The following is a 143,700-nucleotide window of genomic DNA, read 5'->3' as shown; positions in this document are numbered from 1 at the left end:
TGCTGACCACACTATCCTTTCATATACCGAGGTCACAGAAACAGATGAACTCTACTTCACCTGCGGCCATGGACCTAGTTGTATTCTGTATGACCTAGTTCATGACGACCTTGCTTTAATCAACACCGGCATTACAGATCCCAGAATTCAAGGATACACTGTTCTATTTTTAGACATGACTAACCGGATGTTGACATTGGACGAATCAACCAAGGCGTCCTTGTACTCCACCTACCAGGTAAACAAGGATGACGTCATGCCTGGGATCACCCGAACGAAGTCTTTGTCTGGGCAGGTAGTGCCAGAACTGGCGCTTTGATAGTTGCAGGGCCGGGGGGACACATGAAAGTGGGTAACCTCAGTGTCATGGTGACACGTGAAAGTGGGTACTAGTAGGGTCGGGTGGACAAATGAAAGTGGGTAACCTCAGGGCCGTGGGTACACATGAAAGTGGGTAACCTCAGGGCCGGGGGACACAAGAAAGTGGGTACCAGCAGGTTCGAGGTGACACATGAAAGTGGGTAACCTCAGGGCCGGGGAACAAATGAAAGTGGGTAACCTCAGGGCCGGGGAACAAATGAAAGTGGGTAACCTCAGGGCCGGGGAACAAATGAAAGTGGGTAACCTCAGGGCCGGGAGACACATGAAAGTGGGTAACCTCAGGGTCATGGTGATACGTGAAAGTGGGTACTAATAGGGTCGGGGGGGGGTGGAAGTGGGTAACCTCACGGTCATAGTGATACATGGGTGTGTTCCAGAAACAAAAATATAATCGAACGTGTTATCAGCAGACAACACTGTTTAGTATTGACAGATGAAGTAGAGTTAACTTTTTCTGACGACACGAATATAGAAGGGACAGTGAGGCCATTTGCGGTAATAATTCGCACGTTCGACCCAGCATCTGCCCCCAGAAAAGGTATAGAATCATAATATTGGACGTGACAGGCTCAACAGAATTGCGATAAACCTTTTTAATCTGCTCTTGAAATTTATCAGTTAATTCTTCCAATCTGTGCCCTCTATCCTCCCACTCATACCCTCTATCCTCCCACTCATGCCCTCTATCCTCCCACTCATGCCCTCTATCCTCCCACTCATGCCCTCTATCCTCCCACTCATGCCCTCTATCCTCCCACTCATGCCCTCTATCCTCCCACTCATGCCATCTATCCTCCCACTCATGCCCTCTATCCTCCCACTCATGCCCTCTATCCTCCCACTCATGCCCTCTATCCTCCCACTCATGCCCTCTATCCTCCCACTCATGCCCTCTATCCTCCCACTCATGCCCTCTATCCTCCCACTCATGCCCTCTATCCTCCCACTCATGCCCTCTATCCTCCCACTCATGCCCACTTCTCTCATCTTGTACCAACTACCCTCTGTTTTATGCACTTAACATTCCATCTGTTTCCCATTATTTATTACAAGATTTTTTAAAAATCTTTCTTTCCCTGTCGTGCTTGCTTTTGTCTTTTGTCGTTATTGTTGAAAACGGGCGAGCGAAATCTCGATCACATAACGAACCAATTTCTTTCAAACTTGGCATGTGGGTCAAGATCAGAGGCGTAACGACCGTTCCCGGTACCCGGGGACAAACTTTCGTTTTGCACCCCCCCCCTCAAACTTTTGATTTGCACCCCCCCCCCTCAAAATTTCAATTTGTTTTTCAAACCCATTTTGGCGCCCCCCCCTTAAGGTCGGCGCCCGGGGATATATGTCCCGCCCCCCACCCCCGCCCCTCGCTACGCCTCTGGTCAAGATTCGATGATAATGCAATGTGACATCAAACTTGACTCAATTTGATGCTTAATAATTTTTTAAGAATTAATATACGTTTCTCTTAGTTATAAAGTACCTTATTTCCGCACTAATAGACGCACCTAAGTTATCTTTATTTGATGCACAATTTCTAATGTATTACAATTTTTAAAGTATTGAAAAAAAAATCGTTTATTTTCTATTTTTTTTTAGCTTATTCTTATATACAAGCTGGCTATTAAAAAGTTTTTTATTTAATTTTTTATCTATCTTTAATTTTTTTTTTTTTATTCGTTCTATTTCGAGTCCAAATGCGGTTTATAAATGTATTGTAAGTGTAAAAAAAAGTAGAACTGAACTAACCTAATAAGACATTTTGTGTTTTAATGTGTACACATTGTATATAAACTGTATAGATCTACATATTTTACACATGATTTTAAAATACCAAATCTATGTATTAATATATATATATATATATATATATATATATATATATATATATATATATATATATATATATATATATATATATATATATATATATATATATATATATATATATATATATATATATATATATATATATATATATATATATATATATATATATATGAACACACATTTAACACAAATATTTACATGCATTTGTCGCATATTTCACCATATGGCATATAAACATGTGTTTATTCCTACACCTCTACACACGTTATATCCCTAGGTCTAAAAATAACATTATTGCGTCAACATTGCGCCACAAAAATGCTATTTAAAAAATCCCAGCAAGTTTTATGGGCAGTAAATGACATCGAACTACCCGACCATGCCATGTTGACTGATGAATGAGCTTGTACCGCCCTCATAGGTTGCCTTTATGTTGTAAATATTCTCAGGAAGTTGGGGGGGGGGGGGGGGGGCATTGCGCAAAATTAGACGTTCTAAGGGGTGTCGAATTATATGGTACAATAAATGGGTAAACGGTTGGGTGGGTTGGTTGGTATGTAGATGTTGGGTGATGTTGCGGGGGTGATTTAACTTTTTGAAAATTGTCATCAGAATATAGGATGGGCCGTGCTGAATAGGTAGACGCCTAATTTATCTTTAGTTAGATGATGTTGTCATGTTAGTGGCGAGGTTAGGGCGTGACCAAGGGGAGAGGGCTGTCCCCCGGGCGTCACTTTTTTCTATGTTTAAATAGATTTATATAGGTCTACATGGTTTGTTTTAGACATTTTGTTTCCGGGGAGGAAGGGACAAGTATGAGAATTTAAAAATTCCAATTAAATTTGATTTTCTTTTCTGTTTCATTTAGGTGTGTGTGTAGGGGGGGGGATTGGACACATGCTACGGAAGGATGAATGAGTGAAACTCTATATATATATTGGCTATATATATATATATATATATATATATATATATATATATATATATATATATATATATATATATATATATATATATATATGTATGTATGTATGTATGTATGTATGTATGTATGTATGTATATAATGGTGCAGGCCATGGTTGGGGAATACAGACAATGTACCGTTAAATAAAAAAGAGGCGCCACAGTAAAAATTGTTTGTGATACTGGCACATCTGCACAACATGAGGTGTTTTCCTAACATTACGTCTATGCACTAGATGCTTGCCTAGCATTAGTGTTGTAGGCTAGGTGTTTGCCTAGCATTAGTGTTGTAGGTTAGGTGTTTGCCTAGCATTAGTTTTGTAGGCTAGGTGTTTGCCTAGCATTAGTGTTGTAGGCTAGGTGCTTGCCTAGCATTAGTGTTGTGTGCCAGGTGTTTGCCTAGCAATAGTGTTGTCCTGTCTAAGTCCTGCAATTGATTATTGTTCTAATAATCTTAGCCGCTTTGTTCAAACGTCGCATTCGATCTAACATATCAAATAACGTACACCTTCTATAGGTATACCCGTTTCACAGACACAAATATTTCGCAATTACACACATTTTAAAGACATACACATTCTGTACACAACCTTTTATATACATTTTATAAATATATTTAATTTAAAAACATACACATTCTACATACATATTATGTAAAATACACCCCGTGTATATAATTTAACATTCTGTGGACATTCTAAACATCACGCAGCCTACACTTTTAACTTAAGTAGGCTCATATATAAAACATACAATACCCACCTTAACGCTTGCCCCACCCCACCGCCGTCTAAACTCTACCCCCCCCCCATCCCATCCTATCACCGTATAAAATTTTTCCCCACCCACACTTTAATCTAAACGCTTGCCTCCTCCTTCCTTCCCCCGCACATTACTATAATCTAAACCAGTGGTTCTTAACCTGGGTTCGATCGAACCCTGAGGGTTCGGTAAGTCAGTCTCAGGGGTTCGGTGGAAGACATGACACACGCCGACACATTTGATTCACGATTGGATTTTGTCAGTGCGGATTATAGAACTATTAAGAAGGGTTCGGTAAATGCACTTGTGAAACAGATAGGGTTTGGTACCTCCGAAAAGGTTAAGAACCACTGGTCTAAACGTTGGCTCCACACCCCCCCCCCGCCACCTTCCCCCACATTCGTCTAAACTCTAGCCTCACTCCTATCATCTAATCCTTTGCCCCCCCCCCCCCTCTTCCCCACTCACCATCGTCTTAACTCTTACCCCCACTGCTACGTCACTCTTCTTGTCCAACATAAGACACGCCAAGTATCATACAATACGTGTGATGAAACCCAACCCTCCCCCCTCCCCGCACCCAAACTACTCCGTCTAGCTGTCCTTTATAGAATCACTGAACCGAAAAGAAAGAGGAAAAGTTTTATTTTAAGCACGGGAGGAGAGAGTAGGAAAAATGTCTTAACCTAAATGGGAAATATGTATGTTGGTCACGGCCAGAGGCGTAGCGAGGGGGGGGGGGGGGGGGGGTGGCGGGGGTATGGACCGCACCGGGTGACACCATTTAGGGGGGGTGACACCAAGGCAAAAATAGCAAAATGTATAGAGAAAAACTTGAGAGGGGTGCAAATCAAAAGTTTGAGGGGGATGCAAATCGAAAGTTTGAGGGGGGCGGGGTGCAAATCGAAGTTTGAGGGGGGGGGGGTGGAAATCGAAAGTTTGAGGGGGGGTGGAAATCGAAAGTTTGAAAGTTTGTCCCCGGGAAGAGTCACTACGTCTCTGGGGGTGACACCATTAAGTGCCGCACCGGGTGACACCCGACCTCGCTACGCCACTGGTCACGGCATTCACACTATCCCTTCATATGCCGAGGTCCATGAATCAGATGAACTCTACTTCATCTGCACCATGTGTCTTGGGCACGAACGGGATTAAGAAGAGAAGAAATCAAGGCATTTACAATCATGATTTATTTGACTCCAGTGAGTGAAGGGCATGGCAATCAATCAACAACCATGTCGCAACTGTTTGTGTTTTTCTTACGCAAGAAATGTCTGTCTTGCACAAACTCTCGAACCTGTCATTTGTTGTAGCGTACAACTTATATTGTACCTGGGATTTCTAGAGACTTTGGTGAAAACTTAGTGGTTTACAATACGGTAACCGATTCAAGCAGGCTATACTCACGAAGTAGGCTATATATTCATATAACACATATTCAAGCAGAGTATATTTATGAAGAACCAAGCACGCGATGTTCGTTAAGCATAACCCTGAGTCAAGCAGGCAATATATGTCAAATACATCCATGTATATGTGTATGCTTGCAACAATATAGTAGGCTAAATCATCTCAAATAGGCCTAAATACCTGTATCATTCATTTGATATTACTATAACGTATATCATAGTATCATTTATACAATATCTCTCTCTATTAAATGTATTCTTGATCATTCATGTTATCCCACTATCAGGTTGGCCTATACCTTAGTATCATTCATATATTTTCCCTATTGCTAATGTCATTGTATGATTCATATAATATCACTATCCTTGTATCATTCATACCATTCTACTATTAATTATGTCCTTGTTACATTCATATTTTCTCACTATTACATAATTATATCATTGTATGATTCATATAATATCACTATCTGCTATATCCTTGTATCATTCATACAATTCCACTATTAATTATGTCCTTGTTTCATTCATATTTTCTCACTATTACATATATCATCATGTATATCCCTGTGTTATTGTTATAAAATCAGTCAAGTGTCAACAAAAGACAATTTTTTAAATCTGAGATTTCACAACATTTCTGTCCGTTTCTCTTGTCAGTTTTACAACACTATTTCTATTTGCTGGGTTGCTTTTTTGTCGTCAAAATAGACGCATTGAGTCTTAGGCAACTCTCCTCCCCCCTTGTTCCCCCCCCCCCCCACCCCCACCTCGAACTTTCTCGAACTGTCAACCAAATTAAGTACAGATAGATCACTCATTATACCAAATCCATTGACTGCATTTGTTTGTGTGTGTAAACTTGTAAACGACTTGGTATCTATTTGCCAATGACAGATATTTCTGTCAGTCACAAATCTTGTTGTGTTTGTATGAAGGGGTGGACTGGGTTGTTCAATTGACCCCAGCGGCGTGGGTGGTGGGGGTGGGGGTGGAGAGACAGCGGCCATTTCTGGCCATAATTTACAAATACTACCTTGCAGTTTCCAGCGGCCCACCGAAAATTCTTCAAAGTGGTCCATTTTACCTTAGTTCAAGGAATATTTCGTTTGTTTTTACAAAACTTCTCACAAACACGGATACATATCATGTGACAAAGGATGAATTGACGGGCTGGACAAAGGGATAATGACACAGAATAACAAATATCATTTTCAGATTTCATTGAACAAAAAATATCAGCTTTTTTAAAAAATGAAATAAAAATGTAGTGCTAACCACGTTACAATTCTCTGTTTTTGTTAGTTTCTTTTTTTTTTTTTTTTTTTTTTTTTTTTTTTTTACAAATTTCAAACATTATCCATAATACTAGCCCTTGGTAAAAGTCACAGGATCTAATCAAGTAATTCAAAGTAAAGTTCCCAATTAAAATCTGACGATCTACGGGGCAAGTGAAGTAGAGTTCACTTGTTTCTGTGACCTCGGCATATGAAGAGATAGTGTGGTCAGCACTAAGTCCAGCCGCCATTACTTACCCTAACGTGAGCTAGGTACCCATCAGAGCTGGGTATATAATCGAACCGAAGCCTTAACCCAACAACCCACGTCCGATCCCACTTGAAACTTAACCATCAGCTAAAGAGACGCTCATCAAGTGTGGCATGTTTAGTAGTTTGATGCAACATTAGTAGTCATTAGCTACAGAAAATATTTCCGTGTCTTAGGGTTTGTATGATATATTATGTATCAACCAAAATAATGATAGGGAGGGGTGAGTGAAAAGTAACGTGTATATTGTGAATTTACCAACAAAGATTTAAAACAATAAACAAATTACATGTTAAATGTCTGAAGTAATTTTTATAAACATAAGGCAAACAGAACCAAGCCCTTCTACGTCCAGCGCTTCATCGCATTTATTTTAACATTTGGCTCTCTTCTTGGTATTTACATTTACATAAACAATGACCTAAATGCGCAGCAGTCCGTAGAGCGTTCGTGTTTCTTACTGACATACTTTGCATTTTTATGCCCCCCCTCCCCCTTCACACACACCCTCTCTTCCATTGGGCAAGTTCACCTACTCTCCATACCATACAATACCTTAAACTGCAGAAACGTGATATATTATAACTGTCCACCATTTTATAGAGTAAATCACTCATTCACACAGAAGAGCTCGGAAACTACAAGGGTGTAGAGTTTTTAAAACACCTAGAAGTTGAATAAAATGTGACTCTTGTCTAATGCTACTGTTTTTATTTGTCTACGCCATCATTATTCGTATACATTAGTAGCTGTAGGGACAATAAAATGCATCCTCTTCTAGCATGTGAGGCTATGTCCCTACCTGCCTCTCTACCTGACTCTTTACCTGCCTCTCTACCTGACTCTCTATCTGAATATCTACCTTACTCTACCTGACTCTCTACCTGAATATCTACCTTACTCTACTTGACTACCTAACTCTCCACCTGAATATCTACCTTACTCTACTTGACTCTCTACCTAACTCTCTACCTGAATATCTACCTTACTCTACTTGACTCTCTACCTAACTCTCCACCTGAATATCTACCTTACTCTACTTGACTCTCTACCTAACTCTCTACCTGAATATCTACCTTACTCTACTTGACTCTCTACCTAACTCTCTACCTGAATGTCTACCTTACTCTACTTGACTCTCTACCTAACTCTCTATCTGAATATCTACCTTACTCTACTTGACACCAGGGGCGGAACTACAGTGCCGCCAGACCCCGCAATGCGGGGGGGCCCAGACCGAATGGGGCCCCAAAAATCCCGGCTAAATTATTTAAAAAAAAAAATTTAAATAAAAAATTTAAAAAAAAAAAAAAAAAAAAAAAAAGGTGGAGGTCGAGTTATCTTTCTTCTACAGTTACAAAAAAAAACACGATAGTCGGCAAACGTCTTTGAAAAAAATGTACAGACTATAGCTCGAGAGACCGCCAGACATATAGACAACTTCAAAGACGCAGGGGCGGAACTACAGTGCCGCCAGACCGATTGGGGGCCCAAAAATCCTGGCTAAATTATTTTAAAAAATAAACCGGTAGTGATCTCCCCTAAACTTTCTCGAATATTCTTATATAAAACAACAGGGGATGGTAACTGGGGATATAGTTATGATTTTTAATCCATTTTAAATACTTAAACTTTTAAAAATAGAATAGAATCTCATAAAAAAAATATTGCGCACCAAGCAAACGCCGAATAAAAACGCGTATAATAGTACGCAATATTATTAGTACTTTAAAAATTTACATTAGTTTTTTGAGAAATCGGAAGTAGCGTAAATTACTACTTCCAGTCAACGGAAATTACTCAAAATTTAACAGAAGGTAGAGAATTAGATCTTTTACTTACATGTGAAATTTCATTTATCTATCTGAAATAGTACTCAAGTTATAGGCTTTTGAAAAATTCAAAGTAGGAAAAGTACCACTTCCGGTTATCGGAAATCGCTCAAAAGTTGATACGGATCTACGATTTTGATAAAATACTTATATATGAAATTTCATCAACCTAGCTGTAACGGTACTCAAGTTATCGTGTTTACACACGGACAGACAGACACACAGACACACACACACACAGACATACGGACAAGATTGCAAAATTATGTTTTTCCGTATCAGTGAGGTGTAAAACGTCGAGATTTGTAAAAATCTCGATTTTTTTTTGCACGATTACAATACTTTCTCTATACTACGTATATACGAGAAAGTAAAAATGTAAAAAAAAAAATTAAAACAAAAAAAAAAATTAATTTTTTTTTTTTTTAAATTAGGTGGAGGTCGAGTTATCTTTCTTCTACAGTTACAAAAAAACACGATAGTCGGCAAACGTCTTTGAAAAAAATGTACAGAATATAGCTCGAGAGACCGCCAGACATCTTCAAAGACGCAGGGGCGGAACAACAGTGCCGCCAGACACCGCAATGCGGGGGGGGGGGGGGGCAGACCGATTGGGGGCCCAAAAATCCTGGCTAAATTATTTTTAAAAAAAATGTAAAAAGAAAAAAAATTTAAAATTAATTTTTTTTTTAAATTAGGTGGAGGTTGAGTTATCTTTCTTCTACAGTTACAAAAAAACACGATAGTCGGCAAACGTCTTTGAGAAAAATGCACAGACTATAGCTCGAGAGACCGCCAGACATATAGACAACTTCAAAGACGTAGCCTACCTTTTTACTTTTAGTGGCGTCGTTTAGGAGAACAAAAAAGGATTGTTATATTGTTTACATTATTAAATATATATATATATATATATATATATATATATATATATATATATATATATATATATATATATATATATATATATGATTGTGTGTTTAAACTACTGGCCTGGACTCTACAAAAAATATAATTATTTATTTCGATGTCATACATTTATAATTGCGTTCATTTTTACTTTAACAACTGTATCAATAAACTTGTGAAAGTTTAAGTTATCTCCCTTTAGCGAAGCATCTGAAGTTTTTGCCGGCACGCTTTGAAATCGGGCTGGGGAAATGTTGCGGCGACTATTCTGGTCTTCTAGACGACCGGAAAAAGTCGGCACTATTGATGTAGATGTTTATCGGCACTTTCTAGTCCCCTTCCCTTGAACCTTCCCAACTCTCACCCCTCCCCCCTCACCCCCCTCTCACCCCTACCCCTCACCTCTACCCCTCACCACACCCTTACTCTTACAATAAGATGTAATGCATAGATTATAGATTAACGAACCGTCTATGAAATACTGAACTGTAAACTGACCACTTCTGCACATTTTGTTAAAGACACTAGTCAGTAGTTGTTCATTTACCTGATGAAGTATTTTGTTGACGAGTCTAATTCACACAACAAGGAAGGTAAGGCTCGTCTTTATATTATTAATTGTTTTATAATTAGTACACGTATTAATTGAACATTAGTTATTAACACTAAATACATTAAAGTTAATCAAATTTAGGATACAATGATCTAGCTTTTAAGCCTAAAAACAACCAAAAGATCTATATCACCTTTGAATGTATTAATGTTTAATTTCATGTTTAGCCCGTAACGGGGAGGGGTTATATTCGGTTATAATATGGGTGGGTCTTTGGCAGTGTTTCTTCCAGACGTTTCTCTTCGGGGGGGAGGCACTTGAAATTTTCGGAGGGGGGGGGGCGGGCACTGTTAAAAGTATATATTTTCTATATAAATTATATAAAATTAATTTCTTTCGGGGGGGGGGGGGGCGGTAAAAAAAATTCGGGGGGGGGGGGGGCGGCTTCGACCCCCCCCCCCCCCCCCGAAGAAATGGCTGGAAGAAACTCTGGTCTTTGGTGTAGCAACGAAAGTGGGTTGTGATTGGGTTAAATATTAAAGTATTAAAGCTTCAGTGTACAGTACACATATTTCCAAGCTCATGGGTGGATGAGTTGTACTGTTGTAAGGGTGAACTACTTATGGTGGGAGGGGGGTGGGGTGGAACTTAAAGTGATGTGACATAGAAAATATTTTGTATTCTTGTGAAAATAAAAATAACAAAACATGCATTGGATTTTAGTTGCAGTAAAATGTGTGGGGTGGAGGGGGTAGGGCTATAAAGCTTGATATCATTTATTGACCTCACTCATGATTCGTGCCTTTGATTAACATAATTTAATGTTAATGATCTATATTTTTAAGCTATTTACTTTTAAAATGTTCAAAGGGCTAAAATGAAAAAACAGCATAGTTCTAGTAGCGGTGCAGCGAAAAAAAGAAAGCTAAAGAGGCAACAAGAGAGTTTGTCTAAAATACCGAGAATGACACAGTTTCTTAAGCCTGCTGTAAATAAAGAGGGCATTCAAAGTACTTCTAGAGGCGTAGAAGAGTCTGAAAACGATGAACAAAATATTTCAAATATTTCTGATTCTAGTAATGCTGAGCTGAATTGTATTACTAAAGATATACATAAAGAAAATTCTGACGAAGAAATAGACAGTGATTCTACGACAGGTGGCTTATTTTCTACAGATATTGCAGATTATCATGACAAAATATTAACAGATGCTACCAAGAAAAATATAATAATGTCCGCCTCTTGTCGACCCCGAGGACCTTTTAAACGAGATCCCTCACAACATAACCGGATGTTTTCTGAAGAGTTTTATAGAACTTCAACAACAGTTGGGTTTATTGAAAGGTTGTGGATGTGTTATTCTCCGAAGTTGGATGCTGCATATTGCGAGCCATGTTGGTTGTTTTCTACTGACAAAAACGAAAGTTGGCGTAAAAAAGGTGTTAGAGACTGGCAAGGGCTTTCAAAAAAGATAAAAGTACATGAAAAAGCCAATTTCATATTAGATCATGTTGCATCTACGAAAAGTGGAAGAACAATCAAACAATTGATAAACACCTAGAAGAGCAAATCCGCTACGAATCAAACTTTTGGGCACAAGTGTTAGAGCGACTCGCTAACATTACTTTAATGCTTTCAAAAATTTGTTTGTCTTTTCGCGGACACCGTGAAAAACTGCATGAAGAGTATAATGGAAATTTTCTCTCCCAGGTGAAACTTTTATCGAAGTATGACAACGTAATGAAACAAGTTTTGACAATGCCACACGGAACTACGAAATATTTAAGTCACCAAATTCAAAACGAAATTATACATTGCCTAGCAACACGCCTGAAAGCTACATTAGTTGCTGAAATTAAAAACGCGCCCTTTTATTCAATTATTATGGACACCACACAGGATATTACAAAAAGAGACCAACTCAGTCAAGTATTTCGATACCTGAAGATAATTCTAAACGATAAAAATGAACCTACATCATTTGAAATAAGAGAAGTCTTTTTAGGGTTTAATGAAATAGTAGATCATTCAGCGGACGGACTGTATCAAGAAACCTTAAAAGTGCTTAACATAAATGATATAAACCTAACCAAATGTCGAGGACAAGCTTATGATGGTGCAAGTGTTATGAGTGGGGCATATAATGGTGTTCAAGCTCTCTTGAGAAATGATGTACCAAGTGCTCTGTATGTTCATTGTGCCTCACACAACTTGAATCTTGTAATAAATGATGCCGTCAAGAGCTGCAAGAAAGTTTCTTCATTTTTCACAACATTAGAAAATATTTATTCCTACTTTGGCAACAGCATAAAAAGGTGGGACCTACTCTCACAGTTTACAGGAGAGTCAAAGATTACCCTAAAACGACTCAATCCGACACGTTGGGCTGGAAGATATACTTCTCTCATGGCAGTTAAGCTTCGGTTTTTAGATATAATGAGAGCTTTGATCGAACTATCATTGAAAAGTACTAAGAAAGACGAACGAGATGAAGCAATACGGCTGCAGAACCAAATAAACACTTTTGAATTTGTTTTTATTTGCGTGCTTCTGTCCAAGATATTAGCTGAAGTGCATATCCCATCAACATTGTTACAGACACAAAATTTAGATATCATGACTGCAACTGACTCTCTACAAACTGCAAGGACACATTTAAAAGAATACAGAAGCCAGTACAGTTTAGTTAAAGATGAAACAGTTCAAATAGCGAACAAATGGAAGATCAATCCAACTTTTCCATGGAAAAGGCAAAAACTAGTAAAAAAAACATTTTGATGAACTATCCTGTGACCACCGTTTTGGAAATGAAGACGACTTTAGAGTTAATGTATTTAATTGTGTGTTAGACATTGTCATAAATCAAATCGAAAAGAGATTTCAGGGAATGCATGTGGTTTGTACTTTGTTCGCTTTCTTAGCTCCATCACAGTTAGTATCACTTCAAGAACAAGACATTTTAAAATCTGCCGAAAATCTTCAATTAAAATACAAAGAAGATCTTTCAGCGGAATTTCCTTTACAAATTGTTTTGGCAGCCTCAATGCTGAAAGATGAACTTGTGAAAATATCAATAATTAAAGATTTGGCTGAGCTATTATTCATCAAGTACTCTACAATTTCTTCAAGCTTTTCAGAAGTCTTAACTGCATTATTTTTATTTCTTACTCTACCTGTCACTGTGGCTACAGCAGAAAGATCATTTTCCAAGCTTAAAAGAATAAAAAACTATTTACGCAGCTCCACGGGCCAAGAACGTTTGCACAATCTCTCTTTGCTTGGCATAGAAGCCAAAATAGCCAAACAAATGGACATAAAAGATGTTATTAGAGATTTCGCTAATTTGAAATCCAGGAGAATGAATTTTGAATTTTAGAAAAGCTAAAACTGCTGTTGATATTTTTTCTTGTTCACGTTGTGTCTTTCATTTAAAAAAAAAATCATATCTAAACACCTTCATAGGTGTTGTTACTTTTGTAGTAAGTAATAAGTAGCTGTTTCAAATGTTATACAAAGAAGAGGCAATGTTCTAGCCGATTGATATTCATTTGTTTAATATACACCCGATCAGGGGCGTAGCGAGGGGGGGGGGGGCGGGGGTGCTGACCGCACCGGGTGACACCATTTAGGGGGGTGACACCAAGGCAAAAAAATAGCAAAATATATAGAGAGAAACTCGAGGGGGGGGTGCAAATCGAAATTTTGAGGGGGGGGTGCAAATCGAAAACTTGAGGGGGGGGGTGCAAATCGAAAACTTGAGGGGGGGGGTGCAAATCGAACATTTGAAAGTTTGTCCCTGGGAAGGGTCTCTATGGCTCTGGGGGGGGGGGGGGGTGACACCATTAAGTGCCGCACCGGGTGACACCCGACCTCGCTACGCCACTGCACCCGATATATATATATATATATATATATATATATATATATATATATATATATATATATATATATATATATATATATATATATATATATACATATATATACATATAGATATATATATATATATAGGGGCCTAAAAAAATTTTGTGCGGGGGGGGGGGCCATTTTTTTCTAGTTCCGCCACTGCTTGACACTCTACCTGACTCTCTGACTCTCTACCTGACTCTCTATCTGACTCTCTCCTTGGCTCTCTGACTCTGCAGGTTCTGCACTATGCGTCAGTGTTGACTACTGACACGCTTGACAGACGTCGTTTGCTTTCTGCCAGGAACCTTTGGAGAGGCACGTCTCAACGTTATTTCAGTGCGACCTTCAACTTGGCTCTTTACTGATACATACGATTGAACTGGTTGACAAGTTTTGTAAAGCCTTCATTTACGCAGCCACGACAAGAATATCTGGAATAAAATGATGAATACACTCACATCTACACATACATACACACGCAAATATATATATATATATATATATATATATATATATATATATATATATATATATATATATATATATATATATATATATATATACTCCCACAACGTGTTTTTAATAGTTTTAATCAGGAATGGTAAACCAAGTGACCCACTACATCTCTTGAAATAAATAAAAGCCATCCATAAAACGCCCGTGGTTAACAGCGGTTCCCAAACAGATCAAAACAAAGTGTCCCCTCCCCTGCAATGAAATCCTTGTCGCAATTAACGGTGTCGCACTAATCAAATGTGACCCAACCACCCCCTCCCCCATGTTGTTGTATCCAACACTCCCACCCCATCCCAATTGTAGCAGTCCTTTATTGATGAACATTTTACCCACATTCACATACGGCGCGATCCCAACATCACTAGATACACCATCCGTCTATTTATATTCGTCTGGCGTGTACTTACAGCAAGCATAAGTTTGGGAGAAAATAGCATGGCACTAGACCATTCGCTGCTTAAAGCCTCACAATCAGAGGCGTAGCAACCCATTCTGGCGCCCGAGCGTACTATCGAATTTACACCCTCTCCTTGGTATATATACTTATCTTCGTTACAAGCCCACCCTAACCCATGTTATATCACAAAATTGATATAGAAAACATTTAAATCAGTCAAGAAACAAAGTAGTAGTTTATTTTCTTACATTTTTATGTATAGAATTCAATAATGTCGCTAAGAATGAACTGTTTTTTTTCTACCCGGTTCGGCGTCCCCATACCCTATGGTCGGCGATTAGGATTGTCACTCCGTTCGCCCCCCCCCCCTTCCCTAGTTTCTCCTCTACTAAGACTAGCAGGCGGTTAGACTTTATTGTTGTAACATTGTTTAACCCCCCACCCTCCTCCAATGCATCACAACCCGCATCCATCGCCCGACTCACACCCCCCCCCCCCACCCCACCCACCCCGGCCTTGATCGAATGCCAGTAGTCTGACAGTCGACTTGAGATAATATCATGAAGACTTTTTTAACCCTTGACCTATCAGTTTTGATTAGGCAATTATTCAGGGGGTGGGGGTGGAAATTAAAGTCAAAACATGTTCAACAGCTGCACGTATCTGTGTCTGAATTGTCAGCATGGTTGTCAGTAGGCCTATAGTTTGTGAACATAGGTTGTCAGCATGGGTTGTCACCACGGGTTGTCAACGTGGGTTGTGAGTATATGTTGTCAGCATGGAACGTCAGGGTTGCAAACATGTTTTGCCATTAAAATATTTCAAAAATAAATCAACGTCCAGTTGTTTTTGTGTTTGCTGTCAGTATGTGTAAACTTAAGATGTTCTTAATTAACGACTTTTATTGAAGGCCTATGCGAGATATTGCTCGTTTTTTTTTGTTTTTTTTTTCGCGCATGCGTACCAGCCGTGAGACCCGCTATTTTGGGCTTTTCTGTTATGTTGTATGCAACCTACCTCCATCTTGTTCTACCGCCCTATTCCCGCCCCACATCCACCCCAACCCTTCCCATCCTAGGAATGCGGTCTTTCCTATTCTGTATTGTTCATCTAACACCATAACACGCCCCGTCTCGCTTATACACAGACCATAGGCCCTGTCTCGCCCTGTCTACCTGCCTTACCCCAGCCATCCGTGGCAGTCTCCGCTCAGTTTGTTGGAGGATAGCGTGAAAAGAAAATCAACAGGTAGGTCATGTTTTATCACAGGTAATTTTCGCGTTGTGAGCAATCTTGAGAGAGAAAAAATACTTTTCCATGAGCCGTACCTCAGTCATAGATTCAGCCCCAAACTCCTAATCCCTCTCCTAACGCTAGATTTTTAAAGTTATTATTTATGAAATATATTTAAAAGACTGTGCATGTATAGCTAAAAGAAAAGTATGACGGCAGATAATTTTTAAAGTGGCACGTCGCAAAAGTTTAAAAGCTAATTTACTTTTCTATATAGTGCATCATGTAAGAGACACAGCCAAAGAGCATTTATTGTAAAGGGAAAGAACTGCTAAGTTTTTAAACATTACGGGGAGATAAAACTTTCCGAGTTCAACTCTACTGATAACTTTTTTTTTCTCATAGATTCCATGAATGAAAATAAAACTTGTCAAAAACATTACATCAATAATTGCATCTGCAAATAAAAGTGCCAAAAGCAGACCTAGACATATACATTTTGAAACCGATTCAACATAGGCACATGTGAAGCTAAAACTATTATTTTTTAACGGCATTGAACAGTTTTAACCCAGTTAGGATGCTATACTGCGCTTAACAGTCATGATTACGTTTTGGGTTTTCGGTATTTTATTTTTAAATTAGTATTATCTCTTCACTCTAGCTAGTTCTAGGGCAGGGCTCGGCAACCCGCGGCTCGCGAGCCGCATGCGGCTCCTTTGATATCAACATGCGGCTCTCCAGCTCCTTGAACAAATACTAATAATGTTAATAAAAAATAAAATATTTGAATTTTAAAAAATGTTAGTGGCTCTTTAAAACCAGAGAATTTTTGAAAATTATAACTTTTGGCTCTTCCGCTTCAAAAGGTTGCCGACCCCTGTTCTAGGGTAAAAGGAAGTATGTGTGTATGCATTATAGATCTTTTTTACCTCCACCGTGTGGGTGATACTGCCCCCTTAAAGTTTCCAAACGAAATTCTTTGATTTGTTTACAAATAAATTGGTTCTAAATTTTAAAAAAAAAATTCGGATTAATTTAAAACCAGAGATTAAACAAGACATTTTTTTTTAATTTGAAAATGCTGAGCACTTGAACATATTTTTTTGGGGGTTTGAGTTTATGTTTCTATGTTACATTTATCGTATCACATTATTAAGAGAAACTTTGATTTCATCAAGACCACCACTATTTTCTCTTATAGACTCCTCTTCCTACCGTTAAATATTTAGACTAGTGAACCTCAACATTACATAGCTCAAGTTTGTTTACATTTACGTTACACTGTCATGTGACAAAATGTTTTTGGGTGTGGTTGTTGTTTTTTTTTTAATGTCGTCACCAACATTATTTTAAAATACAAATAGACACTATGTCAACTTGGTAGAAAATGTATACTAAATATTTTTTTTATAATCATGTTTTAGTAGCACTGCACTTTTAAATAAATGATTTTCCCCTGTGAGATTTTTCTGGATCGATGCCTATGATACAGCTGGTTTGTTTGTTTCGTCTCTTGTGTCTTGTTGTTGTTTTTATTACGCGCGAAGTGAGGCTAGTCTTGCCAGATTCATGTCTGCAAAATATCCATACACTAGCCGTCCTGGCCAGGCCCTGCTCTGGCTTCTGTGAAAAACCTTTCTGTTAAAGACCATTACCTGTGTGTTTAGTAATCATCATAAACCCGGCATTGCCCACCCAAACCACAACCAACCAAAACAACAAAACGCAAACATAACGCAAACACAATTACAAATACAAACGAAAACAAAAACCTAACAACAAACCCAACCACAACCACAAACACCAATACAAACACAAAGAAAAAAAAACAAAAAAGCAAACGAAAACAAAAACCTAACAACAAACCCAACCACAAACACCAATACCAACAAAAAAAAAAAAAACGAAAAAGCAAACGAAAACAAACCAAATCCAAACGCAAAACCAACCAAAAACACAAATACAAACCCAAACAAAAAAACACAAACAAAAACGAAAAAAGAAAGAACAAAAACGAACCAAATCAAAACGCAACCACTAACGCAAACCCACCTAAACACAAAGAAAACACTAACGCGAACATAAACGCCCGGGGCGGAATCACCTGTTTTAGCTTAATGAACGACGATAGTACCCCAACTTATTCATAGTCTTTTGCACTCACTTAAACGAACGCGCCTGTTTCAATTTGATGAACAATTATAATACTCCAAGCTTATCCGTAAAATACCTACAACATTTGCACTTGATCAATCCCCGCTAATTATGTAATTATTTTTTTTTCCCAACACCAAAACAAAGTAATTAAAAAGTAAATACTTTTCCACGAAATGCAATGGTTTTATAAAGGGAAGTAATTGTGTTTTCCTAATTTATCAAAGGGAAGTAAGTGCTATAGGACTAAATAAAGACATAATTAGAATTTTTGTAAAAGATGATATTTTTCCGGGGGCAGACACTGTTAAAAGTATATTTTTTCTATATAAATTCCATTTCTTTCGGGGGGGGGGGGGGGGCGGTAGACTCTCTTCGAAAAGATGCAATGGATAAAACACTGATAACGTGTGCATTGTGCGGTAAGAAAGGTTTATGTGTACGTTACAGGACGACAGGTCCTATGTTTAGTAGTTTGGATCAGTGGCGTCACAAGGGGGGTGGTGCGGGAAGTACGGGGTGACACCACGACAAAAAATTTGCTGCCAAAACAAAGTTTTATATAAGGAGAATGGGGTGACACCAAACCAAAATCGGATTACCAAAACCAATTATCGGAACGGGGTGGTGGGTGTTACCTTTGTAAACACCTTCTGTTAGCACCTTCAGGTTAACTTAGTGCTACTTCACTTCATTACCTCTATTGGTAAAAAAATTATTTTAAACGTAACTTTTTTTTCGTAATAATGTAGTTTACAATATCGTTTTTAATTCTTTTCAATGAGGTACTACAATTTTTAAATTAGCAATTTTACGTAATTTTTTACCCTTCAACAACTTTGTGTTGAAGCGAAAGTAGCAAAAAAAGTATTTATTTTTGTCCTACAAATCCATTAAAAGTACTAGCCATTAAAGACGAAAGATTTTTTACAAATTTATTTAGAGTTCATGCTATGTTGTTTTTTTTTTTTTGTTTTTTTTTTTTAACTGACATGTATAGTTATTATAAAATAAAATTAAACAACCCGATGTAAAAATGTGTTGTATGGATGTAAATAAATAAAACGGAGTCTCGCCCTAGTAGCGTCTCGCAACCCCGAGGTTGACATAAGAAGGTTGCGTCGGGTTGACGATATACTTCAAGGGTAGATGATGTTTCATTGGGTAGTGGCGATGTCAAGGTGTATAGCAGTTGTTGTTAGTGTTGGTATCAACTTTTGAATTTTTGCTTACACTGTTCATATCAACGTTTTAGTTTTAGCTTACACTGTTTATATTTATATATTTATATATATATATATATATATATATATATATATATATATATATATATATATATATATATATATATATATATATATATATATATATATATATATGGGTGACAAACATATACACCTGCTGCATGAGGAAGATCACGTTCAACTAAAATGGCGGCGGCCCGTAACATTTTTGAAATTTTTACTCCACTGAAATTCTACAGAGCGAAGAAAAGACGCTGTTTATTTCTAGTCGAGTTGTCAAATGGTTTCACAATTTTTTTTAAAACTCACTGTTGCGTATAGGTTCGCCTGACTAATGTGTACTGCAGCAGGGAGAGAGTCTCTCCTGTCTGACAAATGTGTACTGCAGGGAGAGAGCCCTGCCTGACAAATGTGTACTGCAGGGAGAGAGACCTGCCTGACAAATGTGTACTCCAGGGAGAGAGTCTCTCCTGACTGACAAATGTGTACTGCAGGGAGGGAGTCCTGCCTTACAAATGTGTACTGCAGGGAGAGAGTCTCTCCTGACTGACAAATGTGTACTGCAGGGAGGGAGTCCTGCCTGACAAATGTGTACTGCAGGGAGAGTCTCTTCTGTCTGACAAATGTGTACTCCAGGGAGAGAGACCTGCCTGACAAATGTGTACTGCCGGGAGAGAGTCCTGCCTTACAAATGTGTACTCCAGGGAGAGAGTCTCTCCTGACTGACAAATGTGTACTGCAGGGAGGGAGTCCTGCCTGACAAATGTGTACTGCAGGGAGAGTCTCTTCTGTCTGACAAATGTGTACTGCAGGGAGGGAGTCCTACCTGACAAATGTGTACTGCAGGGAGAGTCTCTTCTGTCTGACAAATGTGTACTCCAGGGAGAGAGACCTGCCTGACAAATGTGTACTGCCGGGAGAGAGTCCTGCCTTACAAATGTGTACTCCAGGGAGAGAGTCTCTCCTGACTGACAAATGTGTACTGCAGGGAGGGAGTCCTGCCTGACAAATGTGTACTGCAGGGAGAGTCTCTTCTGTCTGACAAATGTGTACTCCAGGGAGAGAGACCTGCCTGACAAATGTGTACTGCCGGGAGAGAGTCCTGCCTTACAAATGTGTACTGCAGGGAGAGAGTCTCTCCTGACTGACAAATGTGTACTGCAGGGAGGGAGTCCTGCCTGACAAATGTGTACTGCAGGGAGAGAGTCTCTCCTGACTGACAAATGTGTACTGCAGGGAGGGAGTCCTGCCTGACAAATGTGTACTGCAGGGAGAGAGTCTCTCCTGACTGACAAATGTGTACTGCAGGGAGGGAGTCCTGCCTGACAAATGTGTACTGCAGGGAGAGTCTCTCCTGACAAATGTGTACTGCAGGGAGAGAGTCCTGCCTTACAAATGTGTACTGCAGGGAGAGTCTCCACCTGACAATGTGATTGATGTATTTTTAGACGTGTCTACGCTATTTGAATGGTGTCGTACAGCCCTCTTTTGATGAACATTTAATTCCTTAGCTTACACTTTGATAGATTCGTTTTTTACAGGTCGAGTAATTTGCATTCTGTTATTGAGTGTGGAGGGGAGGGGTGGTGTATGGAGGTTGTATTTTTTAAAAGTACTGAAGCATCGGACCGTGACTTGTTGACGCCAGCGTAGATATGATTTCCATATGGGCGTGCGGTCTTTTAGACGGTAGGGCTTATTTTGGTGGGCTTGCAATCGGTTTGCATGCAAGATGATCTAATTCCGACATTGAGAATGGGAATGTATATGCCTATAGCACCCCACCCAGATATATTGTATCCCCTCCCATACTTGTATTTAACCCATCCATCAGTGGCGGAACTAGAAAAAAAGGGCCACCCCGCAAAAAAAATTATTAGGCCCCCCATATATATATATATATATATATATATATATATATATATATATATATATATATATATATATATATATATATATATATATATATATATATATATATATATATATGTGTGTGTGTGTGTGTGTGCATTCACATAATACGAACATAGGATACTCATTGCTGTCCTTTTCGGGATTTGAAAAGCATCATTAAAAAAAAATTTCAACATCATGTCATGTGTGTAAGTGCATTAGCGTGTTTTTGTGAAAATCAGTTTTAATTAACTTTTGATAGAGGCCCTTTTATCATCCTGTCGGTCAAAATAATATAAAATATGAAAGCTTTGTATAAGTAATGGTGTCTCGTGTTATGTTTATTTTTATGTTTTTTCTCGTAATTATATTTTTAATGTTTAAAATATTATTGATTTAATACATTTCAATACATTTCCCTTTTATACAATATCATTCTTTAGTAATTACTTATAAAACAATAATAATTAAGAGAAGTAATTGCTTTTTAATTTGTTTAGTACAAATCTATTAAAAGGAGCTTATGATTACCCCTATTTGACTATTTTTTTAAAAAGGGAAATAAGTCATGGAAGTGGTTTGAACATTTGCTTATCTTTGATAAGTTTAATTGTAGGAGAAATACTCGGCTTTCAAAGTTGTTTAAAAACAAAGGGAAAAAGATGAAACAAGAGCGTGGGGTGGTGTCTATAGAATAAAGATAATCCAACCGCAGCTACGGTAATTTTTTACAAAACAACCATCAAGTCAAAAATGAAAGAAAATTTACTTTTTTTTTTAACTATAAAAAAATTTATTATGGTCGGCTCTGGGCCCCTAAATGGCGTGGGCCCCCCCGCATTGCGGGGTCTGGCGGCACTGTAGTTCCGCCCCTGCCATCCATGTTTATGACGTCTCTAGACCTCATCAATACATATCCACTGCCCATCCAAACTTATTTTGTCCCCCCCCCCCCGCCATACATAGCCACTGTCCAAACTTGCCATGTCCCCACCCATGGTTATAACCCCCCCCCCCCCAACACACACACACACACACACACATACAAGCATCCCCAAAATCGGCACTCAATTAACCAAAGTATTTGTTTATCTCAGATCACCATAGCAACATGGGAATCAGCGATGGATTCAAGCACGCGCGCATCTTGGTCAAGATTGCTTTCTTTATCGTTCTCGTCGCCCAGTTCTGCAAGTAGGTCAAGTATTATCTGCCCACCTATAAAATTATTTCCCACCTATAGAGTAAAATATTATTTTCCCTACCTTATAGAGTAAAGTATTATTTCCCTACCTATAGAGTAAAAATCTTTACCCAAACAGAATAAAGTATCATTTTCCTATTTATTGGTTAAATTTTCTTAACTAGATAATATTTTATTATTTTTCACGGATAAAGTATTATTTTCCCACCTATAGTGTAAAGTATTATTTCCCCACCTATAAAATAAATTATTATAGAGTACATTTTTATTTTCCCACCTAAAGATTAAAATTTTACAACCCCAGATAGATCTATAGAGTAAAATATTATAATCCCATATTTAGAGTTAAGTGTTATATTCCCACCTATACAGAAACGTATTATATTCCCACTTATATAGTAAAGCATTATTCTTCCACCTAGAGAGCGAATTGGTTAAGAAAATAATATTACTGTTCAAAAATAGAAAAGTACCCTTTTCGTATCAAATAGTAGAGAGTGGTGTCCCTGTTTTACAGAGAAGCGTAAAAGTGCGGTGAGAATGTAAACAAACTTGCTGAATACAGTTTTGACGGCTGACAAGGGAAATAACCTCATTTATAGACATGAGTTGTAAAACTTATGAACGGTTATTTTATGGAGGACTTTCGTATGTCATGTTGGTCATTAGATAACAGGACTTTCGTCTGTCCTGTTGGTCATTAGATAACAGGACTTTTTGGTCATTAGGTAACACTGGACTCAATTTTTTAAATCGCTGTTTAACAACAACAACAAATAGCTAAAAAATAAAGTAACACTGACGTTTTATAATGAACACCGGGGAAATCATTTCTAGGCCATTCCTTAGGCCAAGATGAACTTCAGATTCTTTTTTTTTTTTTTTTTTTTTTTTTTTTTTTTTTTTTTTGTTTCACATCTTTATTAAACATTATAGTTCATTTAATTTTAATTGAAAAAAAATTGTCAGGATTTAAAACGTTTTACAAACTGAACTCCACCTTTGAAAAATCCTGTTTGACCATCAAGATCCTTCAGTATATCATCTTTATCTCGTTTTCTTTTACTTCTGCCCTTTTTATTGTTCTCAGGTAAACCTTTGCTCGCTTCTTCTTTCTTCTTCTCCTTGATCATTTTAGTATATTCTTTGATGTGATAGCAGCGGTTTTTTCGAGGCTTGGCTCCTAATTCTACAAGCAGATCAACCATTGCACTGTGTTTAGTTTGTTTGTCCATCCCACTTATTCCCAGTTTCCTTATATCATATTTTGCCTTTTTCTGGTTATAAATTAAGGGCTGTGGATTTCCTTCAGTAATTTTCTGCAACAGCTGTTTTTCTTGATGATGTTTCTTGGCTGATTTTTGGGGATTGTTGAATACTACAACCTCAACTGGTTTCTTTAATACAGCTGACATCTTTGACGAAAACTGTGTGTTTAGTAATCATCATAAACCCGGCATTGCCCACCCAAACCACAACCAACCAAAACAACAAAACGCAAACATAACGCTAACACAATTACAAATACAAACGAAAACAAAAACCTAACAACAAACCCAACCACAATGAAAAACACCAATACAAACACAAAGAAAAAACAAACAAAAAAGCAAAAGAAAACAAAAACCTAACAACAAACCCAACCACAACCACAAACACCAATACGAACACAAAGATTCTGCAATTATGATACAAAAAATACAAAAAGTTTGTTATCGTTGTTGAATACAGCAAGTTTGTTATCTTTGTTCAACATTTTTAAAAATCTTTTAATGAATACAACAATTATGTTATCTTTGTTAAATAAAACAAGAATGTTATCTTTGTTGAATACAACAAGTTTGTTATTCTTTATATATATATATATATATATATATATATATATATATATATATATATATATATATATATATATATATATATATATATATATATATATATATATATATATATAAGAGAACTAAATATGTCCACTCCTCTGATTACAGCTGGATAGCTTTCTGCACAACGGGTTGGTTCGTCCAGGGTGGTGTATACACTGGTCTATGGAGAAAGTGTATTTCTACAATATCATCACCACTACAGGGATTTGCTTGCTCCTACATGGAGGGCTTACCTGACGGTAAACATCTCATTCAGTTCAGGGAGGTGAAGGGTTGAAGGTCATAGTAGCATGGTCTGTCTGTTGTGGTCTGTTTGTTTTGGTCTGTTGTTGTGGTCTGTCTGTTGTGGTCTGTTTGTTGTGGTCTACCTATTGTGGTCTGTCTGTTGTGGTCTGACTGTTGTGGTCTGTTGTTGTGGTCTGTCTGTTGTGGTCTACCTATTGTGGTCTGTCTGTTGTGGTCTGTCTGTTGTAGTCTGTTGTTGTGGTCTGTCTGTTGTGGTCTACCTATTGTGGTCTGTCTGTTGTGGTCTGTCTGTTGTAGTCTGTTGTTGTGGTCTGTCTGTTGTGGTCTGTCTGTTGTGGTCTGTTGTTGTGGTCTGTCTATTGTGGCCTGTTGTTGTGGTCTATTTTTGTGATTTGTCTGTTTCGGTCTAACAATTTTTAATATGACTAGCTGGGGTCATCTGCCTCCACAAACAGAAAAATTTCAGGAGAGAACTGTGTGGTCAGTACCTTGTCCATACTGCAAGACCTAAGACCTAATGACAGGGGCCCTGGATGAACTCGACTCCATCATCTGGGTCACAATGAAGTAGTGTTCACATGTTTCCCTGACCTCTACACCTACACAATTCCCAACCGTTATAACCAACGTTCCCTCTAAGGGGAAAAGCTAATGTACAAAGTCTATTTTGTCTGCGCGGTGTTCTAAAAGTCTTATACAAGGATATTTGTATTTTACTCAATGACTGCGCGGAAGTGAAAAACTACTGCGCGGTCCCGCAACCGCGCAGCTTAGTGGGAACATTGGTTATAACTTGCCCCGAGTTAAATTAGGTACCCATCATAGATGTATGGATGGCGTGGTCGAGCGGTACAGCGCACGAATACTAACCCAAAAGTCACGAGTTCGATTCCCAGACTTGAAGTCCGTTAGACCAAGTGTATCTGAAAATGGGAGTTATAGTCGAAAAAAAGACTGTTGACTTCGCAACTTGTTTCCGCGAACATGGAACACAAAGAAGAGTTTATGTAGCCGCCCAACCATATTGGTGACGCACCTTTTTCAAACTACTTCAACCCTTGCCCATTTCACTTTTTAAAAATGTTTATGTATCCGAGCAAACACCACTTAGGTCTATTACACATCTTGATTTGATTTTATTTATTTATTTTTATTCCAGATAAATTTAATGCGATTCAAGCATTCGCCATTTTCGGCTTCGTGTTCCTAAACGTGGGGTTCCTGCTGATCAACTTGTTCATGTTCTACGGCAGTTGTAGAGCCAACACTGAGACGGGCGTCGCTGCAGGCTGCTCGCTGATTTTCTCTGGTCAGTACAGGGGGGGGGGTTAAGCCCGGTGTATAGAGGGATTTTAGGGAGTAGGGTTGTAGGGAGTAGGGTTTTAGAAAGTAGAGTTTAGGGAGTTTGGCTTCAGAGAATATGGCTTTAGAAGTAGGGTTTTAGGGAGTAGGGTTGTAGGGAGTAGGGTTGTAGGGCTTTAGGGAGTAGGGCTTTAGGGAGTAGGGTTTTAGGGGGTAGGGTTTTAGGGAGTAGAGTTTTAGGGAGTAGAGTTTTAGGGAATAGGGTTTTAGGGAGTAGAGTTTTAGGAAGTAGAGCTTTAGTTAAAATGGCTTCAGAGAATAGGGCTTTAGGGAGTAGGGTTTTAGAAAATAGGGGTTTAGGTAGTATGGTTTTAGGGAAGTGTGGTTTTAGGGCTGTAGAGTTTTATGGACTAGGGCTTTAAGGAGTAGGTCTTTAAGGGGTGGAACATTACGGGGTAGCTTTTGACAAAGGGAATATGCTTTTACAAATATGGGTGTGCATAGAATTTAGATGATAGGATTTATAAATAGGACATTAAATAATAGGGTTTCCACAATAGGGCTTTACATAATAATAGGGATCTACAGTCTGGGTTTTACAATAATGCCTTATAACCTGTTCTAGCACAATATGGAATTTACAGACTTAGGGCGCTTTAAGTCCTAACGAAAAAAAAAATTTTTTTAATAAGACATAATACAATATGACTTCACTGCTTTTACAATATATAATCCATCAATATGGCTCTATTTAAAGCATACGGTTGCATTTTATAATTTTTCGGTCAACGTTTTTCAATAGACTGGCAATGATGAAGCCCCCCCCCCTTCCCAGTTTATTCGAGCTTATAATATATTCCCAACCCTGTCAACATAAAATGATCCATATCTTAGGCGCACCTTAGCCCCATACAGGTGAATGAATCACACCTGAAGATGCCATCTCCAGCTGTAGGTAGAGATAGATTTGTTTTGGAGACACCGACCTAAACACAAGCTCTAGGCGGGCAAGGGGCGGTAGCCAACACATGTGTAGTCATAACCGGTTGTTGTTTTGTTTTTCGTTTAGTTTAATAAATAACAGTCCATAGATTTGTTTGGAGACACCGACTTAAACACAAGCTCTAGGCGGTGTTGGGGCGGTAGCCAGCACATGTGTAGTCATAAACCAGTTGTTGTTGTTTTTGTTTCGTTAAGTTTTAATAAGTAACAGTCCATAGATTTGGCGTCCTAACTTTTTTTTTCGTTCGGTTTTTATGGTGTTACTCAAAAATTTGAAGTCAAAACCGTTTTTTTTTAAATTATTTTTTTTTAAAGTTTTAATGAAAATGTTACTTAAAAAACAGCCTGTGGATTCGTTGTCATAACTGTTTTTCTTCGTTAAGTTTTTATAATGTTACTGTTAGTTAAAAACTTGAAGTCAAAACTTTTTTTTTTTTGCTTTAAGTTTTAATCAAAATGTTACTAAAAAAAAAAACAGTCCATAGATTCGACATCATAACTGGTTTTTTTTCGTTAGGTTTTTGTAATATTACTTAAAAATCTGAAGTCATAAATTATAAATTCTATAAATCATTACTCAGATATCGACATGGGGCTAGAGGTAGATATCCGGTACAGACATACTTTGGACAGAAACTATATATATTTTTTTAAACGGTTGTGCTTTACAAAGCCCCATGTTATAGGCCTACTCATCTTGAAATTAAGTTGTTTAATTATAAAATTGAGTCCACAAAGGCAATTAACACATTTTGTTTTTTAAATTAGGAGAAAAGATTAACTCTTTTAAAACTCTTTATTGTATGTATCCCTTTCGCAGCCATCTCCTGGATTATTGCTGTGGCCATCTTTGGCGACAAGTACCAGTACGAAAAGCCAAATGGAATCGACGGGCTCGACTACTCATATGGTCTGGCTGTTGTGGCGCTGGGTCTAGCCATGATTGGGGGCGTGGTCATGTTGATCGGTGGGCGGGGACACAGCTCCAATCTGTCGCAGTAGACACTTTGCCGCCATAAACAATACATCTATGTAAAAAAAAAGTTTATATTTAGGCCTATATATATTTGAATATTTTTCTTTTTATTGTATAAAATAATTTTATATGATGTAAACTTTTCAGTGTATTTGTGTATTTTATTCCCCAAATGCTGAATTATTATTATTATTATTATTATTATTATTATTATTATTATTATTAACGGTTTTAAATAATGTGAAGATAAGCTGATTGACAGAGCGAAATATGCCCTTTTTGAGACATAAAACTGCCGATAACAAAACCAATTCTATGTTCGTCCTAATAGCTAACACTATCCCTATCTTAACCTTAAATATCAAAGTATGGTTGCTGGCTTAAAAGTGATATGAATAAAAGACGTACGGTTAAAAGATAATTGTGAACAAACAATGAAGGTTAATTAAAGTTAACTTTCTTGTCTAGAAAAGTTTTTGCAAACAATTTTATTAGTTTGCTAATGTAGTTTTTAAGGTACGGCATAGCTGAGTGGTAGAGCGCTCGACTGCTAGATGAAGGTCTCGAGTTCCAATCTGGGTCTGGACGTAGAACGTCCAAGAGTACACCCAGCTCTGAAGAATATCCAACTCAGGTTAGGGAAAGCAAAGGCGGCTGGGCATATGCCGAGGTCAAGAAACATGTGAACTCTACTTAATCTGCCCTTTGAATCATAAGTTCTGAAAGTGGAAATTTACTATAACATACTGTAACCTTTTATTTGAAGCTACCGTGTGAGAGATACTTAAGACGTCTTCACGTTTCAGGTGTTCCCAAGCTTTGTGATCGTGTAAATTTAACCTACTATATATATATGTTTCTTATAATGATCTGTACTGGTCTATAGATTTAGTCATTTTATATGATAATGAATATTGTTTCTATGAATCAATGCAAACGAACTGCAAGATGGCGTCTTTTCAACAAATCTAGGTCACCGTTTCCAAATGCTACGCTTTTATGTGCTTTAAGGCCTCAAAAACCCATTAGGTCTAGATTCTAGTTCAAACCAGAAAATCTCACCAGTTTTATTGAATTACTTCAGGAATTTAAAGCTTACCTTTTATATTATCGCGTGTGATATTCTGTATGAGGATCTCAAAAGTCGTCCACTTCAAGCTATAAAAGCCTAGCGCAGTTGAAACAGCAGACGACAAGTTTGGATAATAAAAAACGTGGTTCACACTGGGTTTTTTTTTTTACGTATCAAAATGTACTGCATTTAATTTTTGACGCTTTACTCACACGTTGAAATGTATCAAATAAAATACCATGAATAAACACGGATTTCATGATTTAATTTCTCGAATACTGGGTATAGATAAAGGGAGTATTATATTTGTGCAAAAATTCGAAATGGAGACTTTTACAAATCTTGGAGTTTTACATCTTCTTGGGTTGAAAAAACTTACTCTTGCAAATTTCAGAGGCGTATCGACGGGGGGGGGGGTTACATATGTCCCCGGGCGCCGACCCTAAGGGCGCCAAAATAAGCTCATTTTCTCTATTTTGAATTATAAATATAAAAAAATATATGGGGGGGGTGCCAAATTGAAAGTTTATCCCCGGGCGCCGGGAGGGGTCGCTACGCGTCTGGCAAATGTGTCTGTATATCTGTATGTCTGTCTATTTGTGTACAATATAACTTGGGTATTATTTTAGGTTGACGAAATGTTTTATATAAAATGTTAACTTTATCCCTCAACTTGCTAGCGATTTCCAGTAACCGAAAATGATTATCATTCATCGAATGGATTCTCAAAAACCGATAACTTAAGTGCAGTCTCTGTTACGTGGACAAAACTTCATATATAAGTATACAATTGCATACTCCGGTTTCTGTTAATTTTTAAGTGGTTTGAGGTAAACCGAAATGGTACTTTGTTTTACTTCCGGGTGAACACGATAACTTAAGTGCAGTTTCAACTAGGTGGATGACATTTCAAACATAAGAATATACGAGAACCTTTATGTGGGGGAGGGGAGAGGAGGGGATCTCACGTTTTGTTTTTATATTCAGTTAGGAATTACGGGGTCGTCCATAAATCATAAATGACGCTTAGCTCAATATTCAATTTTATTACAATTTCTAAAAATAAATTTCTATAGTTTTCTCAAAAATATTTTTAAAGCAAAAGCGTCACTTGTCAAAGACGTACGACTCACCTCTCCCCACCCTCCCTCACGAGCCGGAGTGTAACGTCATTTATGGAGAAGTTTTAACTATAGCTTTATTACTTTATGATATCACATCAAGGTGGAATTACGCTGGATAATATCACAGCATATCTGGTTTTATGATACCACGACACAAAATCGATGTTCACTTTATCTAATTGATTAAACTGTAAACGCTTAGCTATTCTTGAGTTCATTACGTCTAAGACAATCAACTATAATCCGGAGAATCGATACTAAAAACACTAAGATAGAAATTTAGGCTTATTGAAATTAAATAGCCTACATTTAAAATAAAAGATTGTCGATAATTTAACACAATGGAGGTATCAATTATCTCTTATTCTTCCATACAATGTAAGTCATGCTTGATTTAACTGTTCGACCTTCGTCGATAATCTGTTGGTGACCTTTGTCGATAATCTGTTGGAGGCACCAATCTGTGACAGGGTCAAACTGCGGTGTTGATCCGTGGCCAAAGATTTAGGGGTTAAAACCTCGACATGACCTCCTCTCAGGATGAGGGTGGGGGAGGAGTGGAGTGGCTAAGACCAAAGGCAGAAAGCTATGGGGGGGGGGTCCTGTGGTAAATCTTCAAGGCAAACTATAAATCTTGTTATAGCTGTACGACAACATATTTTGGTGACCTTTGGTAGCGTGAGGGTCAGTCTTCATATCATTGATACTTGAAAGGTTAAATGGACATCTTTTTGTTTTTATTTAGATTTTTTAGATATAAGATGACCCGATATTTTATATATATATATATATATATATATATATATATATATATATATATATATATATATATATATATATATATATACATAGATATATTTGTGGGGGGTGCGTAGTGAGAGAGAGAGTGTATGTGTGAGACCTTGGTGTGTGTGGTGTGAGAGAGTGTGTGTGTGACCTTGGTGTGTGTGACCTTGGTGTGTGTGACCTTGGTGTGTGTGGTGTGAGAGAGTGTGTGTGTGACCTTGGTGTGTGTGACCTTGGTGTGTGTGGTGAGAGAGTGTGTGTGACCTTGGTGTGTGACCTTGGTCTGTGTGACCTTGGTATGTGACCTTGGTGTGTGCGACCTTGGTGTGTAAGGAATTGTGTGGTCAGCACTTAGCTCAACTCTAGTCAGGTACCCGCCAGAGCTGAGAAGACTCAGCCCAGAAACCTGACTCCCCCCCCCCCCACACACACACACACCTACTTTGGAAATAGTTAACCTCTCGACCACCCACCCTTGCCTAAACGAAGCACGTGTCTGCTTACAAATACAATTAACTTGTTTATTAATTAACCATTGGGAAATTCCGTTTAAAATGTAAAATCATTTTGAGAAAACTATAAGTCCTGTTTGTAATAAACCAAACGAATGAAAAGAATCGTGAATATTTAGCTATTGACGTCGAACGTCCAATTCACGTCCATGTACTTTTCAATCCGCAGACGATCTACAACAGTGCAGTATCAGACGGCATGTTGGGTGCAGCTTTATGTTGTAAACATGTACATAGACGCACTAGACCAGTTGTATATTGATTAGATACAAAAAGGCGGCCGACACTGTTAGAAGCTGTTTTGGACCAGTTTGTTTTGAAAATACTTTTATAAATTTAGAACCGACGGCAGTAAAAATAAGGAGGTAGGTTTAGTGGTGTAAGATGGGGAGGTGGTGGTGTATGTGTGGGGGGGGGGGGGGGGGCGACGCTCTGTGAAGTATTGTCCAGGAAGGCATCTTTTTTACTTTCTCGTATATACGAAGTATAGAGAAAGTCTTGTAATCGTGCAAAAAAAAAAAATCGAGATTTTTGCAAATCTCGACGTTTTGCATCTCACTGATACGGAAAAACATAATTTTGCAATCTTGTCCGTATGTCTGTGTGTCTGTGTGTGTGTCTGTGTGTGTGTGTGTCCGTGTGTAAACACGATAACTTGAGTACCGTTACAGCTAGGTTGATGAAATTTCATATATAAGTATTTTATCAAAATCGTAGATCCGTATCAACTTTTGAGCGATTTCCGACAACCGGAAGTGGTACTTTTTCTACTTTGAATTTTTCAAAAGCCTATAACTTGAGTACTATTTCAGATAGATAAATTAAATTTCACATGTAAGTAAAAGATCTAATTCTCTACCTTCTGTTAAATTTTGAGTAATTTCCGTTGACCAGAAGTAGTAATTTACGCTACTTCCGATTTCTCAAAAAACTAATGTAAATTTTTAAAGTACTAATAATATTGCGCACTATTATGCGCTTTTTTATTCGCGTTCACTTGGTGTGCAATTAATTTGTCTACGAGATTTTATTCTATTTTTAAAACTTTAAGTATTTAAAATGGATTAAAAATCATGTCTAGAAGTCTATAGCCCGAGTTCCCATCCCCTGTTATTTTATATAAGAATATTCGAGAAAGTTTAGGGGAGATCACTACCGGTTTATTTAATTAACAATTGAGAAAAACGCTGTTGGATTAACAACATTTTTTATGTTTTAATTAAACAAATATATATGCCCAACTAACCGAAATGTCTGGAGTTCATATATCGGATTCGAGTCCAACCAACGTCGCTGAGTCGATTCAGCTCTAATGGGTGTCCGGACTCATCTTAAGTAAAGGTTTCTGTGCAGAGATCACACTACCCTCTCATGTGCTAGGCACGCAGTTTGAAAGAGTTGAACTCTACTTCATCTTCTCTATTTACCTTCAGATCCCTATTGCTAACTTTTTTTTCAGTTTTGAATATATATATATATATATATATATATACAAAGAACCAGTAGATATACATTGGTATAGCATTGATGTGGCCTATACATAGATAATACAAAGAACCAGTCGGTAGAGATTGGTATTGCATTGATCGACTGTGTACTCTCCAATCGCCCAGCCATTCAAGGGAAGAAAATGCGTCGGTTGAAAATAACTTCCTTTCAAATGCTTCCGTCCGTTTCGCTGTTTCCCCTTTCTTAAGGTGACAAGAGAATAGGGGGTGGGGGAGGGGGTAGGGGAGGGGGTAGGACCAACGTGACTAGCGGGTGTATCAGAATTACTTTCGTTTCTGCTGGACTGATTCGGAAAAGGTTTTTATATAACGGAGTAAACTTAAACAACAGACGCGAGTTCCCGCCTGAAAAGGAACACGACAAAACAGGAGGGGATTTAAAGGTGATGGAATACGTGCAATGATTGGAACATTCGTCTCAGACACCATTGCTTCGTATATTAATTAAAAAAAGATTTGTTCGAAAGTTGTTTTCTTCTTCTCCTCAATGCAACGTAGTTGTAGCACGACCTTGTAAACAATGTATTTTTGGACAGGTTATTAGTATAACGTGGTGGGGGTATGGACAAAAAAATTCTTACACCTTGTAGCTCTCTCCCTCCCTCCCCCCACCCCTACTCTGCTAGGGGCAGTTCGGCCGTGTCCTACCGCTAGACCATACAGCCCCCCCCCCTTGCTGCTATATAACACTGGGGGAGTTCTATTATAAGACCTGAAACAGAGCCAACATGGTCGACTTGTCACAGCCTGCTATTTTCTCACAGACAGCAGGGCGTGATTGGGATAATGGCTGTGGTGTGATCTTTCTAGCGGGTAGCTAGTTGGTAGCAGTTAGGTGGTAGAGATTAGCTAGGTGGTAGTAATTAGCTAGTTGGTAGCAGTTAGGTGGTAGTAATTAGCTAGGTGGTAGTAATTAGCTAGGTGGTAGTAATTAGCTAGGTGGTAGTAATTAGCTAGGTGGTAGTAATTAGCTATGTGTTAGCCATTAGCTAGCTGGTTGCCATTAGCCAAGGCGGTAGTACTTATCTAGGTGGTAGCCATTAACTAAATGGTAGCACTTAGCTAGGTGGTAGCCATTAACTAACTGGTAGCACTTAGCTAGGTGGCAGCGGTTATGTAGGCCGTAGAGTCTTTGTCCTCATTTGTAATGTTGGAAAGGATTTCCTCCAACACAATTAAGTATTAAGTAACTTGCTATGCGCCATATAGGCAGTTGACTCCGATTTCAGCCTGCTTTTATTTTAGGATTTGTATGTGGTTAGCTAGATTGTAGTAATTAGCTAAGTGGTTGCAGTAAGTTAGCAGTAGTCTTGATTGAAGCTTTAATTTTAATAAGTGCTAAACGAGTACTTGATGCTGATAAATTTGAACTTTTTCTAATACTTCGGTCGGTCTAGTTATCGAAAAACTACGTCGATCTATAAACCTATATCGATGATGTTTTAAACTTTGCGTGTTAACACGGTCAAGAAACATGTCTTTTTTTACACTGTTTTGGTTTAACCAGTGCATCTGTTGCCTTGACTTCTTCGTGATTTTCATGACGGCGCATGAATTGGCGCCTTGGGGTTAGAGAGCTGGGCTAAAATGTGGCGTCCGCCGTAGGAAATAGAGCGAGAAAGGTCAGGCGAATTTCCTCCAGCTACACAATAGTGAACTGGCGTGGTCTAGGCGTGGAATGTTTTGTTTACCTTGACTACATCGAATGATCCGGCCTAGGGGGTGATATCAAACATCAGATTCGGGATTAGATTAAAATGAAAACTTTTACAGGGCGTTTCGAAATGGGTTGGTTGCTAGGATCGCTACCTAACGTTGCTAGCCAAAACAATTTAGTATCGCCATTCCCTTGACCCTGACACTAATCTTTAATCCTGACTAACCCTGGCCCTAACATTGCACAACTAGTGACAATAATAGAATACCGGCAGAGTATACACACACACATATATGTATATATACATATATATATATATATATATATATATATATATATATATATATATATATATATATATATATATATATATATATATATATATATATATAATATAGATAGATATATAGATATATATAGTGAGAGTGAGAGAGAGATTTATATATACTGTTAATATATACACAACGTTTCTATAAGAACCATGTTCAGATAAAGCAATGCGTTGATGTAGACAGTTTGACGAATCAAAGCTCCTACCGTAAACAGCAGTCCCTCATCTCAGTGGCGTAGCGAGGTCGGTTGTCACCCGGTGCGGGCCTTAATGGTGTCACCCCCCAGAGGCGTAGCGACCCTTCCGGGGACAAACTTTCAAACTTTCGATTTGCACCCCCCTCCCCTTTAAACTTTCAATTTGCTATTTTTTTGCCTTGGTGTCACCCCCCTAAATGGTGTCACCCGGTGCGGTCCGCACCCCCCGCCCCCCCTCCCCCTCGCTACGCCTCTGCCTCATCTATAAATCAACGAGATGATCGGCAGTGATTCTATTCCTCCCTCACAAGTAAACATATGGATAATTCAATTGTGGTTAATAATTAATTCCTTATAGCTTCAAGACAAAGTAAAAAGCACTGTATCAACGGTCAAGTCGTCAAAGGTTGGTCAATATAAATCAATACGATCATGTGCAGCAATTGATCGGTGATCGATCACGATACAGGGTTCGGCGTGGTCGAGTCGGTAAAAGCTCATGGTTGCTAAACTGAAAAGTCTCGAGTTCGAACCCTCGGGCAGATGAGGCTCGTTAGCTGGGGACAGCCACTCTTCTAGGAGAGACAACTCCAAAATTAAACAACTGCTGCCTTGTGGTTTGTTCTTGGTTGGACAAAGGCTATGGAAGCAAATCCAAAAAGAAAAGCAGGCTGAAATCGGAGTCAATGGCCTCAATGGCGCATAACCAGTTGACACGTAATCCTTAATTGTGTTGGAGGCGTGGCCGAGTCGGCAAAAAGCTCAAGGTTGATAAATTCGAACAAAGTCTCGAGTTCAACCCACTGGCAAATAAATCTCGATCCCCTTCAACACTAATAATTAAGAACGAAGAAGAAGAAAAGAAGATCACGATACTACTGGGTTTATGAATCAACCTATCAGCCTTGTAAGAAAATGATCAAATGTGGACTTGTCTACGAAAAATGTATCTGTTTTCCTAGTTACAAAACGAATTACAACTGTTTCCAACGCCACCCACTTCACCCATTAACACAGCCCATACTATAAATAATTTGTATTATTTTTAAATATTTGTGGCCGTTCAGGCAACTTAGTGGTTTGGTTCATCGGAAGTGTAGGATAGCCATCAAGAGCCGTTTTAAATTATGTACGCAAACCAAGACAAGATTGGCCAGCGCCTATTTACATCTTGTGGCCATCGTGACACAATTTCAAATTCAAAGTCGCAATTTAGCTAATAGCGCATTTCCTGACAATAATAACTGTATTAGCAGTTTTTTGTTGTTGAGGATTTTTTTTTTTGTTGTTTTTGTTTTTGTTTGGGGAGGTGGGGTTAGCAAGAAATCAATATGTAATTTTACTGCTTGAAATGAAACTCTCCCTGTTATGCTATAGGTGTTGTCTATGTAAAGTTTTTAACAGTTTTTATTATAAGAAAAGACGGCGGGTTCAAAAGTCATATCTTTGTTGTTTTTTGTATCGTACTTGCACCATATTTAAAGTGTATATTTTTTCTTTTAAATGTTACCTTTGTTAATAACTACTATTAATATTTATGAGCCTAGTCCAAGCTAGAAAGAGCCTTCGGTATTGATTAACCATAAAAGCTATGCTGAGCAACTGCCCCCCCCCCCATATAGCGCCATTGTAGGCGAATCAAAATAAACCTGACAATGTCGCATGTAATTCAAGACGTGAATAAGCTCATGGCTGACGTCTGCTATGTTGTTTACAACAGGTGACACTCAAGTCCATTAAAACCGTTATGAAGATTAGGGAGATTTGTAGGTTGTATATCATAGTCATAGAGGGTTGTTGTTTTTTTTAAATGGGTTTAGTTGACAACATGGCGGACAAGTAGGGTTGGCTTTATGTGAGACGTGATGTGTGTCGTGTTTACACGTTATGTGTCGTGTTTAGACGTGATGTGTGTCGTATTTACACGCGATTTGTGTCGTGTTTACACGTGATGTGTGTCGTGTTTACACGTGATGTGTGTCGTGTTTAGACGTGATGTGTGTCGTGTTTACACGCGATTTGTGTCGTGTTTAGACGTGATGTGTGTCGTGTTTACACGTGATGTGTGTCGTGTTTAGACGTGATGTGTGTCGTGTTTACACGTGATGTGTGTCCTGTTTACACGTGATGTGTGTCGTGTTTACACGTGATGTGTGTCGTGTTTACACGTGATGTGTGTCGTGTTTACACGTGATGTGTCGTGTTTAGACGTGATGTGTCGTGTTTAGACGTGATGTGTGTCGTGTTTACACGTGATTTGTGTCGTGTTTACCATAAACGTGAATTATGTCGTGTCAAACCGTATACGTGATGTGTGTCGTGATGTGTGTAGTGTTTACCGAAAACGTGAAACGTGATGTGTGTCGTGTTTACCGTATACGTGATGTGTGTCGTGTTTACCGTACACGTGAAAGGCGTGCTATTTGCACACAAATTGTGAAATGTGCGGCCTAAAGCTAGTGGCAGCCATATCATTGGCTCCTTAGAATCGGCAGACGACTGCACCATGGTAGGAATGGTGTCAGCCATAAATCACGAGTCTACTCACCTGATACTCCGCGTCATAGCAATAAGCCAAACACCCACACCACCCACACCACCTTACACTCACAGCAAACACCGCGGCATAGCACGACAATAACTCCAACATAGCCTAGCGCCACACCCTAGAACACCTCGTAGCACACATCCCAGCAACACCCCCCTCCCCTCCAGCATTGCATTACACCACAGCTCCCCCTCTTGCATTATATATATATCCAACCCTGCGATATCAACTTACCCTCAACTTTTTCACTGTTCCCTCACTCATAGCACCAATGTATTATATTCCATCAATAAGTGCAGTAGTGGTATACCGCGTCTAGTTTAATTGCCAGGGGTTGCTGTAGTCTTTAGTGCTATATATATATTTAGTCTATATATATATATATATATATATATGATATAGGCCTGAGGCTATAGCCTAAGTAGTAAGTGTATATATATATATATATATATATATATATATATATATATATATATATATATATATATATATATATATATGCCTCTGTATGTATATACATGTATTTGTATGCGTATGTATATGTGCAGAGCCGGCGTTAGGAATACGCGGGGCCTAGGGCCAACCATCCGCGCGGGGCCTGCTTTTTTCCATTATATATATATATATATATATATATATATATATATATATACATATAGGCCTATATAATGTGCATGCACACATAACAACACATAAATGTTTTGGAGTTTATAAGCTGATGCCAAACTTTCCACTTTAATAACATGTGTTTATCTCTCCCATGTTTTAACCCAATGATCTTAGTTTTTTTTCCTTGCTAAGATATTAAATAACTTTAGACAGTTATGTAATTCATACCAAAATCACTTAAGAAAATTCAGTCACGTGCCAAAAAATTAGGAAAATAAAGTTGTTTAAATTGTTTGTTAATGACTAATAGTTAATATAAAAGTCATGCGTTTTAGGTGTATCTAAAAAAAGAGATAGTGTTAGTAAGCACAGAATTGTAAACAAATTACAAAATCAACAAAACTAAAGTAATTAAAGTTGAAAAGAAATAGAAAAACACTGATAGCTTTTGGACTTAGGGGTCATCCATAAAGAACGTCACGCTTTTTTTGGACGATTTTTACAAAGTTGTGCGACGAGGACTATATCATGTCAGCACCACTGGAAGACGATTGAATAAAACAATTTGGATGAAAACGGTAATCATTCTGTATTTCTGTCTTGGAACGGATCAATCCTTAAGATGACACAACATAACAGTTTTAACTTTCTTCCAAAAAAATAATAATAAATCACCCTGTTTAATGCCCCTTGATATAGATCCTAAGGGCCTCCCCCCCCCCCTCTTCGCCCTCTTCCCACCCCTCTGCACGCAACTGAAGGTTAATTTTGTTATACCAAGACAAGTAGGCCTATATATACGACATCTTCAACAAGAAAGTCAGGACTAGCGTTCATCAGGTCACTAACTGTCTACATCCCGCTTGCTCACTAAAAGGACGTCTTCATCGCTCCGCATACAATAGGGTATCTCTTTACCAGAATTTCTTCCAAAGCCCCCCCCCCACCCCACCCAAAAAAACACTGCTCTTTACGTTTCCCAAATTTACATCCCATGTCAGGTCGGGTACGGTCGCATGGCATTTGACCTGAGCTGACTGGAGATTGTTGGACGCGAATCAGGCCCCTACACAAAGGGGAGGTGTGACACTGTTTTTGTATCGAATTACGGCGTGTCCCAGTTCAGGTGGGTGATAACTCACTAACATCCACCGTGGCCTCATTTATAACAATCAACATCGTCGGCATTCGACCATTTAGTTTTTCCCAATTGAATTCAGCCACAATTTATTTAAGTTTACAAACTAATTCAGGTAATAATGACAGTGCTGAAGCGCGGGGCCCCTTCAAGCGCGGGGCCTGCGGCGACCGCCCCGTTTGCCACCCCCTAACGCCGGCTCTGTATATGTGTACAACAGATACGTATAACAGATACGCCTATATTTACTAGCTCCCGTAGGCTACATGTCCCAAATGTCATCGGTCACAGCCACTTCACCCACCCCCCCCCCCCCCCGTCTCCAGCCTTGATAGCGGCCACCACCCTAACTTCAGGCCAACAAGTTGTTGTTCCAGCCTTACAAAGGTCCCAAAAGTGGCAGGGAACTTTTGATACCTCACAACGTCCTGACAATGATATAGATCTACTAGCACTCCTGTCCCGTAACAGGTTGCCCATGAACGGGCTGTTGAATTGTCTTTCACTATTTTTTTTTTCGTTAGCTTTTTTTAACAAGTCACGTGGCTAAACCTGTGGTGAAAAAATGGCGGTCGGCCTCACGTGTCACGGCTGAAAGAGTCCACCACACCCCCCCCCCCCCCCACCATCCTCCCCACCCCTAAGATTTTGTTATTCGCGAGGCGCTTATTGATCTAGGGGCGACCTTCCAAACTGTAACCACGGACGCCAAAAATTTATTCTCCAATAAGCGGAATGCTTGGCCGTTGCTAGGGACGACGAGCGTGAATGGAAACCGATTTAAATGTGTTTGCCTTGTGGGGGACACTTCAGTCTTGGACAAGCGCGGGTCACCTCTAGCTGGTAAGTACCGATCTACTAACACCTGCCTCACTGCTGCTCTACACACCTTATACCTTCAACTCGACACACCTTAAAACTGCTCAGAATTATTGTTTTGCTTTAATTAGGTAATCATTTATTTTTTGCACAAAAAAAAAAATATAAATTTAGACGATAAAAATAATAAAAAAGCTTTTATTGTTGAGTTTGTAATTTTTTTTCTACTACTTGTATTTATTGTATGAGATAGCAAAATATATTTTTGATATTCAAATTGTAAAATAATTTAAATATACACTGTAGAAATAAGCCTAATGTACAAAGAGCATTTGATATTTTAAAAATGAAATCAAAATTTTAAAAATATAATTCAATGTATACTGGTCATTTTTCAGTAGGTAAATTTTAATTATGCTGGCAATTGAAGAAAGAAACATTGAATCAACGCGATCTTAAACACGTGTTTACTTTTGTTTGTTTTCACATGGATCGCCAAAAAAAAAACCGGCGCAAAATGTACTTTAATGCGCGCTTAGTAAATAATTGATTATATTGAACTATAGCTAATCGATTGTATTGACTAGGCTGTAAAAGTGCACGCAATATTTCGTTCTATTTTAAGGTGTATTTTTTTTAATTCTGGCAATAAATTTTAACAAGCACGTAAATAAGGAAAAAAGTTTTCTTCGTCGTGGGCAGTATCGCGCCATTAATGCTGACTGAGTTGCCACATTGGTTTTTACGAGTACGGACCTGTTTCTGTGTGGTCATACAGCTTCTGAATAGGATATGTAGAACGATTGGTGGATATAACTATAAGCGATGTTAAATGAATAAAAACTATCCTAAGGCCATTAACAACTCTTGTAGAAGAAATTACAACTGTATCGATTTCTGGAGAAAACTATAAGCGATGTTAAATGAATAAAAACTATCCTAAGGCCATTAACAATTCATGTAGAAGAAATTACAACTGTATTGATTCCCGGAGTAAACTATAAGCGATGTTAAATAGATAGAAACTAAGGCCAATAACAATTCTTGTAGTAGTAATAACAACTGAAACAATTCCCCGAGTAAACAAAATGACATGTACCACTTTGTTAGAGTAGTGGCGTGTTTAAAAAAATCCTAATTGTTAATTATTAATTAATGTTTACGTTTTTAAACCACCAATTCTCATGCAACTACATCATTCATTTACCCTTTATTGGTTGATATTTTTTAAATATAGCTAGAAGAGTTAGTCTGATTGTATATGTTGTGATTTTTTTTCTTTAAACCTTGACCTTTATCAAATCAACAGTGTACTGTGATCAACAAATATCAACATGGGAGTCAGGGAAGGATTCGCTAAATCCAACATAGCAACAAAGATTGCTTTCTTCATTGTGCTGTTGGCTGTGTTCGCTAAGTAAGTTATCGGACTTTAAACAGAAAGGTTGTATTTTATTTTATTTTTTTCTGCACAGCCAACTCATGTGTGACAAAATACTCAGTCCGGATTTCTGTTTAGGGGAAATCCAAATATGACGTAACACTCCTGGAGGAATGGCTCAGTCTTTTTCTGACCATGTGTAATAATAAAAGTGGCGTGGTAGGGGGAGGGGGGGGGGGGCATTGCTCGACTATATATTGTCATTTAAAAATCAGAAGTTAAAGACGGACTAGAAAATCTTAATGAGTTTTAAAGCTTTATCTTACAGTGTCTTCGTTCTCGTATCCTAACTCTTGCAACAAAACAAAAAATCTGTTAATATTTTCGAATTAACTTCCAATAATTCAGTCGTTTAATATCGAGTTCTGCCTTAAAACAAATGCGTCCACGATAGCTCGCTCTTTTAATTGGTTGTAGAAATGTGACTTAACACTGCAATCATAAATCTAGTTTTGGTTTTACACGACAAGAAGCATCCGTTATTTACCTGGCGGGTGGTTAGTCACCGTCTAGGTAATCGTGGACTTGAACCTTGTGTTCACTGGAGACTTCTTAACTACACTTGCAGACTATATTATGGCGCCTTCTATAAATGACGTAACACACTTAGGGGATTTGGGGGTGGGGGGGGGGGGTCTGGATATTATGACGGTGTGTGAATTGAAGGAGTACCACGTATCACTTAGCATCCATTTTGTTGGACTTGTTTAATTAACATTATTTTTTTTAAACATGTCACCAGCGGTTATTATTTAAGTGGTTTGTAGACACTTTGTGGAGATGGTGTGGTTTTAGATTTTTGTGACGGGTGATGGAAAAAGGATGGTGGTATCGAACACCTTTTAAAACATTTGGAATTATGTGAGTTGTATTGTTTCAGTTGGATCGCCTTCTGCACAACATCGTGGTACCGGAATGCTGGCACGTACGTAGGTCTTTGGCGAGTCTGCACTAGCTCCATAGCATGTTCTGTACTGGACGGTAGCCCTAATGGTAGGTTGACATTTACGTATTGTGAAAATAAAAGAATTAGAATTTAATAAAGTTTAGGCCAACAGTGGAAAGTCAACCGCTCCCCCCCCCCCCTCGAACGAAATGGAATTTATATTGAAAATGTATACTTTTAACAGTGGCCGCCCCCCAACCCCGTCCCCGTCCCCCCGGAAATTTTAGTCTCGAAGAAACACTGGTTTGAAAGGGTATTTTACTCAGGACTGCCGAACCCTTTCACGTAATGATTTCCTGTTGAATTATTTACCCAATGACCCAATGTGGGACGCCATGGCAGAGGCGTAGTTAGGGGAGGGCGGGTGGGGCGGATGCCGCGGGCGCCTCCCTAAGGGGGTGCCGAACAAGATTTTGAAAAACTAATTTTGAGCTGCATTACTAAATTACACACAGTCGAAGTTTAGGAAACAGGCCGTTACACGATTTTACGGGCTTATTTAACTGTTTTCTACACCAATTGTGTGACATCAAAATAAAAAACTATTAAATGCCAATGTTAAGGTGCTAGTTCGCCTCGGGCGCAGGAATATGTTGATACGCCTCTGCGCCATGGTAGAGCGATTGGCCTCACCCACCTTTAATGTAAGTAAAGGCGGCTGTGCATAAAGCTGACCACACCATCCCTTCATGTGCCGAGGTCAAGAAACATGAACTCTACGCAAATGGATCGCTAGATCTAACAAGACTTTCTCTATACTTCGTATATACGAGAAAGTAAAAAGGAATCGTACTTTACTTTACTTACTCAATAGTACAACATGTAATCGAGAAATAAATTGTCGTTGTTTTTTAACATTTCAGATAAATTGGATGCCATCCAGGCTTTCGCTGTTTTCGGCTTCATGTTTCTCAACGTTGGGTTTATCCTCATCCTCCTCTACATGTTTGTCGGCAAGTTCAAGGGCAACGCTGAGGCCGGCATAGGTTCAGCCATCTGTTTAATTATGTCAGGTATAATCAGTGATCAGATGTCTCTAATTTCTTTTCTTGTCAGAAGCACAGTAACATTTAATGATCATAAAATATTTTTTTAAATAACTCTCATATATAATTGTTCAAAATAACTAAGGTATGTGAATTTAAAAGTGCAAGAGTTAAGAGTAGGCTACGAAAAAAAACGGGGAAAAAACTTTTTAATTAATAAGCTTTTTACATTTATTTGCGTATGTATAAGTTAGGGTACTTAAGGAAAAATATTTGGATGTACCAGGGACTCTTCTGAAAATATGGTTGCTATGAAAACGACGGCCATCTTGGAAAAAAACTACCTTTTGTGGAGTTCTAAAATTTCCTAACGTAACATATAAGCCGCCCATATAATCATTGATCCTTCTTGTACGAACGTCAGTATAGTCAGCTGGCTAGTTTTTGTAACCGAAAAATAGCTAGAAATATTTTTTTCAAATTTTCAAAAAAATGTTATGGTGAAATTCCATTGAATTTGGCATTAATTTCAATAGAATTTCGTTATACCAAATTTTGAAAATTAAAAAAAAAATATTTCTAGAGTGATTTCTGTTACAAAAACTAGCCAGCTGACTCTATTAGTGCTAGTACAAGAAGGATCAATGGTTATATAGCCGATATAAATATTAGTTTATGAAATTTTGGAACTCCAGAATAGGATGTTTTTTCAAGATGGCCGCTGTTGCCATCGCAACCATATTTTCAAGAGTCCCTGATGCGTGGAAATATTTTCCTTTAAGTACCCTAACTTAGATATACACAAATAAATCAATAAAACATTTTAATTAAGAAGTTTTTTTTTTCTGGAGCCTACCCCCTTAAGTATGTTTAAGTGTTATTTTGTTATTTTGCTCCCCAGCTGCTACTTGGTTAATTTCCGTGGCTATTTTTGGCGCTGAATATGACGACAACGGAAGTGACAAGCTGGGGTATTCCTATGCTCTCGCAGTCTGCGCATTGATCCTAGCTCTCATTGGTGGAATCATCATGATCATCGGAGGACGTGGCAACAGTTCTGTTAGCTCCAAATAAATATGGTCCAAATACTCTCTAGGCTTCGAAAGAGAAAAACCAATTTACAATGAATTATTAATTTTAACATCTAAATCTAGCATTTTCTAAAAAGTTAGTTTAAATAAACTAAAAATAAACAACCTTTAGTATTCATCTTAAAAAGTAAATAATTTCTTTTCAACAACGGGTTGGATGTGGTATGAATTCAAAATTATAATTTTCTGAAAGTAAGACTAAATTCCTGGAAGTAGGATGAATATTTGCAAATGTTATTTTTTTTTTCATGTACAGATACACTGCTGTCGATAACTTGCCAATCATCCGTCCATTCGTTTATTTTTCCACTATAACCAAATGTTTTAGATGTTGTATTATTGTCTTTGAACGAATGCGATCAACCGTGTATTACTAGCGTGTTAATTAGCAATCGGCTAGATTGAGTTACTGTGGTTTTCTGAGCTGAAATTACCCTTAAAAAATAAAATCACAACCCACCCTGTGTTTTAAGAGGAGTTTCGGCCCTGATGATAAACTATCGAGCTCGTCTATCCAATTACACGTTTAGGGGAATAAGATCTGAAAACAATGTGTCATGTTGTAGCTGTATATATGTATGTATCTTCACTATTTCTCTGTGGTCGTTTGCGAATGGTGTCATCATTATGTACAACTTGTCATATGTACTAAGTATTACATTTTAATAAATAAAATATTACTGTACTAGAAATTAAAAGGTGTCTGTCTTCGTATCTAATATATAGGGCTACAAAATGTGTTGTGATTCACAACCTTGGGCCCCCGGGCTCGAGATCCTAGGGTAGCGCCCCCCCCCCCCAATACACACTAACTGCCTTTTATATCCAACCCAGACGCAAATGCATCTAGATCTGGTGGTGATGTCAAACCCTGGTGGAGGTCCACGGTCTAGAAACTGGCAAACAAGGTGCTGTAAACCTAACGCACCACTCTCCCTCTTTTTGGGCAGAGTTTCTTCCGGGCATTTCTTTCAAGAAAGAAATATAATTTATATACAAAATATGGGTCGGCGTGGTCGAGTCGGTAAAAGCTCATGGTTTCTAAACCGAAAAGTCTCGAGTTCGAACCCTCGGGCAGATGAGGCTCGTTAGCTGGGGACAGCCACTCTTCTAGGAGAGACAACTCCAAAATTAAACAACTGCTGCCTTGTAGTTTGTTCCTGGTTGGACAAAGGCTATGGAAGCAAATCCAAAAAGAAAAGCAGGCTGAAATCGGAGTCAATGGCCTCAATGGCGCATAACCAGTTGACACGTAACGCTTAATTGTGTTGGAGGCGTGGTCGAGTCGGCAAAAAGCTCATGGTAGGTACATTCGAACAGTCTCGAGTTCAAACCCACTGGCAGATAAAACTCGATCCCCTTCAACACTAATAATTAAGAAGAAGAAGAAGAAGAATATACAAAATATATACTTTTACTAGTCCGCCCCCCCCCCTGAAAATGTCCCCCACCCCCTTACGCGGAGAAAAGTCTTGAAGTAACACCGTTGGGGTGTCACCAAACACCCTTGTTCAAGCTTGATGTTGCCGTATGTCGTATGTTAGAGACACAGGGTTGCACCAGGTGGGGTTTGTGGCCGTGTATGTTAGAGACACAAGGTTGCACCAGGTGGGGTTTGTGACCGTATATGTTAGAGCCACAGGGTTGTACCAGGTGGGGTTTGTGGCCGTGTATGTTAGAGACACAAGGTTGCACCAGGTGGGGTTTGTGGCCGTGTATGTTAGAGACACAAGGTTGCACCAGGTGGGGTTTGTGACCGTATATGTTAGAGACACAGGGTTGCGCCAGGTGGGGTTTGTGGCCGTGTATGTTAGAGACACAGGGTTGCACCAGGTGGGGTTTGTGGCCGTGTATGTTAGAGACACAAGGTTGCACCAGGTGGGGTTTGTGGCCGTGTATGTTAGAGACACAAGGTTGCACCAGGTGGGGTTTGTGGCCGTGTATGTTAGAGACACAAGGTTGCACCAGGTGGGGTTTGTGGCCGTGTATGTTAGAGACACAGGGTTGCACGACGTGGGGTTTGTGGCCGTGTATGTTAGAGACACAAGGTTGCACCAGGTGGGGTTTGTGGCCGTGTATGTTAGAGACACAAGGTTGCACCAGGTGGGGTTTGTGGCCGTGTATGTTAGAGACACAGGGTTGCACGACGTGGGGTTTGTGGCCGTGTATGTTAGAGACACAAGGTTGCACCAGGTGGGGTTTGTGGCCGTGTATGTTAGAGACACAGGGTTGCACGACGTGGGGTTTGTGGCCGTGTATGTTAGAGACACAAGGTTGTACCAGGTGGGGTTTGTGGCCGTGTATGTTAGAGCCACAGGGTTGCACGACGTGGGGTTTGTGGCCGTGTATGTTAGAGACACAAGGTTGCACCAGGTGGGGTTTGTGGCCGTGTATGTTAGAGCCACAGGGTTGCACGACGTGGGGTTTGTGGCCGTGTATGTTAGAGACACATAGGGTTGTGCCAGGTGGGGTTTGTGGCCGTGTATGTTAGAGCCACAGGGTTGCACGACGTGGGGTTTGTGGCCGTGTATGTTAGAGACACAAGGTTGTACCAGGTGGGGTTTGTGGCCGTGTATGTTAGAGCCACAGGGTTGTACCAGGTGGGGTTTGTGGCCGTGTATGTTAGAGACACATAGGGTTGTGCCAGGTGGGGTTTGTGGCCGTGTATGTTAGAGCCACAGGGTTGCACGACGTGGGGTTTGTGGCCGTGTATGTTAGAGACACAAGGTTGTACCAGGTGGGGTTTGTGGCCGTGTATGTTAGAGCCACAGGGTTGTACCAGGTGGGGTTTGTGGCCGTGTATGTTAGAGACACAGGGTTGTACCAGGTGGGGTTTGTGGCCGTGTATGTTAGAGCCACAGGGTTGCACGACGTGGGGTTTGTGGCCGTGTATGTTAGAGACACAAGGTTGTACCAGGTGGGGTTTGTGGCCGTGTATGTTAGAGCCACAGGGTTGTACCAGGTGGGGTTTGTGGCCGTGTATGTTAGAGACACAGGGTTGTACCAGGTGGGGTTTGTGGCCGTGTATGTTAGAGACACAGGGTTGCACCAGGTGGGGTTTGTGGCCGTGTATGTTAGAGACACAGGGTTGTACCAGGTGGGGTTTGTGGCCGTGTATGTTAGAGACACAGGGTTGCACCAGGTGGGGTTTGTGGCCGTGTATGTTAGAGACACAGGGTTGTACCAGGTGGGGTTTGTGGCCGTGTATGTTAGAGACACAGGGTTGTACCAGGTGGGGTTTGTGGCCGTGTATGTTAGAGACACAGGGTTGTACCAGGTGGGGTTTGTGGCCGTGTATGTTAGAGACACAGGGTTTGTGGCCGTGTATGTTAGAGACACAGGGTTGTACCAGGTGGGGTTTGTGGCCGTGTATGTTAGAGCCACAGGGTTGTACCAGGTGGGGTTTGTGGCCGTGTATGTTAGAGACACAGGGTTGCACCAGGTGGGGTTTGTGGCCGTGTATGTTAGAGACACAGGGTTTGTGGCCGTGTATGTTAGAGACACAGGGTTTGTGGCCGTGTATGTTAGAGACACAGGGTTTGTGGCCGTGTATGTTAGAGACACAGGGTTGCACCAGGTGGGGTTTGTGGCCGTGTATGTTAGAGACACAGGGTTTGTGGCCGTGTATGTTAGAGACACAGGGTTGCACCAGGTGGGGTTTGTGGCCGTGTATGTTAGAGACACAGGGTTTGTGGCCGTGTATGTTAGAGACACAGGGTTGCACCAGGTGGGGTTTGTGGCCGTGTATGTTAGAGACACAGGGTTTGTGGCCGTGTATGTTAGAGACACAGGGTTGCACCAGGTGGGGTTTGCAGCACTAGTGACTTAAATTTTCGAAAAGTAAAACGATTCAACTGATTATATCTCCTTTTTTTTCTAAACGCAAGGCAATTAATAGTTAAGTAAACAAAACTAATGGCATCAGCACGCGCCTGTTTAAAAGAGCTGGTCTGCACATAAATTTTCCAGAACCAGATTTATCCAGATCTTTGCGATATGCGCCGCGTCCAGTGGTTCAGTAGAACCAATCAAGGGACTCAATCAATGCATTTTCATTTTTACATAGAGATATATAGGCCTTCAATTATAAATGTTACATAGAGATATATACATTTAAATGTTACACAAGGTTATATAGGTCTTCGTATTTAATTTTTACCAGAGTTTCACCAGAGTTTCTTCCAGGCATCTCTTCGGGAGCTCTCTTCCCCCCCCTCCCTGAAGAAAGTCTACCGTCACACCTCCGAACGAAATGGAATTTATTTAGGAAAATATATACTTTAATAGTGTCCAGTGCCCCCCCCCCGGGAATTTTAGTCCGAAAATTTTAAGTGCCCTTCTTCCCCCCCCCCCCCCCCGGAGAAATAAGTCCGGAAGAAACACTAATTATTACATAGAGATATAGATGCCTCCACATTTAAATGCTAAATAGATATGTATATAACTAACAACAACACTTTGAATGTTTAGACCCCCCCCCCCCCCAACAGTGATGATTTCATTAACTAACTCAACGTTCATCCTTTTTTTTTTCACGCTTATTGATTTAGAACAGGGGTCTCCAAACTACGGCCCGCGGGCCGAATGCGAGGTCCTCTCATCCGGCACTCGGAGATCTTTTAGTTCATGGAAAAAAAAATATTTGTTGTAGGTGGCTGAGGAAAAATGCCACCCCAATGAGATGCCTGGAAGAAACTCTGGCCCCCGAACTTATATTTGATAGTTAATGCGGCCCTCCGGCTGAAAAGTTTGGAGACCCCTGCCTTATATAAACAATACAAAAAGTTGATATTTGGTAAAGAGGTAGCTCTGGTGCCGTAGTCACCTGGAAAATACCAGATTCTCAGAAATGTCATATTATGGGGTTAAAAATTTTACTTATAAAAGGGACGTAACAACGTCAGGAATTTAAACTTTTGATTTCCATTGTTCTTTGACTAGACAAAAAAAAAAAACAAAAAGAAGAAAATATCTGGATTAAAATAAATCTTTTAAAATTTATACTAAATGATTTTAAAATTAGCGTGAAAACGAATACAATTTAACAGGTTTTACCGCTCAATTATTCCCACAAAAAGGGATATAACTGCGTCAAAATTTTCATTTTTTAATTTCCCCAGTTCTGTGATTACACCAAAAAAAAATAACTTAAATAATAGTTAAATAAAGAAATAAATCCTTTAAAATTTATTTTAAACAATTTTCAAGTAGGTGTTAAAATTAAAACTTATCAAATAACTGATATTTAAAAAGGTTAATTGCATAACCTGCTAAGTTTACTTTTTGAAAAAAATAAATTGATGTTATAGCTATTTTTTTTTTGGAGCGATAGTAGTACAACTAGAATGTCTAACATTTGTTTGAACACTTATATGGCCCACTGAATTTTCCACCCCAGCCTCCTCTTCCAGTTATTTAGAGCAGGGGTCTCCAAACTTTTCAGTCCGAGGGCCGCATCAACTATCAAATTTCAGTTCGGGGGCCACTTTCAACCAGAAATGTCTTTGATTTTTCTGGGCAATGTTCCTCCACCATCACTAACAAACGGTTTTTCCGTGGACAAAAAGATCTCCTCGGGCCGGATGAGAGGACATCGCGGGCCGCATTCGGCCCGCGGGCCGTAGTTTGGAGACCCCTGATATAAGGCAGCGGCCAGTTTAGATCAGTTTTCGGTCAGTTTTAACTCGATTATTGAGATGAATCTAATTTTCCTGTTAAAAAGAGAGTGACCAACAAACTTTGTCAAGAACAATTTCCCCGCAAATTACCTGCAAGTACCCGATCGAATAGGTGGGAGTAACAAACAAACATCGCCCACTTTGCTTTTATGACAGATAGAAAATAAATATTAACATTTTTCGGAAAACGACCTTCAGGTAAATCGCTTTTGAGCATTTGTTGCATTCGGACAAGTGTCCGTTCGGGCGTTTGTCGCATTCGAGCAAGTGTCCTTTCGGAAAAACGGCCTTTGTGCAAATGGCATTCGGGCAAGGGTCTTTCAGGAATTTGTCGTAGACCCTTCATAAACAACATCACACTGTTTGGAGAGGGGGCGGAATCTTTTGACGATTTGTAACGTGGGGGAGAAGAAGGGGAGGGGAGGTCAGAAAGTGTGACAATACAGTTTTGCAATTTTCAGAAGTAAAATTAGAAAGTTATATTTGGCTGCTATTTCGGTTTTTTTTTTAAGTTTTTTTTTATTGGTATATAAATTGAATAATTTACTCAATGTTGACCGAGCTCATAAAATATTTGAGTAGGAAATTGATATTTTTTTAAAAAAAGCTGACATTCGGGGGATTGGGGGGGGGGGGGGGGGGGCAGAGAGAGGAGAGGGCTTTAGTGTGAAGTCGTTTTAAAGTTGAAGGTCTTGTTTTTTTATGGATCACCCTTTAAAAGGCCCTGATTTAAACTGTTTTAAAGCTTTATAAAAATGTATCCATCTTAAATAATGTTTTTAAAATAAGAATTCACAGGTTCATTTATTTTATTGTAAATAATGTTTATTGTTAATAAAACAATTATATGACGTTACGACCAGAACGCTGTTGGTTTACAGCGATTGGTTGCCTAATTATAGTAGTCAGTAATCGATTTCATCGAAACCTAATTACAGTAGTCAGCAATCGAACGCATTGTTCCAACACTCGATGCCATTGACCGGTTATCGATTCTGTCGAGGTCAACACCATATCGTATGTTGAACTCCGTGTCATTGAATGCAAATCGATTTCTTCCTGTACTCAGGGGAAACCACCCGAGAATTTGTGACACTGAGCAAAGCCAGAGTAGTGTCTCTTCGACAGTACAATCGAATCTTTTTGATATTACATACAAGCTCAATGGCTATGTGGGTGTCTGACATACAGAGTTCCTTCCAGGTATCTCTTCGCCCCCCCCCCCCCCCCCCCCGAAGAAGTCTACCGCCCTTCCCCCGAAAATTTCAAGTGCCCCTCCCCCCGGAGAAAAAGTCTGGAAGAAACACAGCTGACATATGGTAGGGGAAAAGTATATAAGTAAAACTGCTGTCTATTCGTTAAGAAGCTTATTGTGGAAACTCTGGCATGATTAGAGGGTTTAAAAAAAAATTAAAATGTGAAAGTATGTATACACTTGCTAACTCGTGACCTAAATCACGTGATACCTACGTCCGCCTCCACGGCGGTGAACACCCGCGAGTAAACAATCAGCTGTTTCGCAGCGGTGGGCGTGTCTCAAAATGTGTTCATTATATATTGAGAGCCTCGCACCCACAGAACATAAACAATACGCAAAAACGTTTAGGAATTGAAGATCGTTATATTCGTGTTGACATAAAATGCAGAAAGGTTGATAATTTAAATCTAGATCTAGTTAGTATAAATTCTAGATTCTCTAGTTAAGGGTTGTGTCCCCTCCTCACCCCCCCCCCCCCCCCCCTCGGATATTTTTAATCTATTACCTCCGAGGGGATTTTCTGGAAAAAAAATTCAAAAGAAAAAAAATGGGCTGAAACTGTCGTGACTGAAGTATAATATTGTTTTAAGGGAGGGGATCTGAATTTTTTATAGAGATGTGTTGAGTGGGGGTGTTGAAAGTCGTGAGGGGGGGGGGAAGGGGGTTACGACCTAGTTGTACTATTTGGTCCAACGCTGGATGAGAAAGAGCAAATGTGGGGAGCAGAGTTTCAGGCATCTCTTTATGAACAAATACAGTGTCCTCACCCCCCCTTCCTTAAGAGAAATATTACTTTAAGACAATTTGGTTGGGGGCCTAATCTTAACACGATACATTATTATTATGTTAATGAATATTTTCATTAATATGTTGCTGACAGTGTCTTTATCACTGACTGTCTTTTTTTTTTTTTTTTTGTAAAACTACCAATAGAAAATGATAAAAAACTTTTTTATCAAGCAAGAATTGATAAATTAGAAACCGTAGAAGTCGAAATACCAATTACTGTGTTTGATGGTACAATTAGTTGCAATTAGAATTTTTAATTAGATCTAGATCGATTTAGGCCTACCGTTCTATTCGGTAAAGTTCGGTATCTTTCAGCAGCTAGCGAGACCAAGTGTTCGGTATCTTTCAGCAGCTAGCGAGACCTATTGTGGATATTGATGTTGAAAATAACTAATCTGCGAACGAGTCATTTCTTACCATTTCGTTTGGATTTTTTTTGCAATTCTAAACAACTAATTTAAAAACTTAGGTAATGTAATAGGGCCTACTGTTTTATAAATTGTTTTCAAAGAATATGTTTGGGTAAAACCTTAGTTTAGCATCGTAACTTCGGCAATAAAATAAAAAATTTAAAATAAACTATTAGGCCCTATCATCCTGAGGTAATCTATCGTTTTGGGTACGTAAAATCGCCCGCGATTTGTAATGTGAAAAACAGGTGACTCCTTAAATTTTAATAATTATTTCACATTTTGAGGAGGATTTATGTTTTAAAAATTCAAAAATGTTTCCTTGATTCATTTATGTACCTGTTTTTAAACAATTGAATTAAAACTTTTCCCCAATAAATGAGGACTAGCGATGTTTCCAACAGATGCAACCATGCTTATTTACTATAGCAGCCATCTTGTCTAAGTTTTATTTTTATAAGCTTTTAGCGCCAGATTCAGGGGGAAGCCACTCTATTTTACAAATGGCTGCTGTTTAAATAGCAAATCTTGCTCTCAGACACTGCTGTTTAAAGTTGATTTCTGGCCTATATCGATATATTTAGCCATTGATTTAGGTTTATTATTCATTTATCTATAATATTTGACACAAAAGTATGACAATATACTTCTATTAAAGCCTTGACAATGAGGTAACGTTTTCGTACATAAATAGCCGCGGGCGATTTTACGTACCCAAAACGATAGATTACCCATCCTGAATTCCTAGAGTAGAGTCCTAGAGCAGGGGTCTCCAAACTTTTCAGCCCGCATTTTGACTAGATCTATCAAATATCAGTACGGGGGCCAGTTTCTTTAGGCATCTCTTTGGGGTGCCCCCCCCCCCCCACCAATATATTATAATTTATATAGAAATATATAGTATTATATAGGCCTACACATTTAATTTGTAGAATGTTTTTCTCATTTGCTTGTCCAACCAAGCTTATGCCACTCATTAGGGTTGTCGGTATTGGCCAAGTTCGCGGTAAAAACATGACCCGAATTCTCCCATTACTTTCTGATACCGGACACACGAGATTTGGTTTTGCATACTAATAAGTTTTTAATTTATGGTAATTAATTAAGTTTAAAAGGTCATTTCCTAATGTTAAATGAAAAGTAGAATGGTTTTCCAGTTGTTTTGATGGCTTAGCGATCTGATTGCATGCTGTCTCTGCTTTGGTCTTACCGCCGTATAAAGGTTAACTTCAAATGCGTTAAAAACGCGATTTTTGAAAAGTTTCCATTTAGATAATGAAAGTTTCCAAAGCAGATAGGCCTACATCCCATTTTTATAGAAATGATATTTATTTTTGGATATTTTGACTTTGACATTAGTAAATACTCATTTGAAAGTAGTCACCGTAAGTAGGTCATGTTGACCCCATTGACGCCAATGTTATATTTCTTCATCCTGATCTACCGGCTTTTAGTTTTGATACACTAACAACAGCATTCTTATGTAATGTACAAACAAATCTCCTACTTATTGTTTTAAAAATATTTTAATATACCTGTCTTTCATTTTTTCAACTGGTTCTAGTTTTGCTTGAAGTAAAATTTTGCAGAGTCAGACATAGGTTACCTGTCTGTTGCTATACACTTAGAATACACTACACTAGCTATGTGGCACTATGTGCTAACTGTAATTTTAAGTATTCAAGTTCTACTTACCCTTACTTATAGTTATATTTATATGCTGAAAATCAGAATTCATACACAATACACACATAAAAACATTGATCTGATAACTTCAGTTCACTTTTAACAAAATGGCTTAAAGATGGACTCTACTTCACCTGCCCAAAATAATAAGGCAATTATATGCACATTACAGTGTTCAAGTCATTTACTTTAGATTGCTAACTATGTAGTTCTTTCATTCACTGTCACTGTATTTATATAAAGCATTGCTTTAGAAACATTTTCATATTTGCGCAGCACAGTTTTATAACAAAATGGCTTAAAGATGGACTACTTCACCTGCCCAAAATAATGGGACAGTAATATGCACATTACAGTGTTCAAGTCATTTAATTTAGATTGCTAACTATGTAGTTCTTTCAATCACTGTAAAACATTGCTTTAGAAACATTTTCATATTTGCGCAGCACAGTTTTTTTGGGGTTATGGAAGGAAGCCAACACAAAAATATACTTCTGTATTATTTTTATTCATTTCAACAGCATTTACAAGTTCTATATATCATTCTAGCTAAACTCTGCAAATATGAACAAAATACAACTGCAAGTAAAATAACTATGCTCAATTTATTGAGGCATACCATGACTTGTCACAATTGGCCAATGCTAAAACAAGGGCATTCCACCCCTCACACAAAAATTCGCTAAAAAAAAACTATTTGAGCTAGACAGAAAATCTTTTTTGTTTTGTTTTCATATAGTTGAGCTCTACAAGAATATGTAATTTTTATTTTTATATGATGATTAGTGTTTTTTTACCAAAATCCCTACCACTCATGTACTTTCCTCCATGAATTGTCTGAGGTTAGTCCAGTCCAAGTCTCTCTTTCTTCTTCGTTCTTAATTTTTGAATATGGTGGAGGATTCAGACAACAAGTCCAACTTCGTGGACAAACCGGACTGTGGTTTCCAGTTTGTCAGGTGTCCCATATAATTTTTCCCTGAGTGGGGTGGGCTGGGGCCAGTGTCTGCCTCTTGCCTGGCTATACAGAGTACATTCCTGGAGTACGTGCTCCGTGTTTTCCGGGGCCTTGCCACAAGGGCACATTTCGCTACACCCAACCTTCAGTTTTTTGTGCATGTGTTGATTTAGTCTGTTGTGGCCTGTTCTGAGTCGAAAGATTATGTATTGTTGTTTTCGTGTTAAATTGTAATAGCCGTCGTCTTTAATGTAGTGAGGGTGTGTGACATACCACATTTGCGTTTGTTTGTTTTTAATTATTCTTTTTATTTCTTTTGGGAGTAGCGAAATTTCCGGTTGTGGTTTCTTTCCCCCAATTTTTGCCAGCTGGTCTGCGATCTCGTTACCCTGGATCTGGCAGTGGCCCGGGATCCACTGCAGCACAATTCTGCTGCAGGTATTTTTTAACCTCTCTAGTGCTGTCATAAGTGTTTGAATATAGGACTCCGGATTTTGTAGGGATTGCAGGACTGATTTGGCATCTGTAAGAAATACAATCTGACTATTCGGTGATTCAGGGTGTTCTGACAGGAGGTTTGCTGCGTGTTCTAAAGCTTCTTTTTCTGCCCTAAAATTGTCGGATAGGCTGCCTGTGGCTATTGCCTTTTCCAGGCTTTCTCCGCTTGGCCATTCAATAAGGATGCCAGCCCCGCCGTTTTTTTGTGGCATCTTCAGCTGAGCCATCTGTGAAAACTCTAATCCAGGTGTTGCTGGGGTACTGATCCTTAATGTGTTTATTTGTTATTTTCTTAAGTTCTTCTAGATCATAGTCAGATTTTTTTCCTATGGTGTCTATTGAGTCAATAATGGTTAAGTGACAGTGGGAGTTCCAAGGCGGGGAGAGGTTTTGAGTTTTTATTGCTTCAGGAATGATATTTTCGATTTCATATTTCTTTTTCAGATTCTTTGCTTCTTTGATGAAACTTGTTCTTTGTAGTCTGGTTGATGGACTGGGTTTCTGGAGTTTTTGTTTTAGGTTATGGTTTTCCAGTGCCTCTAGCTTTGTGTATTGAGTGAGGATTTTTGATTCTCTTCTTTCTTCTATTGAGCTAAGAGCGGCTATTTCCTCCATAGCTTTTATGGGTGTTGTTTTCATGGCTCCTGTCATTATTCTCAATCCAATGTTCTGAACTTTGTCAATTTTGCTAATATTTGTTTTTGCTGCTGAGCCCCAAGCCGAAGCACCATATTCTAACGTAGGTCTCACATAGCTGGTGTAGGTTTTTTCAGGATGTGGTGATTTGCTCCCCAGTCTGTTCCTGCCAGTTTCCTCATTTGATTAAGTCTTTTGATCCCATTACTTTGTGTGTTTTCTATTTGTTTTCTCCAGGTAAGTCGAGTGTCAAAAGTGACTCCTAGGTATTTGGGGTGGTCATTTTTTTCTAGCTCTTGGTTTTCTAGGGTAAGTTTCATTTTTTGATGTTTAGTTGATAAGGTGAAGATTGAATAAGTTGTTTTCTTGGTATTGATGGATAAGCCCCAGTTTTTGGTCCATTTGCCGAGCTTGTCAAGTGTTTCTTGAAGACGAAATTTTGAGGTACCAATATATTCCTCTGTGCTGATTAGTGAAAGGTCGTCTGCAAACATGCTTTTTTTTACTCTCCTTGGGATGTTTTCATTTAAGTCATTTATATAAATGAGGAAGAGAGTAGGAGACAAGACTCCTCCTTGAGGGACTCCATTTTTTATAGTTACTGTGTGACTTCTTTTTCCTTGCATAGAGACTGATGCTTTTCGGTTGCTTAGGTAACCTTTTATCCAGTTTAGCATGTTATGAGATACTTGATGGTTTATTAGCTTTAGAATTAAGCCTTGCTCCCAAACCTTGTCAAAGGCTTTTTCAAAGTCGACCCACACTATTGAGGTTGGTTTTTTTTCTTGAAAGCCATCTTCTATTTCCTGAGAAATGAAGGTGATTTGGTCTTCAGTAGATCTGCACTTCCTGAAGCCTGCCTGTTTGTCTGCTAGTAGATTGTTCGATTCTAGAAACCAGGTCAGTCTGTTGTTTACTACTCTTTCCATCAGTTTACAAACGCAGCTTGTTAAACTTATTGGGCGATAGCTATCGACTTTGTTCCTGGGTTTTCCTATTTTTAGAACAGGTATCATGATTGCTTTTTTCCAAATATTTGGGATTTTCCCAGATTTCCAGCTTGCATTAAATATTTGGAGCAGTTTTTTCTTAGCATTGGGGCCCAGGTGCATGAGCATATCATTTGAGATTTTGTCGGGGCCTGGAGCTTGCTTAAGTTTGAGGAGCTTCATTGCTTCTCCGAGCTCCTTCTTGCTAATTCGAGCTACCATTCCAGTGGAGGAGGGGGGAGAGACTTTCTGTAGTTTTTCTTTAACTTCAGTTTGATTTTTAACCTCTTCTACTCTTTGGTGGCTGATATTTATTTGTCCCACTTTGCTGAAGTGGGTTATAAATTCTTTTGCTGCATCCTTTTCTGTTTTGATCGTGTTTTCAATGTCGATGACTATGGGAGTAGCTCTGTTTTCTTCTTGGTTTAGCCTTTTTGCAATACTCCATAGTTTATGACCATCTCTATCTACATTGAGGTGTTCTGTTTTTTCTTGCCAGCTTTTCCTCAATGCAGTTAGATACTTTTTTCTAAAAACTGCGTTTGCTGATTTTAATTTTATGTTATTTTCTACAGTGGGATTTTCTTCAACAATGTTTCTAGCATCAATTGTCTCGTCATGGACAGAGCCGGCGTTAGGAATACGCGGGGCCTAGTGCCAACCATCAGCGCGGGGCCTGCTTTTTTCCATTACATAATAGCATATATATATATATATATATATATATATATATATATATATATATATATATATATATGTTATACATGCACACATAATAAAAGCTAAATATTTTGGAGTCTATAAGCTAATGCCAAACTTCTCACTTTAATAACAGATGTTTACCTTTCTCACGTTTTACCAAATGTTCTTAGTTTGTTCTTTTTGCTAAGATATTAAATCACTTTTGGCAGTTATGAAATCCATACCACACACTCAAGGAAATTCAATGACATGCCGAAAAATTAGGACAAATTTGTTTAAAATGTTTGTTAATGACCAATAGTTAATATAAAAGTCAAGCGTTTTAGGTGTATTTAAAGAAGAGACTGTACTGTTAGTAACTTAGTAAGAGCAGAATTTTAGACAAATTATAATAATAACAAAACAAGAGTAATTAAAGTTAAAACAAATAGAAAAAACGATAGCTTTTGGACTTAGCTCGAATCATGAATTAACACTGGTTACGAATCTTGAAAACCCACTCTATGTTTATGGATATCCAAAAGAAATGATTCTCAAATGTAGGGTGGAGCTTTGGGGTGGGTGGCAGTTAAATCTATGCCTTGGGTTGCCAAACCCTAAAAAAAAAAATCTCTAAATTCGAGTGCTACGTTACTGAATCTCTGACCGCAGAAGGTTTGTGTTTATAGAGCGTCCACGTATTACATTACAGGCCATGATCGCGGTCTCACAAGAGAACAGAGTTTCTTCCAGGCATCTCCCCCCTCCCACACACTTCAAAAATTTGTTTGGAATTCATACAATATTTTAAAACCAAAATCATTATTGTCTTAACTATTGTAAAGGATATCCTGCAGTTTAAAAAGTGTGCGTGTATTAATGACTACCATATCACAGCCCTTCAACGATGCCCATTCCTCCAAAAACGTTGTGCGACGCGGACAATTCGATGACTTTATTATGTCCGCACCATTGGAAACGATTGTATATAACAATTTGAATGAATTCGGTAAATTTATAATTCTGTTGGGAACGGATGAATCTTTAAGATGACACAACATAACAACAATTTTACTTTCTTCCACAAAAAAAAAAACCGCTCTGTTGGATGTCCCCCTCCCCTGATGTGGATCCCCCACCCAGCCCCTATGCCCTTCTCCCACCCCCTATGCCAGCCACTGAATGTTAATTTTGTTATACCAAGACAAGTAGGCCTACATATACGACAACTACAACAAGAAAGTCACGACTAGCGTTCACTAACTGTCTATTACAAGCATCCCGTCTGTTCACTACAAAACGTCTTCATCTGGCCGCATACAATAGGGTATCTGATAACGTGTTTTCCAAATTTTCCTCCCTGCTCTGGTCGGGCGCTAATTCGAGTCCACCCATCTCCAGTCACTTCAGGTCAAATGCGAGGCGACGTACCCTTCACACAGGGAGGTGTGTGACACTATAATTTACGGCCTGTCCCAGTTTAGGTTGGTGATAACTCACTAGCATCAACAGGGGCCTCAGTTATAACAATCAACAACGTCGGCATTCGACCATTTCGTTTTTCCCAAGTGAATTCAGCAAAAATTATATCAGTTTACAAACTAATTCAGATAAAAATAACAGTACTGAAGGGCGGGGCCCCTTCAGGCGCGGGGCCTGGGGCGTCCGCCCCGTTCGCCACCCCCAAATGCCGGCTCTGGTCATGGAGTATCTGGAGGTCTGGAGTCCAGTTTGGGATATAATTTTTCCTTGCTCCCCTTGGAATAGATTTTTTGGCTGCTAACAGAACTGCTTTTGAGAAGGCTGTGTATGACTTGTTCACCTGTTTGGTTTTACAGTTGATTGGTCTTGTGTAGGAGTCTGTGAGGGAAGAGAAGAGCTCCCAATTAGCTTTTTTGTAGTTCCATCTAGGGCGGGGGTAGGCTTCAATTGGCCTGTTTGATGTTTCTATCTGGATCAGGATTGGTCGGTGGTCGCTAGTGGCTAGTTGATCTGCAACTTCTCTTTAGCATTTTTTGGATATGCCATTAGTAGCAAAAGCTAGGTCGGGGGTAGACGTGGTTAACCAAGACCTTGAGTAAAAAGTTGGTTTGTCATCAGGTTTATTTAGAAGGATGAGCCTATTTTCTGCTTGCCATATTTTCTGCCAGTCCAAGTTATAATCAGCAAATGTTTTTTTTTAGTAATTGAATATATCCTCTCCGGTAACAGTGCAATACATGCTATGTAAGGAAGCCAGCTCTTGTGTTATGTTCATGTCTTCTTCCACACCTCTAATGAACACAAGCAGTTGTGAAGTGAAACAGCTGTCCAGCGACTCATCCATTGCAATTGAAGAATGGTGAAACTTGCTTGCATTTTTCGCTATTTGAGTCACAATGTTTTCACCGATTTCTGCATCATGGCTGGCAATTGTTTTGAATTTTTGGGGTATAGTTCCTCAGCCACCTCCAACAATCATTTTTTCCGTGAACAAAATGATCTCCGCGGGCCGGATGAGAAGACCTCGCGGGCCACATCCGGCCTGCAGGCCGTAGCTTGGAGCCCCCTGATCTAGAGATCTGGATCTTCAGGTCTAGTAATGTGGGATTGGGAGAGAGTGAATTAATGAATGAATATGTCATTAAATATGAGTATACAGAGGCCTAGTATATTTTCGTATATTTTGATAAAATATCATAGATAATTGAATAATACTAATAGATCAACGTTTATGGTTAAATCAATTTAAAATAATATCCTGAAATTAATAATTATTAACCCTACTGTTCGAGAGAGTAAATAATTTGATTAATTAATTTGCTATATGACAGATTCTCACTCAGTGATACGGTGGGTTGGTTTTTAAGGAGTGTTTTTTTTATTACCGTTCAGCAGAAATGTGTCATCTGCTAGATTTTTTCTTATTCAAATACAGGCAAAATGGGCAGGCTTAGTTAGCTGTTGTTTAAATCAAGTTATTTTTTGAAGGTTTTGTTTTTATCCTGCATGATTTTTAAAATATTAATGACTTTTTTAGGAAGACGCAATATATAATTTGCTATAGTTTACAGTATTTTTGAGTAAGTTAACAACAATATTAAATTAATATTAATGCGTTTTGCTTACTTTTATTATATTCTGCTCGTTATTCTCAGTGAGTAGACAAAAAATGAAAAATGTACAAATGGTAAGCTTGCATCCTACACTTATCGTCCATTGTTAAAATTAGATCAGTATCATTGAATAATAAGCAGAAATAACTATTATTAGTATATATTTCTGAAATTACCATCAATTATAATAACTAATAGTAACTAATATTTGTTTTATTGGGTTTTTTTTATATCTTCCACTAAAAAACTGTATTGCTTATTTCTTAGCCAAAAAGTTGCATGTGTTGTTTTGTTTTTTGGCCATAGAACTGAACTGTAGAGCATCATTTATGGTCTTGCGTTGATGAAGAATAAGCATGACTAGAGTATTTTCTCATTCTTCCCTGTGTTCACCCTATTCCGGTCTTACAGAAAAAATAAAACCATCACTGCTAGTGTCATAGGTTATTTCCATTGTGTGGAGAGATTTGGTGTTGGCAAACTTACTTAAGTTTATCATTTGTTTAAAAAGTTAATCAACAATAATTATAACAATACTAAGAAAGAATGCCAAAACAATTTAATTTTTTCATTTATTAGAGTAAACTTTACCAGTTTTGAAATTGTGTCAAATGTGCAACTAGAAATGAAGCTCTACTCAAACAAGTAAAGTGTTGTGTACACATTGCGCTTAAACAATACATAATTTCATTAGTCTAATTTTAAAGATAAAAAAGAAGATTTCTTAAAACATTCCGCGGATGCAAAATGCAGTGAATTTTAGACTGTGATAGATAAGTTTAATCTTATTTTATCACTCAAAAAATTGTGCTAAATTCTTGGATGTAAAGAAGTTGGAACAGTCAACGACAAAATTACTTTTTCTAGCGTGATGCAAAAAAAATTATTTTAAAAATAAATTAAATTCTAATGCAGTTGTTATTTCTTTTTTATTTACAGGGTTGTCTTTTTTATTTTGTTCCAAATGGATGAAGAAGAAATGGTTGGTGATATTGACTTTGACCTGTCAGAATGGATGATTGTTGATGATGATGATGGCTGTGACTCGGATGAACCTGAAGGTGAGAGTTTAAAACCTGAAGAAGCTGCTTCAAAGTCTGCACCGCCCGCCAGCGACTCTGATGCTAAACAAAATCAAAGTAATAAAGAACCACCAACAAGTAAAGCTAGCTTACAGCAAGCATCTGCTACTGAAAAGGAAGCAAAATTGAGTAAAGACCCATCTCCTACTGAAAAGGAAGCAAAATTGAGTAAAGACCCATCTCCTACTGAAAAGGAAGCAAAATTGAGTAAAGACCCATCTCCTACTGAAAAGGAAGCAAAATTGAGTAAAGACCCATCTCCTTCTGAAAAGGAAGCAAAATTGAGTAAAGACCCAACTCCTTCTGAAAAGGAAGCAAAATTGAGTAAAGACAATGTCAAAATCAATGCTGCCAAAGCAAAGCCTCCAGCGCAATCCCCATCTTCCAAAGTTTCATCCTTACAATCAAACAGAGACTCTAGTTTAAGAAATTCTTCTCCCAGAGTGTTGGCTACTCCAGGACAGACAAAGTCTTCAAAACACAATAACCCAGTTAAAGGTGCTGGTGGTTCTGTGGTTGAGAAAAATGTTTCAGACATCGGAATGGCCATTTCTAAATCAGAAACAAAGCCAACTACAAGACAAGCAACTAGCAAGAGCTCAAAAGTTTTGAAACCTGTTGATAATAAAAATGCAGCAACTGTAAAACCAGTTGATAGCAAGAATGCATCAACTGTTGTGAAACCAGTTGATAGCAAGGATTCATCAACTGCTGTAAAACCAGTTGATAGCAAGGATTCATCAACTGTTGTAAAACCAGTTGATAGCAAGGATTCATCAACTGTTGTAAAACCAGTTGATAGCAAGGATTCATCAACTGTTGTAAAACCAGTTGACAGCAAGGATTCATCAACTGTTGTAAAACCAGTTGATAGCAAGGATTCATCAACTTTTGATAATAAAAATGCATCAACTGTAAAACCAGTTGATAGCAAGGATTCATCAACTGTTGTAAAACTAGTTGATAGCAAGGATTCACCAACTGTTGTAAAACCATTTGATAGCAAGGATTCACCAACTGTTGTAAAACCAGTTGAAAACAAGGATTCATCAACTGTTGTAAAACCAGTTGATAGCAAGGATTCATCAACAGTTGTAAAACCTGTTGATAATAAAAATGCATCAACTGTAAAACCAGTTGATAGCAAGAATTCATCAACTGTAAAACCAGTTGAAAGCAAGAATTCATCAACTGTTGTAAAACCAGTTGACAGCAAGAATTCATCAACTGTTGTAAAACCAGTTGATAGCAAAGATTCACCAACTGTTGCAAAACCAGTTGATAGCAAGAATTTATCAACTGCTTTAAAACAAGATGATAATAAAAATTCTCCAAAAAATTGTGCACCTGTGAAAACTTCATCAACTCCTGATAGAAAAAGTTCCTCTAAAACTATTGAAAAGAAAGTAACTTCAGACACAAGTACACCAAATAGGCCATCAAATATTGACAAACGTTCTACTAACTCAGTTACCAAATCAACTTCATCTGAAATCATCACGAATAAGAAAACCAGTCAATCATCATCTAAAGCAAGTGGTAACGCCACTGAAAAAAAGTCCCCTGAAATAAAAACAGCTGCAGTTTCATGTTCAACACCAGTTGTCAAAAGTAACAACAGAGACACTGTTAAACTAACGGAACCCACCACTGAAAAAAAGGCACCTGGAATCAAATCCCCTGTTGACCAGGTTAAAAAACCTGACCAGAAGTCATGCAAAGCCTTAGAAAAAAATTTAGAAGAGAAGACCCCAGTGAAAAAATCACCAACTCCCATTACTTCCTTGAAGACCAGTCTCCCAGTTCAGAGGTCAACTGTTGCCATGTTGACCACAGCTAATGATAAAACTGACAAAGCTGTGAGTGCAAATAAAGAGCCTGAAATAAAAACACCCTCAAAAGATGCATCCCCTATTGTTCATACAACGGATAAACTAGCAGATAAAACTTGTAAAGATAAGACTGAAAGTCCAACGGCAAGCAGTGTCCAGGGCGGGTTAAAAACAACTGGCACATTGCAGGTTGTACCAGAACCTGGAGCTGGAAAAGTTTCTACCACTCCCAGCATCAAACTTGAAGTTGATTTGAATTCAAGCTCTAAAAATGATACCTCCCCAGCACTATCATCAAACACACTCAATGTTCCTAAGACTGAAATAACTCAGTTTGTTGATAAGACAGAACACGTTAAATCTGATGATCCTTCTACCAACCTGGAGAATGCTTTATTGAAAAGTTCACCTTCAAAGGATGGAGATGCTAATAAAATCTTTGAAGCCCCACACAAAAAATCAGCATCGCCGGCCAAACAGCTCGATGATGCAGAAAGTCTAGCATTTATAATGGGGTCTGTGGATAAGATGGATAATGAGCCCAGCGATGATGTTCCTATTGACATTGACCTGGTGACAGATGCCGCATCCTACAAGCCACCCACGGCTACAGATGTCCAGTCCAAAGATACCATGTCAGGCAAAAGGCCTTTATGCAGTGATGATGAACCCTCTTGTAAAAAGATCAAATTAGAACGGTCGGCTATTACAGCTGCTGCCAAAAGTAAATCCCCAAAGATGGATGAAACACCTTTTAAAAGTAAATCCCCAAAATTGGATAAACCAGAAAAACCAACACCAACAGCCCCCAGTAGTGTGGCAGATTCATCAACCTCTGCGCCAGCAAACAAAACAAATAAAAGAATCGTCAGAAGGTTTCATAGATCTATCCAAACCCTGCCCAAAGAGATCCAGAACAAACTGATTCACTGCCAGATTAAAATCCCTGCGCTGGACTGCCCACCAAAGACAATCAGCCAGGCAGGTGTACAAGCCGACCCAGTGGAGCCTAGTAAATGGACAGATAAAGTGCGCTACCACGCCAAACTTCCTGAAATAGTTCCGGAAAATGTTTTTTTAGCTGTTTCTGATTTTGATGTCAATAAGCCTCGGCAACAGGATTATTTTCCAGGTTAGTTTTTTTAGCATTACTAGTGAACAACTGTGTGTGTGAAAACTGAATGGTAAAATCTTTAGATTTTCAATTTCTTTATTTAAAGCTAAATTTTAAAAACATCATCTATCTATGTTGTTCGACAGCTTATGAAGAATGTTTTCTATGGTTTCTGAATCATGCCACGATATTCCCCACTCTTTCTAATTGTAAACTTTAATGAAGAACCTGTTCATGTCCTTCTATTTTAATTTTTTACAAAGAATTTTGTATTAAGGACTGGTATTAAATTATTAATTATGATCTTCACTTAAAAAAAGGTTAGAAAACAAAACTATAATATTGTTTACATTATTAAAGAGACATTAATTGCGAAAACGCTACATAAAAAATGTTCTTTTTTTCCCTCCAGGGAAATACAGCTATGGAATATGTTTAGGACAAATTTCAACTGCCGACCTGTTTAAGTACTCTTTGAAAGAAGGTGTTTTCCCTAAGTGTGACTCCTACAACATTTACTTTCAGGGACTCGATGTTGGGTAAATATTGATCATGATTTTTTTTTACTCTTATTTACAATATACTTAATAAACTTTGCTTAAGGGCATGAGCGGGTGATGAGAACCAAATTAGCAAAAAAAAAATCCAAGATGGCCACCATCACCATAGCGTCGGCAAGAAATTTTCTGCCATTTATTTAAATTTTTAGACTTAACTATTTTAGTTATAACTATATGCTAAATATTATAGCATTTGGCTCGGAAATAAGCATTATGGCTAATTTGGTTTTTATCACCCGCCCATGCCCTTAAAAGCATGAATAAGGTTGGCTTCTATTAAAATTGATTTATTTTTCATGCAGTATCCTAGAGTTGTTCTTTGGTAACAAAGAAAAATTTCTAGCAATGGTGACTCATCTACGGAAAATAAAACTGGGCCTGCGTTACCTGGTCGTGACGTTCTCCTACAACCTGGAAGAGAATGAAATGGATCCACTTCAAAAGCTGACACATATTAAAGGTATTGTAAGCATTTATTTTGGTCTGGTCCCACAGCTGTTGACATGAAAAATGTGTAGGTTTTATAGCTGTAGTTATTTATGTAATGACTTGCTATACCAAGTTATTCATTCAAATTATAGCAACACTCAGCAATCTTGCCATTTTCACTAAATTCCCAACTCTGCCTAACAGAATAGTTTATATTTAGTAAAACTTTTTTGATAGCTTCATAAATTTGTGATATTAGTTTATTTAAGGTTTGCAGTTAGATGGTTTTATGTTGATATTCCACTTGTAGCTGCTATGAAAAGATTTTAATATTTTGTTACTTTAACATTTAAATGTAAATCAACTTTGCTATGTAAAACTCTGTTTTAAAGTATATAAACAAAGTGTTGTTTTTATTTTTTGGGACCCATGTTCTTTTTATCTCCTTTACATTGTTTGGCTAATTGAACCAGAGTCCCTTTTGTTAATGATATTTAAATCTTTGATTGATAGTCTTAAATAATTAACAATTTCTTAGGGTTAGGGTAAAGGTTAGGCTACAGCCAGATCAGGCTAGCCATTTTGTTTGAAAAGACTCTTGTCCAAATCACCACATAACTACATCACATTGTAATGAGCTGTTTCTTCTGTTTCAGCAACTGTCCTGGTTGATCAGAATTTTTCATCTACCAGTTACCTTCAGTTCTCTAAAAGTAAGTGCTTTAACTAAGGCTGCCCTGTGATGGTCTAATGTATTAGAGCCAAAACAATTATGTTGTTGTATTCAGTGTATTGTGGCCAGTTGCCCTATTAGCCTAGAAGGTAAAGTTTTATGGTATTAGATTTTTTTTTTTTAAGTTTAAATTGGCTCTCAGCAAATATTGTGGTACACCATTTTTAAATTTTTATAGAAGTTTATCCCAAACAAAACAATATAATTTTTTTTGTTTTATATAAAACAAGTCATATACATCAGTTTGAGAAACTAGGTCAATTAAGAGTTTGAATGCTCCTTTGTAAACAACTTTGCAGTTGTGCATCTATATATTAGTTGTTGGTTAAGGTCTTGTATATGTGAAAGACTTGAACCAAAACAAATTGTAGTCAATTTATGTTCTGTTTGTATGAAGTCTCTTATAACAAAATGCAATGAAAGGTTTTTGATGTGTGTCATACAAGGCGTGGCTGATTAGTTGATCACTACCTTTTGTGTCCTGTTGATGAGCTACAGCTACTCTATTTCAAGTCTTCATGAGGAGGTGACCAGTATACCAGTAGACCTTTTCTAGTTTGAACCAGTACCATCCAAGGCTTTCAGATGAGTAGACTTTGCCATACAAGTCTGGACGAATTGACCAGTGCCCTACAAGTCTGGACAAGTTGACCAGTGCCCTACAAGTCTTGACAAGTTGACCAGTGCCCTACAAGTCTGGACAAGTTGACCAGTGCCCGACAAGTTGACCAGTGCCCTACAAGTTGACCAGTGCCCTACAAGTCTGGACAAGTTGACCAGTGCCCTACAAGTCTTGACACGTTGACCAGTGCCCTACAAGTCTTGACAAGTTGACCAGCGCCCTACAAGTCTGGACAAGTTGACCAGTGCCCTACAAGTCTTGACAAGTTGACCAGTGCCCTACAAGTCTTGAAGAATTGACCAGTGCCCTACAAGTCTTGACAAGTTGACTAGTGCCCTACAAGTCTTAACAAGTTGACCAGTGCCCTACAAGTCTTGAAGACTTGACCAGCCTCTATAGATTTAAACAGATACCTTTCTACTCTATGCTGCTACCAACCCATTACAATTTCACTGCTTGTGTACAAAATCTCTTGCGTTTGGTGTGTGAGTGTGATTGTATGCAACACTAGTTATTATAATATTTCTCTGAATAGCACATCATTTCATGAAAATTGTGTGTTGGCCAGTGAAATACTAAACCCTCTTTAGAGTTGTATATTTCAGGGCCATGTCTTGTTACTGATCACTGGTCAGTAGATAAACTTCAGTGTAGCTGCACTAATGCTGCCATCGTGTTATCACTGCCTGCGTTGTCAGTGTTAACTTGGTAGCAGCGCAGGCTACATGTGTCAAGCGGTGCGGGATACTAGTCTCATCTGAGTCTTTAAATAGCTCAAACATCAAATCAAAACCACTGTTGTCAGTTGGAAAACTACGTTGGAAAGTCATCACTCTTGTATTAAAAAGATACCTGGATGCTAATGTGGCTGGGTCTGTGCTGCAGCTGTTGTTGAAGTCTGCGAAATGTCCGGATGATCCTCATATGCTCCACTCTTTGACAGCCGTTCGTGGACAAGTCATTCTTCTATTGTGTCAACTTCAGGCGTGATTCAGCTGTAGTTTGTCGTGTGACTCCCTGCAGCCTTGATGGATGTCAGAGGAAGGTTGTGTATAGATTAGATTCACAAGATGTAACCAGAAGGCATTGTCAGCAGATCCTCCACAACACAAGATTAAGGCTGGACCAAGTCGTCTGATGTCATGCAGTGACTTCAAGCCATTAGAAATGATAACGCTCATCCATATTAGGATATAATCATTACACAGGTCATCTGTGCTTTGATATATCTACTGTCGTCCGTTCATAGCAGTGTACCAGGTTATCTGTACGTAGCTTGACGCCAAGTCATCTGTTCTTAGCTGATAATCAAGTCATCAAAATCTACATAGCTGTGAACCAAGTCATCTATACATAGCTGCGCCTAAGTCATCTATACATAGCTGCGCCTAAGTCATCTGTACATAGCTGCAAACCAAGTCATCTATACATAGCTGCGCCTAAGTCATCTATACATAGCTGCGCCTAAGTCATCTGTACATAGCTGTAAACCAAGTCATCTATACATAGCTGCGCCTAAGTCATCTATACATAGCTGCGCCTAAGTCATCTTTACATAGCTGTAAACCAAGTCATCTATACATAGCTGCGCCTAAGTCATCTCTACATAGCTGTAAACCAAGTCATCTATACATAGCTGTCATCTATCTGTATGCAGCTTGGCGCCAAGTATTATGTGCAAAGTACACAGTCATTGAAAATCTCAACAATAAATTCACCCAGTCATCAATACATAGCAGTATTAATCCCAACTCTAGCTGACCAAGCTACCTGTGAATGTGACCACTAGTCTGTGTCTGCCTTGATGTTTACCATTTCAGTCAGAAATAAAAGACACTACATCACACCAGTGGTCAGCTGCAAATGGTACCAGCAAGTCTTTACAAGTTGATACATCATTGTATAGCCATGTTATGCTTGAATTAGTCTGCTGATCAAGTCAACTGTACCAGCATATCTTGTCATCACAGCTTCACTGAACAACCATGTTATCTGCAATTTATCTGCAAATGTGTTACCTACAAATCATCTGTTACCTTCAAAGTCAAATCTCTCCTGTAAATCAAGTCATCTATTACCTGCAGATCAAGTCATGTATTATGAGATCAAGAGATATATATTACAGCTAATTTCACCAGAAGTCATCAGTTCCACCCAAGTAGAGATCAGCCCTACCACTAGATCTAGCCAGAAGTGTCCCACAATACACCACCTCTGATAAAATCCAACATCCATTGGTAGAGTCATCCCACTGAGTAGTTTGCAGTTATAGCTACCTTGTACATTAGGAAATAGTGTTGACGATTTTTTTCAAAATCTAATTAGTCAGTGGCTTTCATAGCTTGAATTAGTATTCAGAGGTCTTTCAATTAAATGGTTCAGCAATTTTTTGTGCTTTATATTTTTACTTCTAGTTCTTGTGTAAGTGTTCTATGTTTCTCTTTGCACAGGTATGTCCAAGGCTTCTAGTTTTTATAAAGCTATTGATATCTATACATTCTTCTGCACAGAAATGTCTCCCTTGATATTTTGCCTCTAGTTTCTGCAAATTGATATCTATACTTTTTATTTGCACTGATATGTCTAAGGCTTGTCCTTTGATATTTTACATCTAGTTTCTATAAAGCTAATATCTACAGTTTCTGTTTGCACTGACATATCTAAGATTAGTCCCTTTCTTATTATACTTCAAGTTTCTACAAAACAGTTGATACATGTTGCTTTGTCTTACTTATTGGAAGTAGTTTAAGATTATAGAGTTCACACAATTTCAAATTTCTCACAAGTAAAGTTAGCCAGAGTATTTTACCAGAAAAGAATAGATTTGCAGGTTGCTGCACTACCAGATCTATTAAAGTCATACACTGACCTTAAAACTAATTCTGGTTAAATTCTTTGGCTATCTTCGCTATGTGCTCTACAATGTTCATTCAGTAGGTGTGTGCCTTTGTTTCCTCCACCTAAGTTAGGCTGAAGTCTAGTTAGATCCAATATCAGTTGGGCATTTAGTTTATTCAGTGGTAAGTTGAAAGTTCCAGCCAGCTTACAAGTGATCCATGTACAGTTTCATCTGGAGGGTGTGTTGCCAGTCGTGAATATCATCAGCTCAGCTGGTCTGCGGATCAACACAGATAACATGGTTGTTCCGTCCTGCTTCAACGTCGGAGTGGAAAACTTCAGAATTTTATGTCTGTGAAAGGTCATTTCTTAACGAGAAATTCACCATGGCCTCAGACAACAGGAAAGTTCTGGAAGTTTCCAGCAAGGAAATTCTATATTGGCTGTCATTTTTTCAGCACCCACCTGGAATGCCCCCACAAAAATAGACAAAACAATGTTTCTGCATAATTTACCCGGGGGAGTCCCCATTGAATTTTTCAAGATCATATTACCTGATGCCCTCATCATTGAACCACTTGATCGCACCTCAAAGTTTACCCAAGAGGACAGGTAGGTTCAGCTGTTTAAATTTTTTTCTTAAGAATTTTACAGGCCTTTCTCTAGAATAGTCCTATGTCAGTACAAAAGTTTCTGGTTACTGGTACAGCCTTAGCTCTTGAGTACAAGTGCACCCTTACATTGATATTTGGTGTCAATGTGATGTATTTTCAACTATCATTCTCTGCTTAGCATAATACAATTTTATGTTGGATAACTATTAAGTTAAATACAGCTTTGAATCGATATATTTGAACAGACTTAGTTGTTTTGATATATTTATGTCATGAGGTTACAGTTACAATAATTTGGAACCACCTAAATTTTAAGGTGGAAAACTTGCTTAATTAATATTAGATAATATGCTAATACAGCTTTAGAAAAGAATGGTCTCTAACAAGAAGATTAGATATCACAGGGCTGCAGTGGAGAAGCAATGTTTAGTCTGTGTTAAGTACTTGTGTTTAAAGTATTCCATATTGGACACAACAGTTTGACTTGAGCATAATGTGAATCCAAGTTGCCTCAAGAGATGGCCAACACCAGGTGGTCCCAAGAGGTGGCCAACACCAGGTGGTCCCAAGAGATGGCCAACACCAGGTGGCCTCAAGAGATGGCCAACACCAGGTGGTCCCAAGAGATGGCCAACACCAGGTGGTCCCAAGAGATGGCCAACACCAGGTGGTCCCAAGAGATGGCCAACACCAGGTGGCCTCAAGAGATGGCCAACACCAGGTGGCCTCAAGAGATGGCCAACACCAGGTGGTCCCAAGAGATGGCCAACACCAGGTGGTCCCAAGAGATGGCCAACACCATGTGGCCTCAAGAGATGGCCAACACCAGGTGGTCCCAAGAGATGGCCAACACCAGGTGGTCCCAAGAGATGGCCAACACCAGGTGGCCTCAAGAGATGGCCAACACCAGGTGGCCTCAAGAGATGGCCAACACCAGGTGGTCCCAAGAGATGGCCAACACCAGGTGGCCTCAAGAGATGGCCAACACCAGGTGGCCTCAAGAGATGGCCAACACCAGGTGGTCCCAAGAGATGGCCAACACCAGGTGGCCTCAAGAGATGGCCAACACCAGGTGGTCCCAAGAGATGGCCAACACCAGGTGGTCCCAAGAGATGGCCAATACCAGGTGGTTTCAAGAGATGGCCAACACCAGGTGGCCTCAAGAAATGGCCAATACCAGGTGGTTTCAAGAGATGGCCAACATTAAGTGGTCCCAAGAGATGGCCAATCCAAGTGGCCTCAAGAGATAATTAAGTAGCCTCTAGAGATGGCCAACACCAACCTACCTACGTTCTTTTCTTTAGAAATAATATATATAAAGAAAAAGGCTGACATGAAACATATTATTTAATCATGGTACTAAAGAGACTGAAATTGTCTTATGAAGTGTTTGATTCTGATGACATGCATGCCACCAGCTAGAGGGTTAGCAGGTTTGGTACTATTTCCCAATTGATTATAATTTACTAAGTAAAAAAAAATTAATTGTATTTTGTATCAACAACTGGAATAATATAACCTTTTCATGCTATTAAGAATGATCCACGTATATTTAGAGTAAAAATTGTGTTTTTTTGTTCACTACATGTTTAGATAATCTAAATGTTAATCTGGGGGAGATAATTGTTGCTTTTCTACATGAGCAGCTAATTTTAGACATGATATTTTATGAACACATCAATATTACCTTTACACTCTCTTGAAATTAAAAAAAGTTTTCTTTTTTTGCCTTAATATAATGAGGACATGGGAGAAAAAAAATTATTGTTATTATTGCTTTGTCATTTGCTGATTTCTTATTTCCTTTATTTCTTGATTCTAGTTTTTACAAAAAAGTTGTGGCTTATTGCTTTAATCACACTCTGCTCTAGATTTTATAGTCCTCCTGTTGAACATTACTGACTCTCTTCTGTAGTTTAGGAAAAATACACTGTAGTTTGCCAAAGGTACCAAGCTAACACAGATAGTTGTTGAATGTGTGTGGGATATATCATTGTGAAACTGTTTAACTTTTTCTATTGCTTGTACCAGGCACATAACAAAGTGGTTGAGTTTATTGAATACGAAATTACCCTAGCTTGTTATGTATTTGTAATATTTGTATTTCATTTATTAAAAAAGGGTGTTATCTTATATCAGACCAGTTTAAAACATATTGTGCATTTTGATGTTCAGTACATTTATTTCTTATAAATGTGTTGACTATCAGCCCTTGTTAGATGCAAGCAAATTTTTCCCCAGACTTATTCGAGTGTGTCTGACCAAAAAGTTTGGATGTGACCACCTGTTTGATCTCTTCATGCAGCTGTACGTCAACAACCAGTACGTGATCTGTACAGAGAGCAAATCTGTCACGGCTGCTCAGTCGAGAATAAAAGGTGAGTAGAACTTGACGTCCTAATACCCTTATCTGTTGAGTGTTGAGCTTGATGTCCTGATCCCCTTACCTGTTGAACTTGATGTCCTGATCCCCTTATTGTTGAACTTGATGTCCTGATCCCCTTATTGTTGAACTTGATGTCCTGATCCCCTTATCTATTGAACTTGATACCCTGATCCCCTTATTGTTGAACTTGATACCCTGATCCCCTTATTGTTGAACTTGATACCCTGATCCCCTTATTGTTGAACTTGATGTCCTGATCCCCTTATTTGTTGAACTTGATACCCTGATCCCCTTACCTGTTGAACTTGATACCCTGATCCCCTTATTGTTGAACTTGATGCCCTGATCCCCTTATTTGTTGAACTTGATGTCCTGATCCCCTTACCTGTTGAACTTGATACCCTGATCCCCTTATCTGTTGAGCTTGATTTCCTGATCCCCTTATCTATTGAACTTGATACCCTGATCCCCTTATTGTTGAACTTGATGTCCTGATCCCCTTATTGTTGAACTTGATACCCTGATCCCCTTATTGTTGAACTTGATGTCCTGATCCCCTTATTTGTTGAACTTGATGTCCTGATCCCCTTATTTGTTGAACTTGATACCCTGATCCCCTTACCTGTTGAACTTGATACCCTGATCCCCTTATCTGTTGAGCTTGATTTCCTGATCCCCTTATCTGTTGAACTTGATACCCTGATCCCCTTATTTGTTGAACTTGATGTCCTGATCCCCTTACCTGTTGAACTTGATACCCTGATCCCCTTATCTGTGTAACTTGATGTCCTATCCCCTTATCTGTTGAACTTGATACCCTGATCCCCTTATCTGTGTAACTTGATGTCCTATCCCCTTATCTGTTGAACTTGATACCCTGATCCCCTTACCTGTGTAACGTTTGATCCGCCCTTACAGAAATACAACAGGAAAGAGACAAATGGCAAGCTGAGGAGGACAAGAAATTTCCCAAACCAGATTTCACTGAGAAAATATTAACTTGTGAACCAAGGGACATCAATGTTGACACACCCACTGTATGTCATTGTACCACTAGCCTATCTATAGTATTGTTATTAATGTAATCTTATCGTCCTCTAAATGGGCTTATTATTAAAAGTATGATTTCTTTTGGTCAGTATTTGTGTGCATTTTCTGTTGTAGAAGCCTGAGTGTAGTCCTGATGGCATTCAAGTCATAATGGAGGTAGAGGCTAGTGAAAAAGAGGACAAAATTCTGATGGGTAAGATGTTTTTATTTAGCCTAATTTGACTGATACTTTTGGAATAAGTTGTCTGATACTGTTGGAATAAGTTGCTTGATACTTTTGGAATAAGTTGTCTGATACTGTTGGAATAAGTTGCTTGATACTGTTGGGATAAGTTGACTGATACTGTTTGGATATGTTGACTGATACTGTTGGGATAAGTTGACTGATACTGTTGGGATAAGTTGACTGATATTGTTGGTATAAGTTGCTTATTACTCTTTTAATAAGTTGATGTTTTTGTCTTATCGTGAACCATTTCACTTACATTAAACTAATACTGTTTTAACTTCCCCCGCCCAATCAGGCAAGTTGGTGGAGAAGACAGCTGTACACGCCACAGCTGACCTGTCCGACATATCAGATTCGTCCGACCTGGACCTGGGCAACCCGTCCAAGCCCAACAAAAATTTGTTCAAGTCTGCCAAAAGACCCGCCCACCTCAGGACCTTCTCCAACAAAAACAACACAGAGCCCAACACAAAATACAATAAAATCAAGACCAGTGCTGGCCAGAAAGTCAATAAAACTAAAGCAAATAAAAACAGTGCGGCCGCTGGTGGTAAAGCAAAGAACGCTGGCTCAAAAAGATATGATAAAAAGCCCAAGAAGGCTGAGGGTAGAGAGGACAGTAGAAAGGAGAGGGAGGGCAGCAGCATTTCAACGTCTAAGCTGTTATCAGAACGGTAGGTGATCTGTCTAATTAAACCCTCACCCCATACCAAACAGTAGGTCAACCTTCAACAGCTATCTCATCTGTCTAATTAAACCCTCACCCCATACCAAACAGTAGGTCAACCTTCAACAGTTATCTCATCTGTCTAATTAAACCCTCACCCCATACCAAACAGTAGCTCAACCTTCAACACTTATCTCATCTGTCTAATTAAACCCTCACCACATACCAGTTGGTCAACCTTCAACAGCTAGCTCATTTGTCTAATTGAACCCTCACCACATACCCGTAGGTCAACCTTCAACAGCTATCTCATTTGTCTAATTGAACCCTCACCCCATACCAAACAGTAGGTCAACCTTCAACACTTATCTCATCTGTCTAATTAAACCCTCACCACATACCAGTTGGTCAACCTTCAACAGCTAGCTCATTTGTCTAATTAAACCCTCACCACATACCAGAAAAGTAAGGTACCCTCCAATTAGCCAATTGTTATTAAATCATTGCTATAAAAAAATATCTCTTTTATTAGAAGAACCTAATGAGCATTGTCAGTTTTTGCAGTATGCTGGTTACACATAGTCTCAACTGTCTGCTATATGTGCTGAAACTAAGTTTTGCTTGTTTCTGGATATAGCACCTAAGTGGTCCACCCTGTTCATAAATTATAGTCTGTTTTGATTTTTTTTTTTCATGTTTTTTGGTCATTAGTGTACCAATTCTTATCACAATTTATAGAACTTGTAGCACTGTTTAATCCACCCTATATGTGAATATGGCTAGCAGTATCATTTTGATAGGTGTATGATTAGAGCTTCAAAACAAAATCCTAACTGCAAATATTTTTTATTTGAACAGAAGGAAGAAAGTCCCTTTAAGCATATACAAGTCTAGAGAGCCTGTCAGGATGCGACCACTGGCCAGATTTAATCGGCTCAAGAGCCCTGAGCGCAGGAAATATGAAGACATCAGTGATGAGGAGAGACCCAGCAGGGAGACAACCCTAAAGAGGAGAGAGCTGACCCACAAGAGGGCTGAGGTGTTAAGCGACAGGTACCGCGCTCACTTGAGGGAGAGAGAAAGGAAAAGACAGAGAGAAAAAATGGAGCTGGGTAGAAGGGAGAGAGAGATCCAGGCTGACCACACTGGTCGCTCTAGTCATCACAGAGACATGAGCGCCCATGTTGACACGCCTGCTAGGCTGATCAACGACGGGTACAGAGCACATCACAGCAGGCATGTCAGCGTGGAGTCTGACAAGAGAGCCAGGGAAATCATTCAGCAAGGGAGAAGACTGAGCTTGGAGAAACCGGAGCCCATGAGGCATGTCAGGGAGATGGAAGGCAGGCCGGAGCCCGCTAGAGAGACGGTGCTCACCAAGACGAGCAGGTTGTTTGACACACTGCTGCAGGACTTGACCTCCCACGAGAAGAGGGAGAAGGTCAAGCAGCTGGTGCGTGAAAAACTGACCACTTTTGTCAGGCAGAAGACTGCGGGGGAGGGAAGTCATCACAGGTCCAGGAGTCCCATCCACCACGCTGCCATCACTAGGAGAGGGTAAGGGAACCTCTTCACTTATATTTCACATTGGATTTGTTAGTTTCTGACAATTATATACATTTAATTTGATTAGAATAGAAAAAGTAACATTTGTGTTGAAAAGTTGAAAAAGCACCTCATTTTGAAAGGTAAAAATAGTACTCCTAATTTGTAAAGTATAAATAGCACCTCATGTTATAAAGTTTAGAGGTTATTTGTTAAGTAGAAAATGTACCCTCACAGACCAAATGGTCTTCTGACCTTACCATACAAAGGTATTGTGTGTGGTCAGCACCAAAACCAGCCTTTACTTTCTTTATTCTAGAACCCTTCACAGCTGTTAGACTTGCTAAAGGGACCAGGAACCAAACTCTAGATTACCTGGTTGATTGTTGCACTTGCTACCCATCTTGTAGGGAGGTATTGTAACTCCAGAACTCTGACATTGCTGGAGTACAATGCTGATATTTGATGAATAAATTGTGTGCAAGTCTCATGAGACTGGTGTTGGATATAGTGATTATATTTCACAAATAGTTTAAGACGTATTTTGTCTTTGTTGCCTTACAGCTCAACTAGCCCCAGAAGATCACCGCGGATGTTGAGGCAGGCGTCCCCTTCACCCATGCGAACACTGCGCCGCGTGACCATCGTGAGGAAATCCTTGTCCCCCAAACCCAGGCATGAGCAGAGAGCCAGCCTGTCACCCATCAGTGTGGCTGATGACAGAGACCTACAGGAGGGGATGTGGTTGTCACAGGCCCCACAGGCACATCAAGGTAAAGATCAATCACCTCACAAAGACTTATTGTTTTTTAAATGCCTGGATAAAAATAGTATTCAAGGAGGAATAATTTATATATATATATATATATATATATATATATATATATATATATATATATATATATATATATATATATATATATATATATATATATATATATATATATATATATATATATATATATATATATATATAAATAACAAAATCATGACTTTTAAAATTGTTTTAATTAATTAAAATGTACTGTATGTTGATTGTTATTAAAGAGCATAAATTTTTTAAATTTTACTTTTAGAAAAAAGTCTAAAACAAACTAATCATCAAAAATGTGTATGAAGTTTCTATTTTATTATAATGTTCTACCATTATCAAAATTGTCATCAAAAGTGAAAACATTTTTAATAGCTTAAAATACTTTTTTGATAATATTTCCTTTAGATGCATAACTATATAGAATTCAAACTGAACTTACAAATTGAAAACACCAAATGGTTTTATTTTGCTGTTAACTTATTAAATCACCATCGATAGCGGCAGATTTAGATAGGTTATATATAAAATAACAACAAAATTGTTGTGCACTAATTAATGTTAAGAATAAAAATGTTTGTCTCACTACTTTCACAGAGTCCAGAAAAATTGCAACCATCCCTCCAAATTCTAAGAAAGCCGAAACAAAGGAACCACCATGGTAAAAAAAAATTTCACATTGATTTTTTTCCTTCTATTGGGAAACTGCTATCGTTTTTACAACTATGCTTTATCACTTATGATAGTGTCTTATCGATAATCATTCCAAAAAAATTATTTAACAGCCATAAACTGCTCTCAAATTCAATTTAAATTCCAATTTCAGGAGATCTCAGGTGGTTAGAAAAGTGTCAAGGGACAATGCCCTCCCTAATCTGATTGACAAGAGAGGGTTTCTGGCCAAGATTTTGAACGAAGTCAAGGGAGCTCAAAGATCAAGCTCCCCCAGGCTAAGTGATGTGTCTGACCACTCCACCTTTGTAGACAAGATGAGGAGTGTGTATGGCTCTAACACTGAACCCAAGCAGTTCCAGCAGGTTACTGAAACTGCTGGAAGTATGACCCGGGGGGGTGGTGACCTCGCAGGCACTAGCAGGTCTCAGGTTGAAGCGTACGAGACCATTTCTCCAGGCAGGCAAAACAGTCCCCTGGGTTCACATGAAGGCATGTCGTATAACAGAAGCCAGGAACCTCGTAACAGTAATGCATTTGAGCGTAACACCAATGTATTTGATCGTAACATTTCAACGTCTGATCGTAACACCAATACTTTTGATCGTAACATTTCAACATTTGATCGTAATACCAATACATTTGATCGTAACATTTCAACATTTGATCGTAATACCAATACATTTGATCGTAACATTTCAATGTCTGATCGTAATACCAATACATTTGAACGTAATACAACTTCATTTGATCATAACACGGCTTTAGATCGTAATGCAAACACATTTGATCGTAACACAAACATGTTTGACCGTAATAATACCTCAGCCGATCGTAACACCAGTACCTTTGAGTCCAACTCTACGTCATTTGACCGTAACACCAACCCCTATGACCATAACACAAACACCTTTGACAACAACAGCGCCAATGTGTTTGAACAACGCAGACAGACCATACCCCCACCCATCCCACCTCCCCTCCCCCCACCACTGTTCCCTTCCGCTGGGTCCCAGACGAGGCTGTCCCATTTGGAGCAGCTGGCCACCAGGTTGGCCATGGATATCCAGCGGCAGCAGGAGCCGTTCAATCAACCATCTTGGGGCCAACACTCGGCTCCTGCACAGTTCCAGATGCCTAGAGCCACTCTCCCGCTAACTCAGTTCCCACTGTCAAATTCTTCACTACCCCGCCAGTCCAATGACCCACCATTCCGCATGGGCAACCCCTCCCTGTCTGAGTTATTGGCCAATCAAAGGCCCCCAACGATGGGGGGAAATTTGTCTGGGGCAAGGCTGCCAGGGCCCCAAGATGTTAGAGGCTTTCATTCAGCATGGCCTCGTCAGAATTTTTAAACCCATTTCATATTTTAAATCAAAAACAATACTTTTTAAAAAATGTTATTTTTATTTGTTTATCAAACAAGCATACATTTTTTTGTGAAAAGATAAAAAAATAAATTATCTTTACTGTAAAAAAAGTTGTCGGTTGGATAAATTACTTTACCATGTGTGATTATGTAAGAAAAGCTAATGCATAACTGGTGCGTGTGTATAAACTTATGTGTAGGTTTATCTGAATTGATAGATTCATGCCATTGCTGTAAATCCATTCATTATGGTCATTTTTTTTTTCACCCCAGAAAACAATTTTTTTAAGTATTTTTTTAATTCTAAATAACCATGTTGTTTTATGTACATTATTGAGCTGTTTAATTATGTGAAGATAAAATTGTAAAATTTTCCATCCACTTCTAATAAATAATTGCTGTTTGTTGTACAAGAATAAATCTAGAAGTTGCTTTATTATTAGCAAGAAGCACAAGTTATTTTAAAAACCTGGTTGTTTCTGAATTACTATTTACAGGCTTTAGTCTATATGTAGATTTTAGTATTTGTCATGTAAATATTTTGATAAAAATATGTCTTGTGATCAGATAGATATGTCTTCTTTATGATTATGTGTATTGTGTTGTCGAAACCTCTATTTCTTGCATAAATAAACACTTTAACTGTAGCTTTGGTTTTTTTTTTAAGAAATTGTGGATGAAATGGTTGAAAAATTAAGCTTTATCACTTGATAAGAGGTTTTCTTTAAACTATTAACACTAGTTAATTTTATTTTCCTTTAAAAGATGGCAGCTGCTATTGAATGGGTGATGATATAGTTAATAATACAGATATCTCTTCACTACACTTTAACATTTGTGTAGAGTACATTTTTTTTTTTTTAAAAACATACGTAATTTGTATGGTCTACATGTCAGCTTATGTGAATCATGCCTACATGTCAGAATGTAGATAAACACTTAGACATATTGCAGCAGCCAATCACTGATCCAAGTAGGCAGGTAGGACACAGGTATGTAGGTAAACATGGCATCCGAGCCAACGGTGTACCTGGTCCTGGGGAAGCTGGAGGTCAAGCTGTGCAGGTAGGCGTCGATCACTGGCCTGGTGTTGGCTGACCCACTCTTCATAATGGTCGCAACACCTGCTTCAACTAGCGAAGAGAGATAACTTTAATTGGAGTTAGACAAGGGAGATAACTGAATTATTATTTTTTCGTGTAAGGGAAAGAACTGTTACATAATTTCACAGAAAAGGGAGAGGACTTTTTCGTGGTAATAAAACCTACATTTGCCAATAATATCTCCGTATGTCATCTTGACCTCCTCGGTTGTCTTCTCGTAAGCCGCTTTGACCTGACCCAGAAGTCGTTTAGTGTTGAAGATGTTGGTGATGTACGCGCCAGGCTCTATCAGGATAACTCGTACACCTCTCCCGTAGAGTTCTCTCCTTTAAAAAAAAATTTAAAAATCAGCACCATACTTAGAAAACTACAAGATGGGATGATGGTCACGGAATGTTTGAAACAGGCGATTTTATTTGAATATTCTGTCTATATTCCTCTAAACGCAACTTGTCTGACATATGAAATATTCGTAAGCTTTCGTTCGGGTAGTGGATACAACGTCTCTTACCTCAAAATATCAGAATACGCCTCAACTCCGAACTTGGACACCGAATATGGAGGCATGCAGAAGGCGATTCTACCCGCGGCGCTGGCCATGTTGACCACTCGACCACCCGCCTTCCGGATCAATGGCAGAAACACGCGCGTCGTGTCGATGAGACCGACCAGGTTGACGGCCATCACCTTTAGGTACTCATCCTTGTCGCATAGTTCACTGGGCGCCATGTTGCCTGAGATACCGGCGTTGTTCACCAAGCCCCACAGACCTGGAGAGGTGTAGAATATTGCAGGGACAACACTGTTTTATAGCGTTGGTGCTAGGCTGTCATGATAGTAGATTGGCAACTAACACGTTACACGCCAAAAAGCTAACCCCGCCACCCAAAAACATATTTTTTAAAAGAGGATATAAAACTTGTACTTTTAGTTTTTAACACTAACCCAACCTTAAAACCGTAGCTTTAAAGACACACACAGGGGTCGGCGTGGTCGGTAAAGCTCATGGTTGCTAAACCGAAAAGTCTCGAGTTCGAACCCTGGGGACAGCCACTCCTCTCTAGGAGAGAAAACTTACTCCAAAATCAAACAACTGCTGCTTGCAGTTTGTTCTTGGTTGGACAAAGGCAATGTAAGCAAATCCAAAAAGAGAAGCAGGCTGAAATCGGAGTCAATGGCGTATAACCAGTTGACACGTATACTTAATTGTGTTGGAGGGGATGCCTTCCAGCATTAAAATTAAGCACGAAGAAGAAGAAGAAAAGACACAGAAAAAAAATGTGTTGCTGTCTCCTTGTCATGAACGAGAGTCAAAAAGTTCATTTCTGGTCTAGGTTGCACGGCTTTATCGTTTCGCGCACGTTCTTGAATAAGTGGCGGGGCTTATCCGGAAAAGATCCGAAACTACTTACCAGCGTCTGGTGGCAGATTCTCTTGTACTGTCTTCAGTGCCATCTGGCAACTCTCGGCATTACTGACGTCATGTAGGATAGCCAGAACCCGATTCGAACAATTCTTTGACAAATATTGTTTCCCTTCTTCGGTCAGGCAACCGGCAAACACATTAAACCCAAGACTGTCGAGACATCTGCAGAACAAAACAAAAACATGCACAGGAAAAAATAAATCAGCTCCGGGTCTCCACTGTTGTGTTAACGAGATTTGAGTTTTGAGTCAATATTTTAAATATATTTTTCAGGCCAGCGTATAAAGCCATTGGGACGGCGTGACTTAGAGCGCTAGACCTTTGACCTGAAAGTCTCGTTCGAATCCGAAAAAGTCAGTAGAACGTAACTGATACCAGCCATCTTTGCTTGGTACGTAACTCAAATTATGGGGAAGTAAAGGGAACTTATATATCCACATGTGGACCACTCAAGATGCTTGACTTGGGTCCAAAGACCCGGGTTCCAGGTTGGGTTCTGGCGAAGGACCCACCTTGGGGGTCGATTGAATGGGGACAGTGGGCGTCTCTCGCGCATTCTCTCCCCCCCCCCCCCCCCCCCCAGACATGTAGGTTTATAGTATACATGTCGCAAGTGTAAACACGTTTTTAAAAACAACTTACTGAACAAGTTCCTTGCCGAATCCGGAGTCGCACCCCGTGACGTAGACATATTTGGTGCTGTAGCCTTTGACCTTCTTAGATCGGATCAGCTGGTCCAGCAAGTAATAGGTGGCCAATGAGGTAACAAGGAATGGAAGAATCCAAAACATTTCTTCAGGTCCTGTCCTTTGAAAAATGTATAAAATGAAACCAGAGTTTCTTTCAAGCACTGCTCCAATCCCCGCAATATTTTTTCCCCAGAAATTATTCTCCGTGGGCGCGAGCACGTGAAATTTCGCGAGGGGGTTGACAAAAAAACCCGGATACGGGGCGGGGGGTGGACACCGGTGTATATATACATATTTTTATAAATTTTATTTCATTTTTAAATAGATGCCTAAATGACATACGCAGGGAATGTGAAAAGAGGTGAGAAGATGGAAGGTGATGCAGCGTATATTTTCTTCGTGGATTAGGGGTCATCCATAAATGACGGCACGCTTCCCCCCCCCCCTTCCCCTCCGTCACACATCGTCTCAATGGATCCGCTGTTTAATGGAAGGATTAAAAAAAAAAAAAAAAGACGAGTGTCGATTAAAAGAAGGGTGCAAAAAATCTACTTAAAAAGCGTGACTTAAATAATTAACAACTACACCAGTTTTCGCTTCTCTTACCCAGAATTTCTTCCAGGCATATCTTCTACCGAACCCCGAATGAAATGGAATTTATATAGAAAACATATACTTTTACCAGTATCCACCCCCCCCCCTCCCCGGAAATTGTTGTCCGCCCCCCCCCCCCCCCCCCCAAAAAAAAAGTCTGGAAGAAACACTGGTCTTACCTTGTCCCAAAGAATATTTTTCCTTTTCCCTACAAATAATATTGTCAAGAAAAATCCACCACTAATCCTTTGGTTTGTGATACGTCCGTAAGATTTAAATCTTTACCCCAACACTGGCCAGAATTCAAGTCAAAACTCTCCTCTCCGCTAACTGGGGCAACCTTTAAATTATTCAACTCAAACTTTTTGTACCGGTGCAGATGTGGACCGAATTCCGCATTAAAGTGCACCCGTGTAGCATGTAACAGCTGCCGGTAACTGAACCTCACGTAATAGCAGCTTCTAAAATTGAAACCTTTTCAAATGTGTTTTTATCTTTTCCCCCAATAGAAGCGCTTGAATGAAAATAAACGTCTCCTCTACGAAGCTTCAGTGCAGGGGTTTTTTGTTTGTAAAGAAAATGTTTCGGGGGGGGGGGGGGGGGGGGTTAAGGTGTATACATATTATATATTTTTTTCTATTTCTCCGGGGTGGAGGGAGGGAAGAATTCATCCCCCCCCCCCACACACACCAAGAGATGGCTGAAAGAAATGCATGTGCAAGTAGTTTAAACTGCTTATTTAGACGTAAATAATAGATCTATGTTATTTAAAAATTATAGAAATCGAGGGTATCCCTGAGTCCAACCAGCCCAGTTTGGTACCTGACGCAGGGAAAGTGAAAGCAGCTGAGCATGGTGACCACACCATCCCTTCCTATGCTGAACACAGAAACAGATAATTCACTAGTTTTGAAAGGGTAACTCTACACATTAAGTGTAACTTATGTATAAATAGTAGGCCTATAATATTGGGTATATTAGTTGTATCAGATGTACATCAGGTAAGTTTAGTTGTATCAGATGTACACCAGTTAAGATTAGTTGTATCAGATGTACACCAGGTAAGATAAGTTGTATCAGATGTACACCAGGTAAGATTTGTTGTATCAGATGTACACCAGGTAAGATTTGTTGTATTGGATGTACACCAGATAAGATTAGTTGTATTGGATTTACACCAGGTAAGATTAGTTGTATCAGATGTACACCAGGTAAGATTAGTTGTATCTGATGTACACCAGGTAAGATTAGTTGTATCAGATGTACACCAGGTAAGATTAGTTGTATCAGATGTACATCAGATAAGATTAGTTGTATCAGATGTACACCAGGTAAGATTAGTTGTATCAGATGTACATCAGGTAAGATAAGTTGTATCAGATGTACACCAGGTAAGATAAGTTGTATCAGATATACACCAGGTAAGATTAATTGTATCAGATGTACACCAGGTAAGATAAGTTGTATCAGATGTACACCAGGTAAGATTAGTTGTATCAGATATACACCAGGTAAGATTAGTTGTATCAAATGTACACCAGGTAAGATTAGTTGTATCAGATGTACACCAGGTAAGATTAGTTGTATCAGATGTACACCAGGTAAGATAAGTTGCATCAGATGTACACTAGGTAAGATGATTTGTAATCTATATACACCAGGTAAGATTAGTTGTATCAGATATACATCAGGTAAGATAAGTTGTATCAGATGTACACCAGGTAAGATTAGTTGTATTGGATGTACACCAGGTAAGATTAGTTGTATCACATGTACACCAGGTAAGATTAGTTGTATCAGATGTATACCAGGTAAGATAAGTTGTATCAGATGTACATCAGGTAAGATTTGTTGTATTGGATGTACACCAGGTAAGATTAGTTGTATCAGATGTACACCAGGTAAGATTAGTTGTATCGGATGTACACCAGGTAAGATTAGTTGTATCAGATGTACACCAGGTAAGATTTGTTGTATCAGATGTACACCAGGTAAGATGAGTTGTATCAGATGTACACCGGGTAAGATTTGTTGTATCAGATGTACACCAGGTAAGATTAGTTGTATCAGATGTACACAGGTAAGATTAGTTGTATCAGATGTACACCAGGTAAGATTAGTTGTATCAGATGTACACCTGGTAAGATTAGTTGTATCAGATGTACACCTGGTAAGATTAGTTGTATCAGATGTACACCAGGTAAGATCAGTTGTATCAGATGTACACCAGGTAAGATTAGTTGTATTGGATGTACACCAGGTAAGATTAGTTGTATCAGATGTACACAGGTAAGATTAGTTGTATTGGATGTACACCCGGTAAGATTAGTTGTATCAGATGTACACCAGGTAAGATCAGTTGTATCAGATGTACACCAGGTAAGATTAGTTGTATTGGATGTACATCAGGTAAGATTAGTTGTATCAGATGTACACAGGTAAGATTAGTTGTATCAGATGTACACCGGGTAAGATTTGTTGTATCAGATGTACACCAGGTAAGATTAGTTGCATCAGATGTACACCAGGTAAGATGAGTTGTAATGGATATACACCAGGTAAGATTAGTTGTATCAGATATACATCAGGTAAGATTAGTTGTATCAGATGTACACCAGGTAAGATTAGTTGTATCAGATGTACACCTGGTAAGATTAGTTGTATCAGATGTACACCTGGTAAGATTAGTTGTATCAGATGTACACCAGGTAAGATCAGTTGTATCAGATGTACACCAGGTAAGATTAGTTGTATTGGATGTACACCAGGTAAGATTAGTTGTATCAGATGTACACAGGTAAGATTAGTTGTTTGGATGTACACCTGGTAAGATTAGTTGTATCAGATGTACACCAGGTAAGATCAGTTGTATCAGATGTACACCAGGTAAGATTAGTTGTATTGGATGTACACCAGGTAAGATTAGTTGTATCAGATGTACACAGGTAAGATTAGTTGTATCAGATGTACACCAGGTAAGATTAGTTGTATTGGATGTACACCAGGTAAGATTAGTTGCATCAGATGTACACCAGGTAAGATGAGTTGTATCAGATGTACACTGGGTAAGATTTGTTGTATCAGATGTACACCAGGTACGATTAGTTTTATCAGATGTACATCAGATAAGATTAGTTGTATTGGATGTACACCAGGTAAGATTAGTTGCATCAGATGTACACCGGGTAAGATTAGTTGTATCAGATGTACACCGGGTAAGATTTGTTGTATCAGATGTACACCAGGTAAGATTAGTTGCATCAGATGTACACCAGGTAAGATGAGTTGTAATGGATATACACCAGGTAAGATTCGTTGTATCAGATATACATCAGGTAAGATTAGTTGTATCAGATGTACACCAGGTAAGATTAGTTGTATCAGATGTACACCAGGTAAGATTAGTTGTATCAGATGTACACCAGGTAAGATTAGTTGTATCAGATGTACAACAGGTAAGATTAGTTGTATCATATGTACACCAGGAATGAAAAGTGTACACAGAATATTTTGTTCCTACAGCTGTGGGTACAAAGACAGACTTTTTCACATCAATTAAGTTCTGATCTATGATCAATTAAGACCTTGTCACCTAATACATCCTGATGTCAGACCATGTCCCTGAATACATCCTGATGTCAGACCATGTCACTGAATACATCCTGATGTCAGACCATGTCACTGAATACATCCTGATGTCAGACCATGTCACCTAATACATCCTGATGTCAGACCATGTCACTGAATACATCCTGATGTCAGACCATGTCACTGAATACATCCCGATGTCAGACCATGTCCCTGAATACATCCTGATGTCAGACCATGTCACTGAATACATCCTGATGTCAGACCATGTCACTGAATACATCCTGATGTCAGACCATGTCACTGAATACATCCTGATGTCAGACCATGTCACTGAATACATCCTGATGTCAGACCATGTCACCTAATACATCCTGATGTCAGACCATGTCACTGAATACATCCTGATGTCAGACCATGTCACTGAATACATCCTGATGTCAGACCATGTCACTGAATACATCCTGATGTCAGACCATGTCCCTGAACACCTATAAATATAGGTTGGGTATTTACTGGCACGTATTAAAATGGTGCATACAATATTTGGACCTGATTAATTAATGTGGTGTCTCTCTTTCATTTTCACAACTGCTGGAATTCTCTAAATTATTTTTACAAAAATGTTATAAAAATAATACAACAGAAAGTAAATGTCAAGGTTGTTTGGCACAATTTTATTTTGACAAGAAAATTTCAGACTAGATATATAGCCATTGTTAATCTTCAACAAGAAAGAGTGCAGATAAATCTGCTGTTACTCCATATCAGTTGCTTTTACAACCCAGTCAGACAACCAGTCTGGCAGATAGGATAATGGAATATAGAAATACTTGGCAAAGTTTCCAACAACGTATCTGGTCCTGGGGAATCTGGCAGTGAGGGCATGGGTCATGGCATCCACAACAGGCTGAAGGTCAGGGTTACATTCCTTTGACATGTTTGACAACACTTCTTTCTCTGCAAGTAAAAAAAAAAATGTTTTACAACTCAATTTAAATTCTACAACCTGTTTTCAAAGAATTTTTTTTTTAAATTGATGGCAATTTTTAAAAATGTGCAACAATAAATTACTGTTCAAATTTTAATAACTCTTTCCTAAGATGAATAAATCAACAAAATAAAGCCCACGTAATAACTCACTTTTGGCAATAAAATCTTCCCCATAATGGCTTTGTACATCAGGGCTAGCTCTCTCAAAACACTTTCTAGTTGCTTCAATCATGACATCAACATCAGCGAGACCAGTTCTAAATCCACCTGGCTCTATGATTGATACCTTGATATTTTGATTGTAAACTTCTCGCCTGTTTTCATAATTCACTAAAATTTTTATTCTTTTACATGCAAAAATCATAAAGATTGCACAACATTACTTTCATTTTTCTACTAAAGCAAAACCAGCCCAAAAGTTCTATAGGTTATAAAATAGAGGAAAGATATTTTAATTTGAAAACAAATTATAATATGCACAATTACTTTATTATTTCGATGTACAGTTAAATATATGAAGTATCAAATATCTTGAGCATGAAATATAACTCTTATTTAAAAAAAGACAGATAACTCTGTAAAAAATAGTAATACGTTCTTTGGTAGTACCTATATGCCTATATAATGTTAGTTGTATATATTTTTGTCTAGAAGTACTTTTTAAAAACTTTACTCTAATATTCCATAAAATCAGATGTTTTAAAAATGAGCAGACAAGGAAAGAAAATTTCACCTCAATATATCAGAAAATGCTTCCACTCCAAACTTGGAGCAGCTGTAAGGTGTGACTCCAGTGGGGAACCTCCCACACATGCTGGAAACGTTAACGATCCTTCCCTGAGATTTTCTGATCAACGGAAGAAAATTTCTAACCATTTCAACTGGACCAAGCAAGTTGACATTGATGACTTGCTTGTAGTCTTGAGCAGAGTACAATTCTATCGCTCCTAATGTTCCCACAACCCCTGCGTTGTTGACCAAGCCCCATAGTCCTGTAGTAAAAATATTGTCATTAAGAATGATACTTGATTGTAAAATTTAACAGAATTGTTTAATCTTACAATACAATCTGTAACACAAATTGCTCCAAAAATAAATATTAAACAGAATTATAAAAAAAAAATTAAAGTATTAACACACCAGTATAATATTTAATTGTACAGTTAAATTGTTTGGTGGAGATTGCAACAACAAAAATAACAGCAACATGTAACGGAGCTATCAAAAGGTAGAGGAGTCACTTGTAAGTCTTAAAATAGGTTCCTGGCTTTTAGTTTTATAGGGTGTTCCTACACCCAAATAGGGCTTGGCATAATCTTAACCACATATCACCCATAATCCCTTCATACACTTAGCTTTACTTGTATATTTTATAAATCATATAAAATAAAGGGTACTTTAATCAAATTTTCTAAGGTAAAAAAAAATGGGTTTTGTTCATTCTGGTTTTTTTCTGTTGTAAAAAACCCCATTTTTAACCTTTTTCTTGAGGCAACCGAAGCTTCACAAAATGTAGAGCATGTTGAATACTTTCAGCATCAGTAACATCAAGCAGAAAGGTTGCCACGTTGGATGAACATTTCTCTGATAAAAATTTGGCCCCATTTTCAGTCAAACAGCCAGCAAATACATGGAAGCCCACTGAGTCCAAGTGTCTGAAGGGGGAAAAAATGTTACAGATTTATACATTCTATTATTAAATGTGAGTAGACTAAAGTTGTTTTTAGTTTCTTAAAGTCAGAAAACATAGTACTTCTTATTGAGGCTATTTAAGGACTCCATTGTATTAGTAAGTTAGGCCTTGACATCTATATTACAAAACCTACATAGACATGTCTTATACTAATAATAATAATAATAATAATAAGTAATTTATGAATAGACTTAAACCTTTTAATAAAAGTTAGTAGTAGTAGTAGTAATAGGCATATTTAATATTTTTATATGTAATATTAATATTAAAATATACCTATAGGCCTGTGCATTTATATCTTTAAAATTTGGCAATAGATTTTAGATCTAGATCAAATTTTAATGGGCTATTAGGCTATTAGTATTAATCAGAGAAAGGGCATTAGCCTGCATACAACTAATCACTATTGGGTCTGTTATAACGTTCATCATATAAAAAACGTAATTAACTCGCATTGCAAGAGCCCGTCCAAATCCGCTGTCGCATCCAGTTATGAGAATATATTTCTCATTGGCCTTGCCAATTCTCATTGATCGTATAATCCAATCCAAAATGTAATAAGAAATTATAATAATAAGCAAGGCCAGTAAACTCCAAAACATTTCTAGACTTATTTTATATCAGGACAAATTTTTTATATTATAACTAAGTAAATAAAATGGTACGGAATAACTAAAACATGCTTTAAATATTATAAATATTAGATATAGGCCTATAATCTAGATCAATTCTATACTAAAAATTTTCATGCAATTAGAGCAATTACGCCGATTAGCACTCGCCCAAAGCTCAATGGGTTGATTAAACCCTGATAAAAATATCGAAAAACAGCCAAAATGCTAAATGGCAGTTTAAAAAAAATTAATTCTCAGAAATTTAAAATAAAAAAGTATTTTCAAGATTTAAAATTTAAGGCCAATAAGAAATTGTAGCAGAACACTAGTCCAGTAAAAAAGTTAAAACGAACACATGATAAGTTTATGGTACTAAATTTATACTTGCTCTCATCGTCCCTCAAATTATTATTAAGAGACTGAACTTTTTAAAGTTAAAAACGATAATACACACACTAGCATCTAGACTCTAGATTCTATATTCTAGGCGTACTTAAATAAATGTAGCAACTTTAGATCTTAAATTTTAGGATTTAAAAAATAATAATTTTGCTTTGGTTTAGGCTCAGTGATTTGACGTTTTTAAAATAAAAGTTGAGTCCTTGAAGTGTCAATCTTTAAAAGTAAAAGTGTAAAGTATATAATCTAAGAGTTTTAAGCGAGAGATCTTTTACAAGTATGTCTTTTCAAACATTTAAGTATTATTTAAAGGCATTACAACAAAAAACTTAATGAACATTTTTAAGATTAACTTATTTTAGGCTTGGCAATTAATAGAATTCTGATCTGGCATTAGATCAAAGTAAAAGTCTAGCAGAAGTTAAACCCGCTGACTTTATACGAAAATCATAGTTCACCTAGATTATAGATCAAGATCTAGAATCTAGATATAAATCTAGATCTAATCTAATTTCAAATCATTTCAAGTGAATACATTCCCATAATATTAATAATAATATCGTATAGATCTATATACTCATATAGAGTTATATATAGAAATATACTTAATATTACGAGCCGACCCGCGGCATATCCGATATCGATCTCATACGTCGCTATTTATCTAGATCTAGATCTCTAGTTGTTTTTTTTTCTACTTTTCAGTAATTCATAATTTGTGAATTCGACAGTACCAATGCTGCCACTGAAAATATTTGCTTTAAAAGTTTTAAAACACTATCAATAGGTCGTTAAGAACGATACTACCCCCACCCTGCTTTCTCCCTACCCTACCCCCCCCCCCCCCCCCGTGAAAGCAGCCTCCTCTTAGTTACCTCCCCTAAGTTTAAAATCGTTTCAAACTAAATTATCTGCCCCTAATAGCCGTCACTAAACCCGGCTTTACAATTGTAAATATTTAGCATGAACCACAGCTCACCAGACCATGTAGGGGTGGGGTGGTAGGAACGCACTTACAGCTTGTTTTCTAGCGTCTCCAAGAAGAGAATTATATATATATATATATATATATAGATACACTGCTGTAACTGTCTGTACACAGTCAGATATCTAGATTAAGATTTATCTATCCGAGGTGTGTGGATCACAGACATCGTACAGACTTGTACCTTGAGTCCGGTATAATCCAAACTTGAGACTTTAGGATTAGCAGTCCTGAGCTCTACCATCTGACTATGTAATCTAGTTTCCTAAATCGACACATTGGTGTACAATGTACATAAATTCTAGATCTAGTACTTAAACCAAACATTTTTAGCAACTACTGGCACCACACACAAATGAAACTTAATTTCAAACTGCATACTCCTAACAATGGCTAACATATTATAAAAAATATTAATATAGATCTATGTCTTCATGCTTTCTGTATTTAATAAAGACTCTTTATAGGCCAAAAGATCCAATGGCGAAATACTTTAACCTTTACAATTTGAGCCTGGTTTACAAATTATTGTTATGTAGGTTATTGAAGTATCATTATCAGAAGAACTTTATTAGTTGTTTTGATAAAAGACACATACCCTCCAATATTAAGAAATTAATAAACTATTGCAAAGTAGCTCTAGTGATTGTTTATTACTTTATGTTGTGATTATTTTTTTTGTTAATAATTCAACCTATTATAACTGTATCTTCTTTAGTGTTCATCGAAGGGAGAACACATTATCTTTAGAAGAAAATGTTCACATCTGCCGGTCATTTAACGCATCGTGAATCACTGTTGATCAGACATGGTCAGAACCAAGAATGCTTCACATGCCTTATTGAAATTCTTGAAGATGCAAATATTTCAATGGTTCAAAGAGAGATGTGTCTTTCATTTCTCAAGTCAGTTGTTGATGAAAATGAAACATTTCTGCAGGTACTTCCATCATACCGATTGGAGTGTTGCAACATCATTTGTGTTTTAACCGGTAAGCTTACTTGTGTTTTATTTACCTAAATTGACCTGTGCAAATTATTTTATGAACTTTTACATAATTTATCGACTTAGAACTATAATTTGTAATAAATTGTGATGGTGTTGTTTTAGTAGATTGTAGTTTTAAGTAGACTATCAAAACTTGAACCTATGTGTAATTGTGAAAATAAATGCACAATGACTAAGTTCTTCATGTAATTGCATTAAAATATTTTCAGATATGTACACAGAGGATCCACACAAGCTGACAGCAGCTTTGTGTAAGTTTGTTACTGAACTGTTTTGAAAAAAGAAAAAATACTGGACATCATTATTTGACATGGAATTTTAGTTCTTCCTGCAAGAAAGCTTGTACTGATATAGCTAAATACCTTGTAGTGTTCATTAAACTGATACGTTGGACTGACTTTTAACATAGTAGGCCTATTCCACATAGAGATCATTTCTGTACCAATTTTTATTTTCCTGGCCTGCATTGTACTATAACACAGATACATATTGAGTATTTTCAGACAGAGAATAAAGTGTATTAATTATTTTAATTAAATGATGATTACAGGACCATAAACAGTGCATTGGTCTGTAAATAATTTAAAAAAAATTTCTTGCAGTATGTGCCAGTATGATTGATAAATTACAAGATGAACATCTCTATGAAATATTTATGGACAAATTTCAAGATGTTGTAAGTAGCATTAAAACTTTAAAACAAAATAATGAAGGGAAAATGTGACATGAAGATTGGTTTTAAAATGACTATAAAATTATTATTTATTTTGTTGCCCGTAATGAAATCAGTTAACAACGAATTAAAAGTATGTAATTTTAAAAAGTCTTTAAAAAAGCAGGTGCTGAAATGGAGGAATGAAAAGCAAAAGATTGAGATAATGATATCCTGTACATAAATAGAACAGAATGGCTGTTGCAATAAAATGTGGTTCTGTATAAAGACCTTCCATTAAAAAAAATGTATAACTATATGATCAATTGACTAATTTATTTTAACAATTTTTCTCTATAGGTCCTTTCAAGACTAGTGGAAAAACATAGCCAATTTTACTTCATTGTGTTGAGTAAGCTGTGTGAGTTTTCAAAAACATATTCCCAAATGATTGTTTCTTTTCATGGTAACTATTTTTTTTTTTAAAAAAAGCGTATAGACAAATGAATGTATATGATTTAACATTTTTGTAAGAAATTTACTCGTTAAAAATGGTAGATCTTGGTCATTTATTTTTGTTGTTTTTAAAATCTATCTGTTGTAATGAACAAGTATTTACAGTGCTCAGATAGAAACAAAACATCAGATTCCTTACAAACAGTGGCAACTATTTTGAATGACATTGACGTTTCAGGGAACATTATACTCACTGTATTGGAAGCTCATCACTGCTTTGATGAGGACACCCTCAGCTGGTTGGTCAGTCTTCTGAAATTATTGATACCAATACTTTGTTCTAACTGTGGGCTTTTGAAAGAAGGAAGTGATTTGTTTCTATGGAAAATTCTAGAAGTTCTTGTTGTGTGGATGAATACAGTACACAGCTCTGAGTTACAAGTCAACATATTATGTAGGTAACAAATTCCATTTATTTTATATTTTCAACATAGGTTGCAGAAGTAGTGTTTATTTTATAGTTTTTAATCCACTTACAGAGTTAATGTTAAATTTATAATTTTAATCTAGGTTAAATAAAATGTTTGAATTATAATTTTTATACAGTTAACATAAGTAGCTCTTCTTATATAAGTTTGTTGATCATAACATTTGATTAATCAACAGTAAAACAAATTTCATTTGTTTCTCATACACTTAGTCTTAAAGATCTATTACAATGATGCATATGATCAATATTTAACAGTTTTGTTGAGGGAATGTTTGCAGTCAGAGGAAATGATATCAGGACTACTTTTGATTGGCAGTGAAGGATCAGTTGATTGTTCATTGTTGATGGGCTTAAAACGTATTCTGGCAAGCAAGAACAGTATGATCATTGTCCCAGGTACCCAGTGTTTGACTCTGCTGATGGAAAAACTGACAGAACCAGCTCTAGTGAAAGAGGTCTTAGATACAGATCTAGCAGGTTTATGTTCTTGTTTTTTTATCTGATGGTTATAATTTTTTTTAAAATGAATACCACATTTGTGTTTGATACTAACATGCAAAAATCAACCAATAAAATTTTTTTAAACTATTATTTGGTATGATAAACTATAATAAATATATGTTCTCAAACATTTGTGATCAGTGAATAGTAGTTTTTATTTTAACTCATAGATTGACTACATTTTAATAATACATAATTGGATTGCTGTTAATTCTAGAAAATAATGTTGATTAATTTTTACATTTTTTCACAGAAATAGTTTTTGAGTTCCTTCACTCAACTATTCCTTCTCAACTTGAGTAAATAATTTTATTTTAAATTTAATTTCTCAAATAGTTACTTCTGCATAATTAATTACTAGTTTTCATGGAGGGCTCATTCATTCTTAACACATGCAAGTACCCTACTGAATAAAAAATCTAAAATGTCCATTTTAATCTTGACGTTAAATGTTACTTTTTTTATTAAAATGTACAGTGGTATCAATGCCAAATATCTTATAAGCATGGTATTAATTAGCTTTCAGCAATTTTATTGTTATACATTTTGAACCCCTCCCTTCTTTACAATTGGTAAAAGATTTTTTATTTCAGGTCTACATTTCAGTGCCTACAAGCAATGGTTCAACATCAATATTTCTTTGAAAAGTGCCATGCAGTTTATGGTTTGTGAGATAATATTTGTTTAAATTCTAGGCATAACATCAAAATTATACTATGAAGAGTTTATAAACAAACACACATTTCTCTTATATGTCTGTCATATTTTGTTGATGTTTAGTAAATTTTGTTATCTTTGTAGGATGAATGGAGCATAGATGATGAAAAAAAATGTTACTTTCAACTCATTGAAAGACAATTTAATTTCAGGACTTGATTCAATACTCAAGTCAATAAAAGATGCACTGGACACTGGAAAAACTATCATTCTTATAAAAGGTCTTGAGCTTCTAACATCTTTATTAGTAAGGTATTTATATATGAGCCAAAGTATTAGATTTTGTTGGATTTTATTTGCAAGTTTCATTCATTCTTCATAAAAATATAACAGAAAAAGATATATTTAAAATTTTTGATTTTTCAATGTGTTCAAGCTATGTAATTTGCAAATTGTTATTATTGTTATCACATAGTTCATGTCATTTTAAATCCAGTTAGCAGAAAACTTAATTAAAATCGTATTGGACATGATTTTATAAAAAAAGAACCCTTCATTTTTATGAAAATTTAAAATTGTATCTTTGTTGATCAATACTGAGCATGCTTTCTCATTCCATTCATGACAACTTTCAAAACTTACTAATGAAACACAAATTATATGAAGAAGAGCAATATGCAACTTACAGGTTTAGATATTTAAATTTGTTAAAAGTTTAAAATTGTGTATCATGAAGCTGGTGAGATAAAAATGAGCTATAGTTGCCTGTTAAGACTTTTATTTTTTCCACCTTGAAACCCTGCAAACCTCAGACAGCCAGAGAGTATGCCCCTGTTTATGAACCAGTCTTGGAACTTCTGCATCACTTTGTTACATACTGCCGTACAGTATGAAACACCTGCAGTCTTTGTTAAGGCATTAAAAGCTGTTGAACAGTTTATGAGGTGAAAATATTCTTGCTATTTATTACTCAATTCTTAATACATCCCATTTTGATACCTAATCTTTTGCCTGTCTAACTTGATTTTTTTCTAACTTTTTAATCTTTGGATTTTGGTTAAATAATATAGTGATCATTTATTTTAACATATGTATGTTTTTGCTATTTCATCCATAAAGAAATTTTGAAATATCATTATTAGGCCTCAGCACCAACAAACCCCTTTGGCAGTAAGATCCATCACATCATTGTTAAGCACTGTGTATTACTATTATGAGCATCACTTGAAGTCACTCACCCAGAGTGGGCAAGGGCAACAGGCTTATCACATGACTAGCAGCATTATAAACATTGTTGTAAGCACATACAGGTAATTTATCATGTTTTCACTTATTTATGTGATTGCCTATGGTTTACACATTCATTTTAACACACAGCACCATTATGCTAATTTGTGAGAAAAAAATAAACAACATTGATTTTTCTCTGGTAATGTTTTTAAAAAGTTATGTTAATGCATCCTGTATTATTTAGTTTACAAAATTTTTTTTTTATGTAAACATTAATTTTGACACTCCATTCTCTCCCTATTTGTATTATACATAAATAGGCTGTATTTTAAAAAAATAATCTCAATAATATTTTAGTAATGAAACATTTTTAAATATATTAAAAAAGAGCTGGAAGTTAGAAAATGTATAGCTGACAGGGCAAAGCAAATATTGTTTGTTTTAATTTAATTCAATTTTTTTAAAAGACAGATGACAAAATATTTTTTTCATATAAGATTTAGAAAACGCTTTAAAAAATTGAATTGAAAATACTTTGGTTATTGTATGCAAATAATTTTAGGCTTTCTCAAGCTGATACATCTTTAGTCGGCAATGAAACCGAGTGGCTCAAAGAAATGGAGAATTCTACAAAAGTTGTTTCTAAAAGGCTAACAATCATCCTGACCACTGTAAGTAAACCTTTGATTTTATTCATTTCTTATAACATTTAGCTGATATTGTACTATATTTATGTTACACCTGCAGAGCAAATTCAAATAAAGCTATGTTTTTTTCCTGAGATGCCAGTGCTACAGCTGAAGTCTTTAGCCCATTATTTTATCTTGAAAGTTTCAAACTTTTCTAACTCACAGAAACATTAATTAAACCTAACAAAAAAACCTAACAAATACCTCCATTTCATATGCTCAAAGCAATGATGATACACAGTGTATGTGATTGATTTATTCTTGTTTCTATCTGCAGAACCTATGTGAGTACTTACATGATGAGTCAAGATTTAGAGAGTTTTTGTTTTGTCTAGACATCCTAGTTTCTGGTGACAGTGATAGTTCTATATCAAATTCAGCTCAGCTTATGGCCTCTGGGATTCCACTTCATTTGCTTGGATATTTGCCTCAATCAAAGTAAGCTTATCCAAGTTTGTTCATTCATTTTATGTTATAATTATAACCAAGAAGTCTTTGTTTTGTGTGCAAAAGTTTAGAAATGAATATGACTGTGTTATATCTAGGCCTACATCCCTAGGTGTGACTTAGACAACAACAGAAAAATGAAATTCTGATCTTTATTTAATTGACAAAAAAAACCTGACTAATTAGTCATTGTGTTCTTGCTTTTTAACATTTACTTACAAGATTTAGAAAGGGGTAGGCTGCTCTGTCCACACAAGCACATTATTTGTTTTTGTCTCAGATAGACTCTACTTCATCTGGCTCTAAGGTTATCTTTAACAGAATTGATATCTGTGTTCAAAGCACATCTTCATTATTAGGCATGGGCTAATCTAGCCTTTTTGTCAGGGGTTGTAGGTGAGCACACCATCTGAGATCCCCCAACCCATAACTATACAAATATATATGTTAAGCAACATCTGGGATTAAACATTTTGTTATTTTTGATAGGCCTGCATTGGTTGGTTCCTCAACAACCTCCACAGCAATGTTGATCAACGTATATTTTTTTTGTGTATATTGTGTGTTGTTCTAGCCTGTCGATTGAAAGAAAATGGTGCAGCATCATGTCATTTCCACTTTTATTGTACTACTGTATGCTCATATTTTAAAAGCCTGAGTGTGGAGATGCAAGACCTGCTGGGCAACATTATCTCTTCCATGTGTCTACACCTTGCCAAAATGATCCTACCAAGTTTACAGATCAATAAAAGAATGTTGACTCTAGGGATGTCAAAGATATCATGTAAGTCTTATGTAGTTAATTTAAATTTTACTTTTTAAGTGTAACTTCTCTAATAACTTAGAATATTTTAATTTCAGAAATATTAATCATGTAATATTATTTTTGCCTTGTTTTTTTTTTTTTAAATTCTTAGTCAAATTTTGTTATTATTGTTGTTGAAGATTAATTAGTCTTAATTAGTTTCTCAGATAGTTTAACTATTTATTTTCATTGAATGACCTTGGCTTCAGGTGTAAAGCTCACCTCACTTCAGCCAGTTCTTGACAGACTCTCCAGTAGAGAAGAGATAACAGCTGTGCTTACTCTACTCTATTTCTCTTATCTTCATCAATACAGGTGAAGATTGAATATTTTTAATAACATTGTAGTTCAAACAAAAACTGTAAAATGAAGTTGTAATAGTTTGCCTGCACGGTAATACTTTGGCTGCAAAAAAAAAACTGAATACTTGAAACTTTTTCAGATATTGGGATAATGCTCAGCTTCTTAACTTCCTAACACAAATTTTGAGAAGACACCCAGACATATTTTCTTATGAAAGTGTTGTGATAAGAGCTTTGGTTTACTTGTTGTCCAGTTGTCAGGTACGGTTGCTCATTGACAGAATACTTCCCAATAAACACAACCTTCATCTTAATGTTAAACATTTATCTGCAATTAATTACATTTTCAACTGAAGGTACTAATTGATAAGATTTTTTGGTACTTCATTTTTTAAAAACATTTATTAAGCTTTAAATAAGTTTTATTTTGCTACTTTTTGTATCTTATTTGTCCATTTTATATTTCAGTTAAGCGTTCCACTTGTCACTGATTGCTACAGTGGAGATATTGGTTTGTACTCATTTGCTTCACCTTCATAATAACTACAAACACAAGACATTTTCAAGCAAAATGGTCATGTAAAAGACTGATATGTGTTGCCAGATTTCTGCATCAAATAATAATAATTCATTGATGTTCTCTTTTGTTCCAGAAAAATTTGTATTGTTACAGTTAGAGAAAACACCAATAGATGTTTGGTTCACTGACTGTCTCATTGTGTACAAGTGGTGTCTACTGACACAAGAAAGAACAGCAACTCTAGGAACAAAATTAGTAAAAACCATTTGTTTTAAAGAATTTTATTTAGTCTAACAGTTAAAAATCTTGACTAGTCCTAGCTAAAAAAAACAAAGAAGCCTTGATTTTTAGTTGGGACTTTAGTTGTTGGCTAATCAAAAGCCCTCACACCCGACCCTGCCATCCCCATAGTATTGATAATATTGTTTCACATTCTCGTTTTTTAGAGAATATTTTATTTGTAAGGTATGTTCACCAATTTTCTTCTTATTTAAACATAGGTGGAGTATTGGCTGACACAGATAGACATTACTCACTGCTCTGACAGTCACATGCTGGACAGTCTAAGTGAGAATAACAAAATGCTTCTTGATGACATGAAGTTTCATTTTCAATTTCTTATGAGTTTATTGGTGAGTTATAGAGTGCATTTTGTATAATTAACTATACAATATCAAATTGAATTTTTAAAAACAATTTTTCAAATCTGTGTCATTTTTAAAAGTATTTTTTTTTATCAAGGTTAAATGAAAATAGTTGATAATAGGGTAAAAATATATAATGTATGTTTATTTTTCTATTCATTTTTTTAAAAACCTTGGTATTTTTACAGTCTACTTGTATCTTAAACTCTTTTAGAACCACTTATCCTCAGAAAGTATATCATCCAAGGCAAGAAATGTCTTTGTTTATTGTATTTCCAAAGTGAGTTGATTGTTCAAAATTATACAGAATTTTCATAAACTAGAATAACATTGTCAAAGTTGACATTTTATTTTGGCTTTATACACTTATTTCCAAAAGCCAAAAGTTAATTTGTACTTTTAAAATTATTACTTAACTCTGAAAACCAGAGTTAAGCTTGAAAAGTTTTTTGTCTGTATAAATAAGTTTCTACTGTTGTGAACAATACAGCTTCTTAAAAAGTTTAATTAATTAATTAGCATTTTTAGTTTTCAAAATGTAAATTTTTTTAAACAGCTCACTCGTGATGATATGTCACTTGTGAATGCAGTACATAAGTTGTTCATTTATGCTACCAGAAGCTTTGAGACATCATATCTCCAGAACACAACTGGTAAGTTATTGTTTGCATTCTTTGCCACAACTGTAACCATTGTGAGAAGACAGCAAACTTACTAAACAGACTTTGCTTTAATTCCTCCATATATTTATTTAAAAATAAGAAATGTGGTTACTTTTAAGGTAATCATGTTGCTCTTAACTGGGTTAGCTTTTTTTTGTGTGAATGGATTTGACTAAGCTACAATTTGATTACAACCTATACCTTTTTTTTCCAGCAAGCAATTTGTCTTGAATTTAGTAATATTTTTCTGGTAAATCAAAACACATTTTCATTTGCTTCTTGTAACACTTTTACCTACTGTGCACTGTGCTAGCTAATGTTGCTGAAAACTTTCTCTGTGTTATGAATGTCCTGCTAAATTGTCAGCTGAGCTCAACCATTGACAGGATAATTTGTGTCAAGTCTGTGTACCTAGGTAACATTTATGCTGGATTTATTTATTTCTGTTTTGTTGACTTGTAGCTGTTATTGACTTTATCAAGTTAATGTTTTGTTATGGCTTTTTATTGTGGTCTTCATACATCAATTTTGAAACCAAAAAATACTCTACAAAATAACTTGATCTGATTCAAAAGAATTTTTTTTTTTCATTTCATTAATTTTAGATCTCTATATTAAAAAAAAGTCAATAGCTGTTTGATATTTAAATAAATTGTTAGACACCTCTTTCACAGTCCTGAAGTTAATAACAAAAGATGGCCAAACATTGTCCACTGTGACAAATGGGTTACAGTTTTTGTCTTCAGTCACTCAAGGGTTAACTTTTCAAGACAGCAAGACAGGTATGGTTTTGCTTATAGATGCTCATTATAAAGGTACTCTAATGTAAGAGAAGGGGACAGAGTGGTCTACGGTAGAGCAGCTGGACTGCTAGCCTGTAAGTCTCGAGTTCAAATCTGGGTTCAAATCAGCAGACCATTCCTGAGTCCACCCAACTCTGATGGGTACCTAACTCATGTTAGAGAAAGTAAAGGCGGCTGTGCATAGCGCTGACTACACTATCTCTTCATATGCCAAAGTCACAGAAACCTATGAACTCTACTTCACTTGCCCTATAGACCGTCAGGTTTGAAAGGGAACTTTACTTTTTTTTAATGTAAGAGAACTTTCAACTGTGTATAGTTTTTAGTCATGGCTATAAAATATGTTTACATTCTTTTTCCTTTTAATGCTATAAAAATAACACTGCTTAAATAACATGGAACATTCCCTAGTTCCAGTTTTGAATGTCTCTTTTATTTGATGCTTTTTTTTTTTTGTGACTGAGATGTTTACCATCAATTTTACTCTGTATATTTTTTTACAGTAATTCCACCTATCCTACAGAATGAAAGATTTTTGACTATCCTTGAGAAGTGTGTTACACAGCAAGATGCCACCATATCACAACCTTCTCTTGTTTTAGTTTCATGGTTAGCTTTTCATGATGATGGAATACAGGTAAACATTCTTTATTCCTTTATAACAGACTAAAACGTAAGTTTTAAAAATTACTGCCCTTTTTATAACTAATTAATTTGCACTATAGATCCAAAGATCAGTGAGAATATCATCAGATTATCTCTTGCGAGGTTTAGCCATGTGTAAGGCAGATCTCTGTGTTCCACTGATAAAGTTGATTGATGTGGCACTCTCCAAGAAGCAGGGAGCAATGACATTTTATAAATGTCAACCCAATTACAAGTCTACACAGATTTTTTCCTTTAGAGAACTGAAACAAATATACTTGTATTTGCAACAGTTTATACTTCAGGTAGTAAAAAATCATTTTACTTTTCATATACAACTGCGAATTTTTTTGTGCGCATACAACTCACAGTTTGTGATTTATTTTTTCTAATATTGATTATGCAATGGTAATTTGTATGCTATACAAAATAATCATTATACAGTAACAAAAGTTTTATTTCCGTTCTTTATCTGAGTACCTCCTCTTGCAAATTGTCTAATCTTGAATTATTATTTGATATAAATTCTTATTATGTTTGAATGACAATATTGATATGTATTAAAGTACAGAATGCTGATTATATACAAATGGGGCTTCATAAATTATTGCCAAACTGCCTAGGAATACCTTGAGTAACAGCTGGTTTTTTAGTCTGAGAATGCTGAAAATAACTTTGTGCTATTTAGAAAAAAATAATTTTGAAAGCTAATAAATATTTTTTAAGGAAAACCTGGATGTTAGGTGTTCTGTAGTGAACTGTATTGAGAAACTACTAGCAGCAGGACCAGAGATCAGTAAGTATTTCATTCAGGTTTGTTTTTAAACTTCAGTTTTTATTAATTGTGAAACTTTTTTCCTGTTGTGATCGACCGATAGTATCTCAACTAACCATTACTGCGCATTATAAATTTTACAAAGGTTAGATTATTGATTGTAGTTTAGATGCATTTTTGCACTTGCCAAAACTGTTATTCTTTTCTGCTACAGATGAGTATATATTATACCAAGCTTGGAACATTCAGATGCTAGAATCTGTTTTAGCATCAAGAAAGCTGCTTGGTCTTACAGAGGCTGAGCTCACTTTGTGCTGTCTGGTATGTATTACTGAGGGTTAATTTTTGAGTCAATTTATTCATAAAAAGATAGTCAATTGTTGGACTAAATATACAAAACTTTTCATTTTGAAATTCACAGTTCTCATCAAAAGTTAACATTTGGAGTAGCATAGCATTGGACAGTTTTTTAATGGCCCTAATTAACACAGACCTTTTGCAAGATCATGGGCACAAAGCTGTTATGTTTATGCAAAAAGTGAGTGGACCTATAATAGCCTATATTTATATTTCCTCATAATTTTTTTTTTCAAAATATGTGTGGTACTGGACTGGTCTTATTAAGTTTTTAAAAATGTTCTTTCAGATTAAAAAAAGCATAAACTTTGACAAGGAGCTGTTACAATTAGCTGAATTACATCTTAATGAAGTAACTATTCAGAATAGATGAGCTTGTACTTGTACCAAGAATATTTAAATTAAATTATCAAGATGTTAGAATGGATTGTCATTTTCTAATTAAAGTATCATGTTGATAAAGAAATGTTCTTCATTCTTTTGTTGTCCTTTTTGTTTTAAAAAAAAGATATAGCTAAGAACAGTGACAATTTAAAAAAATAATTTAACAGCAAGCCAAAGCAGTTACTAATATTTACATTTATTTTTCCACAACATTCATTTGTCATCAAAGTCAAATAAGTACGGGTGGATTCTGAATGAAACAAGAAAATGTGCACACATGGATGAATGGGAGAGGGGGTTTACATTGCTTGCCTGAATATTGTGGTCTCACTGATGACCAAGAGCTACAGCTTTCTGGAACTGCCCTTGTCCTGGACCTTTGTTTCCTCAGTTATGTCTATTGCATATGAGTTTTTACTGACTACTGGGAAAAAACAGGTGGATTGTTAGTGCTGTGGAAGACTTCAAAACAAAATGAAAGCAATAAGTTTACAATGGTCCTCAACAAAAGGGAAGCTTTGAAATAATTTGCAATGAAAAAAATGAGACAGAAAAAAAAAACTACAATAACTAAACTTTAAAAACAAGAAACTGTATAATAAATACTGTAAGCATTTGAAATCCACCTTAAAGCAATCTCATATTCACTTTTTAATGTACTACAACAAATACTGATGTAAAAATAGTTTTGTTTTAAAGAAATAAATTGGTCCTATAAATAACTGAAGCAGAGGAAAATCAACACAGGTGCTGGAATTTTTTTTTCACCAGCTCAAATCAATTAAGTAGAAAATATGAAGGATGCTGCCTCAGTACCTGATGCACACACAAACACATAAGTAGATGTGGGGGGAAATGTTAACTGTATCTAAATAAAACTGTACAATCTTAGATGTAATTTCTCCTGTGGTTCCGTTCTGGCCACTGCATCCAGAGAATAATTTAGCAGGACTGAAGTAGTCATGGAATTTTTTTAGCAAAATTTTTTCCCCCCATTTCAATACAATAAGCACAACAATACAGATTTAAATAAAGAAATGTAATAAGATGAATTCATTTACAAAGGGCAAGTTGAACGCTAATGCTGATTAAAACTCCAATCCAACATTAATTGCTTCATGACCAACACTTAGCACCAAGACAAACACAGATGGATTGCAGTGACCAGAAGAAATGGAGCAAGTTATAATACACATTTTTTATAGCTTACTATAATATGAATATGGTTTATATGCACTGTGGTTTACACACAATCTATAATTCATTCAAAATCTAAATTAAAAATAAAAAGTGCACAAAAAATGGCATGTATTATTCAATATACAATCAAAGAAAAAGCATGAATGGGGCAGGGGAAGCTGACAACAAACAATGTTTTTACAACCTGTACAGTACAAAATTTTGTATTGATGGAGTGCATAAATGTCCATTCAAACTTCTAGGAATACAAAATGATAGGCAAAACTTTGTACAACTCAGATCATTGTTAGCAAATGTGAAGAACAGTATAACATTTAAAGTACATTTATTGTAAATGCTTTTAGCCGTGGATTTATTCAAAAAGTATATATTTCATTTAACACATTTGACAGTCACTTCTTGATTGTTCTGTGGAATTGCCTTAACAATGTTGAAGAGATCACCAACAAACCCTCCAAAACAATCACAAAATCTTATATCTCCAACATTAGAGTCGTTTCTTTTATTAATAATACATGTATTTCATGTAAAAAAAAAAGTTTAATGTCATATGACAAGCAGCACTTTAAGATACTGTGTCAAAGATCTTTCTGTAGTAGGGGTGACCATCTTTTAAACTGAAGATATTATCTTCAGCTATCAGTTAATATCACTCAAAAACATTTTAAGGGAAAAATACTTACACAACAAAGTTACTTTAAAAAGAAAAGAACAGACTGTTTTAGTTGGTAAATACATAAAAACGAGTTTTCACAAATCAATAACATTGATTAAGTCACCCCCTGATACACCTGAGTCTAATCATGCAGTTACCTGAGTTATACATACAAAGGTGTGCTTTGGCACTCATTTGTATAGACACATTTAACACTCAGGTGTTCATGTTTTGTATGGTTTATACAAAAAAAGTGTGGAATTTCTTAGAATAGCTAACCCAAGTTAAGAAGTAATAAAGCAAGCTTTTAAGTACACAAATTAAATACTCTTAAGTATTATATATATTGCTTCAAAACAGAACAAAATATATCACTTGTATTTGCATAATGGCTTTCAACATAAATCTTAAAAATTTTAGTGGAGAAATGAGAGAGACATAGATAGTTCTATCACTAGTGGTATTTCAAGCATGTAAAAATGTATTGCTGGCTTTCATGTAATGGTAAACAAAAATATTCAAGCATGGAGTTTACTGGACATTATTTTGACATAAGAGAACAGCCAAAATATTGCTTTGCTTTAATTTTATGTTGAATCATGTTTAAAAATGTTTTAGTCCTGAAGTTTAATTCCCTGATAGAGAAAGTAGAAAGTGTAGCATTGTAAATGGAGTTCAGAAAACAATATCTTTAATATGAGAAAAGAAAGAAATATATATTAATGATGAAATAATGTGACTCACATAAAAATGATATATGAGACAACTGGCTTGAAATCTGGTCAATAAAAGTATATAACACAATGAACCCGAATTCTTCAAGGTAAAACAGTATTATTTCTACCATTAAAACATGTACTTAAAAATCTCTCCCCACACAATACTGCTATAATTTTAGACCATGGGCCAAATTTAAAAATTCCTTACAAGTTTGTTTTAGTTATAACGTAACATATATCAAATAAAATGTACTTTAAAAGATCAGATTTTTAAAATCCCTGCTTAGTTAAACTCATCCGTCAGTTATTTCTCTTATAAGTTTGGTTCAAAAATATTTTATTTCAGCTTTAAAGAATTTAAACTTGCAGAAGTCTTTGATGTGGATGTGTAAAAAGACTATATTATTAAAACCACATTTTTTATACACATCTAGATCTATTGACCCAGTTTTAAGCAACAGCACTGGATAAAGAGCAATGTTCTAATCAAGATTATGTTTATCAGAAGTTAAGTTACACTTATTATTCTAAATAAATGTATGGTAACAGGCAGGTATTTTGTATATGACAACAATAAAACACCCTGAAATGAAGCTTCAAAACAAAATACAATCAGTATTCAATGGAATAGTCAACAGATACAATATTCATTTGAAACATAAATGGGGTAGTAAATATTTCAATTGTTCGAGTCACATACATATCATATGGAAAATGTAAACAAAAAACATATTCAATAACAAATATTTATTTCAGAATACACAAATATAAATAATGTTCTACAGTATATTCTATCTTTCATATTTTTAGAAAAAAAACTTTAGCCAACAGTTTAACGAATTATATGATTTTAACATTAACATGTCTTGGATGAACATTATAATTACCAAGCAAGTTGAAGAAATGGTTCTACAAATATCAATGATTTAATATATCAGTAACACTGATGAGAGCAAGGAACTTAGTACAATTTTTTTCCAAACATCCTTTGAAAATAAACATTGCAACAGTTCAAATCAGTTTCTAATAAAAATCTGTATCTATAAATGTTTCCTATGTATGTAACAAAAACTAGATCTAGAGTAACTTTGTGTATGGTTAGTTTAAATGTATATTCTATTTATGTTGCTGTTTGCCAGTGGCATATAATATACCTATTGCAAATGGCTAATTTTGAAGAACTTACTTCAACTCTAAAAACAACTGAGACAAAAACAAGCTCCCAATATTACAGAATTTTGTACTAAAAAATATTTAACATGATTTATACTGAACAGAAGCTTATATAAAAACAATTTAAAAGTATCATCTATTTATGATTTTACCAATATTTGTTTTATAATTATTTACTGTTTAATACTGCTTATATAATCCATAAGTACAGGGTGCGTTCTTGTCATTACGGCTTAAAAACACTTATGAAATGTAGAGTATAAAAGTGTTTTCTATTCCATGGTCTAACATAGGGTAACACAATTCTCAGATAATTTACCAACAAAGCAAAGAGTATCAGTTGACTCTATATGGGTGTCACATAAAAATTAAACCATTGTTACAAATTTAATTACTCCTCCAGACTTCAACAAAATTGATGCTGCTCCCCATCCTAGGCTATTACTTGATTTTTAAAAAATCACATTCCTGACGCCCAGTTAAAATCTGAATTAGTAGCGGGGATTTAAAGCTGAAATTAGTATAAAAAATTAACTGCATTAAACTACTACATCAAAACAGCTAAAATAAGTTTAAAAGATGTTATAAATAAAAAGAAGTGCTAAAAATAATTGAATCAAGTCCTAACATCCAAACCCAACAGTTCATAATAGTACAGAACAAGTGGAACAACCATGGTAAAGATATACAGTAATCACTATATTCAGTGAAATTGAAAAGTGTAAATTTAAAATCTTTTTTTTTTTTAAATATGTAAAATATTTTAACTACAGTACTGTTTTTGATGAAAAGATCAAATCCAATAAAAATTTCTTTAAAGGAATAACATGACAGATAAATAATACACAGAAGTTGTCCTACATTTTTCTAAAAAATATTTTGTTAGCTACATAAAAGTATAATTATTTTATAAGACTATAATTACAATTTATTTTTTAAAAATATCTGCAAGCGGTATAAAAAATACTAAAATTAAAGCAGCGGTTCATAACCTTTTTGGAGGTACAGAATCCTATTGGTTTCATCTGCACTTTCACCGAACCTTATTAATAGTTCTATAGTCTCTATACTGACAAAATCTGTTTGCAAAGTCGGGTGTGTGCCTTGACCTCAGCCTCACCCCTGAGGCTGACTGACCCAAGGGGTTTAATCAAACCCACGTTAGGAACCACTGAATTAAAGGGATAAAAAATAAATACTTGGTTTTTTAAAGAGTCTGAAATAGCAAACTTATTTTAATTCCTCAGCTCTTTTGAATGTGAACAAGAAGGTAAAAGTAAAGCCACATCTATCGTACCTGGTGATGTTTAAAAGAAATTATAGTTTCTCAAATGCATTAATTTGCAAAAGAATTATTAAAATAGTACACAACCAAATTGTTTTAGTTTGTTTTTGATGCTGAATTCACTAAATGGATTAAAGTAGATTATGAAAAACTATCAGGTGTAGACTATCAATATAAAGCATTTAAAAAGCAACAGATTTTTTTCCAGTTTTAATATAATAAAAAAATTGTGTAAAGGGATAGAGCACTAAAAAAAATGTCTCCAAACCCCAAACAATATAATGAGCATTCTAGTTTTTAAAAAAAAAACAGAATTTAATTAAGTTTTTTAAATTGCTTTTTTTTGTTACAGACCTTAAATTATTACAAAGTAGTAAATTATTGAGAAAGAAAAAGAAGTGGTTTTTCCAAAAGGTCATGATAATTGTTACTTAAATAGAGTCTTTCAAAAAAAATTCTCTTGAAGTTCTAATTGCATCTTAGAAAGCTAAAATGTTTCATTTAAAAAAAACACTAGTTTCCAAACTAAATACAATAAAACATTTTTTTAAAAATTTCCTTACAAAGAAAACATAAAATAGTAATTTAAAACTTAGTAATTTAAACCTAAATTTGTAAATATGACTTTAAAAAAAAAGAATCATGCCCATGTAGCTTTGTTCAATTACTTGCACATAAAGCAAGACATTTTGAATAATTACAAGGTGAGACAGTAGAGAAATGTACAGACTTATGAATACATAATAACAATCATTATATTACTGAGATTCAGGAAGGTCATTTATGCACATAAAAAGTCAATGGAATTAAAAGAAGTATGATAGTTGTTTTCATAAAAGGTAAATAGTTATTACACTAGTATGATTTTCTACAAAAAATCATAACTTTCCCAGAGTAATACAATTAAGGTAGTATATCTTTGCAATGTTTAAAACAGTTAAAAACAAACTAAAATATATTTTGAAACAATAAGGTAAGTTGAAACTTTCAAGTCTTTTATAGTGACAAATAGGCCTATTTATATGAACTGAAAACATCAAATTACAATTGTTTTTAGGACAGGACTAGTTATATCTAGTTTCTTTAAGAAGGTTGAACCAATGTATTTTATTATAATTTAAAAAAAAATAAAACACCTTGTTCAACTATTCCATAGCAATTGTATATTTTTACTAAAAGTGTGGTTTGAATGGCATCTTTGACATACATTTTTCAGCACTACTCCAAAGCACATGACAAGGCATATACAAAACAAAGCTACTCTAAATTATTAATCTAAGCACAACCAAAATATGCAGGAAATATAAAATTCCATTTAATAAAAACTGATTTTCAAGTAAAATTGTTAGTTAGTGTCAAGCAATATGCAGATGAATTAGTAAATTATTATAATTATCTTATTAAAATATTCATAATAAAAATAATTTTAAAACACTACCCTGTATTGCCTTGAAATTTCACTCAAATTTTTTTAAAAATATATAAAGAAATGTAATGCCTGAGACACTATGGTAAAACTGAATTATTTCATTGTCACAATAAAAGAAAAGCAGTTCGCTGAATTGGGTATTAAAGCTTTCCAAGATGTAGCTGGAAATGAATATGAAACATTGCTATCAAAAAGTACAAGTTGAAGGTATCTACAATTGCATGTTTGATGCTACAAAAAATGTTATATAAAAATACAATCTAAAAAAAATCTTATTACTCTACTAAATGTACATTGTACAATATATACAACTTAAAAACCAATTATACAGCAAACTTTAGAATCATCAAAATGTAAAGATACAAGATAAAATTCTGTTGTAAAACAGGTATTCACTGTAAACAAAAGTCTATCTTATTAAAATTGCTACACAATGTTTCATAAACAACTGCAATTATTGTCTACCAATATTTAATAATAAACAGTCCATAAAATACAGCACAGAATGCTCAAGCTTTACAATTTACAGATCTTCAAAAGGAGTAGTAATTGTTTTGATTAACTATGGCTTTCCATGTCTTTCATTACACTAACTGCATTCTGGTGGCTTGTCAGAATAGTGGCTGCTATATCCCATTTCTTTAGCCATCAGGGTGCCATCGTACATCGAGTTCATTCCTGGATGCATACTCATATGCTCTGGGGCACCCATCATCCGGCTCATGTGAGGATTAAACATTCCCATCTGTGAGGACATTGGTCCGCCATGCATCCCTGCCATGCTGGACATGCCCATCCCTGGATTCTGTAGACCCATATGAGGACCATAACCCGACATATCTGAGCTGGACCTCATGCTTGGATTACCTGGGTAACCACTGAGGGACATTCCTGAACCATATCCTCCCATCTGCGCCATATCCATCTGCTGTGCATACGGATTCATAGAGCTCATCTGGCTATGCATTCCTTGAACACTCATTCCCATTTGGTGTGAGCTCTGCGACCCCATCATGTGAGCCATTGATGACCCCATGTGTGAGTTCATTGACCCCATGTGTGAATTCTGAGAAACCATATGAGAGTTTGTATTGATCTGTGGTGAGCCTATTTGCTGACCACCCAGCTGATCCGAAGAAGATCCCTGCAGACCAGGAGAGCCTGTCATAGAAAGTCCCATCCCCATGTGGGGATGACCAGAACCCATAGCTAGGTGCATCTGTGGATTTCCTGAACTCATCGGCCCACTGCTGGACATCTGAGAATTAGAAACAGACATCTGAGAACTTTGGCCGATTATCTGAGAGTCAGACGAATTTCCTTGTGAGTTTCCAGAGTTATATTGTAAGTTAGGTGAGTTACCCTTGGATACTTCAGAACTCTGTGAACCTGATTCACTCTGAGGGTTCTGCAAGCCATTTTCATGACCTTGTCCGATAGAATCGCTTGAGTAAGTTGGAATGCCATTTGGGTTTAGCTGTGGCAAGCCCTTGCTATCCTGAGACTTATCAGAGTTGTTGGAAGTAGAATCTAACAGACTGTCCTTGGCGCTGCTTTTCTCGGACTTGCTCTCCTTGTTAGAATGCTTTTCTTTACTCTGCTCTCCTGGTCCAGTGATAGAGGTGTTACTGTTTGCTGTTGGTGACTGGTTGGGTGCTACTGGCTGTTGCTGAGCTGGTGACTGGCTACAAGAAGAGTGTGCAGGTGAGGACTGATTGCGGCTTGAAGCGTGAGCTGGGGATGACTGGCTACGGGAGGAGGCATGGGCTGGCGATTGATTGACACTAGACGCATGTGCTGGGGACTGGTGGTTGTTGGACCCTTGAGCTGGAGACTGGTGATATGACTGCACTGGTGGGGACTGGAATCCATAGTGGCCAGGGGATTGCTTGTTGTGGTAAGAGTGGTGATGAGAGTGATGACTTGAAGAAGAAGCTGATGATGATGTTGTATGTGACAGAGCTGGAGGCTGGCTCGGTGCCTGATATGGTATCCGGCCGTACCTGATGATGTCAATAATACCTATCTCAGTCAACTGTTTAATAGCAATATCAGCCCATCCCTTGTTCGCAGCTGGGTTTATGGGACTTGGATGCATCAAGCACTCTAAAGTGATACCATTAAATTCATCTGCTGACAAAGCTTTCTGTGCTTGCGCCAGAGCATATTTCCCAATGCATATTACATATTTGCACTTCAGTAGCCGAACTACTTCCACAAGTGTTGCATTGCATAATGCATTGATCTGATCCAGTACAGACGAAGTTAGTTGTGGAGGAGTAACATTTTTACCACTATCAGTAAGAAAGGCAAAAGGACACAGGTTGTGCACATAGCTGGTTCTAAAGAAATGTTCTGGAGTGTGACACAGTGTTCTGAATAGTTGCCAGAAACGCCCACCAGTGACCTCAGACCTGGAGCATTCAAGTCCTACAACTCTTCTCTTCGGATGTTCTAGAACTGGCTTTAAGACCTCACCCTCTATTTGAAGCCACTCCTTTACAATGGCACACTCACCAAAAGGTACTCCATTCTGAGACATCCCAAATGGTCCAGGGTTCATACCTACAAAAAGTATGTACTTTTCACCTGTACAGAACCTTCTGACAAAATTTAGATGGGAGTCAAAAGCATACTCTAGAGGATTATAAACATACTGGATCTTTCCTGGAAGGCTTACACGCGATAGTTTTTCACACAACTCCTTTTCAAACATCATGTAGCGATCACTGAAAAAATTGGGACTACCTGGCTCAGGGTTTGAAGTGAACAAGTAAATCCCACGCTGAGAGTGAAAAGTAGCAGGATCTCGTGGCGCTGGAGTTGGCGGCCTCTCTGCTTCCTCTGTGGATTTCTTTGGTTTTTTAGGCGCTGGGCTGTGAACTCTGTCATCGAGAAACGGGGGTGTCCTCATCATCCCTGGCTGCAAAGGATGGGGTGGGAAGCTCCTCCCCGGAGGACCCCCTGGGGGCAGACCAGCAAAGTATGGGCTTGAAAACTGGCGATATCTGTATCGATCCAGTTCTTCTTGAGACATTAAATCGGAACTTTCTTTAATGGGAAATCCAGGTATAGTTGGTCCCCAACCCATGGAAGGATGGTAGGGAAAGGGCATCTGCCCAGCCTGACTATTGGGATAAAGACCCATTGCCGATGACTGCATTAATTGAGAGGATGAAATACCACCCATGTAACGATTAACACCATCAAGAGAATTCGAGGGAGGAAATCCACCAACTTGGTTATATCCATACATGGGATACCCATAGGATTGTGCAAATGGAGAAAATGGTGGTCCTCTTGAATCTGCAGAACTGCTCGTACTTCCAAATGCTTGTGCATAAGGACTGGAAGAGATGCTGCTTGTAATGGTGCTTGGGGTGTACAGCGTTGTTGAATTGGGGAATGTGGGAGAGGATGACTGTTCTGATGTTGGTGTGCCAGAATACTGGCCGTGAGGAGAAGATGCTGGTAGGTTATCTGTGGCAGCACCTGGAGAGTGGGCAGTAGAGCTGGGCCTCAAGGATGAGCCTGGAAACCCTAACTCTGACATACCATGATATGACTGCCCGTAAGCAGCATACTGAGATGCTAGATTCACTGATAGATCACTAGATTTTGGGTAGCCCAGGACACCATCACCACCCAAGCTACTCATCCCAGGACCACCAGAGCCACCAGCAAGGCTACGCATATCTGTAGTAAAAGGATGGCCGTATGGTTCTAGGGATGAAGGTAGACCAGAATGTTGAGAATAAGCGTCCCACGGACTTGATGACATTTTGCACTTAATTAACTAGCTTCTTTGAAACTTTTAAGTAAAAGCAAGTGGTTGAGAATTGTCATCAATTAATTGTATCCAGTATACCATCTCTATATAGCGTTGATGCAAATGGTAATCATTTTTAGTTGAAAAGATAGCACACAAACTGCCTTATTTCCATAACTTGAACAAAATTGACTCGAATTTGTTATTTACTTTTAATTACTCATGTTTAAATGACAAGCTTCAACTGGTTAAATTCATAGCACTGCAGCGGACATTCCAGAGGCAAATAGCTCCACACTTTTATCTGACAACTTAAATTGAGTGTGTTTCGTGATATGTTTCCTGGGCTTCAAAGGAGAATCTTTCCATTCAATTAATATCTGGTGAAATAAAAATAGTTTAAATTAATTTTCCTCAATTTCAAGGTTTCTAAATTGTAAACAATAATAAAGACAGTAAAAGGCCATAAAAATTTCCTTCAATGTTAGCAGAGCATATTATCACTGAATCTCAGTGAATAGTCAAATGGATAATGACAAACTTGGCAGAAAGGAATGCCTTCCAAGTTCCATCCAGCAGGCCTTAGGCTGGATGGCAAACAAACCTTTTTATCATTTGAATAAGTCTTTTAACTTTTTCTATCTTGTGGAAATGAGATCTGCAGTCAAATGGTTGCATTTCAGGTGATTTGCTAAGAGGTGTGGGTTCTATTCTAATAGGGATCAAGCTACCTTTTCTAACTTTTTTCTTCAATTTTTCAGGAATCAGCTTTCCTTTGGTTGAATATATAAGCTTATTTTTATTATTGATAATGGGATATGTATGTAACTTACATAGATTGTAAGCCAAATAATTCTGATAATTTTTGGCTAAACGTAAATTGTTTATTCCTATCCAATCATGGCTTAAGCCTAAGTCAAATTAATTAAAACTACAAATTTGAGCTATGGAAACTACTAGTTCATTTATTTGACAGAACAATTACATACATATACGTGGCAGTTAGGACTACATTCTTTATGGCACACCAATGTAGTCTAACTTTAACAACGAAAAATAAAAGACAAGAAAAGCCAGTCAGGCATAATGCCATTGTGGCACCAAAATCTTGCCTCAAATGGAAGGTAATATTTCCCTTCCATTGCGCATGCCTACACCATTCCACCTAGATTGTGCCTAAACTATTTACTAATCACGGAAATTTCAAAAGGCTGCGGCAACCCTGCTAATTCAACCTATTCCAAATTTAAGGCTCTACTGTTGTAGGGACTGAAGTCGAAGTATATCTTTTAATTAAAAACTTGCATTACTCATTTCATGGCAGACAATAATTTAGAAAAATTGGAATATTAACATCTGGCATGTTTTAGTTACAAAAGCTTGTTTCTTTAGTAATGGTCTCATTTGTTTTATATTTATATTATTGAATTGAGTGAATAAGAATGAAATCTATGTCATTGCTAAATGCATATTTGAATAATTTTAAAAAGTCATGTTACTTATTACATCCAGTATAGAAAAAAGACAAATTCAAACAGCTGAAGGTTGAATTTTACTATTAATATGAGAAGCTATACTTCTTAATTATCTCTTTGCATTGAGATGGGGGTCCGTTACGCTCACAATTAACCAAGTTGTTCAATTTAACTTTTAAGAGACTCAAATTTGTTTTTAGTATGGAAATTCATATTCAATATCTAGCAACATCTAAGTAAATTCCAAATGAAATACTTGAGTACATTTTTTGTAAAAGCAATTAAAAAAAACATTTGATTAACATCAATGAACAGCATTCTATTGTCATATCTAGAGCTAATCCGAGATTTTAGAGAAAAGGACAAACTGTCAATTTTGATGACCAAAAAAAAAGGAGCTCATTTTAGTTTTGTGTCTAAAATTAAGTAGGTTACAGTATTTTCTTCAATAAATTAATCATTAGGCCTACTGAAAAGTAATAATATTGTGTGAATGAAAGGGAAAAAATTCCAATTTGGGTCTATGAATGGTACTTTGTTTTAAGCTTATGTGTTCAACTTTTTTGTGGTGATTTTTTTTGTTGTGCTATTTGTTTTTTGTATGTCAAAATAGATAGGCTAATAATTAATAAATGATAGTGAGCCTAGTAATTCTGGAAATTAAGCTAAAAAATTACTAATACAATCATAATAGGATAGGAAATAGTTCTAAATACTATCCAGTCAAGAGTTTGGCTGTTTAAGGATTAACCATGGACCTAAGTTGTTTATTTACTATTAAGATATAGTTTGATATAGTCTAGTCTTTAAGTAAAGTATATGCCTAATCTTTTTTTTAAATCTGTTTTAATATTTATCCTGTCTAATCAAAACCTGTGGTTATTTTTGTTAAATCAAAGTTAGTAATTTGTAACTTCAGCTACGTTAATTAGGCCTACTACAAAAGTAAGAAAATTATTGGTGTGGCAGAACAATCAGATTTATTTGTGGCAGTTACTTTCATACAACTACATTCTTAAGTTGATGATAGTCTTCAAAAAGTCACACACATAATAATATTTTGTGAGATCCTGTTGCGCAAATACAGTTGAGCAAAAATATTCTTCCTATTTTCTTCCGACTAGAATCTGCCTATAAATTATACATGTATAGGCCTACCTGGCAATCTATTTAAATTCTGCCATTTCTTAGCTGTTTTGAGTGTAGTGAGTAAAATCATCAACTTCTGTATTGTCTAATAATGAAGTTAAATTAATCCCGAATATCATGACCAGTCCCCATTAAAAAATTGAGACCTGAAACTGTCAGTTAATAATTAAGGTTCTATTTTATATATGCTTACCTGACCATGCACATCCTTACAGTAACCTGATTTCAGATCTGAAACCTCAATTTTGAGACTTGATAAGTGTGACATAAATGCCCAAACTTCATTTGCTTCTTCATCCTCTTCATCCAAGTTGGAAAATAGCACTAGTGATCCTTTCAGAGCTCCCAGTGTAACAATATTATTGAGACTGTTAACAAAATATGTTAACTCTGGTGTAGTAAGACCTGCCCTCAAAAGAACTGTTAAATCATCAACAATAACAACAGGGCCAGCACTGTGGGGGCTCAGTTGAGATAATTTAACAAGTGCTGATTTAATAAAATCTAAAAATGGTGTTTGATCACCACTCAAGAGACTTAAGAATAGCTTAGTTTCACTCAATTCAGTTGCGGGCTGCGTAATACATTCGCTTAATAGCTTGAGACCTTCTAAAAATAAAAGGTTTTTGTTCTCATCCCGAGCCGAAAGTAGGTTGGTCCCAAGCTTTTGAGCAACAGTGTTAAAATGATTAAAAGATTGGGAAAGTCCGATGAAACACACAGGTCTTTTTTGCTTCAGGCACAAGTTTAGGAAATAATGTATTAAGAAACCACCTTCATGGGACCTATCTCCAATGATAATATGTTCATTTTGAGGAAAATTGCTTGAGTCAACAGCAAGAAACTGACAAATCTGGGCCAGCATGTTTCTCCATTTTAAGTCGAAATTCTACAGCGCGGTAAAGATGATTGAGTACAATATTCCATATTTTAAAAAGTAAAAAAACCACAATCCTGTAGCAAAAAGGCTATGGTATAAGTTATTACTTTTTAGAACGTTTATATATTTTAATTAATTCAATCAATAACATTATCTGCATAAAGGACTTTGCTTGAATCGAATCTTTTAAGTAATCTACTTTTTATCGGCATGACGCCATGGTGTGTACTTCCGGGAAGCGCCAGTTTTAAACGGAAGTTGGAATCAATGGACACCAGCGAGAAAAGTCTCAAAGGTATTTGAGAGGTGTATAAATTCATTTAAAAATCTTGCACGGCGTAGTTACAATTAATATGGTTATAAAATCCTGTCTGTCTGGTTTTTTTCGGACTTTACTAAAGATTGGATATATTTGATGTTTTTAATATTTTCGGTAACTAAATAAAAATAAAAAAAAAGAAAAAACAATTTGGTTTTCACGTGTAATGGCGACATAAACAATGGCCGACATAAATTTTATTGTACACATTGTAAGCTAAAAATAGAAACAATAGGTCATGGTGTTTAAATTTGCATAGTTATTTAAGGGGACCATCATGAGAATTTTTGATAAATCTTTTGAAAATATCGATTTTTCGATTATTATTGAAATAAACAATTCAACATCTTAGGAACACGTTTTTTCCACTCATTATGGCCAACTTTATGTTAAAATATGTTTAAAAATGATTTTTAAATCATAACCATCGCTTAGTTTTTCTCAGAAAGCTAATTATTCGTCTACTTTGAGCCCCAATAATCGTACTTCATATTTTATCTACCCGCATGTGTCATACATCGATGGAAAGCTCTAAAATGGCTGCTTTTTTTAGTATCATGACCTATTTTCATCTAAAAATAGCAATGGACACAAAGACTCAACCAAACTCGAGAATTAGACTATAAATTTCAAATATACGCGATTCTATTGGTTGTTGTGGAAAATAAATATAACTCTGCGACTGAAGAGTCAAAATTTGGAGCTCTTTCGTCCCCGAAGTTACATTTCCGTCACGCAGTATCCAGAATAAACAACTGGCGGCAGCCATTTTTGTTTCGCGATTCGACACCGAGCTTTTCATTTACAGTTTCATTTTTGCCTTGGTAAGTAATAATTTTGATATAAATAAATAAATAGATTACTCATAATTGATGACTTTTAAAATGTGTATGATTTAATGTTAAAATTAAGCGGAGGGTCAAATATTTTTCTATATTTCTCTCTGGTTATAAATCTAGTTTTAGAATCTTCTAGCTAGATTTCTAGATAGGATCTCAACTTCTATCTAACAAAACTTTGTTAGAATCAAAACTTAGATCTAATTACAAGGACAGCTGTGCCATAATAACCAGGTGCATTTTGTTAGTATATTACTAAATATTTTATATAGACTACTATAAATTAGTTGGAAGTTATAATAAAATATAAAAATCAATGAAATATTTTTCTTCTTTGATCAGGCTACAAATTCACATGGCATTGTCTAACAGAAGAGAGTAATCAAGGGATAGCAACCAAAGAATCAATTTCAGTAGATCAACCAAGGAAACATGTTCATTTTCAACATGCAAAGCAGAACCATGAGGAAAATCAATGACTATCTAATCTATATACCCGGATACTGGATAGACTGACGCTGAAGAAGCCCTGGATATTATAGTAAGCTTCAACAGGACATGGTAAAATACAAGCCAGCATGGAATATCAGCTGTCATCAAGATGGAGACAGGATTTTTTATATCCAGGTTAGTTCAATGATTTGTTAGTAATGTAATGTGCATACATGTGTCTTCTTTACCAGAAATCTTATAAATACTGAGCGATGTAAATTTATACTATTATTATACAGCAGTAGTGAGTTGTGTTTATATAAATAAGAGTACAAGCAATTTCATGTTATATATTTGGTTATAATCTTTTTTCTTCTTATAGACTTCTGCAAGACTGCAGTGAAAGCTACACTAGACCAGCAAGGGTCATGAAGTTGGCCGCAGTGAAAGGTCTGTGGGCGAGATCGCTGACCGATAGATGACCAACTTCTACCAATGCCTAATCATCACACCACCTCTAACTATCCATAAGAAGCCAATCATGGTGTTATTACAATGACATTATGCCTTTCATTGTAAAACTAGATAGACATTCCTAACAGTAATTATAGTCAAGGCTGTGTGTGAGAAGGTGATGAATGGAATTTTTAACCTGTATGAACCAGGATGCCTGATGGGTATTATCCAGAATGCCAATACAAGATTGTAGTTGTATACAGTAAAGAAAAGGAATCCTAGATAACACTAGTACTACTAGTAGGTTTTAGCAGTTGAAGAGTGAAATCTAATTTTTACTTAGAACAAAAATACTTAGATAATACTGCTGATAAGATTTAATTTTTACATTTTGTTTCGCAGAAGTATAATTCTTTTTAAATTGCTAAATAAACCTAGAACATCAAATTTATAATTAGTTAACTAAGGCAAGTTCACTTTTCAGGTTGCTATACTTGATAGCAATGAATTTAGAGGTGGATTACAAAAAAAAAATTTTTTGCTCTTTATGATCAAAATTTTTCTTAGGGGTGTATGTATCTACTTTTATTCCTGGTTGTTTATTTGATAACATTTTCTTTGTATAAAGTGATATTTATGTGTACCATTGCACATTGTTCCTAAAAATATAAGCATGGTATGATAATAACAATAAAATTATCTCTAAAACTGACATCGCAATAGTTTTTTCTGTTTTTCTCGCATTTGTGTTTTTCTGTAATTTATAAAACCGTACGGAATATTTCTCATTAATGAGGAGTCATAGGAGGTTCTAACTTTGCAAAATTATTACAAATACATATATCTATTGGATGTCTAAGCAGAATTGAGTTTGCTTTGATAGTTTTTTTTTACCAATTTTTTTTTTGAATCGTATTCAATTTTTTCTGTGCATTCCGAGAGCATGTTAAGACAAAAATTCATAAAAAATAATCTAACAAAGATTTTTAAAAATCCCTTTGTCATCCAATAGACATGTACAATTCAAAACAACATGTAAAGTTTGAATACATTCTATCAAATGGTTTAGAAACTAGATTCCGCACAAATATATAGCAATAATTGGTATATTTTCACCCCAGACGTGCCTAAAATACTTATTTTTTGTTTTTTTACTCAGAATAAAATTTCTATAAGTTAGTCAATACTTATGTTTCTATTATATAACAAAAAATAGTACAGACACTGCCTTTTAAATTTTTTTGCAAATCCTCATGATGGTCCCCTTAAAAATTTGATCTGCAAAGTTTTGTAAACAAAATAACTATAAAGTGGGGCTGTCAGAAATCGATCACGGAGTTCCTTTACAGCCAATCACTGTTTGTCTTACGAAAGTGAAACATCGGGTTATAACTTAGGCTTGATGAAAATAAATAGAAATGTAGCCTTAAACTCAACAAATTATTTTCAAGTTCTCTGGATCTGCAACTTGTATAGCATTGATTCTAAAACTATTACATTTCTGAATTAATTTTAGGCTTAAGTTTTTAATAAAATTTTATCTTTTATTAGTTTTATGGTCCTAAATCTAAAAAAGCACATTTTTATTCCATGTCAACAATATTACGGAGGGAATCTCGTCAACTCGCTGGTGTCCATTGTTTGTATTATTGTTTTTTTTTTCCGATCGAGTAGTCCTATCTAAACGAGATTCGAGATCAATAAACTAACAATAAAATGTAAACTTTCCAAATTGTTATCTGATTTAATATACCTTTGACTTCAAGCCTATCCAGATATACATATAGATCTAGCTAGATTTAGATTCTATAGGCTAGATCCACATCCACTATCCAGCTTTTTTAGTTTTTATAATATATTTTAAGATTCTAGGGCAGGGCCTAGCTTTAGCTAGGGGCCTAATTATTTTTTTTAGGATTTTTACTTTTTAGCCAGGGTAAAGAAGGGCACTAACTAACTAAACTTAGTGACTAAGACTACTCGAGTACTCCTACTACTAGATCTAGATTCTACTAAGTAAGAGCCACACTTTTTAAAGTTTTTAGCACCTGTACATTTTAAACGAATTTTACTAATCCAAGTATTTTATAATATTAATTAATCAATTAATAATATTGAAATTAATGCAAAATTACTCTAGTATTTCTAGATTCACAAGATTCTAACACATTATTACACATCTTGGTAATCTATTGTTTTAGTAGGCCGTTCGATTCACAGCTTCCGGGTTTGTTGTTTTGAAGCCATCTCACGGCTCATGCGCTTACCAAAAATGGCGACCAGTTTCGCTTTCACTAATGGGTAGAGGGATAAAACTAATGATTACGAAGCCATCGTTAATTTTAGAAATCGGAACTATCCGTTTCTATTTAAGTCTATTAATTAAGAATTGTCGGATCTACTTTTGGCCTAATTTCTTTGTTTGTCTCGCAAGCGGCGCCTTAGTGAAAGTAGCTCTATATAATTCTCATCTTTCGAATCAAATAACTCTAAAATACCCCGTGTATAATAAACCAAACTATGTGTATATGAAACTTGAAAGTATCAATTTTACACACATTACAATTAACTGGTAATAACTTATGGTCGGAATGAGATGTGGTCCGTTCAAGTAATAATGCCATTTTATTATAATCTTTTTTGGTGAACACGAGGCGCGGGAAAATGTGTGCCGCGCAAGAATCCAATCATTTGGCTAGGTTTATCACTGTTTTTTTATGTCACACCTAAAAATAGAATGTTTACGCTTTCTTCATTGATGATCGTTTTTATTATTTTTTAAACTGAAAGTATGAATTATTAGTTAGATTTTAGGTTTTGTAGCTTGGTATACTTACCCTTTATCAATTTTAAAAGCATAGCATGCTGATTGTGAACAAATAGTCATAAGACACAGAAATAAAAAGTTACATGCGATGTGCCACACCCGGGTCACACCCCCTCAAGAAAACACGTGTTTATTAAGCTGTTTATCTCACTTTACAACAGTAATTAAAATTAATTGTCAAATTTTTATTACTTATTGGGTAATATTAAGCACATGTTTACTAATAGTTAAAAAGAAACATAAGTAAATTCTGTTTTAATGAAGGTCACGGGTCAAGTTTTTTTTCCTTCTTTCAAGTTCAGTGGAGGGTGCCACAGGCTGACCTGACTTTGGAATTTTTTTCAGTAATAATGACTTTGCACAGAAAGTTAAAATATGCTAAATTAGCTTAGTTTACTAGTATTCTAGCTATTATTAATACATTTTTAATAAAAAAAATCATTCTGTAATTCTCATCAAAAAGCCTAGTTTTAGGTACGTAAAATCGCCCGCGACTAGTAATGTGAAAACCGGGTGACTCCTTAAATTTTAATAATTATTTCACATTTTGAGGAGGATTTATGTTTTGAAAAATACAAAAATGTTTCCTTGTTTCATTTATCTACCTGTTTTTAAACAATTGAATTAAAACTGTTCAGTAATAAATGAAGACTAGCGATGTTTCCAACAGATGCAACCATGCTCGTTTACTACGGCAGCCATGTTTTTGTTTTTCTTATTGTAAACTTAAAGCGCGAGATTCAGGGGAAGCCACTCTAACTTACAGATGACCGCTTTTTATATAGCAAAGACTGCTGTTTAAAGTTAATTTCTTGCCTATATTGATATATTTAGCCATTGATTTAGGTTTTTTATTGTTCATTTATCTATAATATTAATTGACACAAATATATCACAATATACTTCTATTAAAGCCTTGACAATGAGGTAACTTTTTTGGACATTACTAGCCGCGGGCGATTTTACGTACCTAAAACGATAGATTACCCACATCTTTATATATATATAAATAATAGGGGCCTAATAAAGTAAAAATTAGGCCTATAGATCTAGTAAAGGCTATTAAATTTACTTTAAATTGGTTTAATGTTAATAATTTAGCATTTAAAGCCATACCCCCAAAATCAGTATTTGAGGCAAATGTAGCCAGACCACAGGGCATTAAGTAAAGTATTGAGGTTAGATAGAGGTGGGGGTGAGAAATTGTGAGGGGGAGCATTGGTATTAATGTGTCTGATCACTTCCCTGCTGGACCATAATGGTGGTCATATATATTACATAATACATAAAATGCCACCCCAGATTAGGTGAGATCTAAGAACTGTAATCCATGTTACCTACAAAGAGATGAAGTTTTATGGTGGGCTAGAAACAGGTGGGGCTGGGTATCATGGAGGCAAGAAATTGTGAGGGGGAGCAGTGGTATTAATGTGTCTGATCACTTCCCTACTGGACCAAGATTGGCTGAAATCTAAGATTAGTTATCCCTGTTACTTACAAAGAGATTAGAAGTTTTATGGTTGGTTAGAAACAGGTGGGGGCTAAGTCAGTTGTATGTATTGCCCCTTAGGGATAATAAGTATGAGTACCATTTTAAAATTTTCATTAGTCTGAAATTTTGCTTTTCAGGAGGTTAGAATTGTATTTCTATCACTTAGACACAAGTGTGTTTAACAATTAATACATTTTGTGTTAACTATTCCTATACCAGTGTCATATTCAGTGATCTAATAAATAAGAAACTTGCACAGAGGGCAATAAGAGCCACATAACAATATATGTTATAACTTTTCTGAACATGCAAGCTAGTGGATAACCTTAATATATTCATGTAGATCTAGTTATTATCTAACAAATAAAACCATTATGATAATGATCAGTCAAGTTTTACTCTGATAATGATAAAAACTTTATAGCATGGTAAAACCTGACAAATGTTGGCCATTTTGTTTTGGCATCAACAATCACCATGGAAAAAAAATTCACCAAAATAAAACTATTCTAGCCATAGTTATAAAAACTATGTTAAAATGTACAGCAACCAATGCTTTAATAAAGAAACAAAGAATGGGCTTGAAAAACTTGTATGGTTTATTACAAAGTGAAGTTTCATAAGTTAAGTCTACTTGGAAAAAAAGTTCACAAAATGGTTTTATGGAGATGAGAAATTTTAGAGAAAGAGCAGTAGGATTAATTCCTGTCTCATCTTCTCACTGTTGGAAGTGGGTCATAAATTACATAAAATGAATCCTCTACTTCTCTGTTACCAAAGAACAACAGTGGTTGTTACCTTAGAAGTAGATTAGTAGTTTTATTGGGGTTTTTGTGAGGGTGGGGTGCTGATCGGGTCCTAATACCACACAGCTCTTCGTGCCCTGCTTTACCCCTACTAATTTTAAAGTAAATTAAAGCACCGTCTTGAAAATTTGAAAAAACTTTTTAGACTAGGCCCTAAATTCTAGATTCTAACTAAAATAAATTTTACTAGATTCTAGATCTAAATGCATGTTGAATGTTTCTTTCTGATCTAAAATACAAAAATAATTTAAAAAATTAAAATAGTTACTCCAGGTGAAGCCCATCTTTGTAGTTTCCAGGTCCAGTGTGGTGTTTCTTGGTCAACCTCTTTTGTTCTTTCCTGGAGGGTTCCACCTCAATGCCTGCCTCAAATATTAATAATTAAAAACAAATTCTGTAATTTTCCTAATGGCCTAACTGAAAAATATGAAATATTTTTAACTACAATTTTACTCTAATTATCATACATTACTTACTAATGACATCTCCTAGTCCTAGACATACGAGATAATAGGTTTTCTAAAAAGTTCTTTTAATAATTTATCAAAACTGCTCATTTTCTCCATGTTTCTGTTATAAAGTTTTTATTTTTTAGTTTTAGTGAATATCATCATCTTAAAAGCATCATCAAACATGTTGCAATAGACTTGAGTCTAAACCTCTGGATTATCTCAAACATTTCATGTTAGTTTTACTTCAAATACAATTTAAAAAGCATCATGTAGTATTTGGTCAAATTGAAGCCCCTGAAAACAAATCTTTTTTTCTCTACATAACAATTAAACAAGCGTTATCATTAAGCTGGCATAAACACTCATCTTTATAGCTCCAGATGTCTAGGTGTAATATAGTAGTTACAATTCACAATTAAAGTATTGTTTTATGCATTAGCTGTCGTAATTTCATGTTGCCATAGTCTTAACTATCATGTCCATTTTCAGAGACAATTATTGAATCATGTCTGAAGGAAATCAGTATTTGTGTCCAATTTTAAAAGATCCTGTTCTTGTGGAACATTACAATCAACTGGGAGTTGATCTGACTGAAAATGACCTAAAGAGGCCTGTTGTAAGTAACATTTGTTTCATTTTAAAAGATTCAATTATGATGGATGTCATTTTTTCCCCACATACAGCTAATGAAAAATAAATCACAGTGTTTATTATAAATACTTCTAAATTAAAAGTATAATTTATAATTTAAATCATGTAGTTTATTCATTAAATCATCTAGTTTAGTTGGTGGTTTTTCCTGAAATTTTAATTATATTATTTAACTTTTTTTAAGATGCTCATAATTTTAATAATGTAGTTTTAAAATTTATAATAATCTAATGTGTAAGTCATAATGGATTTGATTATTATTTTTTAGGCTAAACGATGGCTTGCTATATATGGTCAGATCTTTGAATTTTTGACATATAAGCCCATAGAACAAGTCATTCAGGTAAGTAAAGAATAGCATGTAGTTTAATTCTTTTTTTTCCTCATTTAATAAGTAAAAAAAAACAATTAATTCCAAATGTAATATTGGTGGTGTATCCATAGCATTTCATCCTTGAAATATCAAAGTATTAATACACTAAGCAGAAGTGTACCACAGTCTTACCCATATTTAATCAGTTTATATTACCTAATAAAGTTAAGTGTAGGATATAAGTGTAAAGGAGTAGGAAGAGGGAATAGTTTATTTTAACAATATTAGTAAAAGGGAATAGGATGGCTACTGAAGCATTCTGATCCTGTTCACAGTAGCGCAAGTATGATTTATTATAAAATAATATTTATCTGAAGGTTTGTCTACTAAACTTGAGCTGTTTTGTTATTTCATTAATAGTCATTATTCAGAATTCAAAGAATGGCTACAGACTGCCCAGAAGCACATGAGGAAGCTTTTGCTCAAATGGCATTTACACATTGTTTGTAAGTATTATTTTTATCCCTTTTTGCTAAATCTTGATTAAAAGGGCATTCGACGGGCTCTTAGAAAGCTTAAATTTAATTAACGAAAGCCTAAACCATATTTAAAATGTCTTATTATTAGAATATTATACTTTTGTTTATTTGTGCTTCATCAGACACTAAATAATGTCAAACTAAAAGAATATTTTACTTTTTGTATATTTTTTCTTCATCTGATATTTTTATTTCTTTTGTCTTTCTTAATTTTTTTCAGAGCCAGAGTATTAAGTTCCTGTGGAATAACAGATTTTAATCTACGTGATATTATGGAACCCAGTAAGTCTTTTTTTTTTCTGGCTTGTTGACCAAGGAATGCTTGGATTTTATACGTTTTAAAATAATTATGAAGTGAAGAATTGAAATGTATCTACTTTTGTTTGAATCCATGCAGCATGTCCAAGGGTGAGGATGATATCCAGTTATGTTTTTAACATGTTGCTGCACAAATACCAAAGAGAGGAGTATTTTAAGCAGCAGCGTGAAAAATTGGTAAACACCTTGCTTTTTTAAATATTAATATTTCCTGATTTTAGGTTGATTATTGTTTGAATTTGATTATCTAATTTAGAAAAAAAAAGATTCCTCTTTAGACCTAGCGATCCATTTGGGGAGAAGAAGTAGCGTTTATGTTTCTTGACCTCCGCAAATGAAGATATAGTGTTGTTAGCTCTTTTAACAAGCCGACTTTACTTTCCCTAACATGAGTTAGCTACCCATCAGAGTTGGGTGGACTCAGGGACGTTCTACTGACTTTAACATGGATTCGTACTTATAACATTAGGTAAAGTTTAAATGTGTTACCACCTAGAATTCCTAAAGCTGCTTGCTTTTCTGTTTTAATAATCTCTTGTTGATTTTATTGCCTGATTTCAGGGTCAGTTTGAGTTTTCAAACCCCATTATCTCAAAATGGTTATTTTGTGACTTTAGTACTTTTAGCATTGAGGTCTTCAAATTGTTTTTGATACTTTTGCTAGGGACTCGATAGTAGACTAAAAAAAGGGAAAGAAACTAGGCATTCAATTTGTAACATGTACATTTCTGAAGTGTTATATTCTTTACAAGCAAAAAGATTACTATTCAAACATTGTTTTGATTATTAGTAGCTTATAATGATGGTTAGACATATCTGTTGTGTATTTTATCTTATTGTAACATTGGAACAAGCTTTATCGTTATCATTTATGTTGTTTTAAGCAAGAATCTAAAGAACATTTTGAGACAGTATTAATGAGAAACAAAGAACTGAAAGAAAAGTTAGCAAAAGCTAAGGCAAGGAAACCAGAAGTTGATGCTGAAACACTGAGGGTAACTGATTATTGTTAATATGAGTTGATGCGAAGTCTTGAGAATTTAAATGATAACTCTAACCAGATCGACTGGAAAGCTATTTAAGGATTATATAAATTGTAATCATTAATAATAGTTTAATTCTTTGTTTATCTTAAATTTTTTTTCTTTTTTATGCTTATCATAAGTTAAAGTGAATTTTACATAAGTACAACAAATAAGAATTTAAATAAAGTAGGATTATGTGATTTTGTTATCAATTATTATATGTTTAGAATGCATCAAATAGGCTATGTTCCAGTATATGGGGGAAAAAAATCACTATATTGTGAAATTTAACATCATTAATATTGGCATTAAATTTTGACAGTGTCAAGAAATTTGTGATAAACACGAAAAAGAGTTTTATGAAATCAAGAAACTGCAAGAGGAGGAGAAAAGAAATGTTGATGAATTGAAACTAGTGACAGCTGCATTAGAGACAGAAAAGGTAAAATACAAACTGACAAACTGACATGTTCCAAAAATAAAGACATGTTTCACTAACAGTTTATGAAATTCTTTCGAGAATTTTATTAAGAATATTGTCAGTATTATCATGTATACAGACACTATGTAAGTTTAATAGAACCATTACATTTAGAGTAAAAAAATCCATCACACCCTTTTTTAATTACCTCATTGTAGTAAAGATACATTTACATTTCAGTGGTGAAGTTATTCACATTCCTTTTATTTTTTTGCTTACTTAAAATTGTTAAATCTTAAAACAAGATTCTTCACTAATTTAATTTGTGAATTGTTTATCGTGCCTTTGAAAAGGAAAATCTCAAACAAGTTCTATCTGAAGCCAAGCTGGATTGTGAGAAAATGTCCCATAAGATAGTGCAGTCCCCTAAGAGATTTAAGCAAGAACAAGAGCGATGCAAGGAGCAAGTGATGATTTTACGCACCGAGCTACACAACAAAGAACAGGCATTATCAGAAAATAAACTTCTGATGGTAAGGTTTACATTTCTATGCTTGTAAGCTAAATTTACTCAAAGCTAATTTGATAATTGAAATGGTACAATTATAAAACAGATTTTTTTAGATAATTAATGAGATAATGTTAAGGGCTTACTTTCTCATGTGGAATGTCGCATCACATTTGTTGAAACCTTATCAGAATTCAATGTAATTATTGCTGCACATATTTTTTTTATTAACAGGAAAAAACATTGAACAAACAATCAGCAATAGAAAAAGCAGTCAAATTATGCAAAGAACTCTTGGCTGAGATGAAGAATGAGAGGTCAGAATTGGTTTCTTTAGTTAGGATTTGACCTCTTGTATATCATTTTTTGTGCCCCATTTTGAGTAGTTTTCTCTCATTGATTGAAGTATGGGTACAATACAAAAGACATGAGAATGATTTTGAATTGATTAATTGGTCTCATTTTTCTTTAGTGTACATAAATTATTTATAATATATGCATAATAGACAAATGGAGGATTTGTGGTATAAACTGTGGTAGCCTAAAACTGAACAATCATGTGCATTTGTGGAGTATTTAGGGTAAATAGTGAAACAACCTGACTTTATTCTTTTCCGATGCAAATTAAATTTCTTTCTTGTCTATTTTAGTGAAAGTGATGCAGAGTTTAAAAAATTAACAGACTATGCCATGGAGCTAAAAGAGAGTTTTAACTCATTAAATATCCAAGAAGAAGACGTGAAGGAGAAGTTGAATGTGCGCAAGACAAAGCAACATAAGATGTTAAGCCAGATTGACATCAGTAAACTGTCTTTTCGTGAACAAGTCAATGACCTTAAACAGTAAGATTCTAGTCTCTTTTTATTCAAATATTTTTTATTCAAAACATGCCTAACTTTCAAACACAACAACAGGCACCACTCCATCTGGAATTAAACTCTTATCAAGAACACACTATATTATATTACAATTTTTAATTAGCTTTTGGTTCCATAATTTTTTCCGACACAATGCTAAAAACCATTTGCCTCTGCCATAAAGAATTTAACCTGTTTCAGCTAAAGATTTACAATAGTGGCAGCTGGAATTAAAACTAAGCACAAGTATTATTTTAAAGAACAATAGAAGTAAAGAGATACAATAAATTTTGGTCATTACTTCAAAATTTAAAATACATGCTATTTTATTTGATGGGTGAGGATGGCTTGGTCTGATGGGAGAGCGTATGATAGCAAACTCAGTTCCCCAATGAGATGAGACCCGTTAGCTGGTGACAGCAACTCATCTTGAGAGAAAACTCCTTCATACAACTGCTGCTATGTAGATTGTTGTTGGGTGGTCAAAGCTATATAAGCACATCTAGAAAGAAAAGCAGACTGAAGTCGTAACAAAAATTTAAGGAGTTCACAAAAAGATATAAATTTTAAACCTGTTCACATTCACCCACTTTTTAATTTTATTTGAATAGTTTTTATTCCCAAAGCAATCAAAAAACATGCAGAGATAGAAACATTTTTTATATGATCTTGTATCAGCATTTATCTTCAACTACAATGGAATTGTTATCTGTTTTTAAATTTCAGGCACTTGAGTAGGTTGGAAGAGCAAAATCGAACTGTCAAGAATGAAATACCACAGTTACAGAAGAAATTAGAAAACTACAAGTTGGAAGAGGCAGAGCTGAAGATAAAACTTCAAAATAGAGTAACAGAATTAGAGAGCTACTGCTCCCTACAGTTTGAGAAGGTTAGTAACATTATCTGACAAAATGTGATATTTCGAATCCTGTAGGCAGATCGCTATACCTCATCTGAAGTGGTACAGCAGATAACAATACATCCACCTAACCTTGAGAGATAACCTGTTGTCTCTGCTTTTCTAACAAGGAATACTTTTTGTTTAAAATATTTATTTTCATAATGTGCCTAATCAGTAATAAAAATGGATCATATCTAGATTCAGTAACGCAGAAATTATATAATTACTGCCGCATTTGATAAATTTATGTATTTAAAATTTCTTGTTTAATGCACATGATCCTTGTGTACTTAATATCTAGTATGCTTCTCATGTATTCTGCCTAGTGTCCTAAACTCTAGGAGACCTGCTTTCTCTTATACTTGCTTTCTTTGTACAAGAATATCCATTTCATATATTTCCTCAGATATATGAACAGGAAAGGAATTTGAAACAAAATATTGAAGTCTTAAAACAAAAACTGATGAGTGATGAAGAAGAATAAAAATGAAACACTACTGGTGCCTTTTCACAGATTCTAAAACATGTTACATGTTTTTGTAAAAATAGCATTAATCTTACGTTAGAGGAGTTATCTAACGATTGATTTGCATACTGTAATTAGCTTGATTTTTATATTTGAAATATTTACATTGTGCATGTAACTTAGATTAAATGTGTATGTATTGAATACCTTTTATTCTTCATCTTTTAATTAAACTACTGATCAAAGTTAGTAACTTATGGGTCATCCATTTTGGACTACAACGTGTATGGAAAGGGGGAGGGGGTCCAGGTGCATTTTATATCACAAAATAAATGCAAATAATTTAACCTGCATAAACAATTACAGTGCTCAACTGTTAACACAGAGATTTCTAAAACAGTGAGTGTTAAAGAAAACAAAAATATAGGCCATGAAATCAATTATATATAATGCTACATATGACTGCTGAAAAATCTCTTAAAAATAATCTCTTTCTGCACACAAAAATATGCAATCTCAACACATTCAGAGGTATTTATGACCAAAGTGATGGGGGTTATTAAATAAATATTGTAGTGTAAGAATAACAAAAAAAAGACTAGTCTCTAATTTCCCAAAATTTATTGGGGCTCTATTTTTAGTTCACTTTTCATGCCCTTCTTTCCCCTCTCCCCCAAACACAAACTAAATAACTTTTTAGAGTGGCAGTGGAATCTGTAAAATTTAAATATTATATTGGCAGCAAATATTTATTTTAGTTACATTTTTCCAGTGAATCTCAATCTTTTAAAGTGAACTTGTGACACAATGAGAATGTTACAAGTTGTCAGGTAATACAACTTCTTCTAAAAATTAAAACTATTGTAACCTGTTCTTTATTTATTAAACCGGGAGTGATCTCACCTAAACTTTCTCGAATATTCTTATATAACACTACGGGGGATGGCAACTCGGGATATAGACAATTTTTAATACATTTTTAATTATTTAAACTTTTTAAAATAGAATCTCGTAGAAAAAAGAATTGCACACCAAATGGACGCCAAATAAAATGTGTATGATAGTGCAGAATACTATTAGTACTTTATAAATTCACATGCGTTTTTTTTTTTTTTTTTTGAGAAATCTGAAATAGCCTAAACTACTACTTCCTGTTAACGGAAGTTACTCAAAATTTGATAGAAGGCAGAGAATTAGATCATTTACTTATTTATCTATCTGAAATAGTACTCAAGTTATAGGCTTTTGAAAAATTGAAAGTAGAAAAAGTTCCACTTCGGGTTATCGGAAATCGCTGAAAAGTTGATATGGATCTACAAATTTGATTTAATACTTCTATATGTAAATTCATCAACCTAGCTGTAATGGTGCTCAAGTTATCGTGTTTACAGACATACATATACGGACAAGATTGCAAAATTATGTTTTTCTGACTCAGGGAGGAGTAAAAAAAATTTTTTGCAGGATTACAAGAAAGTAAACTCTATACTTTGTATACAAGAAAATAAAAAGTAGGTTATTCCATAGCAGAAATAATACAATACAGAGACAATCTTGCAAAAGTGGCATCTATTACTGCCCTTTTAAATCACAGATTGAAACTCAAGTACATTTACATATTTAGTTGCAACAAAAATACAGAAATATAATTTTATCTTTTTATTACTTTTCATTTAGAAAACAAAATCATCAGGTCAAGTAAAATTACTTACAATTACAATATAATAGTAACAGTTTTTAAAAAAAAGGTATATATTATTACAGTGCATTTATTATTTTAAAAGTAAAGAAAAACAGCATAAACCATTTAAAATATAATCTAAACTATTATAAAAAAAAGTCCATGCTTTATATTGTGCCCATAGAATTCTAACTTAAAAACCTAATCAGTCATGTTTGGTACATGCTAAGCCTCTAGTTAAAAATGTTGATTTTATACTGTTACTACATATATATATATATACACATATTTTTTTATTTAAAATATATATAAATGTGTTCTGGTTTAAAGAAAGTCACCCTGATCAGTTGGATATTTAAAACACAGCAAATTTATTTCTTTGATATTCTTCATTTCTGTGTTGTGTCCAACATACCAGAACAGAGTCTATAATACACCACAAATAGCATTCTGTATATTCAAGTATATATTACATCATTGCTGGGAACCCTTTAGAAAAGGATCATGCTGGTGGTGGTTAGTTGGGTGACTAAAGTGAGAGGGATGGGTTCTAAAAAAAAATGGATCAGATCTGCTGTGTAATATAAATAACACAACACAAGGCTGTTCACATAAAGTTGTAATACTCCTATACAACAGCCAGATGGTTGAACTTTTGTAACTTTGTCCACATGAAAGTTCTAATTCCCCCAACACAGACTGTTATGAGATGCAGTGTTTGGTTTCTGAGCTACTAAACCAGCACCAGTGTGGGATAAAGCTTCAACTGTAACCTGAAGAACCTCTGACCCTCTTTTTTTTCTACTGTTTTTCTAGAAGTAGTTCACAATTTTAAAAATCTACAGAGCAAATTACTCATATATAATAAACTTATTTTTTTCAAAAAAGCAGAAGCAAAAAAAAGAAGTTATTTCATCTTTTATGACAACTGCTGACCTGCATCATGGTTTCCTTGGTAATCTCAAGGTGGGACTTGTTTATATGTTTAGAAACTCCCACTTTTTTAAAAAGAGATATACATTCAACATTACTAATAAACTTTGACATTAATACAAAACAACTTGAAGTTTTAAAATTTATAAAAAAGTAAAAAGTTCCCTTTTCAAACTTGACTGTCTATAGGGCAAGTGAAGTAGAGTTCACTTGTTTCTGTGACCTCGGCAGATGAAGAGATAGTGTGGTCAGCACTATGCTCAGCCGCCTTTACTTTCCCTAAAGTGAGTTAGGTGGACTCAGGGATGGTCAACTGACTTAATCCTGGATTCAAACTCGAGACTTACGGGTTGGCAGTCCAGCTCTCTACAGCTAGACCACTCCGTCCCCTTTAAAATTTATAGGTGTAACTAAATCTCATACATCTTAAAGACAATTTTAATCTTTAAGTCTTCAGTGCTGAAGTATTTTTACTTTATACAAGTGAATTAAATTATTCAAAACTACAGTAAATATGAGAAACAACATTACAAGCAGTATCATGGAGTTGACCAAGCCTCCCAATGGATGAACCAGTCAGGTAAAAATTTGAATTCAGAGTCATCTCCCTTCTTCTCTATGGTCACTGGTGAGCCAGGTTTCCACCTGACTAAGTAAACACAGCTGAAAATAAGAACTGGTTTTTAGAAGTAATCAAATAAACTAAGTTAAATGAAAAATACTACATCTCTAATAGTTCATTTAGTTCATAACAAAATTTGTACAAAAATATTTCAGTTAATATTTCCTATTAATCTACAAAAACATACAGTTAATATTTTGTTATTCAGTATGCAAGTAATGAAGAAATATGACACTAATCTTTTTAAAACTTCATTAAAATATTTATCATTACATTTTCAAGAAATCAATATTTTATTAAAGGATCTATGTTTTAATTTCCTTTGCAACAGAATGTTTATTTCCATAAGAAATGTCTGAATAGAAAGAATATTACAACAGTAAACTTAATTTCAAAATGATTCAATACTTGGCTTACCTAAATTCAGGGATTTTATAAAGATTGTGAATAAAATAAGGTAACTTTTCAATGTACTAATTTGTTTTCTCATATTACCTCTCATCATCCTCAGTGATATTGATTTTGATGAAGTTTAGAAAAGCATTTAAAAAATTAAAACAAACTGTTGGCTTCCAGGGTTGATGTAGAGTGCTCTGTAAAAAAAAAAAGATATGCTCATTATACAGAATAAAGTGTATAATCATCAGAGAGCTAGAATAGTATAATTTATAATTTAATTTATTTAATTAATCTAAGTCTCATAACACTAGTAGGCTATGTTAACTATTAAAGTAGCTAGAAAAATTCTGAAATCAGAAGGTGTATTCTTACATTAACTATACGAGGGATTTCAGAGAGAGAATAGTCTTTCATCTTTCTGACAATACCAGCATCATCTCTAAAGCCACACACTATTCGAGGTATACCAATAACAAAACTTTGGGCCCACCACTTGATTAGCTTATACCTAAATTATTGTTAAAAAGAGATAAAAATATAAATATTTTGTGAATGCCGTTTTCTATTGGTTTGTATGAGAAGTCCATATGTAAAAACTGCAACATCAAGTTTTCTTTACAAAAATGGGTTATCCTCCTTAGCCATGTCTTTTTTTATTCCAAATAAACATTTTAAAGCTAATCTTTTAACCATAAAATTTCCAGATAACTTGGTTTGACATCTGATGATTTAAAAAATCTTGTCTAAAAACCTAAAGCCAAATATCAAATTTAGCTTAGCACAGGATGAACTCCTCACATTGAGCATGCTATTTATTTTTTAGATTATTTAAATTTTATTTTAATGTTTAAGAATAATAATTACGCTTATATTTTTTAAAAGGATAAGCAGAATGTAGATGTAACTTCAAAGCATAGTATACATTAGATGCCACATTTTCCAGACTGGTGTGATATTATTTTAGCTAGTAACTGCTAATTTCAAAAAGCCAAATTGTTATACTCTAACATAAGTGTAGACTTTGAAATTAGGTTCAAGCTAAAAACAACAATGCATCTGGTAATTTAAAATTGTTTGGTCCTAAAATGAGGATTGCAAATAAAATTATACTAATACTAATACCTACTTCAGTGCAATAGTCTTAATTAATGTGCAATAATTGTACACATATGAGCTAATATTATGTTGTAAAAAGGTATTGATAAAAACAGATAAAATTAAAAGCAGTAATTACATAAACGTTGACAATCATAAATGTAATAAATTTATTTAAATAATTGAAGAAAAACTGACTAATTATAAAATCTTAAATGGTTTTGTGTTTTTCCTTACTTGCAAAAATTTTCAAACTGTCTTTTATTTTCTATAAGTCGAGAAGTCTTGAGTTCAATGTATTTGTTTCTCCCTTGAGAGTTAACATCTTCACAGTCCACCTCCCCTCCAAACACTAAAAAATAGCAAATAAACAATAAAATGATATACTAATTTTATTTCATAATTATTACACTCTGATTATTAAAGGTGTATCAATTTTGGAGAACAATTTGTTAATAAAATGATACAAATTATTATTCATGGGCAGAGATAATATTTTTCAGTAGATTTTCTTCAATAATCAGGTTGCACTTACATAAAGAATGTGTTTCAAGGCGAGAATAAGCCATACTGCAAAATGCAGCATTGTTGTTGACTGGTACAGATGTATTGGGAACAGCACCAACTTTATCTGCAAACCAAATAGTTAGGCTTTGTTATCCTGTGACAGTTAATTAAGAGTCATGGAGTACATTTAATCTTGGGTGAAAAAACAAGCATTATTTATAGGCATATAGTGTTATTCTTAATGTAACTACAGTCTAAGTATTGAAAACAGGTTTTTGACATGAAACGACAGGAAACTACCCCATTATCTTTCCCTGTTGGTGCGCAAAACACATGGGCAGATGAAGTAGAGTTTGTTTCAATTACCTCTACATGTGAAAGGATAGTGTGATCAGCACTATGCCCAGCCGCATTGGTTTCTCTAGTGTCAGTCAGGTACCCATCAGAGCTGGGTAGACTCGGACGTCCCACAGTCTCAAAAAGGGGATTCAAACTCAAGACTTTCAAGATAAGCAGTCGTAAGCTCTACCATCTGACTACATCATACCCTGATACAGACACTACGAAATATACTATTTCACATGCCTAATTAAAGACATATTTTGTTCAAATTAAATTAACTTATCACAGTTTATTGAATTAATTAATGCTTAAAACCTAGTTTTAACTGTGAATAAAATCTCACTTACCTGCTGTTACATACTGCTCAAATTTAAATCCCCAAGCACACATTTCTTCATCACGCGGAGTTATATTTTCCTCTCTTGCTTTCTTTGTCTCAGTATCATATTCACACAAATAATGTGTTCCCCTAAAGCGAATTACTGCAACCAATAAATCTTCTCGATTTTCATAAGGTATACAAAGTAATCGAGTGATGAGACCTCTCCAACATATAAAATCAATGTTCAGTCTGAAAATATCAAATGACTTATAATTACATACTGCTGAGAGCTTCCAAATGTTATTTAATATAAAAAAATAAACTGTCGCTTACAGTATATTCTAGATAAACACATACTGAATAAATTAATAATCCATTTAGGTAGACTTTTAAATCTATATGATCCGAAACCTAATCCTTTAACACTAAGAAAGTTGATCATTTGTTTCTGATTTAACTGTTTACAGTACAATGTTTTTCATTTTTGGGTACTAATCAATTTGTAAGAAATAGTTATTCCATTAGGTAGAACTAGTATCATCAGTAGTAAATAAACTAAACTGACATAATAGATGACATGCATATATTAGATCAACTACACCTATGTTATTTCTATCTTTAAGAATAGATAGTATAGGCTCCGATCAAATCTTGCTGACACTGACTGAAGAACAGTTCCTGTAAAATTTGCTTCACTAAAAAATATATATTTGGGGGTATATATCATGTGTCGACAGTGTTTCTTCCAGACTTTTTTCTCCGGGGGGGGGGGGGGGGGGCACTGTTAAAAGTATATATTTTCTATATAAATTATATAAATTTCATTTCGTTCGGGGGGCGGTAAAAATTTTTCGGCCCCCCCCCCCCCCCCCCCCCGAAGAGATGCCTGGAAGAAACTCTGTGTGTCGATAATGCCACATGATAGAATCTTCAAGAAAAAGGTTTTCATATATAACTTGCTGAGCATTAAGCTGTACTATAAGCCTATTATTTATAAGTCTATAAGTATATTATAAGCATAGTATTAGTAAGGCTAAGCCTGCCCTAACCCCAAGTCCTTCCATAGATTTGACCCATAATTTGAAATAGCAATATTAACAGAGAGTGATATTTCAACGCCAAGGGTAGACAAAGGTACAGAAAATAGTCCAAGTAAAGACAAGCAGTCAGACACCAACGGGTTTCGAACCTACCATTCCACACGGCACCTATGTAGGGCCTAGTGGTAGAAGCGGTTACACGTCTGACTTGATGCATGGAAGGCGATGGCGATAGGTGCCGTGTGGAATGGTAGGTTCGAAACCCGTTGGTGTCTGACTGCTTGTCTTTACTTGGACTATTTTCTGTACCTTTGTCTACCCTTGGCGTTGAAATATCACTCTCTGTTAATATTGCTATTTCAGTTACAACGCCTGCTTCCACCCCCCCTACACGTTTACACCCATAATTTGATTAATTTCTGACCATACTAGATTACTACTGAGATTAGACCGATATTTAAGAGTCTCAGACATCGGTAATAATCTAAATCTTAATCCTATCAAAAATTTAATTACCTTTTTAGTGAACTTTTGTCAGCTGTGCATTGATCATCCAGATTCTGCTGGACTTTTTTGTCTTTTGAATGTGTTGGTATTGGAAATTTATTTCTGTTATTAACTATCCAATGCAATATATCATTTATATAAGTTTTTATATTTTCATCTCTTTTAATCATTTCTGCATAGCCCTGTCTAAGGTCAAATTTACAATGATTTGGGTCTACGGGAGGTGCAAATATTCGTAACTGACTTTTGTCATTTTTGTAAATCTTTCTCTCATCCTGACTGAAGCTACCGATTTCCACTGGTTCTCTGAAGTTTGGAAATGGACGGTCATACATAGAAGAGAACGAGTCTAAATAATTGACCACTTTTGGTCGCTTATGTTCAAAATTGTGTACTTTATCGTGATACGTTTTATCTCTTGTTCTTTTCATCTTGTTTCGTGTGCTGAGTCGCTCTGTTTATGTTAAAAGTTAAAGCGAAACAAAATATTTCGGTTTTTCCCGTTTTTACATATTTTTTTTTCGCTATTTAAATTAAACGATTTTTTCCGTAAAATATTAATTTTCTACAGTTTTACAGAATGTTTTAAAATCCATGTTATCTTATATTGTCCCAATGATTTATGATCTTTAAATCTGTACTAGACTCTATAACAATATTGCATAATAAAACAACAAAACCTTTTTTTTTAATCTAGAAAATTAAATATTTCTTGAGTAGGCTCAGTGTTTCTCCGGGGTGGGGGGGGGGGGGGCGAACACTGGTAAAAGTATATATTATATTATATATAAATTTTCATTTCGTTCGGGGGGGGGGGTAGACTTTCTTCCCCACGAAGAGATACCTGGAAGAAACACTGATTAGTCTATGGTCTATGTATGTGTACTTTGTGTAGCAAGGAGTTGTCCATAAATGATGTAAATGATGTCACTATTTGGAGTGGCTGGAGGAGGGAGGGGGGGGGGGGGAAGCACTGAGAAATAAACTAGAAACCAGGGGGGGCTGCATCTCGTCAGCCTCTAGTAGGGTGGGCACTGAGGAGCAACCTATGGACGAGGGGCGCCCTACATGTACCAGTTGGAGTGTCTGTTAGATTTGTCATCAACATCACCTTCGCCTTTTCACCCAATGGCAATTTACAACTAGACCCACTAACACGGGGGTATCCCTATGGAAGGTTAGGGAGGAGGATAGCTACCCCCCCCCCCCCATGATGTAATGTAAAAAAAGTAGGAAAAGGTAGGCCATTCTTTATTTTTCATCTTCGTTCTTAATTGTAATGGAGAGTCGGTAAAGCTCATGGTTGCTAAACTGAAAAGTCTCGAGTTCGAACCTCCTCGGGCAGATGAGGCCCGTTAGCTGGGGACATTAACTCTTTAGGGAGAGACAACTCCAAAATAAAACAACTTGCAGAATGAAGAACATGTTATGATCCGGTGGGCCACAAATGGTAATTATTAAATTAAAGAAACATTATTAAAGAAACATTATTAATGTTTCTTATCGGATATTTGAATTGTTAGAGTGGATCTCATTCTCATGGGGTTTAGCTAATCCCCAAGACTTTCAACCTCTATATACACAATAAATATACACAATAAATTAAATACTTGTGGGGGTTATCCATAAATGACGTCACGCTTTTTACCTCCCCCCCCTCCCCTCCGTCACACGTCGTCACAAAAAGCCAGACCCCCCCCCCTAAAATGACGTCACACCTCAACCTACAACCCCCCTCAAGATTGAAGTTGATTTTTTTTTAAACATCGATATTTTTCCAAAATCTTGTCTAAACTATTACAATTTATTAAAACGGTTATCTAAAAAGCGAAATAACGTCTAAAATTCGTTTTCTAACATTGCTTTTTTATAATGCAAAAATGTGACGTCGCAACATCGGACCCCCCCCCCCCATCCCCCTCATCACACATCATCACAAAATTACGGACCCCTCCTCCCCCCTACGAGTGTGACGTCATTTATGGATGACCCCTGCTGACTTCGATCTCAATGCTCGTACTCCCCTCTATGTTAGTATGTTAGGACTAATCCATACTCTCCATATGAAGAGCCCAGTGCTAAAAGTACTTAAGTCACATTTTTGTGAAAATCAAACCAAGCATTGATCGTTATTCCTCTAGTTTAACTTTATCTTATAAACAAATAGTGATACTGAAGAATTTATTTTAAGTTGCTCCTCCAAACAAACAAATAATATAAAAACGTAATGTTTTATAGTAAATTTTAATCTTTGAACTCATTTTTCTCAAAATGTTTGTTTTTTGTGACTTAAGTACTTTTAGCACTAAGGTCTTCATATGTTAGGACTCATCCCCAGGCTTTTAATCCCCCGGACTTCTACCCTCTTCATACTTAACCACCACTCCTCCAGGTACTTAACTCCAGGTATAAACTTTTAACAGTGTCCGCCGCCCCCCCCCCCCCCCCCCGAAGAAAGTCTACCCCCCCCCCCCCCCCCCCCCGAAAATTTCAAGTGCCCTCCCGGAGAAAAAAGTCTGGAAGAAACACTGCTTAACTCCCATACTCAGGATTATATCCCACTCTTTGTGGTGGGAGGGAACGAACACCCATTTTTTATCTACCACCAACTGGCCTACCTACACCAGGTTCCGTAACTCACAACCAACATAAAACTAAACCAGCCTCTTTATCTAAACTTCACTGAACACCACTAGATCAAGGGAGGCTACCTACTGTTTACTGTACCTGGTCATCCGCCTGATCTCCTCGTTGTATCAAGTCACGTGATTTAAAATCACAGATCTACGACGGACTGGAAATACTCTTAATGACGTCATGTGAAACAAAGATATTCAACTTTGACCCTTTTTTAAAATAGCAATTTGCCCTTCGTGTCATCTGACATCATAAAAATTAAAAACCTAAACAACGCGGTTTTAATTTGGTGATTACAAGATACATCTAACCTACATTACATTAAGACTCCCTCCGCAAAATTCCCGAACCCTTTAATTAATTCATCCTCCAGTTGTTGTACAACAAAGCGGGTTGTTGTACAACAACCCGCTTTGTTGTACAGCAACCCGCTTTGTTGTGCAACAACCCACTGTTTTCCATGTGGTCCGCCAACCATTTTACTTATTTTATAAAATTCCTTTGTTGTTGTTTTTTTTATTCAATTTTTTTTACAATATCCAGTGTAGGGGAAAGAATGGTTTTAAAAACTAAATTGATTAATTGAGGCTTGTTATATGTGACAATTGTGGGCTTGATTAAAACAAATGTTTTCAATCCATTAGCAGCATTGATAAGTGCTTGTTTAATGTAATTAGTTGACACGGGTTTCACCCAAACAATGGATTCGTTTTGTTCACATTCGTAACTGTTATCTCCATACACAGGCGCTACTCACTATTTACTATCAGTGTTTCTTCCGCACTTTTTTCTCCGGGGGGGGGGGGTGGACAACATTTTTCGTGGGGGAGGGCGGACACCGGTAAAAGTATATGTTTTCTATATACATTCCATTTCGTCCGGGGGGGGGGGGGGCGGTAGACTTTCTTCGGGGGGGGGGGGGGGGGACGGGACGGACTCTGCTCACTATCTTATTTGTTTCAATGCCCCTGATATTAACTATAAGTCGTATGCTCTACCATTCTACCACGCCAAATAGGGATAAGGAGCTGGGTACAAAAAATAGCTAGGAATCAGTATATGTATTCTCTAAGGGGTGGTAATTTTTCCTCATTTGTGCACAAGACACATGGAGCAGATGAAGTAGATTTCATCTATTTCAATGACCTCGTCAAACAAGGACATAGACATGGTCAGCACCATACCCAGCCGCCTTTATTTCCCTAACGAGAATCAGAGCTTGGTGGACTCAGGGGGCGTCCTAAAGACTGGAGCCCCGCATCCGAACTCGAGACTTTCGGGTTAGCAGACTAGCGCTCTAACTCTCGGCCACATAAGAGTCTAAGAAGCTACACAGCTAACCACACACCCCCTTCACATCAAGCATACAATAGCATATCTCAGTGTGTCCACAATATGCAAGCTTGAATATCAAATTACCCACAACGAAATATCAAGTCTTTTAGTGGGAAACAACATACACATCTATTGAGATAATCATGCAACGTATACTGGAGCAGGAAATTAACATTTACATAGTGTTTCTTTCAGGCATCTCCCCATAGCACGTCCACCGCCCTCGAATAGAAAATTGGTCAGTGTCCGCCCCCTCCCCTGAAGTTTCAAGTGACTCCCCTCCCCCAACGGAAAAAAAATGTCTGAAAGAAACTGTACATTAAAACATGAACATGTTAAAAGTAATGAAGTCATGATATTGGTACATAGATGTTTTATTCACACATTGGGATCACCAATCTAGGTAGGTGAATTGTAAACATCTGATCTAGAGTTATCAAAATCTGAACTGTCCTGGCTAGATTTATCAACATCCGGTTTTAGCCAGACATTGAGCCCAAGCTGCCTATGAATGTTATTATAGTATAATTATAGCATTTCCATAAATTTGGTGTAAAAAAGTATTGATTTTGTTCCAACCTAATTTACAGGGTTGTTCCCGCCCCCCAGCCCAATTCCTTAGGTACTCGACCACTTGATGGAAATGTTTAAATCAGATGTGCGTGGGTTG

At 36.3% G+C, this 143,700-nt stretch overlaps 12 protein-coding genes across 18 annotated transcripts; 5 read left to right on the top strand and 7 right to left on the bottom strand.

Annotated features, from left to right (window-relative positions):
- Positions 1–999: 999 nt before the first annotated feature.
- LOC131927614 (33kDa venom protein-like) lies at positions 1,000–1,368 on the bottom strand. Its single transcript, XM_059283325.1, has one exon. The coding sequence runs from the start codon at positions 1,366–1,368 to the stop codon at positions 1,000–1,002; it is 369 nt and encodes a 122-aa protein (XP_059139308.1).
- A 22,266-nt stretch (positions 1,369–23,634) lies between these two features.
- On the bottom strand, positions 23,635–24,161 carry LOC131927615 (uncharacterized protein C1orf131-like). The gene has a single exon (XM_059283326.1). The coding sequence runs from the start codon at positions 24,151–24,153 to the stop codon at positions 23,704–23,706; it is 450 nt and encodes a 149-aa protein (XP_059139309.1). The 5' UTR covers positions 24,154–24,161; the 3' UTR covers positions 23,635–23,703.
- A 16,181-nt stretch (positions 24,162–40,342) lies between these two features.
- Positions 40,343–45,610, top strand: LOC131927623 (epithelial membrane protein 1-like). Of its 2 annotated transcripts, none has more exons than XM_059283337.1 (5): positions 40,343–40,472; positions 41,758–41,865; positions 42,770–42,882; positions 43,699–43,848; positions 44,723–45,610. In XM_059283337.1, the coding sequence occupies exons 2-5, from the start codon at positions 41,783–41,785 to the stop codon at positions 44,893–44,895; spliced, it is 519 nt and encodes a 172-aa protein (XP_059139320.1). In that variant the 5' UTR covers positions 40,343–40,472; positions 41,758–41,782; the 3' UTR covers positions 44,896–45,610. The 2 variants fall into 2 exon arrangements, with proteins under 2 accessions (XP_059139320.1, XP_059139321.1); XM_059283338.1 differs by having other exon boundaries at positions 40,442–40,579.
- Positions 45,611–52,985: 7,375 nt separating this feature from the next.
- LOC131927608 (uncharacterized) lies at positions 52,986–80,790 on the top strand. Its single transcript, XM_059283319.1, has 14 exons — positions 52,986–53,106; positions 62,530–65,636; positions 66,031–66,157; positions 66,481–66,638; positions 67,264–67,320; positions 71,259–71,412; positions 73,656–73,792; positions 74,719–74,837; positions 74,965–75,043; positions 75,375–75,753; positions 76,605–77,303; positions 77,856–78,064; positions 78,700–78,763; positions 78,929–80,790. The coding sequence occupies exons 2-14, from the start codon at positions 62,555–62,557 to the stop codon at positions 80,127–80,129; spliced, it is 6,465 nt and encodes a 2,154-aa protein (XP_059139302.1). The 5' UTR covers positions 52,986–53,106; positions 62,530–62,554; the 3' UTR covers positions 80,130–80,790.
- Positions 80,791–80,792: 2 nt separating this feature from the next.
- On the bottom strand, positions 80,793–84,213 carry LOC131927609 (retinol dehydrogenase 7). Of its 2 annotated transcripts, none has more exons than XM_059283321.1 (6): positions 84,135–84,213; positions 83,315–83,474; positions 82,659–82,834; positions 81,758–82,016; positions 81,412–81,572; positions 80,793–81,276 (listed from the first exon to the last, which is right to left on the bottom strand). In XM_059283321.1, the coding sequence occupies exons 2-6, from the start codon at positions 83,461–83,463 to the stop codon at positions 81,083–81,085; spliced, it is 939 nt and encodes a 312-aa protein (XP_059139304.1). In that variant the 5' UTR covers positions 83,464–83,474; positions 84,135–84,213; the 3' UTR covers positions 80,793–81,082. The 2 variants fall into 2 exon arrangements, with proteins under 2 accessions (XP_059139304.1, XP_059139303.1); XM_059283320.1 differs by having other exon boundaries at positions 83,315–83,479; positions 84,135–84,182.
- Positions 84,214–88,208: 3,995 nt separating this feature from the next.
- On the bottom strand, positions 88,209–91,020 carry LOC131927610 (17-beta-hydroxysteroid dehydrogenase type 6). Its single transcript, XM_059283322.1, has 5 exons — positions 90,683–91,020; positions 90,016–90,191; positions 89,270–89,528; positions 88,687–88,850; positions 88,209–88,503 (listed from the first exon to the last, which is right to left on the bottom strand). The coding sequence occupies exons 1-5, from the start codon at positions 90,829–90,831 to the stop codon at positions 88,301–88,303; spliced, it is 951 nt and encodes a 316-aa protein (XP_059139305.1). The 5' UTR covers positions 90,832–91,020; the 3' UTR covers positions 88,209–88,300.
- Positions 91,021–92,983: 1,963 nt separating this feature from the next.
- LOC131927611 (meiosis inhibitor protein 1) lies at positions 92,984–97,305 on the top strand. The gene is made up of 11 exons (XM_059283323.1): positions 92,984–93,218; positions 93,445–93,486; positions 93,838–93,911; positions 94,248–94,353; positions 94,582–94,797; positions 95,089–95,310; positions 95,588–95,633; positions 95,928–95,998; positions 96,204–96,303; positions 96,804–96,935; positions 97,134–97,305. The coding sequence occupies exons 1-11, from the start codon at positions 92,984–92,986 to the stop codon at positions 97,303–97,305; spliced, it is 1,416 nt and encodes a 471-aa protein (XP_059139306.1).
- A 482-nt stretch (positions 97,306–97,787) lies between these two features.
- On the top strand, positions 97,788–104,298 carry LOC131927616 (uncharacterized). 2 transcript variants are annotated; one of them, XM_059283329.1, is made up of 18 exons: positions 97,788–97,892; positions 98,188–98,348; positions 99,011–99,141; positions 99,372–99,477; positions 99,605–99,725; positions 99,933–99,975; positions 100,118–100,239; positions 100,485–100,616; positions 100,859–100,908; positions 101,247–101,281; positions 101,604–101,705; positions 101,965–102,072; positions 102,597–102,730; positions 102,819–103,043; positions 103,465–103,534; positions 103,728–103,834; positions 103,935–104,051; positions 104,160–104,298. In XM_059283329.1, exons 1-18 carry the CDS (start codon positions 97,839–97,841, stop codon positions 104,241–104,243), a joined length of 1,902 nt encoding a protein of 633 aa, XP_059139312.1. In that variant the 5' UTR covers positions 97,788–97,838; the 3' UTR covers positions 104,244–104,298. The 2 variants fall into 2 exon arrangements, with proteins under 2 accessions (XP_059139312.1, XP_059139310.1); XM_059283327.1 differs by having other exon boundaries at positions 100,843–100,908; positions 101,185–101,281.
- Positions 104,299–109,690: 5,392 nt separating this feature from the next.
- On the bottom strand, positions 109,691–114,527 carry LOC131927619 (uncharacterized). The gene has a single exon (XM_059283331.1). It carries the CDS (start codon positions 114,494–114,496, stop codon positions 111,305–111,307), a length of 3,192 nt encoding a protein of 1,063 aa, XP_059139314.1. The 5' UTR covers positions 114,497–114,527; the 3' UTR covers positions 109,691–111,304.
- Positions 114,528–114,569: 42 nt separating this feature from the next.
- Positions 114,570–118,163, bottom strand: LOC131927621 (elongator complex protein 6-like). Its single transcript, XM_059283336.1, has 2 exons — positions 117,302–118,163; positions 114,570–114,864 (listed from the first exon to the last, which is right to left on the bottom strand). The coding sequence occupies exons 1-2, from the start codon at positions 117,971–117,973 to the stop codon at positions 114,739–114,741; spliced, it is 798 nt and encodes a 265-aa protein (XP_059139319.1). The 5' UTR covers positions 117,974–118,163; the 3' UTR covers positions 114,570–114,738.
- Positions 118,164–118,252: 89 nt separating this feature from the next.
- Positions 118,253–131,849, top strand: LOC131927620 (uncharacterized). 4 transcript variants are annotated; one of them, XM_059283332.1, is made up of 15 exons: positions 118,564–119,131; positions 119,489–119,773; positions 119,961–121,752; positions 126,101–126,227; positions 126,531–126,605; positions 126,996–127,081; positions 127,335–127,396; positions 127,512–127,609; positions 128,317–128,427; positions 128,780–128,899; positions 129,232–129,411; positions 129,621–129,703; positions 130,037–130,228; positions 130,970–131,132; positions 131,551–131,849. In XM_059283332.1, the coding sequence occupies exons 4-15, from the start codon at positions 126,117–126,119 to the stop codon at positions 131,626–131,628; spliced, it is 1,359 nt and encodes a 452-aa protein (XP_059139315.1). In that variant the 5' UTR covers positions 118,564–119,131; positions 119,489–119,773; positions 119,961–121,752; positions 126,101–126,116; the 3' UTR covers positions 131,629–131,849. The 4 variants fall into 4 exon arrangements, with proteins under 4 accessions (XP_059139316.1, XP_059139317.1, XP_059139315.1 ...); XM_059283333.1 differs by lacking the exons at positions 118,564–119,131; positions 119,489–119,773 and adding an exon at positions 118,253–118,421 and having other exon boundaries at positions 121,709–121,752; XM_059283334.1 differs by lacking the exons at positions 118,564–119,131; positions 119,489–119,773; positions 119,961–121,752 and adding an exon at positions 118,262–118,283.
- Positions 131,850–133,389: 1,540 nt separating this feature from the next.
- Positions 133,390–139,515, bottom strand: LOC131927612 (decapping and exoribonuclease protein). The gene is made up of 7 exons (XM_059283324.1): positions 139,068–139,515; positions 137,537–137,760; positions 136,876–136,971; positions 136,578–136,692; positions 135,618–135,753; positions 135,342–135,439; positions 133,390–134,887 (listed from the first exon to the last, which is right to left on the bottom strand). The coding sequence occupies exons 1-7, from the start codon at positions 139,487–139,489 to the stop codon at positions 134,764–134,766; spliced, it is 1,215 nt and encodes a 404-aa protein (XP_059139307.1). The 5' UTR covers positions 139,490–139,515; the 3' UTR covers positions 133,390–134,763.
- Between the last annotated feature and the right edge of the window lie 4,185 nt (positions 139,516–143,700).

The sequence above is a fragment of the Physella acuta genome, unplaced genomic scaffold (genome assembly GCF_028476545.2).
Source record: "Physella acuta isolate Inbredline_101_S28 unplaced genomic scaffold, ASM2847654v3 ptg001424l, whole genome shotgun sequence".
NCBI lineage: Eukaryota > Metazoa > Mollusca > Gastropoda > Physidae > Physella > Physella acuta.
This window is presented reverse-complemented; position numbering and strand designations above follow the sequence as displayed.

Bases quoted from the DNA above. Each gene is read 5' to 3' on its own strand.
- LOC131927621 (XM_059283336.1), bottom strand. From the start codon at position 117,973: ATGCTGGCCCAGATTTGTCAGTTTCTTGCTGTTGACTCAAGCAATTTT. The intron at 114,865-117,301 runs GTAAGCATATAT...TTATTTCACCAG, and splicing joins GTAAGGATGTGCATGGTCAG to ATATTAATTGAATGGAAAGA.
- LOC131927619 (XM_059283331.1), bottom strand. From the start codon at position 114,496: ATGTCATCAAGTCCGTGGGACGCTTATTCTCAACATTCTGGTCTACCT.
- LOC131927608 (XM_059283319.1), top strand. From the start codon at position 62,555: ATGGATGAAGAAGAAATGGTTGGTGATATTGACTTTGACCTGTCAGAA. The intron at 75,754-76,604 runs GTAGGTGATCTG...TTATTTGAACAG, and splicing joins TCTAAGCTGTTATCAGAACG to AAGGAAGAAAGTCCCTTTAA. The intron at 78,764-78,928 runs GTAAAAAAAAAT...TTCCAATTTCAG, and splicing joins GAAACAAAGGAACCACCATG to GAGATCTCAGGTGGTTAGAA.
- LOC131927611 (XM_059283323.1), top strand. From the start codon at position 92,984: ATGTTCACATCTGCCGGTCATTTAACGCATCGTGAATCACTGTTGATC. The intron at 93,219-93,444 runs GTAAGCTTACTT...AAATATTTTCAG, and splicing joins CATCATTTGTGTTTTAACCG to ATATGTACACAGAGGATCCA. The intron at 95,634-95,927 runs GTAAATAATTTT...TTTTTATTTCAG, and splicing joins ACTATTCCTTCTCAACTTGA to GTCTACATTTCAGTGCCTAC.
- LOC131927609 (XM_059283321.1), bottom strand. From the start codon at position 83,463: ATGTTTTGGATTCTTCCATTCCTTGTTACCTCATTGGCCACCTATTAC. The intron at 82,835-83,314 runs GTAAGTTGTTTT...TTTGTTCTGCAG, and splicing joins TTCGGCAAGGAACTTGTTCA to ATGTCTCGACAGTCTTGGGT. The intron at 81,573-81,757 runs GTAAGAGACGTT...TTTTTTTTAAAG, and splicing joins GCGTATTCTGATATTTTGAG to GAGAGAACTCTACGGGAGAG.
- LOC131927614 (XM_059283325.1), bottom strand. From the start codon at position 1,368: ATGAGAGAAGTGGGCATGAGTGGGAGGATAGAGGGCATGAGTGGGAGG.
- LOC131927610 (XM_059283322.1), bottom strand. From the start codon at position 90,831: ATGTTTTGGAGTTTACTGGCCTTGCTTATTATTATAATTTCTTATTAC. The intron at 90,192-90,682 runs GCGAGTTAATTA...TTCCCCCTTCAG, and splicing joins TTTGGACGGGCTCTTGCAAT to ACACTTGGACTCAGTGGGCT. The intron at 88,851-89,269 runs GTGAAATTTTCT...TTATGAAAACAG, and splicing joins GCATTTTCTGATATATTGAG to GCGAGAAGTTTACAATCAAA.
- LOC131927616 (XM_059283327.1), top strand. From the start codon at position 97,839: ATGGAGAATTCTACAAAAGTTGTTTCTAAAAGGCTAACAATCATCCTG. The intron at 99,976-100,117 runs GTTTGTACTCAT...CTTTTGTTCCAG, and splicing joins TTGCTACAGTGGAGATATTG to AAAAATTTGTATTGTTACAG. The intron at 103,044-103,464 runs GTAGTAAAAAAT...ATATTTTTTAAG, and splicing joins TGCAACAGTTTATACTTCAG to GAAAACCTGGATGTTAGGTG.
- LOC131927623 (XM_059283337.1), top strand. From the start codon at position 41,783: ATGGGAGTCAGGGAAGGATTCGCTAAATCCAACATAGCAACAAAGATT. The intron at 41,866-42,769 runs GTAAGTTATCGG...GTATTGTTTCAG, and splicing joins CTGTTGGCTGTGTTCGCTAA to TTGGATCGCCTTCTGCACAA. The intron at 43,849-44,722 runs GTATAATCAGTG...TTTGCTCCCCAG, and splicing joins CATCTGTTTAATTATGTCAG to CTGCTACTTGGTTAATTTCC.
- LOC131927620 (XM_059283333.1), top strand. From the start codon at position 126,117: ATGTCTGAAGGAAATCAGTATTTGTGTCCAATTTTAAAAGATCCTGTT. The intron at 127,082-127,334 runs GTAAGTATTATT...AATTTTTTTCAG, and splicing joins ATGGCATTTACACATTGTTT to AGCCAGAGTATTAAGTTCCT. The intron at 127,397-127,511 runs GTAAGTCTTTTT...GAATCCATGCAG, and splicing joins ACGTGATATTATGGAACCCA to CATGTCCAAGGGTGAGGATG.
- LOC131927612 (XM_059283324.1), bottom strand. From the start codon at position 139,489: ATGAAAAGAACAAGAGATAAAACGTATCACGATAAAGTACACAATTTT. The intron at 136,972-137,536 runs GTAAGTGAGATT...TTTGGTTTGCAG, and splicing joins TGAGCAGTATGTAACAGCAG to ATAAAGTTGGTGCTGTTCCC. The intron at 135,754-136,577 runs GTAAGGAAAAAC...ACAATAATTTAG, and splicing joins CAGTTTGAAAATTTTTGCAA to GTATAAGCTAATCAAGTGGT.
- LOC131927615 (XM_059283326.1), bottom strand. From the start codon at position 24,153: ATGTCAGCTGTATTAAAGAAACCAGTTGAGGTTGTAGTATTCAACAAT.